The following is a 144179-nucleotide window of genomic DNA, read 5'->3' on the forward strand; positions in this document are numbered from 1 at the left end:
GCATTCCCCCTGCTTTGTGCTTGCTGTCTGTCTCTCGCGCATTCTGTGTCAAATAAATAAATAAAATCTTTTAAAAAAATAAATAAATGAGTGGGGGGCACCTGGGTGGCTCAGTGGGTTAAGCCTCTGCCTTTGGTTCAGGTCATGATCTCAGGGTCCTGGGATCTGACCCCACATCATGCTCTCTGCTCAGCAGGGAGCCTGCTTCCCCCTCTTTCTCTGTCTGCCTCTGTGCCTACTTGTGATCTCTCTCTCTCTCTGTCAAATAAATAAATAGGATCTTTTTTAAAAAAATAAATAAATGAGGGAGTTGGTTTGAAAACAATGGAGAAAATCTGAAGTGGCTGTTGTGGAAAAGAGAGCTAACCAGGCAAGCAAGTATTGTTTGGCAAAGTTGAGGGTTCATTGGAGGTTGGACACTGTAGATATGTGGCCAAAACAATCTATATTGTCTATCTAGGATTTCAGGTCAGTTTTTTAAAAATCTGTTTTTGAATCAGAAGGTTAAGGTCTAGACTATATTTTATTAGCAAGTATGATACTGCAGACAGTGCAGAAGAGATTATAAAACTAATACAATAATTCTCTTACTTTTTCCATCCCAACGTAAAATTTATAATACACATGTGTACATGTACATGCATTCTCTCTCTCTCTTTCACACACACACACACACACACACACACACACACAAATTATATAACACTATTAGAACTCCTTATGGAGAAAGTTCTATAGATTGTCATCATCTTGTTGCCTGAAACCTTCCACATAATTTTCAGTGGACAGTGGTGAAGCTATTATTGTGTGGGGTGCAGTTTGCGGGAGACCACGAACAATCCTGGGGCAAACAACTTACTATTTCTATAAAGAATTTATCCATTTTCAGAGAGCAAAATAACAAAATTCCATTGAAAGATCCCCCTCAAAAACATATATCAGTAGAGATGGGAGGCAAAGATTTTCATTATTTAGATTACATTAAACAATAATAGTATTCAGGATAATTTTATATTTTAAAATGTGCTATATATAGGTAACATTCATTAAATATTTATTATGGACTGGGCACGTTTAACTTTCACAAAAACTCCATTAGGTAAGTATCACTCCCATTTATAGCTTAGGGAACTGGATTACAGAAAGTTTGAGTAACTTGTCCTTGGGTATATATATCCATTGTAAATGGCAGAGCTGGGATTAGAACCCAGACAGTTTGACTTCAGAGGTCACATGTTTAAATTCCTGCCTATACTGCCTCTTCAAGGTGGGAGTTTAATGAAATTTCCTAAAGTAAAATGCCCTTTTGAAGTTTTGGAAAGTTAACACAATGACTGGTTGGACAGATGAATTGTTAAAAGATGTTATGAGCAATGCAGTACAAGTAGAGACTAAGGAAACAATAGTTACCAAGACTCAAAATAAGCTGTTTCCTTAGATAAAATTTCCTTCATAAAAAAAAAAAATACTTGGAAACACTTCAAGTATACAATAGACTACAGAAAGTAATTACAATTTAATACCCAAGTATTACATTCCCTTCTCTTCTTCTCAGGAAGGAATCACTATTCTGAATTTATCTATCACTTCCTTACATGATTTTCCCAATCTGATCTCAGATTTTGTTTTAAAATCTTTATTTATGATATAACATGTACATCTTTTTGCAATTTGCAGGGTTTTGGGTTTTTTTTTTTTGCTCAACATTCTGTTAATGAACGTTATCTAAATCAATACTAGTAGATTTAGTTCATTAATTTCCGTTTAGTGTTCCATGTATGTTAGTCCAGTAGTGTAACTTAGTCATCCATTCTCCTGTAAGTGGATATTTAAGCTATTTCACTAATATAAGTAATGCTGCTATGAATATTCTTGCACGGACTCACGATAATTATTTATATATTACATATATTATGTAATATTCTATATTGAATGTATTTAATTCCTTAACGTGCAGTTTAACAAGAAAGGTAATAACGTGCATGAACTATACAGCAAAGACAGGCATTAGTTCTCAAGAAAGGTATAACAGACCATGGGTTGTTCTGAGCAGAGCGAGGCTACTTTGACTACCGAGCGTTTGCGGGGGATACTCAAGGATCAAGCGACATTCATTACTACAGTATGACACCACACTTCAGTCTTTAATTATTCTTTCACTGTTATCCAATAGTTTCACGTGTGTTCATTCATTTTCTCAACTAGAGTATAGCTCCACCAGGAGGGAACCGAGAACCAACAAGGTGAGTTAACACGAGTGTGACCGTGAAGAGTCCGCAGTGGAAGCTGCAGCAGGCGACCTCTTGGCTGTGCCAGCCTACCAAAAAGTGACAGCGCCAGGCGAATGTCGGGGCAACCAGGACCTAATCTCACTTTCCACCTCAAGAGTCTTGGAAGCTGAGGACACGAGGATGGATGGAGGCATAGACACCTGCTCAAAGTGTCTCTCCACTTTCACCCACAGTGCCTCCAGGTCAGTAGCTGGGAACAGAGGCTTGAACGCGACCCCACCCAGAGCGCACCTTCCCCAGTCTGGCCTCTGTTAACCGCGCCTCTTTGCTTTACGCCAAATCCGTAACCAGGCGCTAAGGCCAACCCCGCGGCTTCTGCAGCTCCAAAACCTGACGTGAAATTGCGCGGGGCGGCATTGACAGAGGCCATCTTTAATTTGGGCAAAACCCCACCCTCATAGCCCACCGGCCACTCCCTCCCGTCGTCCCCAGGCTTTTGACCGACAAACGTAATGTGACTTAACCTTAGAGGCAGTGTTAAAGAAACACACATAGAGGCCTCACTATCCATGACCCTGGAACAGCCAAATCCCGCCAATATAAACATGGCGGCTAAGCCTGAGTAGCAAAAGAGCGCTGATGCCAGTGAAGTCATGTTCGAAATGGAGAGAGGCGTCGGGGCAGGCAGGGAGTAATCTCGCGAGATCGAAGCTGGCGTCCGCTAGGCCCGGAAGCCTCGTCTGAAGGGGCGGGGGCGGAGGAGGGAGCGGGAGTCGGGCGAGAGTCCGCCTGCTGTCGCCTGCGTAAGCGGGGCAGCGACGCCGGGCGGCTACGCCGCGAAACCGGCGTAGGCGGCTTTGGAGAATCGGCGGGCTGCGCTGCGCCCGGGCTGGTCGCGGAGGGGGGAGGGGATGTCGGTCAGTGCGAGATCCGCTGCTGCTGAGGAGAGGAGCGTCAACAGCAGCACCATGGGTGAGTCTCAGCTTTGGGCCGCTGCGACTCAGGTCGGCGGCTCCGGACTTGAGGGGGCTCTGCGGCCGCCAGATCGAGCTGGGGGAACGCCCTCAGACGATGTGGGGAGCTGCGGCCGAAGGAGGTGGGGTGGGCCGGCGGCGGGCCCGGGGCGCGGTGGCGGCGGGCCCGGGGGGAGGGGAGAAAGCGGCGGTGACAGTTTGAATTGAATGTGAGGAGAGCAGAGGCGGCGGTATTTCCTGTGCCGCGGCGGACGGGCCGGGGGAGCGGGGAGACGTGAGCAACGGCCTCGCCCGCCCCGCCGAAGCGGCCCGAGCGGGGTCGTCTCCGCCCGGCCCGGCTTCCGCGGCCCTGTTTCCTCCGGTCGGTGGCCGCTGCACCCGCCGCGGAGTTCCCCTCGTGGGGAGTGGGCCTGGCGAGGAGGGTGGGGACGTGTGTGCGCGCCTGGCTGAGGGTGCTGTGTGGGCCGGCCCGCGAGGGTGGCGGCGGGGAGGGAGGAAGAAGGATGCACCAGGCTGAAGCTGCGGTGGAGGCGGTGGCGGCTGCAGAGGCTCCGGCAGCCGCGTCGCCCCTTCGCTCCGCCTCCCCGCCTCTCGGGGTTTCCTTTCCCCAGGCGCGGCCCCGAAGGCCGGTGGATGGCGGGCGAGGCTTGAGTGCGGAGGCTAAGGAGCTGGTTTGCGCTTAATTTTTAGGAAAAAGAGGAAAGAGAACGCCTGGGAAGGGCGCCCCCACCCCTCCCGAGGAGTGGAAAGGGTGGGAATGGTCGCTGGAAAAGGGACGAGTTGGAAATACTGGTGATGTTTAAGGAAATTAATTTTTTGAAAATATTTCAGCATTTTCAGTTATTCTCTTCTGAAGCCTTTTCATTTCCTTTCCTCCCCCACGTATTGGAAAAAGAACAAGGCCATTTCATTCACATTTTCCACTCCTGAGTTCCATTTCATACTGTGTGTATAGTAGGAAATAAGCCACTGAGATTTTTCTAACGCATTTCCATTTGCTAAGTTACATTTTCAGAGTGCACTGTTTCAGATCTTTTTTTTTTTTTTTTAAATATAGTGGAGGGAAAGAATATTTAACGTCCAGGTGTTAGCTAAGTTACTGAAATAACTGGTGAGTTTGTGGTTAAAGTTAAACTTTAAGATTTATTTTAGCTTTTGTTATTTTGATGGAATGGAAGAATACCTTGCTGAGTGCCCTTGAGAATCTAAATGAACATATAATCTAGATTGAGAAGTATTTTACTTGTTTTATGTATTTACATGAGGAGTATAGTCAGTCGTCGTCGTCTCCCACTCCCCACGTATATAAAAGCAAGTTGAGGAAGAAACTTTTTAGGCATTAAGTGTACAGATACAGATGAAATTTATGGAATCCTGATAGACTGAAAGATGATGTCTTAGCAGGATAAAAATTACTAAGCTAGTTACTGCTGCCCGGATCCCCTATTCCTCCAAATAGCAAGTGAAGGGCCTGGGGGAAGGAAGGAAACTGTCTTTCATCCCACCCAGCTGCTCAGTGGGTGGGGCTAGAGGAGATAGGATTGAGTGGAGCTATGAAATAAATGTGGAAGCCACATAGATGGTTTGTATGGTAGTAGTGTGTCATTCTGTGATGGGACAACATGGTGGAGCCAAGTTCTCCTCATAGAGTTATTAAAAATATCACAAACCCTCTTAGGCTTTCAGAATGGAAGATCATAATTGATAATAGAAATTTATTTTGTGTTTATGTCAAATAGATTTTAATTTACAGAAAGGATATTTTTGTAATTTGGTTAAGAATTTTTGGTTTCTGGTTTTGATTTGGAGAAGGTTTTCAGTACATCAGCTACATGAAAGGTAGTGTTATCAATAGATTGTTTCAGAAGTTCGTTGTAAAATTGGTTGCTTGCATTTGTGCATTTTCCCACAGAAATAATCTTAAATAAGTGTATGCTAGAACTTCTGAGCTAGTCTAACACAAGGTAAGACTCTTGACATGTTAGAGCAATTGTAGAGGGTTAATGTCAACAACACAGACACACTGCACACATAAAACTTGGGTAGGAGGAAGAGTTAGATCTGTGGTTTTCAAGGTCTCAGTAATGGGGGTGGTTAGGTGACATAGACCATTCAGAGTGAAGATAGAGAGTAGGTTGGCCTCAGACTTCTTGTTGATGATACACATACTCACTATAGATTCTATTCTAGGAATTGCCAGTAGGGTACTGTTCTATGACTAAATTACCAGCTGAGAACCATGTCTTACATTCTGAGCTAATAAGCTCTCTGCAATTTTTTATTAGAGGGTGAAAAATTTTAACTTTAACATGTGTGTATTTTACTGAATTTTGAGGCAAAACTAACTTTTTAAAATTGTGTGTGTTTTTCCTTGTAACTAAATCTGGACTGTAAATGACACTAAATTTGTTGTGCCATGAAATGGATGTAGGAAAAAAATGTGTGTTTGGAGTAGAATTGTAAGGTAGCATGATTATGGGTTACGCTTGCCAGATGAGACCATAGTGTTAAATGTAGACTATTGGTCTCTACAGCAGTGTTTTGCAGACTGCAGGTTGAGGTCTGTTAGTGGGTTTTGAAACCAATTTCATGGACATGTAATAATTTTTAAAAAGTAGGAAAGAAAGAGAAGATAGCAGTACATTGCACTTAGCATGAATTTTAGGCAGGGTTAAATTTTGTTTTGTATGTATTGTGTATTGGGTTGGGTTATAACATTTTTATTAAGAATTGTGGTCAAAACTAGGAAAACACATGGGGGGATGTGCAGCATGGATGGGTCAAGTCAGAGGTCTTTAAACATTATGGTATAGTGTGGAGATCTTGGTCTGAAAAGGAGGATATTAAGATTTTATTTATTTATTTATTTGAGAGAGAGAGAGAGAGCGCAACAGAGAGCATGAGCATGAGGGAGCAGAGGGAGAAGCAGACTCCCCGCTGAGCAGGGAGCCTGTCATGGGGCTTGATTCCAGGACCCTGGGATCACAATCTGAGCTAAAAGTAGACACTTAACCAGCTGACCCACCCAGGTGTGAGAAGTGAAGACTTTAAATGCTGTTAAGTCCATATGACTTTTTCTTATCTTGGATTTATTTATTCTGTACTCCATACATGAAATGTGGTTAGAGAGATCTGGAACTTACTCCTTGAGAGGAGGTCATCATTTCCAAGACCCAGGGAAACCAGAATGGGTCCCAAAAGAAGATAGTATTGTTTAGGGCCTCTACTCTAGACTTTGAGGGGTAATACACACACACACACACACACACACACACACACGTATATGTATACATATATAATTTATAATATATAATAAGACTATCATTTTAAAAATTTAATTATTATTTTTTATCTTGTCCATTTACATCATCAGAAATCAAGAGAGCCAAGTTTTGGGCATGAGCCTGAGGGAGGGGGTCCAAGGAGGCAGCTTGGTTTGCTTTCAGTGTTGAAGGCTTTAGGCCAGACATACAGAAGTTCCTTTTGATTTGTGCTGGTGCAGTTCAGTTCTCCAGAGGTAGTATTACATATAGGGATTTGAGTTCAAAGTGATAACAGACAAATGTAGTATAATGATTAAGAATATGGGCTTTGGTGTCAAGCAGACATGAGTTTAAATCCTGGCATTGCTTACTAGATGTATCAGTTAGGATGCAGTTAGGATACTGCTTTTCAAACTGACAAAGGACCTTTTCTTTCCTGTTTCTTTTAAAGTTTCTAATCCATTGTCGACTGATACTATTGCAAAAACTACTGCAAATTTTTTAAAAAATGAAGATGAATTTAAAGAAGGGGAAATACAGTCCGAATGTTTTTTCAATCCCAACAGACAAATTTATTTTGCTATAAAAATTTTCATTTCTGTGCTCTTAGTTTCTATACTTCTGTGATGTAATCCGATAAACAGTTCAGACTGGCTCACTGGTCCACATACCACATTTTAAATAGCACTGGGTTAGACTATGCTGCAGTAAGAAGTAGCCCTAAAAAATCTAAGCGAAGGTAGCTAAAGATGAGGTTTTGCCTGTCGTTCTAAAGTTTATGTACTTTATTGGGGCAAGTGTCTCTTAACTTCAAAAGTACCTTCAAAAGGCTGAGGAGAGTTAATAAGTATCCCCTGAGGTTGGGGAGAGTAAATAAGTAGGAGAGTAAATAAATAACCCCGAAGTTGTTTCTGTTCACATTATTTTGAATTAAAAAAAATCTTATTCATGTTACATTTACATTTTATTTGTTTGCCTTATATGCAGTGTAAAGAGGCTTTCTCCCTCCTTCCCCACCAGTCTGGAAGAAAAAATTGATTCTCCTGAAGAGGTGACATGTAAATTCTGTTCTGTTTACCTTGGGGTCACAACTGAGTACTTTTGGTAGCTTCATTTGAGAGGGGAGGCTCCAGGTCAGAATTTTTCAAATTTGACACTATCGTAGTTTGGAGTTCTATAATTGTTTGGGGGGCTGTCCTTTGCATTGTACAATGTTTATCAACATCCCTGGCCTCTACCCACTAGATGCCCATAGCACTCTCCCAGTTGTGACCAAAAAAAATGTTTGCAGACCTTGCCAAATGTCATGGGGTGAGGGGGAGGGGAGAGAATCACCCCAGATTGAGAACCACTGTGCCAGGTGATGGAGAAGCCTTTGAAGAATCATAGGAAACAGAAGAAGGAAGTCTTTCTTAACCATCTAGTCCATAATTCTTCCTCTTAGAGCTCTCACCATATTTCTCAAAATTGGTAATCAGAATCACCTAGGTAGCATGTGTGTGTGTGTGTGTATATATGTACGTATGTAAGTTTATCATTTAATTCATGAATTTTTGTAAATGTGATCATTAGTTAACTGGATGCATAACATTATGCTAGGTCAGTATTTTCCATAGTATAATTGATAAACCTCATGCATCAGGATCAACCACAGCCTCTTGTTAAAAATGAAGATTAGTTCTCACCACACGTGCAGTGATTCACAGTCTCTGAGAAGGGCCCAGGAATCTGTACTTTTTAAAATGCTTTCCAAATTAAGTAACTTTTTTGAGGTATAGCTTTCATACAATAAAATGCACAGAGTTTAAGTGTTCAGTTCATTGGGTTTTGACAAATATATACACCTTGTAGCTTTTATTCCAATCAAGATAAAGAACATTTTTGGGGTGCCTGGGTGCTTTAAACCTTAAGTGTTTGACTCTTGGTTTTGGCTCTGGTCATGATCTTGGGGTTGTGAGATCGCCCTGCATAGGGCTCTGTGCTCAGCAAGGAGTCTGCTTGAGATTGACTGCCTCTCCCCGTCCCCTCAACGTGCTCTTGTTCTCTCAAATAAATAAATAAATAAATCTTTTTTTTTTTTAAAGATAAATAACATTTCCATTACCCTAGCATTTCTTTCTTTTCTTTTTTTTTTTTTTTTTAAGGTTTTATTTATTTATTTTGAGAGAGAGTGAGTGAGAGAGAGTAAGCATTGGGGGCGGGGAAGAGGCAGAGGAAGAGGGAGAAGCAGACTCCCAGCTAAGCGATGCGGAGCACGATGCGGAGCTTGATCCCAGGACCCTGAGATCATGAACTTAGCCTAAGGTAGATCCTTAACAGACTGAGCCACCCAGGCGCCCCCACCCTAGAGTTTCGTGTGCCCTTGTGCCGTTATCGCTCTGCTGGCCTGATTTCTAATGTCCATTGGTGAGTTAAAAAAAATTTTTTTTTAAAAAGAAACAGCTTCATTGAGTAAGATGTGATTCACAGGCAGTCGACTCATTTAAAGTGGTTTTTCTGGGGAGCTCTTTAAAGTCTTTCCCCCCTAACTTCTTTATTGTGAAAGATTTGAAATGTAAAGAAAACATGAAACAATAGTAAAATGATCATCTTGGTACTTTTAAAAACATACGGATGGGGTGCCTGGGTGGCTCAGTGGGTTGAGCCGCTGCCTTCAGCTCAGGTCATGATCTCAGGGTCCTGGGATCAAGTCCCGCATCGGGCTCTCTGCTTGGCAGGGAGCCTGCTTCCCTCTCTCTCTCTCTCTCTCTGCCTGCCTCTCTGTCTACTTGTGATCTCTCTCTGTCAAGTAAATAAATAAAATCTTAAAAAAAAATAAAAATAAAAACATACGGATTGTAGTAGTCTTCCAGAGTTTCATAAGCAGTAGGCTTGGGATAAGGCCCTGATTGTTTTTCAGAATAATTAAAATATTTTTTTCCAGTTTTATTTTGTAAAATATATTTGAAATATTCCTGCAGTGGCAATTTGAGATTTTTGTAAATGTAACAAATACTCCACTGCTAACAAAGTGTCAGACACTGCAAAATAGTAGCAATCAAGAAAGCTATGGCCCATGGCCTTATGGATGTTACTTAGTGTTTGTGTTTTCATTTCTGAAAGTGCTTTTTATTATGTGGGGTTTTTTTTTTTAAGATTTTATTTATTTATTTGACAGAGATTACAAGTAGGCAGAGCAGCAGGCAAAGAGAGGGGGAAGCAGGCTCCCTGCTGAGCAGAGAGCCCGATGTGGGGCTTGATCCCAGGACCCTGAGATCATGACTGAGCTGAAGGCAGAGGCTTAACCCACTGAGCCACCCAGACGCCCCTCCGGGGGTGTTTATATTTGTCAAATAGGTAACACAATCACTTGGTTCAGAATTCAGAAGGTTAAAAAGAGATACGTAGTGAAATCTTTCTATTCCTATCCTCAAGTAACCCAGTTTCCTCCTCAGGCAACCTATTTAACAGTTTCTTTTATGTTTCTTCTGGAGGTGATTTTTACATATACAAGCAAAAAAACACACATTCCTCCTTTCCCCACCCATGGTAACATCAGACACATTCTTCCTCACCTTTTAATTTTTCCCACTTAGTGTATCTTAGGTTATTCCATGTCAGTACATGAAGAGCATTCTTACTCTTTTATATAGCTGTATAGTCCCATTATAGGTGGGTTATGATTTAACCTGTCCCTTTCTGATAAGACATTCATTTTCAGTATTTTGCTATTATAAACTATATGAGTAACTTGGGACATTGATTATTTCACATGTGTTGGTAAATCAGAGCTCCTGAACCCTTTGACACAAGACATTATCAGATAAAGTTGTAGTATTGATGTTAAGTCATTACTAGCTTAGGACTTCACCACTCAAGTTAATTCATTTAGCAAACATGTCTTGTGCCTTGTGCTGTGTGATGGGCACTGGCGATACTGAGTTAAGTGCTGTGACAGTCGAAATAGAAGGTGATTAAGAGCTTAGGTTCTGGAGTTAGACCTGGATTCGCATGTCTAAATCTTAACTGAATCTTGGGCAAATAACAGAATTTTGCCTTCTCCTCTATAAGTGGGAATCACAAAGTTATTAGATAATTAAATGAGAATTAGATGATAATGTGGCAAGTTCTTAGCCTCATATATTGAGCAGATGGTAGCTTTAAAAAAAAAAGTAACCATGGGGCGCCTGGGTGGCTTAGTTGAACATCCGACTCTTGGTTTCCACTTGGGTTGTGGTCTCAGAGTCATGGGATTGGTTCCCGTGTCGGGCTCTGTGCTGATCTCCAAGTCTACTTGAGTTTCTCTTTCCCTCTCCCTGCCCCTCCCACTTGTGCTCCTTTTTTCTCTCTTTCTCTAAAAGAAATGAATAAATCTTAAAAAAAAAAAGTTATCAGACTATATGGCAATTGAGTATTTACTTTTCTGCCTTTATTTTTAAGTTTCTTAAAGTCAAGGACTGTGTTTTGTTCACTTTTCCCTACCTGGCATTTACTTAGCAAATCATTTGTGATATGATTTAAAGGTATGTAGAGCATACAGTGAAAATATAGAGCAGGATACCTTTTCTAAATTGGAAAAGGTAAATCTTTAAAGGTAAATAGGAGTGATTAGGCAGAGGATGAGGAAGGATACTTATTGTAGGCTGAGAACTCATGGTAATTTATGGAACTAGACTCATAAGTAGAGATCTGGTGTCCTGTATTGAGTATTAAAAAAAAAAATCATTATTGGAGGATTTTAAAAGAAGAGTGGTAACCATGAACATCATGATGGTAATTCGAGTGGGAATAGCTAGAACACCAAGGTGGGGCCAGTGAATTGAGGGAGGTTAACATAGCAGTCCTAGGACAAAAATATGAAGGACAAGGGCGCCTGGGTGGCTCAGTCGGTTAAGCAATCTGTCTTTGGCTTGGGTCATGATCCCAGGATCCTGGGATCAAGCCCCATGTCAGACTCTCTGCTCAGTGGGGAATCTGCTACTCTCTCTGCCCAACCCCTTCCCGTCACATATTTACTTGCTCTCAAATGCATAAATAAAGTCCTTTAAAAAAATTAAAAAAAAAAAAAGATGAAGGACAACTAGGATAGTGTCAAAGGACATGAAGTGTAGGGGATGGTTGTGAGGGGATGTTGGTGGGGAGTAATGAATCCAGTGTCTGAACCTGAGTAAGTGGGTGATTAGTAGGTATCATATATCGAAAGAGGTAATTTAGAACATGAAATTGAGAGGACTGGAGAACATCTAAGTATGCATGTCTGGTAGTCTTTTTTTTTTTTTTTTAAGATTTTATTTATTTATTTGACAGACAGAGATCACAAGTAGGCTGAGAGGCAGGCAGAGAGAGAGAGGAGGAAGCAGGCTCCCCGCTGAGCAGAGAGCCCTATGCGGGGCTCGATCCCAGGACCCTGGGATCATGACCCGAGCCGAAGGCAGAGGCTTTAACCCACTGAGCCACCCAGGCGCCCCTGTCTGGTAGTCTTAATACTAGGAGAGACCTTTAGAATGGGAAACAAAAATTGTAAGATTATTGTGAATTTATTCGTTTGTGCTTTGAGTTTTTATATTTACTAACGAAATCCACCATATTGATCAACAGCTATACTGTAGTCTGGTTAGTAAATTTGTTGGTACTTTTTTTTTTTCCTTTTCTTTTTTAGGAGTTGGGGAGAGGGACAGAGGTAAAGGGAGAGAGAGAATCTTAAACAGGCTCCACTGCCTGTGGAGAACTATTGCAGGACTGGATCTTAAAACCCTGATATCATGACCTGAGTGGAATAGTTGGATGATTAACCAACTGAGCCACCCAGGCGCTCCTTTTGATACTATTTTTTTTAAGACTTGGTATTTGCGGTTTGGTGAGCAGAGTTGAAGGAAATTGGAATAAAATGATTTGTGTGAAACTTCAGTGTCCTTCAAAGTTAGACAGACTGAGGTCACCAATTTCTTAAGTACTACTAACACGTTTACTTATTTAAACTTTCTACTTGGGGCGCCTGGGTGGCTCAGTGGGTTAAGCTGCTGCCTTCGGCTCAGGTCATGATCTCAGAGTCCTGGGATCGAGCCCCGCATCCCGCATCACATCGGGCTCTCTGCTCAGCAGGGAGCCTGCTTCCTCCTCTCTCTGCCTGCCTCTCTGTCTGCTTGTGATCTCTCTGTCAAATAAATAAATAAAATCTTTAAACTTTCTACTGATATATTTCATAGCATTAGCTCTTTCACATTAAGGGGAACACTAGTGTTTCTTTACATGAGTAACATTTTGTATCCTTAATGTTCAAATTGTTCTATACAGATTGTAATTAGAGTTTTTTTCTTTATGGGGAAGATTCTGGTATGTATTGTTAATTTCAGAGAATACTGTAAATACTTTGTGTGAGATCATTATTTGTGTAAGAGGAGGCAGAATCTTCATAGTAATTTCATCTTAGTGCTTTCTGTTTATGCTATTATTAAAGTAACCAGGGTAATACATGTAGCATTGTAAAAATTTGTTACATGTAGCATTCTGGGATGTGAGGTGATCTATACAAAGAAATTTTTTTTAGTAATGAATGAACCATTTTTAATTTTAAGAAGTTTTAATAGAGATGGCTTAGTTGATTTTATGATGAATTTGAACAAATTAACCAGGAGGGAAAAAGCCATTAAATTATTTCAATTGCTGATGGTTAATTTTTGTTCTTTCTTAATTATATATATTTTTTCATGGTTTTAATTAGTGGTATATTAGTGATTAGTGGTTCTTAACCCTGGTCAGACATTGAAAACACTTCCAGTGCTTAACACCTTTGGAAGCTTAGTTCATTAGGTATGAGGTGGGGCTCAGAAATTTGCATTTTAAGTATTTTAGATAATTTTGATCAGCAACCAGAGTTGATAACCTCTGGTGTGAATTATATATTATGAGGTAATATGAATAAAAGTACTCTGTAAACTCTTAAATTTTATACAAAACCAGGATATTATTCACTTAATATTTAATATAGTTTTTGGTATATTATTTGATACAGTATTTTGGTATATTAATATATGCAGGTTATTTTAATATGTATATAGTGTTCCAATGTTGATATCCTGATTTGTGCAGCTGTTTTGTTATTTTGAGACATTTTGTAGTTTCAGTATTTTAGAATTGTAAGCATTACTTTAAAGAATATCTTTAAAGATTTTTATTAATTGATTTGACAGAGATCACAAGTAGGCAGAGAGGCAGGCAGAGAGAGAGGAAGGGAAGCAGGCTCCCCGCTGAGCAGAGAGCCCCCTGTGGGACTGGATCCCAGGACCCTGGGACCATGACCTGAGCTGAACGCAGAGGCTTTAACCCACTGGGGCACCCAGGTGCCCTAAGAATATCTTTAAATAGACCTCTTCTGCCTTCCTGTTATTTTCCTTGTTAGTTCAGTCCCTTAAACTTGTTTTCATTTACATTTCTAACATTATTGGAGAGAGGTATTTGTTATGTATAAACTGATTAGCTTCCCCCGCTTTCAGTGGAATATACTGAACTTGTGAATGTCACCTTCAGGAACATTTGATTTTATGCTCTGAGTTAGGGGGCTATTAAATAATGCAATATGTGAGTAGTTTTTGTTTTTTTTAAACAATGTATAGCTTTTCACATTTCTCTCATGGATGTACCTACCTTCTTTCCTTGAAGTCTGTAGCTATCTAGTTTACTGTTACAAATCTCTGTGTTTTAGTTGCTCAGTTTTTATTTCTTGGTTCATTTCTTTATTGAAGGTCTGCTATCTGTTAAGCATTAAGTTAGATTTCCATTTCTGGTTCCCAGCTATATTCTGTGGAATTGATATGCTGAGTGGAAAGGAAAGAAATTTATGTGGAAGTGATTCCTGTTCCATAGGTATTTAAAATAATGTGCAAATAGAAAAGAACTGCAAAAGTTCTTTATATAGTCACTGTATAATTTGCAAAGACCTTAACGTCTCAAAGGATGCCTTGTAGTCTGTTAGTTTTCTTGTTGGGGAGAAGGGTAAATTGAGTAAGTATTTGTCTAGTGTAAGTTTGGAGACATGAGAACTTCGCAAGAAGGGATGAAATTAGTGATCCTAGATAGAACTGTAGTCAGTCCTGTTTTGGGATTTGTGTTAGAATATTAAAGTTGATATAATCCAGTACGACTAGGAGTTACTTTATGAGATGCTTAATTCAGCTGTGAGTTAGAAAGATAACTGGAATGACTTAACTGGCAAGCGGACCCATCAAAAATACTTAAATTTTTGTTTGACCATGGTGCTGTGCTGTTAAAATGATAATTACACAGATGTAATTTTTTTTTTTCGAATTTTGGAATAATTTTAGACTTGTTGAAAGGTTGCAGCCCCTAACTTCTTGAAAATTAAATATTTGGTCAGTGTGGAGGAAATGCAGAAACAATACCACAAGCATGCAAATACAACATGTTATATGAGGTAAATGCACCATCAACAGTAGTGCTGGCCAGGACTAAGTGAGTTAAGAAAACGGGTTTATGCTTGATGGAAAAACCTTTAATTGAAATCTTTGTTGAAAGTGTTTGGGTAGGGCTGGGAGAGTCTATTGTTTTTTAATTGAAGGATGGGTGTTCTAAGTATAGTTAGTCATTAGTGGATTCCATGTAACAAATTAAAAGCATGATTCTTATCCCCTACTTCTAGGCTGTGGCCCAGGTATCTGTTTTTATCAAGCTCCCCAGATGTTTCAGATTACAGCTGAGTTTGGGAATCACTTATCTGTAAGATAAAAGTCTAGAGTCCTTAATAATAGCTGTCATCTATTGCACAACCACTTCAATGACTATCATTTATTATACTCATTGTATGTGAAGTGCCAAATATTTCATATATACCTCGCGACAATCTCGCAAAGATTTATCCTGGTCTGAGGCTCAGAAAGATTAATTTACCCACCAGAGTGTATTTCTAAGTTACAGCAGGTATTGGAATTCAGATTTCTTGCTGTATTTATAATGCTTTATTACTCTCTTATGTGTTCTGTCATTAAAAATTTAGGCAGTCATTTTGAGATTTCCTTGGTTGGACTTTTTTCTTCTACCCAGGTTGAGTCATACTCTTCGTATTTTTGCCTCTCCTTATGCTGTTCTTAGCTACCTTGAAGTCCCATCCATCCATTAAGGAAGGCCCAGCTAAAAACTACTCATTCAGGGAATTTTTTCCCAGTTATCTGAGTCTTTGATGATCCTTCCCTTTTCTTGAACTCCTAGAAGATAACACTTTTAGTAGGTAATAGCACAGTCAACTTTTTATGTATTATCCATTATTGTTCATGTTTAATATTATTTTGTTGTTGGGGTAATATTTGCAGTATTGTCATGTGTGGCATGTTGAGCTCCCTACCGCTCTCTAGCTTTATTGTATATATAGTACTGATCTTGAATAGAATTCTTTTTATAATGAAATGTAAGTTGAAGGCTTTGGTTATGGGTTAAAGTTAGAATTTGTAGTTTTGAGATATCATATTATTTGGTTACTTCAGTAGCTCACTAAAGCAGACTTAAAATCTTTGGTTTTAGAGTAAATTTTTAAAAATACAGATATATTTATCATAATTTATGAATAATTTCAACAGTAGTATAATTTGGTTTGCAGTACAATTTTTTAAAAGGTTTATTTGAGAGAGCACAGTTGGGGAAGGGGAAAGGGAGAGAGAGAAAAGCAGACTCTCCACCGAGCATGGAGCCAGCAGCCTCAGGGCTTGATTCCAAGAACCTGAGATCATGACCTGAGCTGAAATCAGGAGTCTGATGGTCAACTAACTGAGCCACCTAGGCACCCCTGCAATACAATTTTTAGAAAGTACTTTCTTAGAAACTATCTTACTCTGCTGGGGCTGTCATACCACAGATTGGGTGAATATCACAGATTGGGTGACTCAAACAACAGACTTTTATTTTCTCACAGTTCTGGAGGCTTGAAGTCCAAGGTCAGGGTGTGATCAGGTTTGGTTTCTTGTGAAAGTTCTTCCTGGCTGGTAGACAGCTGCCTTCTTAGTGTGTCCTCACACATGGCATTTCCTTTGTTCATGGAGAGAGAGTGAGATGCCTTACGTGTCTCTTCCTTTTTTTTTTAAGGGCGACAGTTGGATGTGATTGAGGCTCTGCTGTAAGGACCTCCTCCTTTAACCTCAATTACTTCTTTAAATGCCTTATCTTCAAATATAGTCACATCCTCGTTAGAGCTTCAACATATTAACACAATAGAATCCATAAGATGAATTGATTTTCTATTTTCCTATATGGTTTGTAATGTAGATAAGCTATAGAAAAATTTTTATAAAATGGATAATATTTTTATTGATTTCTTTTCATTAGGTAGGCAATTCTAGGATGAATATTAGCTAAACATTTTGTGAGTCATGGCATTTGATATTCTGAGGAGAAAGTCTTTGATGTCTTTTAAGAAGCTAGTTTGGGAGAGAGATACTGAAATAATTTGAATTCTTTAATGAAATTGCTGTGTTGTGTTCAGAGTGAATTCTAGTAAAATACAGAGTTTGTGTGTGTGTGTGTGTGTGTGTGTGTGTGTGTGTGTACGTCTGTCATGAGTGTACAAAGCACAGTAGTGACTGATTAAAATGGAATAAAGTTAATCCTATGAAAATTTTGATTATGTTCTTGATACTTCTGTTATTCTTTTGATATTTTTACAAGATTTTAGGATTGGAAGATGTATCAAGTTGCTTAATCTAATTATGCAGAAAGTGCTCTAATTTGCTCTGCAGCATACCTGTCAAGTGGCTGTCTTTTAACGCTGCCCTGTCCAATTTTGTAACCATGAATATACATGGCTGCTGAGCACTTAAAATGTGTCTAGTCTGAATTGAGATTTGATATAAGGGTAAAATACACAGAGGATTTTGAAAAGACTTACTTTGAAAAAAAGAATATAAAGTGTCTTATTTTTGTATTGATTGTATGTTGAAATGTGTTTTGAGTATACTGAGTTAAAGAAAATATATTATTACAATTAATTTTACTTGTTTCCTTTTCTTTTTTTAAATGTGGCTACTGGAAAATTTAAAATTGCATATGTGGGGGCGCCTGGGTGGCTCAGTGGGTTAAAGCCTCTGCCTTTGGCTCAGGTCATGATCCCAGGGTCCTGGGATAGAGCCCCGCATCGGGCTCTCTCCTCAGCGGGGAGCCTGCTTTCCCCTCTCTCTCTGCCTGCCTCTCTGCCTACTTGTGTATCTCTGTCTCTCAAATAAAAAAAAAAAAATCTTAAAATTGCATATGTGGCTTGTGTTGTATTTCTAATGGATGGAGCTTATTTAGCCTGTGTTAGAAACTCACTGCCTTCTGAGGAAGCACATTTCATCTTTGAATAGCTGAGACCATTAATTGTTTTTTTCCTGTTTGTATATATATCTGAAGTCTGTCTTTTATATTTGTATTCAGATGTTCTCATTTACTCCTTGAGACTAAAAAAATAAGTCTAACTTCTCTTTTTAATATTACTACTTAATAGTCTGAACACAATTTTCTCTGAGTCTTTTGTAGAGACTTTTAGTCTTTACATTTTCTTTATGACAGGGGGTTATATTCCTCCGACCATTGTTGTTACTCCCCTCTGAACTGTCTCCATTTGGTACATATCCCTGCTGACACCAGGAAGTGAATATCTTTTGATCTTAAAATTATAGATCAGAATAAATCTATCTTTGTCTTGTACTTGCTGTATAAACTGTTAATGAGTTAAACTACCTTTTAGGGTGACTTTTAATTTCTTACTGACTTATGGAGCATGTCAACTAAGATTTTCTACGTTTTCCCTCCTGAGCTGCTGTTTTATCTTGCTTCTTCAGCACATTTTTTTTTTTTTTTTAAGAGGAGCTTGTTGATTGAGAGGTGAAAAGTGTTCCACCACTGACTTCTTATTTTTGCAGTCCCATTTTATAGTTCTGAACTAATCTGAGGCTTTGTCTTCAGATTTCAGTTCAGGGTGGTGAAAAAGGACATGGTTTGTATACACATATTGCCATATTAAACTTCATTTGGATTTTGAGTGTGTCATATAAAGTATTTGGTATCTTTTTCAGTTTTTATCATATGCAGGTTTGACAGTTGTTAGCATTATGTTTTCATCCAGGGGTAGAATAATGTTATCTGGGCTTAATTAAGGATGGATCCTTGTGGTGTATAATTATGCTGAGTTGACATACTTCTAATCAGCTATTAATCCACCTTATTTTATTAGTATTCCAGACTTTGTTTCTCTGCCTTGCTCAAGTTCACATCATGATTGAAATCTTGCAAGAATTATTTCCTATAATTTCTTCCTTTGCATTCTAATAAACTTGTCAGAAATGGAAAATAAAAAAAAACATTTGACTTACCTATAAAAAATAAAAATGCATACTGTCTTGTGGTCAATATTACTTCCTTTTCTATCTATGTGATCCTTTAGTTTTTTGTTTTAATGGAAATGCTTTAAGTTCTTCAGTAACAACTTGGAAAATAGAAGGTAGTATAAAACCAAGTTACTTCTAAGTCCCATTAGCAAAATACAACCTATGTTGAAATTTGGATATATTTTCTTTTTGGCTTTTTTTCTTTGTAACTTTTAAAAAAGCTGTAATGATGGTGGCACATGACTACAATTCTTTTGGGTAAATACTTAGGCTAAGTCATTGGTAGATCTGTGCTTAACTTTTAAAGAAATTGCCAAACTGTTTCCCAACTTAGTTGTAACATTTTACGTTCCTATCAGTAGTACATAAGAACAGTTGCTTTAAATACTCAGCAACACTTGGGATGGTCACTCTTATTAATTTTGGTCACTCTAGTAAAATTGGAAATACTTCATTGTGATTATAATTTGCATTTTCCTACTGACTCATAATTTTGAGGGTCATATGCTTATTTGCAATCCATAGGTTTTTGGAAGTCTTGTCCATTTTTAAGTTGGGCTGTTTGTCTTACTGAGTTGCATATTTTAGAGACTAGTCCTTTGTTGAACTATTCAAATAATGTATTTCTCATTGTACTTTTTGTCCATCGTCAATTTTTGCCTGTCACAGTTACTACTGTGCTATTAGCTTTAATATGATTTTCGGTTTCTGTTATCTACATTTTTAAATTAGAATTCTTTTGTAAGGGGCTCCTCCATGGCTCAGTGGGTTAAAGCCTCTTCCTTCTGCTTGGGTCATGGTCCTGGGGTCCTGGGATCGAATCCCGCATCGGGCTCTCTGCTCAGTGAGGAGCCTGCTTCCCCCTTTCTCTCTGTCTGCTTCTCTGCCTACTTGTGATCTCTTTCTGTCAAATAAATAAATAAAATCTTTAAAAAAAAGAATTCTTTTGTAAGAAAGAGCTATTGTGTCTCATGTTCATTTATTCAGTTATTTATTTATATTGGTATGGGCATATAAAATTAACTTTATCAGTTGTGTTGCTCATTGTCCTGGATGTGACCATTGGGGGCTCTTTCTATTTGGCTCCCATTCATCCTTTCAACATGCCTTATCAGTTTTTGGGAGCACTTTCTTACTTTCTGGTTCATCTTGTATCTTTCCTGCCTAAGTCCTGGAATCAGTCATTTTTCCAAAGAGTACCAAGTTTCTTTTATTTGAGAATAGTATTTAGAAACCAAGATTTGAGGACTGGAAGTATTCATCACTATTAGGGTGTCATTGCTTCTAGGTGTTTGGAGCAGATAGATCTAGGAAATTGTATATTTATATATATTTATACATCCATATTTGTATGTATATGTATACTAAAAACCATGAATTCATACTGATAAACCAATTCTTTTATAGTTCTAAGCGAATCTGATACTTTTGTCTTCAGGTTCCAGAAACCCTGCACTAACACTAGGTTCAGTCTAGCCTCTTTTTTCCCTGTACTTGTGATTCCCTTCTCCAACAGTGAACAACCTGGCTCTCATCCACAATTTATTACATATTTGCTAATTCTGGTATATATATAACTGTAGTTTTAGGATTGCTGTTACAGATATACTTACTAGAGTAGTATTTGTGTATACTTTTTTTTTGTTTTTAAACTATCCAGTCAAAATACTGTTTTCCAAAGTTAGTTGTGGTCTTTCTTCCTTACCATGTTCAGTGGAGTTATGTTATTCACTTGAAATACAGTTTGTTTCATTTGTTAACTGTTTCAAGTCCCTTTTGAACTCTTTTCACATCTTGGCTGATTTGGGTTATTTTTTATTGGGATATGTGAAACATTACTATGGTGTCAATAGTCAGCGCTATAAAACAGTATGTTCAGAAGTATCCATCCCACCTTTGATCTCTTACTCTATTCTCCATCCCTCTTCTTGTCACTTTTCCACCCATCTTTCTGGGTAACCAATGTCAATAGTTTCTGGTTTAGTGTCTTCCTGTCTTTTTACACAAATGATGTATGTCTAAGAAAGGAAATATACAAGCTATATGTGAAAGGTAATGCATTGTAGATACTACATACCTGCTTTTATAACAGCTTTTTGAGATGTAATTCACATGTGCCATAGAATTTGCCCCTTTAAATTGTACAGTTCTGTTGTTTTTGTTATATTCATAGAGCCATCCCAGTTTTTAGTTTTAGGATATTTTCATCAGCTCAGAAGGAAACCCTGTCTACTGTTGCTCTGCTCCCTCTGCTTCATAGGTCTTGGCAACCACTAATCTGTTTTTCATCTCTATAGATTTGCCTGTTGTGAGGATTTCATATAAATGGAATCATACAGTAGTTGATATTTTATGACTAGCTTCTTTCGCTTTTCAAGATGCATCCGTGTTATAGTATATATTAGTACTTTGTTCCTTTTTATTGTTGAACAGTATTTCATTATTTTGATAACACTACATTTTGTTTATCCATTCACCCGTTGGTGGCTATTTGGGTTCTTTCTACTTTTTGGCTATTGTGAAAAATGCTGTTGTACACATTTAAGTACAAGTTTTTGTGTGGACTTATGCTTTTGGTTTTCTTGGATGTATACCTAGGAGTGGAATTGCTGGATCAAAGGATAACTGTATGTTAATTTTCTGAAGAACTATCAGACTCTTTGCCAAAGTAGCTGTGGTATATTACATTCCCACCAGCAATGTATGAGGGTTTCGGTTTCTTCACATCTGTCTACACTGGACATTGTTTGTCTTTTTAAATTATCTTAGTAGCTATGAGGTGCTGTCATTGTGGTTTTATTTTATATTTCTCTAATGACTAATGATGTTAAGCATCTTCTTGTGTGTTTACTGGCAACTTCTATAAATCTTCTTTGGAAGAATGTCTGTTTGAGTGCTTTACTCATTTTTTAATCAGGTTATTTGCCTTTTTATTTAGTTGTAAGAATTCCTTACATGTTCTGGATGTAAGTCCAGAATAGCCTGGATAGATGATTTACAAATATTTTCTGCCATTCCTTGGGTTGTCTTCACTTTCTTGACAGTATTCTATGAAGCACTTTTTAAATTTTGATGAAGTCCAGTTTACCTTTTTTATTGCTGTTATTTTTGGTGTCATATTCAAGAAGCCATTCCTAACTCAAGATCATGAAGATTTACCATTGTTTCCTTCTAAGAGTTTTATAGATCTAGATCTTATAAATATTTAGGTCTTTAATCCATTTTGAATTTACTTTTGTACATTCTGTGAGGTGGGTACCCATTTTCTTTCTTTTGTATATAAATATCCAGTAGTTCTAGCATCTTTTATTGAAAAAAACTTTTCTATTAAGTTGTCTTGGCAACCTTGTAGAATAGTTGACCATAAAATGTAAGGGTGTATTTCCACCATTGATTTGTACATCTCTCCTCATGGTTGTACTACACTGTTTGAGGACTATAACTTTGTAAATGTGTTTTGAGACTAGGAAGTGTGACTCCTCTAGCTTTGTATGGTTTCAAGATTGTTTGGGCATTTGTCTCTTGAATTTCCACATGATTTAGAGATTATTGTTAGTTTTTGCAAAGAAACCAACTGGGACCTTGATACACATGGCTTTGTGTATCAATTTGGGGAGTTTTGCCATCTGAGCAAAATTGTCTTCTAATCTATGAATGCAGAATAGCTTTCATTTACTTAATCTTTAGTTTTTTTGACCAGTGTTTCATAGTATTCAGTGTACAGTATTTGCTTTTATTATATTTATTCTTAAGTATTTTTTTATGGTATTACAAATGATTTTTTTTTAAGTTTCATTTTCTGTTGCTTTTTGCTCGCATATAGAAATATAGTTTTTGTTGATCTTGTTTCCTACAACTATTAGTTTGTGGTGTGTGGGTGTGTGTTTTAGTGGATTCACTAAGGTATTTTATTTATAAGATCATGTTATCTGTGAATAGAGATAGTTTTACTTCTTTCCGGTTTGGTTGCCTTTTATATCTTTTTCTTGCTGAGTACCTTGGCTTGAACCTTAAGAACAGTGTTGAGTAGAAGTGGCACTAGACATCATTGTCTTGTTCCTGAACAGTGAAAGCATTTAGTCTTTCACCACTCAGTATGATGTTAGCTCTGGGTTTTTCTTAGATACACTTTATGAGCTTGAGGAAGTTCCCTTTTTATGCCTTGTTTGTTAAGTGTGTTTATCTTGAAAGAGTGTTGGATTTTTGGTCAAGTGCTTTTTCTGTGTCTATTGGAGATGATCATGTGTTTTTTTCCTTTTTTTAAGATTTTATTTATTTAAGAGAGAGAGAGCATGATGGAGGGAGGGTCAGAGGGAGAAGCGGACTCTCTGCTGAGCAGGGAGCCTGATGTGGGACTCCATCCTGGTGTTCCAGTTTGATGACATGAGCGGAAGGCAGTCACTTGATCAGCTGAGCCACCAAGGCACCTGATCATGTGTTTTTGTTGTTGTTGGTTAGTTAATACGGTATATTACATTGGTTAATTTTCATATGTAGAACCAATCAGTAGATGAATTCCACTGGTCATGGTGTATGCTTTTTTTTTTATTGCCGGTTTTGTTTTGCCAGTATTTTGTTGATGGTTTTTACATGTATGTAAAGGGCATTTGTCTGTTGTTTTTTGATGTGTTTGTCTGATTTGGTATCAGGGTAAAACGGGGCAATGTTTTACCTCTTCTGTCCTCTTCTGTTTCTTGGATTACTTTGTAAAGGATTGGGCAGTCTTTAAACATTTGATAGAATTCACTAGTGGAAACATTTGGACTTGGCTTTCTTTGGGGGAAGGTTTTTGGTTACTAATGTAATTTATTTATTTTTATTTTTATTTTAAAAAAATTTATTTGAGAGAGAGAGAGAGGAGTAAGGGGCAGAAGGAGAAGCAGACTCCCTGCTGAGCAGGGAGCCTGATGCAGGTCTTGATCTTGGGACTCTGGGATCATGACCTGAGCTGATGGCAGATGCCTAATTGACTGCGCCACCCAGGCACCCCTGTAATTTCTTTGTTTCTTATAGGACTTAAGGTTTTTTCTTCTTGAGCCAGTTTAGGGTAGTTTATGTCTTTGTAGGAATTTTTTCATATCTCGAGGTTATCCACTTTGTTGGCATACACTTATTCAAAAGTTTCTTTATAATCTTTTTTGTGTCTGTAAAGTTAGTAGTGAGTTGCCCTCTTTCATTCTAAATTTCATTATTGACAGTTTTCGGTTTTTTTTCTTGATTAGTCTTTGCTAAGGTTTGTCACATTTACTTCTTTTCAATGAGCCAACTTATGGTTTGGTTCATTTTCTGTATTTTGTTTGAAATATATTTTACTTCTGCTCTAGTCTTTATTTTTGTTTGGTTTGCATCTAGTTTGCTCTTTTTTTAGTTTCTTGAGATAAGGGTTTGATAGTTGATTTGAGATCTTCTCTCTTTAGCATAGGTATTTACAGCTATAACTTTTCCTCTAAGCCCTGAATTAGCTGCATTCAGTAAGTTTTGATATGTTGTGCTTTTTTAAATTTAGTATTATTATTAATCTCAAATTTTATAGCCTCCTTTGTGATTTCTTCTTTTCCCATTGGTCAGAGTGTAATGTTTAACTTCCACAGATGTCAAATTTTCAAGTTTCCCCCCTTTTTTTTTTAAGATTTTTATTTATTTATTTGACAGAGAAAGAGAGATCACAAGTAGGCAGAGAGGTAGGCAGAAGGGAGGGGGGGAAAGCAGGCTCCCTGCTGTGCAGAGAGTGCGATGATGCCTGTGGATGGTAAAGGCTCAACCCACTGAGCCACCCAAGTGCCCCTCAAGTTTCCTTTTGTTATTTATAATTTCATTCTTTTGTAGATGATTAATATCCACAGTAGCTGATCTTAGCCCTTTAAAATTGTGACTAAGATGTCTAATGTATGGTCTCTCCTGGAGAACATTTCATGTGCACTTGAGAAGAATGTCATTTTGCTGATTTCAGATGCAATGTTCTACATATGTTAAGTCTAGTTGCTATGTTCAGGTTTTCTGTTTCCTTATTTATCTTCTTTGTAGTTGTTTAACCCATTTTTGAAAGTGAGGTATTGAGGTCAGGCTATTATTGTTGAATTGTCTTATTTCTCCCTTTCATTCTGTCAGTCTTTGCTTTGTGTATTTTGGGGCTTTGTTTTTAGAGGCATATATGTTTATAATTGTTATGCTTCTTGATAAATTGATATTTTAATCAGTATTAAGTATCCTTGTCAGTGGTAAGAATTTTGTCTTAATGTTTGTGTTGTAGCCACTCCAGCTCTCTTTTCATTTTTGAAATCGTTTTACTTCAAGGTAGTTGTTCTGTGATTCTAAAAGGTGTTTCTTGTGGGTACCATATAATTGAATCATGGTCTTTAATCTATTCAGCCAATATTTGCCTTTATTGAATATTTAATCCTCTGTGAGTACTGAAAGGTAAGATTTTCACCTGAAATTTTGCTATTTGTTTTCTAAATATCTTATATCTTATCAGCATCTCTGGTTCTGTTTATTTTTTCCTTTTTTTCTCTTTCTGAATTATTTTTTTCTTGTTAAATTGATGTTTTTAATGTACCATCTTAACCCCCCCCCCTTTTTTTTGCTATATTCTTTTGAGAGTGTGTGTGTGTCTAGCAGGGGCATTGCCTTTGGGATTACAGTTAATATCTGATTTTATAGCATTATAATCTGGCTTATTACCTATTTAGTTTCAGTAGAGTACAGTAATTCTGCTTTTATATAGTTTCATGTCCTCTTACTTCCTTTGTGCTATTAGTGTCATACAAATTACATCTTTGTACATTATAGACCCATCAAGGCAATTTTATAATTATTGCTTCATGAAGTTGTTCCTTAAATAGGTAAAAAAGAGAAGAGTTGCAAACAAATTATGCTATCTTTTATACTTACTTGTTACATTTACCGGTGATACACATTTCTTAGAGGTACTATGTAAGATCCTCCCATTTCAGTTTGAAGGATTCTTTATAGTATTTTTCGTAGGGCAGATCTGATTTTGAGTTCTCTCAGTTTTTGTTTATTGGAGAATGTGTTAAGTTCTCCTTTATTTTTAAAAGATACCTTTTAGTAGATACTGAACTCTTCGCTGACAGTTTTTATGTTTTAACATCTTGACTATATCATCTCTCTACTTTCTGGTCTCTAGTTTCTGATGGGATTTCAGTCATACTTATGGAGAGTCCTCTGTAATGGTCACTTGACTCTCTCATGATTCTTTGTCTCTGGTTTTTGACAGTTTGATTTTGATATTTCTAGTTGTGGATCTCTTTGATTTTATCCTGTTTGTGGAGTTTGCTGAACTTTTGATGTGTAGAAAAATGTTTTTCTTCAAATTTTGTAATTTTTTCCCATTATTTCTTCAAACATAGTTTTTGCCCCTTCTTCCCTGCTTTTCCTTTCTTTCTCTTTCCTTCCCTCCATTTTTCCTTCAGCTTGAGGGATTGTGTAGGTATGGTTGGTATGGTTGATTATTTTCCTTCCATAGTCTCTGGTTTTGTTAATTTTTTTCTTTATTCTTTTTTGTATTTTTCCTTTAGACTAGTTAATGTGATTTTTGATTTGTCTTCAGATTTGTTGCTTCTTCTGCTAGCTCAGATATATTGTTGAGCCTCTACTGAAGTTTCATTTCAGTTGTACTTTCCAACTTGAGAATTTTTATTTAGTTCTTTTTAATACTTAATGTGTCCTTATTGATAGTCTCTGGTGAATGTTATTCTCATACGTCCCTTCAGTTTTTTAGACATGGTTTCCCTTAGTTCTTTGACCATATTTAAGATAAATATGCCTTTGCTTAATATCTGGGTGTTCTTAGGAGATAGTCTCTATTGATCCCCTCCCCCCCGCCATATATGGGATGTTATGTTTTGTGTTTTTGCATGTTTCATAATGCTTGAAAACTGGACCTTTTAAATAATACAACATGGCAACTCTGGTCAGATCTCCTCCCAGGGTTTCTTAATGCTCTTTGTTGTTTGGTGACTTCCTGTAAATTCTGCTTTCTTTGCCATTGTGTTGTCACTGAAATCTCTGGTTATCTTTGTTGTTATTTATGGAGTCTTCTAGACTCCATACCAAACACCAGACAGGCCAAATAATGATAGTTCTCTGGGAATGGGGCTTTAAAAGAGCCTGTTCTGCCTTCTCCCACTTGCTGTCAAGATGCTGATTTTTGCCATAATTGTGTGCTGTTGGTTTTCAAGACTACTGTGGAGCTGAGAGGGGAGATGAGAATAGGCAAGGTACCTAGATTCAGCCCCCTTATTTTGAGTAAGCGCTCTGTGGATCGCTACAAACCTTTTGTTAATTTCTAGAGTTCGGAAGAAGTTGACTTTGAGTTTTCTTATTGCTTTTATTTATTTATTTTTAAAGATTTTACTTATTTATTTGACACAGAGAGAGAGAGAGAGAGAGAGAGAGAGAGAGAGGGAACACAAGCAGGGGAGTGGGAGAGGGAGAAGCAGACTCCCCACTGAGCAGGGAGCCTGATTCAGGGCTCAATCCCAAGACCCTGGGATCATGACCTGAGCCGAAGGCAGCCGCTTAACAGACTGAGCCACCCAGATGCCCCTTCTTATTGCTTTTAAAGGATAGAATTTTCTGATATCTTTGCCTTGTCATTTTCTTAATTGTCACTCTAGTCTGTATCCTTTGAATTGTCTTGCATTGTGCACACAAGACAATGTTTAAAGGTACATAATACTGTGTCAACTGTCTAGTAACAGTTTTTCCACTTGATATAATGTTATCTGTCATGCTTATTCTTCTCAAGCTTATAATGCATGGTATTTTTACAAACAGGAATAGCATGACACATTGTTTCTTTCGCTTGTTTTTGGAACTTGGTTTTTACAGTCTTTCACTGTTACTGTGTTTTGTTAGATGTTCTTATAACTAAATCTTAAATATATTCTCAAAATTATAAATGTGTAGAAGTGGAATGTGTTGAGTCTGGAAGCATGAAAACTCACTTTTTGGTCTGCAAGACCAGATTGCTCTTCAGGGAAATGGTTAAAATTTATATTTCACCAGTCATGTAGGAGAGTGATTATTTGCCAGCTTCCTCACCCACTACTGGGTATTACTATTCATTTCATTTTGTGTTCCAGGAGATCTTTTGGCATAAAGGAAAGTTTTATATTCTTCAAATGTTCTATATCTATATCTAGTATGGGAGCCACCAATCACATGGCTCCTGAGCACTTGAAACGTGACTAGTTCTAAATGAAGTGTGCTGTATTTCAGATATTGCTATAAAAGAAAAGGATGCAGAGCAATGAATATGTGAAATGAATTGCAGTAATTTTTATATTGATTGCATGTTGAAATAGTATTCTGTATACATTGGTTAAATAAGACATATTAAAGTTAAATTATTTTTTCTGTTTTTTTAATGTGTTTAGTGTAATACTTAAAATTACATGTGTGATTTATTTTATATATTTATTGGGCAGTGCTGATCTAGACTCTAGAGAGTTCTTTCTTTAAAAAAAGCCCTGCTTCTTTAAAGCTTATGCTGTTTAACCGCAGCATGTTCTCACCCTTTTTAAATTTGCCAATTTCTATTTATTCATTCAAGATGACACCAAACACTCAGTTTTCCTTTCCTCCCCAAGTTCTGTCATCATTCTGGGGCATTTTTAGTGCCCATATGTACAACTGACTCAATAATTTAGCCTCCCAATTTCTGGGTTGTGCTTGGGCCATCATTTTAATGGTCCCACGTAGGGGTGCCTGGGTGGATCAGTGAGTTAAGTGTTTGCCTTTGACTCAGGTCATGATCCCAGGGTCCTGGGATCAAGCCGTGCATCAGTCTCCCTGCTCCGTGGGAAGCCTACTTCTCCCTCTTCCACTCCCCTGCTTGTGTTTCCTCTCTCACTGTGTCTCTCTGTCAAATAAATAAAAAATCTTTCATGGTCCCATGTGATTATCATCTGGAACTTCTGTTCCACCTCTGAAATCTTAATTGTATGGCCCATTTTAACCACAAGTTCACATTTTTTTAGATATCTCATTTCCTTGTTTCCTACCTTACTTACATCCTTGACCCTCTTCATTTTTGTTCATTGAATCACTTCAACTATACTTGTCTGCTCCCATGATCCCTTGACCTTTTTTGCACACTTTCTGCAAAATAACAGTTTCAAATGACTCTTACAGTCTATTGGCTTGTACTTATGTTGCAGATTGCTACTGGACAAAAAGATCCTATGGCTTCTGGGATATATTCACACAGATGTGTGGTCTTCAGCTTTAATCTGCATATAGAGTTGCTTGGCTGTCTCCTATGGACTCCCAGTCTTTCCTGCTATTCTTGTGGTTGTTCATTCAAATGTTTTACCTCTTACTGTTCCCTCTCCTCTCCTTAAAATGAGTACATGATTTTGTCTCTTGCCCTTAGAGAAAAACCTCATCCCTCACTTTAGAACACTGTATCCTAATTTACCTTTTTTTCAGCCATTTGTCTACTTGATCTTTTCTGTTAGCATTTAAATGGGTGCAACTCTCTCTCTTTCTCTCTTTTGTTTTCAACTCTCTCTTGACCCATTGTTACTCCCCAGGTTCTACCTTATTGTTCTTCACCGACAAGCATTCTGAAGGAATTGTTTATACTCATTCCCGGCACTTACTCACTGTTTATTTACTTCCAGTATGCATTTTTCTTCTTTCTTTCCCCTGTTCTGACAAAGGTCCCTGAAAATGATAAGTAGATTCTTCTGTATCTTTATAGTGACCACTCCAGAGCATTTGGTACAGTTGACCACTTCTTGAAGAAGGCCACTACATTTGACCTCCTTGAACTGCTTCTAGGAACTACTTTTTTTCCTCATTCTTTTTATCTCTCATCTTTTTCTAGATTTGTGTAGGTGGTGGGATGTTAGTATTGTTTCTGGCCTGGTTCCACTTCGTGTGCTGTATTTGGATTCATATGCATGGTCTTCATACCATTTAAGTGTTATTGGCTTAAAATGTTCTGTTTCACCTAGACATTTCTAGAACTTCTAACTTTTATATATGCAAGCTGTGTACTAGACAGTTGTCTCCCTAAAGTCCACTTAATACCTTAAACTCAAGTGATTCCTGCTTTTAATGATTGGTACCACTGTAACCCAATTGTTAAAACCTAAATTTAGAAATCTCAGCCTTACCACTTCGCAGGTTAGTTATAGAGACCTGTAAATACATCTCATTAATTTCTAACTAGCACTATTAGAAATTACTGTAAGTAATATATGTAATTTAAGATTTTCTAATAGCCACATTTAAAAAGTAAAAAGAAACAGGTACAGTTAACTTTAGTTCATATGTCACCCAATATGACTAAAATTTTATTTCAGCATGCAGTCACTTTAAAAATTAAGATAATTTTTGGACGCCTGGGTAGCTCAGTGGGTTAATCCTCTGCCTTCCGCTGGGCTCAGGTCATGATCTCAGGGTCCTGGGATCAAGCCCTATATCAGGCTCTCAGCTCATCAGGGAGCCTGTTTCCCCCTCTGTCTCTGCCTGACCTCTCTGCCTACCTGTGGTCTTTCTCTCTGTGTCAAATAAATAAATAAAATCTTTTTAAAAAAAGATAAAAAATTTAAAAAAATTAAGATAGTTTTCATAGTTTTTTTCATACTAAGTTTTCAAGATCTGACATGTATTTTGCACTTAAGGGACATCTCATTTCAGGGTAGCTAAATTTCAACTTTTTTTTTTTTTTTAAAGATTTTATTTATTTATTTGACAGACAGAGATCACAAGTAGGCAGAGAGGCAGGCAGAGAGAGAGAGGAGGAATAAGGCTCCCTGCTGAGCAGAGAGCCTGATGTGGGGCTCGATCCCATGACCCTGAGATCATGACCTGAGCTGAAGGCAGAGGCTTCAACCCACTGAGCCACCCAGGTGCCCCTAAATTTCAACTTTTTGATAGCCGTGTGTAGCTAGTGGCTACCTTAATATCGACAGTAGAATTTTAGCTTCTATTTTTCTTCATCCTCACTTCTTTCTTGGTTCAAGTCCTAATTTTTTCCCTGGGTTACTGCACCAGCTTTTGGGATTGTATTGTACATTGTACAATGTACAATGCATGTATATTTTAATTCCAAAGTGCACAAATTGAACTTGAAGTTAATTAAGAAAAGACCAAATGTTTGTCTTTGAAATTTAAATTGTTGTCATTCTGAGAACTCTTATAGTTCATCTTCAATATTCTTGTTAGTGGTAATTTTCTAAAATAAGAATACAGTTCTGCATGTGAATTAATGTGATTGCGTATTCTTATGCTTCAAGTCCTTTAAGGTTCTCCATAAGCTTTCAAGATGAAGTCTAACCTAAGTTCCTTAGTGTGACTGACAGTAATCTTCATGATCTGGCTTTTGTTCAAGTTTCCTATGCTATAGCTCCCAGACCTTGAAACTGAGATGTATTCAATTTGTATTTCCCATACAGAATCATGCTCTCCTTTTGCTTTTGAGCCTTTGCAGTTACCAGCTAGTTTGCTTGAGACCCATATTTTCCAGCACCTGCGCACATTTCTCATCAGACTAAGGTGGGCTAGTCCTTCAGGAGCTAAAGAATCTGACCTCAAAATAGGACCAAGCTCTCCCCGACCCCCACTGTCTTTTTTGTTCTATAGCCATCCTTCATGTTTGCCTAGATCCCAGTATTTTATCCCTGTGTTGTTATGATTGCCTTTTAATTTACTTGACCTTAGGTTCTTAGTTTCATAAGCAGGGAACTTGTTTTTATCAACTTTTGTGTATTTAATTGCTAGTACATACATTGTGAAGGTCCAGTAACTATGTTGATTGAATGGGAGTAATTCTATATAAGTAGAGATTAGATTCCAAGTTCAGAGTAAAGAAAAAATGTTTTAAATGTTATCTTATTCTTACACGTATTCATAGAATTAAATATTAAAATACTTTAAGCACATTAACTAGGAATCCAAAATAGAGAAAATAAAAGTTGGTTTCATCAGTACATAATTGCTCATCTCAGTGAAAAGGGAAGAGCTGGGGCAGGCAAACTAAGACATGAACTTTTCAAAAAGATCAGGGTGAGGGGACATTAAAGCCGACATTTAGGACATACCCATGCAAATCTTGTAACCTTTTAGTGTTCTTGTTGTATTAAATCTGAAATCTAGGTATTTTTATACCAGTTATATTTAAAATATTTAAATCATTTACATGGTGGCATTCTTTAATTTTTCCATTGGGTTATGTAAGACTAAGAATGCTGGACAGTTATATATATACACACATATATATATGTGTGTATATATATATATATGATGTAAGGCTTTTAAGAATACTAAGGAGTAGATAAAAGTATTTAGAGTTGCTTAAATTTTAGAAGAAACTTAATTATTTTTGTCCATGTGTAAAACAATGTACAATGTATCTTTTAATTCCAAAGGGCACAAATTGAACTTGAAGTTAATTAAGAAAAGACCAAATGTTTGTCTTTGAAATTTAAAGTTATGGATAAAAACCTTGGATCTTTGTAGCATGATTTTTTTTAATTGCAATTATTAAGGGGAGAAACAGAATTCTGGTATTACTAAGGTAGTTTGGGGTTGAATGTCTCATTTTGTAGAGATGAGGGAAGTTGAAGGTTTGTAGTACATCTTAGCTTGGATATGTTTTAATTTTCCTCAAAATCTGATTTTTGTCAGGCTTCCTTTCTGTTATAATTCCCCTTGCTCAATTTTGTTGTTGTTATGGAAATGTATATATTTGGCATTTTCAAAATAAATTACTGCTTTTCTTTTTTGGAAAATTTATTAAAACATATTAATATTCAGACCTTTAAAAACAATAATGGATTTCAGATGCCAAGATTTTCATAACTTTATTCTTTGGAATCGTAACAAGTGGCAAGAGAAGGTGAAGTGTTCTTAGGGGTTCTAATAATCTATCAGTTAGAACCTATTTGAAGCATCTTGTTCTTCAAATGTAATTGATTTCTAGAAATAAGGTTAAATAAGTTAAACACTAAAATTACCGGATATTGTATTTAAGTTGATATTTCCACAGGCAGTGAAGTAACAAGCAGTAAATTGTTGTGATTTGATTTTCTTAAATAAGAATTTTAACATAGAAATTTGGCATAGTAACTAAAAGAATTTTGTAAATGTATGCCTTTAGAAAAGATGATTTGATAACTGTGTTTCTTCTTATGTAACTCATGTTTCAAATCCAGTAATACTTTTAAGATCTTAAGGTATTTTGGTAGAAGCCTGCATGAGAATATACTTTTATCTTTATTCACATGCTTATAAGTGTCACAGTTATATCACTCATATCTATAAATAATGTTTCTTATTCAGAGATTATATTTCACACTGGTACTGTGAACATTTTATTTGCCCAGGAAAAGAATCAGTGGGTGGTTAAGTCTTCTGAATTACAGACTATGGTTGATTTTAGAATTTGGGATAAGGAATGATTCTTGTGAAATGTGAAAAGTCTATATGTTTTAGTCAACCAATGTTATATTATTAGCATAATCCCAAAGACTTTTGGGAGGGGGGGTGTCTTTGGACACAATTTTTTCCTTAGAAGGAATTTTCTTAAAAATATATATTTAGCCATTTAGCTTTTTAAAAATCTCTCTCATGTATTGGCATTTTGCTAGGAATATAGAGATGAGTAGGACATGGTTTTCTCCCTCTGGGAAATAATTATAGAGGGCTGATAAGTAATGTGTTAAATTTTAAAATAATTTAATTTTGGGGTGCCTGGGTGGTTCAGTGGGTTAAGCCTCTGCCTTCATTCAGCTCAGGTCGTGATCTCAGAGTCCTGGGATTGTGCCCCGCATCGGGCTCTCTGCTCAGCAGTGAGCCTGCTTCCCCCCTCTCTCTGCCTGCCTCTGCCTACTTGTGATCTCTCTGTCAAACAAATAAATAAAATCTTTAAAAAATTTTAATTTAAAACATAGAATTATTTAAAATGTTATATTTATGTGCAAAGAATTGTTTATCCTCATCCTACTCATTCTTCTTCCTCACTATGTTACTGAAACTGCTTTTATCCAAACCAGTAACCTCCTTAGTTTTATGTCTTTTTGGTTATGTTTTATGGTTATGTCTTTGGTATTTCATTTGACCTTTCAGTGGCATTTAACACAGTTGAGTGACCTTGAGTCATTCCTGGTATTCCTTCTTGCTGACTGATCTTTCTCACTCCCTGTCTGTCATCTCAGTGTTGGAGTGCTCCAGGTCTTTGGCTACCCCCCCAATCTCTAGTTTCTCCTCGAGAATCCAACCCTTTTCTAATATTATTGATGTGCTTATGATTCCTAAATCTATGTTTTCAGCACCAACCAGCCCTGCAGTTTCTGGACTTACGTATTTAACTGCCTACTGGCCTTTTTGAATGTATAATGCACACATCAAACATCACACATTCAAACAGTTTGGGCCCTCACTGCCTAATTTTTAATTCCCCTTATTGTTCCTGTTTTTCCTTAGAAATATCACTCCTTTGAGTTGTTTAAGCCAAAAACCTAGGCATTATCTTGGTCTATTTCTCCTTCACCAGTCACATCTAAGTGCGTCAGCAATGTCCTGGCAGTTTTACCTTCAAAACATATTCTGAATCCTTCTTATCTCTTCTTGTAACCACACCGTCTAAATTCAGTATACCCTTTCTTTCTTGGACTATTGCAGTAGACTTCTTTTTTTTTTTTTTTAAGATTTTATTTATTTATTTGACAGACAGAGATCACAAGTAGGCAGAGAGGCAGGCAGAGAGAGAGGAGGAAGCAGGCTCCCCGCCGAGCAGAGAGCCCGATGCGGGGCTCGATCCCAGGACCCTGGGATCATGACCTGAGCCGAAGGCAGAGGCTTTAACCCACTGAGCCACCCAGGCGCCTATTGCAGTAGACTTCTTACCAGTTTTCTTATTTCCACTTCTTCTCTTAGCCCTGAGAGCTATCTTTAAAACACAAATCAGGTCAGGTCACTTGCCTTTGTGCAACCCTCTAGTGGCTTCCCATCATGCCTAAAATAACATCCAAATTTCTTACTTTGGCTGCGTCCCACATGATCTGGCCTCTGCCTGCCTTCTTGACCTCGTTTTCATCACTTTTCTGCCTGATCCACCGCTTTCTTCATTGTAATTCATGTAACCTCTTTTTGGCCTAAAAGTACTAAGTTCATCTCTACTTTAGGTCCCAGCCCTTTGCCTAGAAATCTTTCCTCCCTTTTCTTAATCCATTCCCAATATTGTACTATATGTCAAAGACTGTTCTAGGACTTGAGGATAAAGCAATGAATAAGACACAGGGACATACTCTCTGGCATTTTTCTTATGCCTTTTGTCTGGAGCGTTCCTTGAATATGCAACCTAAAATACTCTCTCTGAAACTTTTTTCAACTCTCCCAGATGGCGGCTTCTTTTTTTGATGCCACATTTTTATGTAGTTTATTTAATCTCCACCTTGAAGGAGCTCACATTGTAGTTGGAGGTGGAATAGGGTGGAGAGTGCAATAAATATGGTGAGTAAAGTGTATGTTAGATCATTAAAAAAAAGTGCTAAGTAGAAAAACATAAAGCTGCAGCAAAGTACAGAGGAGAATGGAGTTGTAATTTTAGATAGGGTGGTCAGTGCAGGCCTCTGTGAAGTTGACATTTGAATATCATCATGTGTTCCAGGTTGTGATATAACTCGTAGATTTGTGTCAATATAAAATAAAAATATACAGTTTTCACAGACTTTTTGTCCAAAGTTAATCTACTTTCTTCTCTATGCTTCGTTAGTTGCTTTCAGTTTTCACAGCTCACATTAACTTCATCTTCCCATTTGTTGCTTGCTATCTTTAGCTTCCTTCCCTTTCCTGTATCCACAAGTCTGTGTTTCTTCCAATTCTGAACTTTAATCAATAGAACTTGAAATATAGTACTGTATAAAGGTTTCTAACTAAAACGTTTGCATTTATCTTATATAGACTGTCTTAATTCAGAGATTGACAAAGCAAAATTGTATGAAAGTTACATTTTTTTCCTTGAGATTTAAACCCTGTCCTTATATACCTTGCTGAAACATCATACATAACAGCTTTTTTTTTTTAAGATTTTTATTTATTTGAGAGAGAATGAGAGAGAGAGAGAGAGAGAGAGAGAGAGCATGAGAAGGGAGAGGGTCAGAAGGAGAAGCAGACTCCTTGCTGAGCAGGGAGCCTGATGGAGCCCGATGCGGAACTCAATCCCAGGACTCCAGGATCATGATCTGAGCCGAAGGCAGTTGCTTAACCAATTGAGCCACCCAGGCACTCCCATAACAGCTTTTCTACCATTTCTTTTAAAAATTTAAGTACAAGGCATAGTAGTAATTGGCTTTTATAAAAAGTTAAGAGGTCTTCAGGAGAGCTACTGAACATTAATTAAAATTCCTTAGGCCTTCTGTCCCACAAAAAAAGTATTTGGCATGTATAAAGCCTGTCCTCACCTTATTTATAATTATTTCTAATTTGTTGAGTTACATGTAAGTAACTTTCCTTTTTTCCCCTCTATTTTTTGCTATGTTCCAATGGATTTGCCTTTCCTGTTTGGACTGAATGTGTCATACACAATTCTTGGAATTCCTCATTTACTGTTCCTCTATGGATCTGTTCTGTTGGAATCTGGAACACTGGAATGATGGAAATGTGTTCTTTACAAAGTAGCTGTGAGTATATGAGATAATTTATACAGAGATGTTTTCAGTCTAAATTAACTTAAATTTAACGTACAGTTCAATGAAATAGGAGCTAAGGAAGCCTTACATTTAATATATATTTTTAGCTTTATGCATAGTAGGCTTTCATATATTTGATTTTAAAATACTATACTCTGATTAGTATCCTAGTTAGTCTTTAAAATTAGCTTTTCCATTTAATTGGCTTGGTTATTCTATCAACATTTGGCTTAAAGATTAGTTCATATGAATCAAAAAAAAAATGCTGAAAGTTGGTGGATGGATTTTGTTACATGTGATGCTAGTGAGGAATGCAGATTGCTGTTTAAATCCAAGTGTGTTGAGTTAATGCTTTGATTTCATGAGTATTTCTTTTTTTAAATGAGATATTAAATGTGTCATATACTTTTAAGAGAAATATGTACCTCTTAGGAATATTTTGCCATTGTATTTTAATGATGACTAAGACCTATCTCTAAGTAAAATTAACCGGTAAGACTACTCACTCAGATGGTCTATAAACTATGGACAGTTTTTCTCAGCACTGGGTAAGTTAAAAGTCAGATTTAATTACTACACCAATTTAAAAGTAGGTTTCTTTGAATTACTCATGAAACTATTGTTGAGATCATCAAAGAATCAAAAACCATGCAGAAAACTGAATTCTGGTTTTCTTTAAAATCTGGATAAATCTGATGTCCCCAATGAGGGAGGCAGCAGGATCATTTGAAATGCTGAAGTGATAATTGGACCTGGTATTAATAGCTTGAAAGATACTGTTTACTGATTGACTTGGCCATAAGAACTTCTAAGAATTTATGAGAAAATTGTTTTGAACTCAACATTTGATTTCATTTCATGAATAAGAAGACAAATTTCAAGAAATTCATACCTGTGGTGATTAGTATGAGTAAAGGGATAATTAAGAGAGTTCCTACTATAAGGATATTTGAATTTTTTTATCCTGAAAAAAACTTTATTTAAAAAAAAATTTTTTTTTTTTTAGCTGATTGGTCAGAATCTTGTTATTGACTAATTGTAAGTTGAAATCTTTGCTCTGAGGAAGGTTTCTTTGGTTTTTATTTTTTGCCCTTGGGTTTTATAATTGACCATTATATTGTCAAATCAACTCATACTCCTAATTCACTTTGTCTTTTGCTGTAGTTAATACTTTTATTGGTAACACTATAAAATCTGTTTGATTTGCCATGGATAATAGTTTGTATAGTTTTCTAAAATAGGTTATTGACAGGAATTTAAAATACGTGACAGAAGAGTTTTGTTGATACATGAGTAACTTGGCCCTTTTTGCTTTTCTCAGCAACAGAAGAACCTTGAAGGCTATGTGGGATTTGCAAATCTCCCAAATCAAGTATACAGAAAATCAGTGAAGAGAGGGTTTGAATTCACTCTTATGGTTGTTGGTAAGATATATTCTCTTAATAAAATTGGATTTTGATCTGAGTTTTAAGTTATTAATCAGCTCTGAATGAATTTAAGAAGACAGTAGCCTAAATGACTGTAGGAATTGTGTTATATCTTATTATGTGAATACATTTTTTTAAAAGATTCTATTTATTTATTTGAGAGAGAGAGAGTGCTAGCGCATGAGCAGGGGGAGGGGCAGGGAGACAAGTAGACTTCTCACTGAACAGGGAGCCCCACATAGGAATCCATCCCAGAACCCTGAGATCATGACCTGAGCCAAAGTCAGATGTTTAACCTACTGTGCCACCCACGTGCCTCTTATGTGAGTACATTTTAAAATTTAAACTGGTGGCATGATAGGATTTATGTATTTTTTAGCCTTTTTTTTTTTTTTAAGGTGACACAATTTTAAAAACTAAAAGTTGAAAAGCCGCGGTGGTAGAGGAATATAACACTGTAAAGAAATTCTCCTCAATTGGTAATGCTACAAAAGGAAATAGTGTCTTGTGGTTAGTTATTACAGGATAATTTTATTCTCTGGCTTATATACTATAGAGGAGTCATATTACATGAGTACTTAAACATACGTGCTCTGAATTTGAGAAAGAAGGGTGGGGTAGAGGTTCATAATCATGCAAGTGATTACCCTGGAAATTCATTCGGTGAGTATAAGCTCTGTAGTGAGTGAAATACAGCTTTCTTCTCTAATTCAGTTACATTTTTCTTAAGTGTTTTATCCTCTGAGCACCATATTCTGCCTGAAGTCCATTTTAAGAGATTGTCAAAGGTTATTTTGACTGTATGTTGGTACCATCATTGTTATATTTGCAGAAACAGTATATCATATATAAGATTAGTAATCTTTTTTTTTTTTTTTTTTAATTAGAGCAAAAGAGGGAGCACAAGCAGGGGAGTGGGAGAGGAAGAAGCAGGCTTTCTGCTGAACTGGGGGGAGCCTGATGCAGGGTTTGACCCCAGGACTCTGGGATTATGACCTGAGCCAAAGGCAGATGCTTAATGACTGAGCCACCCAGGTGCCCCAGATTAGTAATCTTAAATGTATAATAATTTCACTTCATAGAAGCTGACTCCTGTCTACAGCCATACCACCCTGAACATGCCCGATCTCTTCTGATCTTGGAAGCTAAGCAGGGTCGGGCCTGGTTAGTACTTGGATGGGAGACTGCCTGGGAATACCAGGTGCTGTAGGCTCTTTTGAAAGTAAATCCTAAGGATGATGAAACTTTGTATTTCTCTATACGTTTTAAGAAGGTGAAAGGCAGGATAATGGATACACTGTCCTTGACAAAGAAAATTGAGTTAATACTTTGTCTTTTTTGTACTGTTCATTAATTTTTGCTAATTATGTTCAACTCCTGTTGTTTTTATTTGGCTATTAAATATTAGATTCATTGAATTAGCTCTGAAATAACTCCTTCATTGGAGGCGAGAATACTTTATCAATCGACTGGAATATTTTACCAGACGGTCACTTTGTGGCTGTTTGGAAATATCTGTGTTGTGATAGTTAAAGTAGTTAAAGCATGGTACAAAGTCTGCAAACTTGATGTTTGGTAGAGTTGGTTAACTTGCCTGTTTCTGGTTGAGTAGAAGCATAGTATACCCAGCTGGCAAATTGCTACTGTGAAGCAGAGGTCAGTCTAGATAGATGGTTGGATAAAACATGCAGAACATACCTTTCCTTTTATAGGGCAGTTAACATGATCATTATATGTAAAGAAATACTAAATCTTACCTTTACTTATATAACATTTATGATCTTAAATGACAGACTCTAAATAAATAAAAGATCTTTTTGTAATTTGTAAGAAAAATTTCTAGGTCTGTTAGGAGAACTATAACAATTTAAAAAATTTTTCAATATTAAAATTTTAGTTTGAAGAATGACTTCTTGAACATATACTTAGTAGAATAATATCTGGGGATCAAGGCCAGATATTTGGTTTAAAAATCTCGAACATTTTTCCAGGTGAAAAAAAATTCAAGTCAGCTGAAATGATTTTAGAGGAAATATGCAGTCTCTGAAAGTATCTTATTAGTTTGTGAAATACAGCTTTTATCTTTTCTTTTTTCTCAATATGACTTCAGCTGAGATTAAAGGAGAATGGGTGTTAATATCCTGACCCACTTCACCTTGAATGTTATTGTTTAGTTAGCTGTCTCTGTATAGACTTGTTGAATGCAAGGAGTGAATCTTTTCATCTACATAGTTGAGGAGTGTCTAACACATAGTCACCTTTTAAGTACGCGTCTAATACTTGGTTGGTTTTTCTGACTTTAAGCCAAATATAACAGTATTGTTTGCAAATCACAGAAAGCTAAAGCTAACCTTGCTTTATTATTCTTAACTGCGGGTTCTTCCTTATAAGCTAATTCCTCATTTTTTTTTAATTTAAATTTTACTTAGTTAACATACAGTGCTTCTGAGAATTAAATGACCGTCACATACAACACCCAGTGCTCATCATAAGTGCCTTCCTTCATACCCATCACCAATCAGGCCATCCCCCATCAACCCTCAGTTTGTTCTCCATCATTAAGAGTCTCCTATGGCTTGTTTTCCTCTCTCTTTTTTTCTTTGCCCCCTTCCCATACATACATCTGTTTTCTTTCTTAAATTCCACATATATGAGATCATATGGTATTTATCTTTCTCTGACTTATTTTACTTAGCATAATATACTCTAGCTCTGTCCACATCATTGCAAATGGCAAGATTGCATTCTTTTGATTGCTGAGTAATATTCCATTTGTGTGTGTGTGTGTGTCACACATATATGTACATACACACATATCTTACATCATCTTTATCCATTCATCAGTGGATGGACATTTGGGCTATCTCCATAGTTTGGTTATTGTTGATAATGCTTCTGTAAACATCAAAGTGCATGTAGCCCTTCAAATCTGTATTTTTGTATCATTTGGATAAATACCTAGTAGTGCAGTTGCTGGGTCATAGGGTAGTTCTATTTTTAACGTTTTGAGGAACCTCCAAACTTCTGCAGAGTGGCTGCGCCAGTTTGCATTCCCACCAACAGTGCAAGAGGGTTCCCCCTTCTCCACATCCTTAGCAGCACCTGTTGTTTCTTGTGTTGTTAGTTTTAGCCATTCTGTAAGTCCTCAGTTTTGAGATATAAACTCAGAATAGTTTTAGTTTTTATAAGGATTCTTGATTTAAGACTTATATATTGATACAAACTGAAAATCTATATTAACATTTGATTTCTTTATGAAACTCCTTTGTTGGAAAACCTTTATCCAGTAACCTTGCCTCAAAAAAGCAGAATTTATTGAGTACGTATTTAAGTGCCTTCTTTGTATCAGGGAGGCATAGTGTATATTCCCATATCTTAAAGGAATTTATAATTTAGACAACATAAAGTACACATAAAAAGGTAAGTAACATTTCTAGGAAGTATATATGAATCAATGGAGTCATACAAAAATTAAGGGTCATAGAAGTTGAAGGGTTTGGAGAACTTGTTTCTGGTTAGAGCTTATTTCTGCCTTATTTGAGGAGAAGAGGTATTAGGACAGATTTTTAAAAGATAAGAATTGGGATAGACATTTAGTGGATGGTCCACTTGGGAAGAAATAGCCAATACCTGCATAACCTTTTATGTGTCAGGCAGTGTTCTGAGTGTGTACCTAACTCATACAAACCTTAACAACAATCTTATGAAGTCGGTATTACTATCCCCATTTTAGAGAGGGAGAAACTGAGGCATAAAGAGATTAGGTTACTTGCCCCTGGTTACATTGCTAAGCAAATGGTAAAACCAAACTCAGTCTACTTCTCAGTCTGGTGTGTTCTTAAGTACTATGCAGAGGCTCATTTGAGGGTATTGGATAAAGTGTGCCCAGTATGCCTTGAACTTATATGATTTCATCTGGATGTTATGTTTTTCCTAAAAAAAAAGAGAGAAATGAGAGGGAATAGTGGGGCAGGAATGATTGAGAATTAGAGAATTTAAATACTTGTGTGAGCAGTTTTTTTCTGCCGTTGCACTGGAATGAGTTGTGTGGCCTAGGGCAGGCATGAAGTGGGAGAGGTGAATTTTCTATTTCCCCAGTCATTTTCAGCTCCCACATACTTTCATATTGTGAATATTTTACCTTGCTGAATGTTAGTGTAGTGACAATATGGTACACTAATATAAACTAGTTACTTTATATATTTTCAGACACAAGTATCTGTGTTGGTGTAGGAAGAAAAACAGGTTGTCAGTTTTGTATGTCATTGTGGTTTATGCATGATACAGGGGTTTTCAAGATTGAATTTGCCCTGAACATTGATTTTACCCATAAGATATGACATTATAATAGTTGAAAATTAGGCTGGAAAGGTAGGCTAGCCTAGATTTTGAAGAACTTGATTGCCACCAGGATAAATAGATCGGAATTCTTGATTTTGAATCTTTATTTGAAAATTTAGTTTAAAACTCAGGGTCAAGCATATCAAATAATGAAGACACTTAGGTCTCTAATTCACCAGATTGTCAAACAGATTAGGGCTTGAAATTTTTTTTTTTAAGGGCTTGAAATTTGACTGTCTCTTGTGTGCTTCTTAATTAGACTCGACTATGCTGAGAAGTAAAATGTTAATTATAAAATCCTAATTTTACTAGAATTTTCCAGGATTTTAGAACTCAGACTATGGATTGCTTTATCTTACCAGAAAATATTTTTTAAAACAAGTGATATTAAATCTATTATTTTGAATTTTTTAAAAAAATTGAAGTATAATTGACCCTACAGTGTTATTAGTTTCAGGTATACAATACAGTGAATTGACAGTTCTGTGCATTACTGTAAAATGACCTTATCATCTGTTACCATACAAAGTTATGACAGTATTATTGACTGTATTTCCTATGCTATACTTTTCATTCCCATGACTTATAACTGGAAATTTGTACTTTTAATTCTTAGAGGCTAAAATCCACTGTTCTGTCATTTCTGCAATTTTGAACTTCACACAATTTTTATGGTAGAGGTTTTCTTTATTTAGTGTTTGTCATGATATATTTGACCTATACCAAATGTCTTAAGTAGCAGGATTGACATTTCTGTTTTGTCAATGGGAAGGAACTTAGACTGCTTTGGCCATTTTGGGGATTCAAGTTTATCATAATGTGTTTTTTGTATATGACTTATAAGCTAAAGTTTAGGAGGTGTGTAGTTGGTAATAGGATATACATTGTCTGTCATAACTGTCATTTTCTCTGACCTTCATGTTGGTGTTTGAATTGTAATAACATCCAGAGTTATTTGAAGAATATGAAAGGTAGTATTGACTCATTTTGTTTTTAGGTGTTCGGCATTCTGTGATATTATGTGTAATTCTGGATTTAAGATATGTTGGAGACTTGAAATGCTTTGAGTAATATTTCAAAAATTTCTTCCTTGAGCTCTATTTTTATTTTACTTTTGGTAATAAAAGTAATCAGTGATTGTGCAATGTTGTGAATATAGAAGGACCACTGAATTGTACACTTTAAAGTGGTGAAATTTATGGTATGTGAATTTTATCTTACTTACAAGAAGTAACTTAAAGCAGAGGAAGTTTTGGGAAAAAAGAAATCACATATGTCCACATATCCACTATTTTAATTTTAAAATTCGTTCTAGGTTTTTCATCTGTGTATTTTAAGATGTGCTTTTGTAATAAAGATAATGTGTTTCATTCATAAAAATTAGGAAATGCAGAAAAGCAAAATGAAAATAAATATTACCAAAACCTGTTTCTGATTTATCTATCTGTGATGTTCCATGATTGCTCTCTAAAATAAGCAGTAAATTGTGATCATCTTTTGATGTTAGGTATACTTTGATAAACTAGCTATGCTTGTGTCATAGACTTTAATGGCTTGTATAGGTTGGGTATTCCATAATTTGCCATGTTGTTCAACATCAGGATAAATTTTTAAAAAGATTTTTACTTATTTATTTAACAGAGACATACAGTGACAAGCAGGGGGAGTGGGAAAGGGACAAGCAGGCTCCCTGCTTAGCAGGGAGCCTGATGCAGGCTTGATCCCAGGACCCTGGGATCATGACCTGAGCGTAAGTCAGACGTTTAACGGCTGAGCCACCCAGACACCCCAGTCAGGATAATTATATATAAACACGATTATAGTTCTGTCTGTCCTTGTATTTTTAATCAATTCCTTAAGATAAAGCTTTGGAAGTTTGAATTCCTGTGTTTAAGGGTTTTATTTTATTTATTATTATTGTTTTAGATTTTATTTATTTATTAAAGAGAGAGAGAGAGAGAGCGTGTGAGCGCAAGCAGGGGAGTAGTCCCTGCCGAGCAGGGAGCCCAGCATGAGGCTTGGGATCCCAGGATGCTGGGATCATGGCCTGAGCCAAAGGCAGACGCTTAACAGACTGAGCCACTCAAGCACCTTAAGCATTTTAGTAGATAATGCCAAATTGCCCTAAAATAGTTTGTATACCATTTTGCCCACTTACCTAGTGTTGACAATATTCTTTTCTGTGCATACTCTCAATGATGGGTATTATAGTCTTTTTTTTTTTTTTTTGCCAATCTAATGCCTAAAAATTGGTTTCTTATTTTCATCTGTATTTTATTATTGCTGGTTAACTTATTATTTTTTTCTAGTATTTATTTTTAGTATTGATTCTTTTGTAAGTAGCGTGTTCTAGTTTATTTTTTTAATTTTTTTTAAAGATTTTATTTATTTTTTTGACAGAGAGAGATCACAAGTAGGCAGAGAGGCAGGCAGAGAGAGAGAAAGGGAAGCAGGCTTCCTGCTGAGCAGCGAGCCCGATGCGGGACTTGATCCCAGGACCCTGGGATCATGACCCGAGCCGAAGGCAGCGGCTTAACCCACTGAGCCACCCAGGCGCCCGACGTGTTCTAGTTTAATTTAAAAAGCTCTGCTCATTTTTTTTCTTTAATAAGATACAGGACTCCAGGGTATTAATTATTATTACTATTCATATTATTATTAATAATAGTAGTAGTATTTGTTACTAGGTATTGACATTTTTTGCCAGAATTTTTTCTGAGTTGTGTTTTAACTTGATTTTATGTTGTCCATGCAATCTTTTTTCTTATGGCTTTTGTTCTTGATGTCTTCCTGCTTGGTTCGAGGTTACTGGGAATTCCACTGTATTTTATTTAAGTATATAGGCTAAAGGTTTAACTTTTTATTCTATAATCTTAAATCCATATGGGTTGTTTTTTTTTAAAGATTTTATTTATTTATTTGACAGAGATCACAAGTAGGCAGAGAGGCAGGTAGAGAGAGAGGAAGGGAAGCAGGCTCCCTGCAGAGCAGAGAGCCCGATGCGGGGCTCGATCCCAGGACCCTGGGATCCTGACCTGAGCCAAAGGCAGAGGCTTTAACCCACTGAGCCACCCAGGTGCCCCGGTTTTTGTTTGTTTGTTTGTTTGTTTGTTTTGATGCGAGATGTGAGACGGGAATTTGGTTTGTTTTATTTTTCAAATGGTTAAGTAGTTCTCCCCAAACCATTTATTAGAAGCTTGATTTTTAAAAGATAATATGTGTGTGGTTGGTTCTCTTTCCAACCTTTGGTTTATTTCATTCAGTAGTTCTTCCTTATATAAATACCACATTATTAGAGCTATAAATTTCAGTAATTATGTCGTGATTTGTTTAGGAAGATGACTAGAGTTTATGTTAATTTAGGGAGATAGGCAAATAATATGTAAAATAATTACAGATTATATTATTTTCTAGGAAGAACATAAACATGGTGGGATCTGTTTAGAGTTATCAGAGCAGATCTGCCTTTCTGAAAAGAAGACTTTTCTGTAACAATACCTGAAACACATGAAAATTAGGAAATATTAGAAGTAAAAATGATGAGATAATTATTAATATTTTGCTGTAGTTATCCTCAATATTTTACTTTTGACAGTTGCATAATATTTCCACCTGTGGCTATCTCAAATTTTAACCATTGCATTTTCATTTGATATTTGAATGATTTGCTCTCTTTGATCTCATAGTAATGCTACAGTAAAAATTCATGGAATGGAAAATTTGGTCAACATTTTAACTATGATGTTTAATGGCTGCATAATATTCTAATCTATGACTGAATATACCGTAATTTTTGTATCTTATTTCTCCACTAATGGACATTAACTTTGTTTTTACCCCTACCCTATTACAAATAACATAGCAGTGAAGATTCTTAAACAAACAGGGTTTGTGTATGTGTGTTGGGAAGCAGAGGGCAGTATCTTTATTGATTTGTTGATAGTCCCTGAAGTAGGATTACTGTAGCAAATTGTTTCAACATTTCTGTGGCTCTTGGTACATATTGGCAAATTGTTTTCTTAAAAGCTTGTTCTACAAACTATATACTTTTAAAAAAGAGAAAATATTTTCTGCCTAATTTGAGATGTATAGTATAATTGAAGGTGGGGCTATTCATTCCCTGGATGCTGAAGGGAAGAATGTAAATGTAGTTGAAGACACTGTAAGGGAATAGTAAAGGAGGACAAAAGTATGCAAGTTAACTACAACATTAAATGATAACTGGCATAAGAAATATACAAACAGCATAATGCGGGAGTTGGAGAAATAAGACTATGGCTAAAAAGCAGACTACTGTCTTCAATCATACACTACTATTTGCTGGGAAGATAGTACATGATATTTTTAGTAGTCAGAATATCCACATTTTATACATTTAATTCTTTATCTGATTTACTTTCAGCATTTTAATTGTGGAAAAGTATAATTTAGAACAACACAAAGCAGTTTTATAGACTGGGAGTTTTTCAATCTTGTAACGGGATAAGGCCTGGATAGACATACATAAGAAATGTACTCTGGATAATATCCCCATTTCATTTAGTAGGCTTAAAAAAAAGTCATTCAGTGTGATTTTTAAAATATATGTAGGTTAATCCTTGAATTATAATTCTTAATCTATTTTGACTTCTTTTACATGTTCTATCCTAATACAGTCTTTGAAAATAGATCATAGTCTATTGAAAATAGGGAGGTGGGTGGAGGGTTGGGGATAAGAATACACTTATGATTAAAAACATGGCCACCCTTTTAACAGCCTTTCTGAGAGCACTAAAATAAATCATATAGTAAATGGGGCTGAATTAGAGAAGACCGGTGAGAATGCTGATGTTTTCCAGCCTTAGGGAAATTGTTTTCTTGATATTGAATATATTCAATTCATTAGATAGATGGACTGAAATAAAAGTTATGAAACATTTGTTTATTTTAATTACTGGACTTTGGGACAGAAAAGAGATTACATAGTCTATCAATATTAAATTTTTTAAAAGGTTTATTTGAAGGGGGAGCAATGGGAGAGGGAGAGAAGCAGACTCCTCCTGAATTTGGAGCCCTACATGGGACTGGATGCACAACCCTGAGATTACGACTTGAGCTGAAATCAAGAGTCATATGCCCAGCTCAGGCTACCCGGGAACCCCTATCAATATTAAATTTTAAAAAGACTGGGCACTATATGCAAAGAAAGGTGCTTAGGACTTTGAAGACAAGGTAATGAAGGAAGCCCTTGTCAGTGCAAACTTCTTTACAGATTTTTCACACAGGAGAGAGTCTTTTAGTGTGTGGTTTTTCTCTTGGAATGGCAGGGTGCTATTTCTTGAACCTTAAGGGGCAATTTTGAAATCATACATAATCTAGGGCATGGAGATCAGGTACTGTTAGATTTGGTCAGGTGGGTCCATCCTTTTTCTAGGTAATTTTGTCACTTGTCTATGAAATCTTTTTAAATATGAAATGGTATTAATGTCTCTTCTTTGGAGCTATAACTAGAGACAGCTCAGCACCACAGGAGGTCAGAATTTCCCCTTCATACTCTTAGTACATTTTTCTTTCCAGAGCATTTTAGAACAATTAGAAATTGAGTGGTTTCTGTGTTAGTAACCAGGTTTACTCTGTTCCAAAGCAGGAAGTTCTCTATCATTTCATGCTTTAGTACGCAGCAGGAAGATTTTGTTGGCAAGATAATTTTATGCTAATAAACCATACTTGTTTCACCATTGAGCTTCAGAATTATTTTAAAGGTTGGAAAGATAACCTGCCTGCCATGAAAGACCTTACAAAGGTGGTTAAAGTTGGGAAAGCCAACCTTGTTGATTTTATTTAAATTTTCTGTTTGAATAAACAGAAACATATTTAAGTATATAATTTTCATGCATTTACATTTGAGTTTTTTAAATATATATTTTACTATGTAGGAGTGATAATTTAAGGCAGTAGCGAAGTTACTGAAGATTCCAAATCAGATTTTTTAGGGAAAATGGGGGCAAGCAAAATGAGTTCACTGACTAAATTTCCTCAAATAAAACTGAGATTTTTACTATGTATTTTTTTTTTCGGGATAGTTTATGATATATAGATTCTCCAAAGGAGTTGTTATTTATCTAAACAATTGGGAACTATAGGTACAAAGTATTTTATGTAGTTAGAAGCCCATGGCATTGATTTATAGTGATTCTTGTGCTGAAATGTTTTAATTAATTTTGAAACAGTTCTAAGCACAAAAGTTACAAATACAGTATATAACTTTCTTTCCTTTCCCCTGCAAACATTTGAGTTGCATGATACTTGTGTGTTTCCCTACCTTGGTGTATTCTCTTATGTAACCATAATACACTATCAAAATCAGAAAATAACAAATGTATATTTCTATACATACATATATGGTTACATATGGACACAGGAATGTTCATTTACATTTATATTAATCTGTATCTATCCCTCTCTCATTTGTATTGAAAACTGTTAAGTTCACACTGATATTTCCAATTTCAGTTCATTACCTCAGGGGTCCTACTTTTCATCTTTTCTTTAGTAGTGTTTTCTGAGATAAGAAACCGTTACCCTAATATGTTTACTTACTTGATCAGTTATGCCTGTAGATAACTAATCAGCTATATTCCCCAGGCTCCTCCCCTCTCATCTCTGATGCAGTGACCCTGCTCACTCCTCTCAAGTGCTATGACACCCCATACCACACTAGTCTTCTCACATAGGTGCCCTCCTCATCCTGTTTAGGTTCAGGTCTTCTCCCAGGACACCTTTCGAAGCCATCTTCATTTTGCAGTCTCTAACACACTGCTCTTAGGCCACTGTAGCTCTCCTTCCAACATGGTCTCCTTCCTTTCTCAGACCCAGATAATGATTTTTGGACTGAATTTTCAGGGAGGAAAGTGGAAGAGAAATAGCTGAAATAATTTTGAAAGCTTTAAAAACTTATATTGAATTATAGAATTAACTGGCCTATGAGTAGAAGAAATAATTTGACTTTTTTTAGATGCTGAAAAGAAAGGTAGTAAAATTATAATTTGGGACTGCCATAAAAATGACTAATGGGGAAAAAACCTTAGAACTTTTAGCTTGAGAACTTTTGGTTGGCCTCCAAATTTATTAACAATTGAGACAAATAGCTTAATATTTAGAAGGAAGAAAACTTTAGACTTGGGGACTTCTGTTCTTACACATAGAACCCTCGAGTAAGCAGATGATAGTGTATGTCAAGGAATCAAATGTGAAGGTTGTTTTGTGGTTCATTCTTAACTAAAGCTTTTATGATAGGAGACCATGAATTGTTTATTATGTTACAAGTAGTAATCATTACAGTAAAACATAATGGTGAGATTTCCATAGTATCTTGTCACGGTTCTAAGAATAGATTTTAATTGAATGATCAGTAAGTCACCTGATAAAACTGATAAGCAATAAAGTACTAGGAATTATGGATTAATAGGATAATATAAAAATGAAAATGACCACTTCAACACCCAAAGGAATTTCCAGGGAAATGCATGCTACTAATTACAATTTAATTTAGTAAATGCTTTAGTAGTACACATTTAAAGTGCCATGTAAAGAGTCAGGGGAGTTATTATTTGCGCTAAATGGGGATATCTTATTTGTCAGATGGGATAGAGTTCTGAAACCGGTAACTCTCTGTTGTGCTTAAATTTCAATTGACTAATTCATTTTGACAATTTTGTAAAAGAGCTAGTCAACAGTTATGCTTTTATTTATGTTTTTAGCATATAATAAAAATCAGGTTTCTATATTTAGCATAAATCTACTTTCTAATACTTAATACAGCAACTGCTATATTAAAAAGGAATATGTACTTAGCCTAGTTTTAAATTCTAATTTCTGCCACAAATGAGCTTTTTGACCTTGGCCAGGTCACTTTGAATCTCAGTTTCTTATCATACATTTATCAGACATTTTCTGTCTAGGTAAACGGACATTTACCTAGTTAGGTTTCTAAGTTAGGCATAGGGCTAAGATTAAAAAAGAGAGACATACCCCCTGAGAATCTGAGGATTTAGGGTGATGGTAGAGTGGAGGCAGTTGGATAATAATACTGTCTGCTATGTGTAATTACTCCTTTCTCACAGAGTGCTTGAGATAATTGTATATATGAATGTACTTTGTATATATAATGTATCTATTAAATCTGTTAATAAGTAAAATATTAAAATCAAATTTTTACTTTAAAATATTTTTACTTAAAATATCAATTTTAAACATATATTTATTAGCACATTTTTATGTCTTAGTTTAGTTTTAAGATCCAAATATCTGTGATGAGGAGAAAAGAAAGGTCAGGGGTGGTTGAGAACGGTATGGCAGCTAAGAGGCTAAATACTTGATTAATTCTTACTTTGAACTTTTGCTTTGGCTGAACTCCTTTGATATAGATATTCAGGGTATACATGTTGTCCTTTTACTTTGCAATTCAGTATAGCAGCAGAGCTCTTTTCTGGTGAGAGTCAGACTTAGCTAATATGAAAGATGGTTGAGAATTTGCTCTTATTTCCCATTTTAAGCAAGGTAGCTTGCATTCTTATTAATAAAATATGATTTTTGTGCATGCCTGTTCTGTGCATTTCAATAAAAATGAAGTTTGGGTTTTGTTCAAGTTACTTATGTGACATTACTAATTAGTCTTAAGGGGTACACTTGCTTTATAGTTGTTACAGAATTAATGCTGTCCTTTGTAAACCTTTTGAGTATCTTATTTTTCCTTGAGTGGGTCAGGTACGTAATATCAGTGATATTAAGAATGAATCTTCGGGATTGTTTTTAGGGTGACATTAAGATTTTAATTTTGAGGGGTGCCTGGCTGGTTCAGTTGGTTAAGCATCTGTTGATTTCTGCTTAGGCCATGATCTCAGGGTGGTAAGATTGAGCCCTGTATTGGGCTTCACTGCTGGGCATGGCCTCTTCCTTTGCCCCTACCCACTCCATCTCCTCAAAAACGATTTTAATTTTGAGTCTCAAAATTAATTTTTCTCATATAGTTTGGTCTTTGCTTTTGTTGTTGAATCATGTTTCCATAAGATTTCGTGTCATTCAGCAATTAAAAGTAGTATTTCTGGTTCAAACCATCATTATAGATAATTTTGATTAAGGAAGAGACATTATAAAATTTTAGTCATCTAAAAGGCCAAATAAATGAAGAAATTAGATGAACTACATTTTGATCTCAGTTTGTTACCCTGGCTCCTTTAATCAGAATCATCTGGGCTTCCTAGAGCTCTTTGGTGGCTCAGTCAGTTGAGCATCAGACTCTTGATTTGGGTTCAGGTCCTGATCTCAGGGTGGTGGGATGGAGCCTCGCCTAGGGCTCCATGCTCAGCAGGGATTCAGCTTGAGAGCCTCTCCCTCTCTCTCTGGCCCTCCTCCTGCTCATGTTTGTTCATGCTCTCTCTTTCTGTCATATGAATAAATAAAATCTTAAAAAAAATGAATCTGGACTTCTTATTCAAGATGCTCATTCCTGGGAATTTGGGAGTCTGCGTTTTGACAAGAACTGTCCCTTACTCCCCATTCTGAAGTTTAAAGAGCCCTGCTCTTAGTCTACTTTAATGTCCAGAGAAAGGAATTAAGTCATACATTTCTTTGAAATGTAGTTGTATTTTTTGATAACTCATGTTTTTAGATATAACAAAGATATTGATACATAGTTTTAAAGTAGTCTTCCTATAAATCTATTACTTGTTACAAAATAGTTGTCCATTGGAAATGTAATACAGAGGAGTAGATAGAATGTTTTAAAAAGAAAGAGCAAATCACTAATTTTGATATATATTCTGTGTTTCTTAGGCAGAGCAGTAGTACCATATTCCTTTTTATGCACTTTCTTCACCTAATGCAAGACAAGCAGTTTTCCATGTCAAACAGGTTTTTATTTATTTATTTATTTATTTTTTAAAGATTTTATTTATTTATTCGACAGACAGAGATCACATGTAGGCAGAGAGGCAGGCAGAGAGAGAGAGAGGAGGAAGCAGGCTCTCCACCGAGCAGAGAGCCCGACGAGGGGCTCGATCCCAGGACCCTGAGATCACGACCCGAGCCGAAGGCAGAGGCTTTAACCCACCGAGCCACCCAGGTGCCCCTCAAACAGGTTTTTAAAAGCAAAGTCTCATCACAAGTGCCCTCTTTAATACTTAAAGTAGCTATGTAGCACTGCATGTTATATGTAAGTGATGAATTAGTAAATTCTACTCCTGAAACTAATATTACACTATATGTTAACTAATAAGAGTTTAAATAAAACTTGAAACATAAAAAAAAAATAAAGATTTTGGGAAGATAAAAAAAAAAAACTAATTCTCAGTGGCAGATTAATTTTATTTTTATGAGTGTATCATACTTAGCCTGTGCCCATTGTGGTACCCAAAAGATTGTCCTCCTACCCCAACTATTATTTGCAGAATTTTTCCTTGTGCATTTGATTTCTGAAAGTGGATGACACAGTCAGGGATGGGAACTGAAAATGTTATACCAACTTAAACAGTTACCATAGATGTGCCAGGATGTTTCAGCTTATCCTTGCCAAAATAGAGTAGAAATCTTTTTAAAATGTCAAATAAAGCAAAATGATGTTGCTAAATTAGTATTAGACAAAAGTTCTGAATTTTAACTTGTAGGCCCTTGATTACTGATGTGAAATTTTTAGTCTAGCTTTTTCTGTTGTTTTTGTTTGCTTGTTTCTTTGTTTGTTTTTTGTTTTTTGGGTTTTTTTTGGTTTAGCTTTTTATTAAACATATCACTAACAACAATTTCTTTGTATGCATACTCATGTTGTTTTGTTTTGTTTTAAGAAATATTGGTAAGACAGATTAACACAGTTACCAATATAATTCATAAAGCCCACCATTGGTCCTTAGTGTGTAAGTTTTGGTGTATGAGAGTTATAGAACTTGAAAGAATAGGTCAGGTATGTAGTTCAGGTGATTAAAGCCTGTCCACTTTGGCTTTGAAAGCCACTTCTTTAGAACCACTTTATAGAATATGCTCCCAGCCCAAGCGTAAATCATCTTGTTGCTTCACCTCTTCTGTCCACTAGATCTCTAAGTAAAATTCTTTCCTTGGTATATTCTATTTCCTTTCCTGATATCTTTGCCTTTACTTAACCTCTAGTGTAAACATTGGCTTTAAGCTGCCCTCTATTCATAGAGCCCTCCACTCTGCTATTGCCACAAAATCTTTCTTTTCCTCTGATCAACATGTTTCAAAACTATCCTGATTTCCCTCCAAATTAAAGCACTTATTTCCTTAGTAAATGCTGACCACAACTAGAAATTAGAGGAAAAGTCTGATTTTTTTCCCCACCAAGATATGAAGGACTAATAGTATTCACAAGAATACTTGATTTTTTTAAGAAGGAGTGTTTATTGAATGATCTTGGGCAATAATGTGAAGAATTTGGAGGAATATGAGGGGAGAGCTTGTAAACAGTATCTGTCAATTTCAGCTCTTTTTCAGTTTAGCTGAAGAACTGACAGAAGCTTGATGTACAATCTAGGAGAAGTTGCATTCTGTAGCCTAAGTAAAGACAGTGAGTGCATTTTAACCAAAAAGTTGTGATAATCCACTTTGGAAATAATCATGAAAAGAATTTCCAAATAGACATTGAGTTGTTTTGTTTTGTTTTGTTTTTGTTTTTGTTTGTTTTGTTTTGTTTTGTTTTTGTAATATGATGATAAAGAAAAAGGCAGTTAATTGCTTAAACTGAGCTGTGTAAATGATACTTTTCTCTGAATATAGCAAGAACTGTCATAAACATCCTCCTTAAGGCCTCCATGACACATATCAAGTGAAAGTTTTTTGACTCATTGGATGAGGTAATTATTGAATGGCTGGTTGGAATGTTTGCTACTGGCTACATAGCAGAATTATTACTTAGCTCTTAGTGCTGGCACTCAGTTACTGTAATTAAAATAAGTAAATCTTGTTTAGATAATTGCAGAGCCAGGTCATGGGGAACCTGTTCAGCTTGCATTTTAGTATTAGCTTGTGATCAGTCCTAATACATTTTGAGGAGATAAAATAGTCTTAAAGCAAATCCCAGATCACATGTTAATGGAATATCTTGGAAGAAATATCAGTGTCTAGTGTAGTCTAGACTATTCTCGATAGATTAAATCTTCAGAGAGATAAGCATACTAAAAAGCAAAACAAAGAATAGCAACCTCTATTTTTAAATCAGATATAAAGTAAGAATAAATCTGTACTTTTTAATTTCCTGTCCATTACTCCTCACCATTTGGTTTCTTAGTCTAAAATTGCTCTTCTTAAAGATCAGTAAGAGGACTTTTCATTATCCTTGGGCCATTTTTTTTTAACCTCTTATTGGTATGACTACTTTTTCCTTGCAATACTTTCTCATTTTTGCGATGCTGCTTTCTGATTTATCTGGTTGTTCAGCATCCCTTTTACTGGCCATCTTTAAATGATGGTGAATCTGGCATTTTGCCGTGTCATCATTTACTCACTAGAGGTTTTTTGTTTTTTTTTTTAATTTTCTTTTTATTTATTTGTGAGAGAGAGAGATCACAAGTAGGCAGAGAGGCAGGCAGAGAGAGACAGGGAAGCAGGCTCCCTGCTGAGCAGAGAGCCCAACGAGGGGCTTGATCCCAGGACCCTGAGATCATGACCCGAGCCGAAGACAGACGCTTAACCCACTGAGCCACCCAGGAGCCTCACTGGAGTTTTTAATTTCATCCACCTTTTGAGTCATTTTGGGAGGCATCTCCAAAACATATATGGAAATACTTGATGGGATATTCTGGGCTTTAGTTCTGGGGTAGAGTATAGTCATGTGTTTTGAAATAGCTCCTTAAATAACACTGGTGCATTCTGGTTAAGAACTGCATACAGTTTGATACTGTCTCATCTCTACTTCAGCTGAAAGTAACACCTGAATCTTAATAATACATAGCATGGAGATGATTTTTTTTTTTTTTTTGGAGATGATTTTTTAATGTCAGGTATAGTGCTAATAAATTTTATTAAAATAGCTTAAGTAGGTGCCTGGGTGGCTCAGTCGGTTAAGTGTCTGTCTTTGGCTCAGATTGTGATCCTGGGGTCCTGGGATTGAGTCCCATGTCAGGCTCCCTGCTCTGTGGAGAGCCTGCTTCTCCCTCTTCCTCCGCCTGTCTTTCTTTCTGTCTCTCATGAATAAAGAAATAAAATAATTTAATTAGCTTATTTTATTATTTTAATCAAGGTATTATGTATTGTGGTCAACTTGTATTTGAATTTGTATAAAACTGATTTCAAACCTCCGGATAAACAAGAGTAGGCAAGCAGTGGACAAGTTAGAAAAGCTCTACGAGGTGGTCTGCAGGATCTCTCAAGCACCAGGCTTTCATCTTGTTTAAATTCCAACACAGGCCTCCTGAAAGGAGTTAAATATTGTTGTTGTTGTTGTTTTTTAATCCTTTGCTTTCTTTCCCATGCTGTTGCTGCAAGGTGGTTTAAAGTGGTCTTTTATATCTATATTCCAGATAGTTGGAATGCTCCTTCAGCCTTCAAAATCTCATTGAAATATGACCTCTTTTCTAGGCTGTTGAGATCCTTAGTTCTCTGAAACTGTGTTACTCTTGGATATCTCATTCATGGTCTTGGTCAAATTCTGCCTTATAGGACAACATCTTTGCATTCCCCATTCATTTATTTAATGACCACCTATAAAGTAGCAGATGCAATTCTATTCCCTAAAAATCTGGATATGGATAAAACATGGTAAGATATTTTAGGGGGTTGGGGCTAACAGTCTAAGGTTGCAAAGTTGAGGAGCTGCTGGGTAAAACAGTCTCTTTAATTATAGGACCTCTGAGAGCCTTAATAATCCCAAGGGAGCCTTCCCTTAACTGTTACAAATAATTATTGATGTGACTTTCTTCAAAACCTTGTGAACAAACGTTTCATGAATGTTTTATTCTTAGACTTGAAATGTAATAATTTTGAATGATGATGGAATATGCATGGCTTTCATGGGCTAGGCTTCAAAGAGGACATGGGTTATTTTAACTTGTATCTAATGTTAAAGTAAGGGGGCAATATAACAAACTCAGTTACTCTTATTTTAGAATTTTCTTCAAGTATTCAACATCTTTAAATATTATAATATTTTGTTTTAACAAGGACAGAAAAAATATTAAATCCAGTTATTTCTCTTAAGGTCCAGTAAAATGAGGGACAGACAGTGACTTTGTTCCTGAACATTTATAGTGCATTTCATTTAACAGATCTTAAAATATTAGTTATAAAGGAATATAAAATACTACATGTTTTATTCATGTAAAGAAATATAATGTTAGTGATAAAGAAATATAAAATGTTGCAGATAGGCATTCTGTTTATATTTTATTGGATAATTTTGTTTTCTTAAGTTAGGATATAGAATTCTGAATTGTGTTATTCTTAACATTTTTCTTAAATAATACAGTGTATTCTGACAATAAAGCATATTAATTCAGAGCATTTCCATTTTTTAACCACTTGGTTTGTCTGGATCTGAGAGGCCTATTAGTCTTTTACTGTGGATGGTCTGTTAACTCATTGTTTCTAAGTTGATGTCTTGTGCATTTTTAAGTTTTGTTGGTATTTTTATTCTTCTATCATATGAGACTTTAAAATTAACCAAGGTAAGATTTATAAATGAGAGAATTAGTAGAATCTGAGGACACACAGCAAAAACTTAACACTGAGTTTCTGGTTCTCTCCTTAGATTAATTAATATACAATAATTTGTATTTCGATGACATGTTTATTGCATTAATATTCTTAAAAGGTATTTTTTTAAATCCTGTGTAGTTTGTTTTTAATTTTTTGTCTTACTGAAATGAGACTTAGTTTTTTGTACTTGCATTTGCTTGTCTTGCTTGTTAATATTATTTGGTTTAAATTTTACTATAAATAATGGAATCTTAAAATAACAGTGTATGGCAGGATAGAAATTTATTCTTCCTCTATTTCAGAATCCAGAGTTGAATAGTTTTGGATTGAAGTGATATCTTTGCTTTAAGTTCTCAGTGTTCCCCAGGTACTTCCTGTTTGTTGCCTCACTAGGCATGTTCTCTCCCCAATATATTTCATGATCTAAGGTAGTTAATTCAGCTCCGAGCATCATGGTTACATTTCAGCCAGCAGGAACGAGGAAGGAGAAAGAGTAGTGCACTACCTTTAGAGAACCATTCAGGAAGCTACAACATGACTTGGACTCTGGAGCCAGATTCAAAACTGTCTTAAATTCAAATCCTCCTCGCTTTAGGGAAAATACTACTGTGGTGGCTTTGAGCAACTAGGTTAGCATGAGAAGGAATTACACCAAGTATAGATACCAACTTTCCCTATTTGGATATTCTGCTCAGGGCCCTTGTGGCAGCAACCATTCACAACAGACAGTTGGTATGGTGGTGTGCAGCTAAGAACTGTACGTATGTTAGGTTAGGGTAGGTGAAGCAAGGTGCCATATTTAGGAAAGTTGAAGTCATCTAGGTTTTTAGGTCAAATTTTCTTCCATCTTGGGAATATTGGGAGTACTGCCTAAGTCCTACTAACCCTTCAAAATGTAGCTTTTGTTTTACTGGGAAACTTTTCATTGATCCATAACAGTCTTGTGTTTCTTGCCTCTTCTATGTGCTATAGTGCCTTATGCTTATCTTCCTTATACCTTATTAGAATGAAATGGTAAATTGTAGCTTTCTCCCACCCAGATAGAGGACGTGTGTCTGGGTATGTGTATAGATTTGTATGGGGGTGTGTATGGTGGAGGGGTAAGAATGAATTACTTGTTTTTAAATCTTCATAACATAAGCCTCTACTACAGTGCATTGTACATAGGAACAAATTTGTATACTTGTACATAAATTTGCATCTATTTTTCTTAGTCCATCCATGCCTATTCTAAGATTTATATCCATCTTTTATTTTTTATTTTTTTTTTAAAGATTTTATTTATTTATTTGACAGAGAGATCACAAGCAGGCAGAGAGGCAGGCAGAGAGAGAGGAGGAAGCAGGCCCCCTGCCGAGCAGAGTCCGATGGGGGCCTCGATCCCAGGACTCAGATCATGACCTGAGCCGAAGGCAGCGGCTTAACCCACTGAGCCACCCAGGCGCCCTATATCCATCTTTTAAAAGTTGGCTTTTAAAACTAATAAAGTACAGCTTAAAGTTAAGTGAATTTAATTCTGTATTGATGTAAAATCTTTGACTTTTAATTTGAAAGGGGTGTTAAATTTAGAATGTTTTTATCTTAATTCATCCTGTTTCTTCTTACCTTTTCGTGTATTATTAATCTCATTAAATATTTTCACAGAGAAAGTACTTTTTAGTACTTTTGAGTATTTACTGTGCACCAGGCACTGTGCTTAGGTGTCACATGTATTATTTAGTTTATCAGTTCATGTATTATGTTTAATTTGATATGTGAAGAAACATTAAAGTTCAAGTATGTTGTTTGCTGTAATCATGCTATAAAGGTAAGATGCTCATCTAGAGAGTCGAAAGTTAAATGCTGTACTAATTACCACTGTACAATTGCTTCTGCTAGTTGTACAAAACAAAATTCTGTAAGTCATTTTAAGAGTTTTCTGTCTCAGGACACCTGGGTTGCTCAGTTGGTTAAGCATCTGCCTTCGGCTCAGGTCATGATCCCAAGGTCCTAGGATCAAGTTCCATGTCGGGCTCCTTGCTTGGTGGGGATCCTGCTTCTCCCTCTGCCTCATGCTTCCCTGCTTGTGCTGTCACTCTCTCTGACAAATAAATAAATAAAATCTTTTTTTTTTTTTAAAGGTTTTTCTGTCCCCCCCCCATTAAGCCCTAAATATGTTTAAATTCATTTTTTTGGTTTTGTTTTGTTTTAAAGCCTTCCTATCTTAGTATGCTTGCCAGTGGTTCTCTACCATTGGCTACAGAGCAGAATCACTAGTGATTCCCAAGCCTTGGCCCTGGAGACTGATTTAGTAGCTATGAGGCTGAAACTCATACATAGTATTTTATCTGAATAAATTGCACTGATTCAGACTTCTGTTTTCTGTCTAATGAGTTCTTTTCTGTACCTTTCTTTATTTTGCCAGTTTTTATCTTTCAAGGTCTTTTTTGGTTGTCACCTCTTTCTGGAAATCTTTAACTCCCATCGGATTTAGAAGTTACTCTTCTATGTTTTCTAGCATCTTAATTATAGCTAAATACAGAGCTCATAGCATGTGCTTACTTGTTTGTCTCCCCTACTCTGTCTCATTTTGCCCTTTTAATCCCTTGTGCCTGGTACATAGTAGATGATTAAAAAGTATTTACAGAATTATATTTCCTGCAAAGCACTATGTAATATTTCACATTGCTTTTTGAGGATATTTTATAGGCAGAATTTGGCACTGTAGGGGCATCTAGGTGGCTCAGTCGGTTAAGCATCTGCCTTTGGCTTGGGTCATGATCTCAGGTTCCTGGGCTCTAGGTCCTGGGCTCTCACTGTCTCACTGTTAAGCGGGGAGTCTGCTTCTCCTTCTCCCTCTGCTGCACTCTCTCTTAGTCTTGTGCACTCTTTCTCTCTCAAATAAATAAAATCATCAAAAGAAGAATTTGACACGGTTTTCGGTTTTCAGTATGATCTTAAAGTCTTTATCAGGGCAAATAAAAGAAAAATTATTGCAAGAAGAAATTATTAGCCAAATGGTTTTGGATTTCTTGTCTCCATGGGACCCTACTTGTGAATTGATCGTGATCTTAATCATGATAAGGATGTTTAAATATGTGGGACCAAAATGATAACTTACCTTGTTTTTAGATGACTAAAAATTAACTTGCTAGAATTTTATTTCTCTGTAATTTTATCTATATTGTATTAATGCTTTTTGGTTATAATGAGGAAAATACACATTTGGTTTTAGAAAGATTTGAAGATAGAAAATATTGCTATAAGGGAAAGAAAGCCTGGGTCCAAATCACAACTTTGAGGTTCCTTTCTAGGTCACCAATGAAAGCATCCCTCCTTTCTTTAAGAAGTTGTAGGGATTAAAGCCTCCATAACTAACATTTAGTCTTCCTTCGTCACAGTGTTGGGTTCTCTTATATATTCCCTTGTAGATTCTCATCCCTTTCTCAGCTACCCCACCAACCTTTCTACTGCTTTATCTAGATCTCCCGTTGTATGTTCAACAGAGTTACCTCATAGTAAATTCTTAACTGCTTCTTAGTACATTCCTTCTGCCTTCTTTCCCTGAATGAAACTGGGATCTTGAAGAACCTTTTCTCCTACAGTTTGTAACTTTCTTTGGGGGAACTTTGTTCCTTCACCTCATGAGTTAGAGTTGGTGGGAGATGGTCTTAGTTACCTTCTTTATGGTTAAAATCTCCTGTTCCATTGCAGTCCTATGAATTAGAAAGAAATAGAAATCATCTTAGTACAGAGTAACTCATTCTAAAAATTAAATGTCAAATTCTAAACTTTAGGGTAAAATATTAAGGTCTCCTTCCTTTGATTGGGCTCTTTAATTAAGTTTGAGTTTGACAGAAGAAGTATTTTGATCTTATTTCCTTGATTCCAGGATACAGTCTATGAGATACATAATCAGATTTGATTTGGGGGAGGTAAGAAATAGTACAATAAAACCCTCAAAACTAGAACTGATAAATGAATTCACTTATGTCACAGGATACAAAATCAATGTACAGAAATCTTTTGCATTGCTATACACTAATAATGAAACAACTGAAAGTGAAATTAAAACAGTCCCATTTATAATAGCAGCAAAAATAATAAAATATCTAGGAAAAAACTTAACCAAAGAGTTGTTAAGACATGTATCTGGAAACTAGAAAACACTGATGAAAGAAATTCAAGATAATACAAAGAAGTGGAAAGACATTTCATGCTCATGGGTTGGAAGAATAAATATGATTAAAATGTCTGTACTGCCCAAAGCAGTCTACAAATTTAATGCAATCCCTATCAAAATACCAATAGCATTTTTCATAGAACTAGAACAAAAAAATCCATAAATTTGTGTGGAACCACAAAAAACCTCAAATAGTGATGTGACATCAGTCTGGAAAAAGAAAAAACAAAACTGGAGGTATCACAAGTCCAGATTTCAAGTTATATTACAAAATGGTAGTAATTAAAACCATATGGTACTGGCATAAAAATAGACACATAGTCCAGTGGAATAGAACAGAAAGCCCAGAGATAAGCCCACAATTATATGGTCAATCAATCTTCAAAAAGGAGGAATGAATATACAATGAGAAAAAGTCTCTTCAACAAATGATGTTGGGAAAACTGGGCAGTGACATGCAAAAGAGTGAAACTGGATCACTTTCTTTCTCCATACACAAATATAACTCAAAATGGATTAATGACTTAAATGTGAGACCTGAAGCCATACAAATTCTTGAAGAGAGCACAGGCAAGAATCTGTGACATTGGTCATAGCAACATTTTCCTAGGTATGTCTCCTGAGGCAAGGGAAGAAAAAGCAAAAATAAACTATTGGGACTACATCAAAATAAAAAGTTTCTGAACAGCAAAGGAAACAATCAATAAAACTAAATGACAAACCTGAATGGGAGAAGATATTGGTAAATGACATATTTGATAAAGGTTAGTATCTAAAATATTTAAACAACTGATAGGACTCATTACCAAAAAACAATTTAATTAAAAATGTTCAGAAGACATAAACAGACATTTCTCAAAAAAAAAAAAAAAAAGACACCCAGATGGCTAATAGGCACATGAAAAGATGCTCATTACTCATCATCAGGGAAATACAAGTCAAAACCACAATGAGGTATCACCACTTCACACCTATCAGAATGGTTAAAATCAAAAACACAAGAAACAACTGTTGGTGAAGATGTGGAGAAAGAGGAATCCTCATGTACTGCAGAGTGGTGCTGCCACTGCGAAAACAGTATGGAGGTTCTTCAGAAAGTTAAAAATAGAATTACTCTATGATTCAGTAATCACACATTGGGTGTTTACCCAAAAAATACAAAATCAGTAATTCAAAAGGATACATGTACATGTACCCTTATGTTTATAGTGGCATTATTAACTATGAAAGTAGCCCAAGTATATCCATCAATAGATGAATGGATAGAGAAGAATGGATGAAGTGTGTGTGTGTGTGTGTGTTTGTGTGTACACATACACCATTCTTTATATTCTAATATCTTGTTATATATTATTATACAATTATATGTTTACATATAATGGAATGTTATTCAGCCATTAAAAGGAATGAAGCCCTGCCATTTGCAACAACATGGCTAGAGCTAGAAAGTGTAATCCTAAGTGAAGTGAGTCAGTCAGAGAAACATATCATATGATCTCACTCACATGTGGGATTTAACAAATCAGCAAAGGGGAAAAAAGACAAATCAAGAAATAGACTGTTAGCTATAGAGAACAAACTGATGGTACAAGAGGGGAGGTGGGTGGCGGGATGGAGGAAATAGGGGATGGGGATTAAAGAATACACTTATGAAAAAATAAAATGATTAAAAAATGAAAAGATGCTGAAAAAATAGTATAGTAAATACACATTTCGACTATGAGAGATGTTCATTTTTAGAAACGTTGATGAAGGAAATGTGTATCTCTGAATTAAATTGAGCAGTTCATGAAAAAAATTGTACTTTGCCAAGAACAGTTCAGAATAAGTCTAAATAACTTAGAAACAACTACATGCATAAATGTGGAAGATGAGAGGTAGAGAAATGTGAGCAAAGTTAAACTGGATTCTGAAATTCTTTTTCTTGGCCAAATGATACTCAATTATTTGTTGTGTTTACTTCTACAGAGATCACCCAGTTACTGTAGTTATGGTTTACATTCTTGATCAGTCTAAAAGAATATAAAATGTACAGAATAAGTGGTCAGATAGGATGTTTATTTTCTTTTAAATTGAAGGTTACCTACTTCTGTCCATACGCTCACCAATAATTTACTCTGACATTTTTTAAACCTCTGAGACTGTTGGTGAAGTTTCCTGAAATGTTCACCTTGATTGTAAGCAAAATAAGCTATCTTTTGTTGTTATAACCAACATTCAGGGGCATCACATATGAATTGAATCTTAAAGCTTCAGTTTTAATGTGAGTTGTCTAGGAATGGATGGAAGTTAACTAATTTAGATATCTCCTGCCTGACATGTTAAAAATTGACCAGACCTAAGTTTTAGTTCAGAGTATGCAAGCTATTACTTCATGTAGTGCATGACGGGAGTTTAAATGAAGATAGAGAAAAAAATTCACTGGGGGAAAAATCATAAGTGAAAGTATAGTTAGGTGTTTTCTGATTTTTTTAGTGAGTATAAAAAAGCAGACAGTATTTTGACATTTAAAATAGTATAAGATACATGCTGTTTAACGTTAAAGTCTTAGCCATTGTTCCCAAAATGAGAATTGCTCAAAAACAAAAAGCAAATAGTCTTAATCTTTAATAGGAAAAGCATGAGCCTAAGTTCTCTAGGATCAGGTATATACTTTATTATACCCACCCATAATTTTCTGCTCCAGGCATCCATGGTTTTATAGTCCACCTTCAGCTTTTACCATGGTGTCCAGTGCTTCCTAAAATCCCAATTAGGCAAGACAGACCGGTCCTTCTGGCAGACCCTAGAGAGGTTAGAATGTTTTAAGAAAAGTCAGCTCTATTCCGTCTGGTTTGAGGGAAGAATGTGGAACTGGGCTGCTAAATCCCTTGAGTCCCAGACATACCCATATAGAGAATAGAGCAAGAGAAAATGAAAATGACCTGAACTTTGTTGTTCACGGTATTTTCTTGAGTAGGCATTTGTTTGGTTGCTGTAAAGCTTTGACTTTTTCCAGAGGTCCAGTATAAAGTTAATGCAGCCAGTCTCTAGTTGTTTTTGATGTTTCTGTGAGGGCTTGGAACTTCTTAAGTCTGTCATTTGCTGATGTCACTCAAGAATGCTTTTAAAATTATAAAAAATTAAGTTAGTGAAGGAAATTTAGAGCACACAGAAATGTGGAAAGCTAAGAAAAAAAAAAATCTTATCTCCAATTCTACTCTGTAGTAACCACTATTAACATTTTGATGTGTTGCTTTTCAGGCTTTTTTCCCCCTTAGTTATGTCATGCCTTTCATTTTACCCTGCTTTCTCTTGTTCTTCTACCCTGTACCACCAAAAAAAAATTGTTTTTAAAGTTAATTAAAATAAGGTCTCTAAACATACTTTTAGTCAGTGCAGTATTAATTTTTGAATTTAGTATACTTTTACATTGGACAGCCCAAAATATTTTTACAGGTATGCAAATTTTTCATTTATGCTTCTAAATGAAAATATTATAGATATTTTTCTTCTCTTTTTTTGTTTTAAATAAAACACAAGTCAAATTTATTAGAGTTGTCCAAGTCAGCAATGGTGATCTTCTCACTCATCTTGCCATTCCTGGACCCAAAGCGCTCCATGGCTTCCACAGTATTCATGCCCTTTTTCACCTTGTCAAAGACTACGTGCTAACCATTCAGCCACTTGGTGTTGGCAGTGTGGATGAAAAACTGGGAAGTGTTTGTGTTGGTTCCAGCATTTGCCGTGGACAAGACGCTAGACCCTGTGCTTCAGGATGAAATTCTCATCATCAGATTTCTCCCTATAGATGGACTTCCTGCCAGTGCCATACGGCATGTGAAGTCACCACCCTGGCACATAAACCCTGAAATAATCTGCGAAAGCAGGAACCTTTAGAACCAAGTCCTTTCTCTCCAGTGCTCAGGCCATGAAAGTTCTTGTTGTGTTTGTGTATGTGTATGTGTGTGTAATTCTTCCTCTTCTTATTTTTTATTATATTAGTCACCAGACAGTACATTATTAGTTCTTGATGCTGTGTTCCAAGATTCATTGTCTAATGTCTTTGGAACTTCGTTTGCAAACAGCCTGGAGGAGATGCAGCCCATAGCAATGTTGAAAAACATGGTGGCTAGATAGTGGGTGGCAATAGGACAGTGGCATCTGTAAGGCCTAGATATTTCTGATTATCCCCTACAGGCTTGGGTTTTATTCTAGTCTTTACTCCTTTATTCAGTATATAAGAGTTGAGAAAGAAGTAGGTATCAAAAATCTGTATTTTCCTTGGTCTTAGAAATTTCTGGAATTTTTACGTTCAGAAAAAAGTGACATCCCCTCATTCAAAGGGGTAAACCCTGACAACCTAGTATAGATCTTAACTTTCTTGGGAGCCAGTATAAAAAGAAAGAACTTAACCTGGACAGAAATAGTAATGCTAATATTGTGATATCAGTTATTTAGGCTATAGGTGTCTTTTTTTTTTTTAAGATTATTTATTTATTTGACAGAGATCACAAGTAGGCAGAGAGGCAGGCAGAGAGAGAGAGGAGGAAGCAGGCTCCCTGCCGTGCAGAGAGCCCGATGCGGGGCTCAATCCCAGGACCCCGAGACCACGACCTGAGCCGAAGGCAGAGGCTTTAACCCACTGAGCCACCCAGGCGCTCCTATAGGTGTCTTTTAAACCAGCCGAACTATTAACAATAACTAGATTCTTTAATTGTGCTATATTAATTGATAATTGCAGTTTGATTTTTAATTTATTTTTATTTATATTTTTATATTATTTATATATAATATTATTATATTATTATATATATATTTATATATGATGTATATTATATATAAATATAAATATATTTAATATATTTAGCCTTGTATTATATATATCTTGAAGCTATTTATATTTTGGTAAAAATTATATTTATATATAATTTATATATTATATGTTGTATTAAACTTGACATAGAGAGTTAAAGAAGAGTATGTGAATCTGAGCAGAAATTGTGTTTTGCCTTCTTCCATTCCTACCTCTTACCTCAGTCAGGAGCACTCTAAAAAGTAATTACCTATGATTTTTTTGGGATTTGGTTTATGGAAAGATACCCTTTATAATTAAGGTGATCGATACATGGGTGAATAAATTAGAAGTACTTTTTTGTGATTCAGTTTTATACTGAGATGCATTTTGATTAATTTTTCTTTTATCAGCAGATTTCTGCTTTTTATAGTATGATTTCTTTTTTGGGGGGTCATTCATTAATTACTGCCTATAATAAATGTTTATACCTAATTTTTTTTTATGTTTTATTTCACTGAAGTAGCAATTATATAATCCAAACTTGGGTGCTTCTTTCATAACAAACTTTGGTCTCTAGGAATACATTACTATTAAAAATGGAGACTATTGTATTAGATGCATTACTTTTTTTTTTTTTTTAAGATTTTATTTATTTATTTGACAGAGATCACAAGTAGGCAGAGAGGCAGGCAGAGAGAGAGGGGGAAGCAGGCTTCCTGCTGAGCAGAGAACCCGACGTGGGGCTCCATCCCAGGACTCTGGGATCATGACCTGAGCTGAAGGCAGAAGCTTTAACCCACTGAGCCACCCAGGCACCCCTAGATGCATTACTTTTAAAGGGCACAAGTTGTAGGATTACAAAGCTAAAAAGATTCCTTGAAAGCATGACTCTAATTTTGTAAGAAAATGAGGACAAAGAACTTATTCTAACAGGGAGTCTTTATAGTAGGTTTTCTAATGTCACTTCTTTGTTCCATCAAGAATTACTTATATAAAGCAAGTTTGGTTACAGTAATGGTTGAATATTTAAGGTTGATAAAGTGGCCAACTTTAACAAATTTTCCTCCCCCTTTTCTTTTAGGTGAATCTGGACTCGGGAAGTCAACATTAATCAACTCATTATTCCTCACAGATTTGTATTCTCCAGAGTATCCAGGTCCATCCCATAGAATAAAAAAGACAGTACAGGTATGTACATTTGTATTGTTCATTGATGATAAGCTGGGGTAATGTTAACACACACAATATACATGCTATAACTTTTATTATGCTTCCCTAGAGGTAGGTTTTATATTTGGCCTCATCCAATGTAAAATGGTAAACCTGATTGATGATTAGAAAGAGAGGGTGAATTTAGAGGAATTACGCTTGGCTAGAACCTTCTACTAAATTTGTCCCTAGGACCCTCCTATAGATTATACTGTGAAGTACTAAATAATACCCCTAGAGTTAGGCTGTCCAACATGGTAGCTACTTGCCATATTTAGCTATTCAGTTTGAGTAAGTTGAAAGCAAGTAAAATTTAAAAAGTTTGGTTTCTCAGTTACACCAGTCATATTTCAAGTGCTCCTTAGACATGTGGCAAGGGTAGTATGGCTGTATTTGGGTAGTATAGATGTATTTCCACTGTTGGAGAATGTGCTAATGGGTAGTGTAGAAAAAGCTTGATTTGCAGAAAAGCCATTATTACTTAAATACAGTGTTCTGTATTACTCAGTGGCATAGTCCTATGTGATAGATGAATGGCAATTGAAATTTTAAGGCTCCCAAGCTATGTGTAGTCTAATTAAGTAGTTCTTAGTCTTTAATGTGTGTTTAGATCAACTTGTTAAATTTAGTTCCTGTTTTAGGTTAATTTAGTCTGAGATGGGTTGAAATTCTGCATTTCTAAAAATTTTAGGTGATATTGATACTGCTGACCATTAGATCACACTTCATATGACAGAATACTCTAGGCTCCAGATCTCTACTATTCAGTACAGTAGCCAGTAGTCACATGTGCCTGTTGAGCTCTTAAAATATGGATAGTCCAAATGGAGATGTTATGCAAGTATAAAATACATCCCAGATTTTGACAATTTAGTATGTAACAAATATAAAGTATCTTATTACTAATTTTTTTATATTGATTACACTTTCCAGCAATAATATTTTAAAGTGGCTACTGAAAAGTTTTAAGTTACTTGTGTGGTTCACATTACATTTTTGTTTCAGTACTCCTTTAAACTGTTGATTGAAAAAATTGTTAGTGGGATGGTACAGTAGTAATATATAGCCCATAAGCAGAGAGGAGGGGGGTGAATAGTTCTTTAGGCTTTATTCAGGCTGGAGGTGGATTTGAAGGATTGGTAGTGATTATTCTGGTGCACAGGGTAGAAGGACACTCGGGAAATCCTGGGCAGAAGCTCATACATATCAAACTGCAAGATGCAGTTTAGTAATTAGATTCTTAAGAAGTAATTCTGTCAAGTGGATATTTTGTTTCTTTTTTTGAAGTTTTTCTCTTTTAGGAATTTTTTTTGTATCCTTCGCTTGAAATTACAAATTACTTGCAAAATTGTATTCAAAAACTTGACACTACATTGCTTATTTATTTTGTGATCAGTGTTGTATATATAAATATATATATTTTTTTAAGATTTTATTTTTATTTATTTATTTGACAGAGATCACAAGTAGGCAGAGAGGCAGGCAAAGAGAGAGGAAGGGAAGCAGACTCCCTGCCGAGCAGAGAGCCCGACGTGGGACTCGATCCCAGGACCCCGAGATCATGACCCAAGCTGAAGGCAGCGGCTTAACTCACTGACCCACCCAGGCGCCCTGTATATATATATTTTAAAAGATTTTATTTATTTATTTGACAGAGATCACAAGTAGGCAGAGGAGCAGGCAGAGAGAGAGGGGGAAGGAGGCTCCCTGCTGAGCAGAGAGCTTGATGTGGGGCTCAATCCCAGGACCCTGAGATCCTGACCTGAGCCAAAGGCAGAGGCTTTAACCCACTGAGCCACCCAGGCGCCCCCAGTGTTGTATATTTTAACCCTAAACAAGAAGAGGAAATTCTAATTTTTTAATTTAGGTATTTAAATTCAAGATAAGTAAACTATGTATGTAGAAATGTTAAAGAAACGGCACAGTACAGATTCCTAAGTTCAAGAATATTTAGTCTAAGGACACCTGGGTGACCCAGTTGGTTAAGCATCTACCTTCAGCTCAGGTCATGATCCCGGAGTCCCAGGATAAAGCCCTGCATTGGACTCCCTGCTCAGTGGGAAGTCTGCTTCTCCCTTGGCCCTTCATCCCACTCATGCTCTTTCAAATAAATAAATAAAATCTTTAAAAAAAAAAAGAATATTTATTCTAAAATACATTAGATCTTAGTGGTCATGTACTTGCCAGTAGTGTTCTTGGTAATTACTGCTGAGTCCTCTTTGTAGCTCTGGCGTATGGTGTTAATGCCAGGCTTGCATTAGTAAGTCATTAGTATCTTCCAGGTACTATTCTAAGCAGTTCATGTGCATTAACTTATTTAATTCTTAACAACAACTTTATGAGGTAAGTGGTATTATTACCGCCATTTTACATAGGTGGAAACTGAGGTAGGGACATGGTCATATCCCTGAGATCACATAGTTAAGAGTGACAGAACTGGGGCACCTGGGTGGCCTCAGTTTTCAGCTCATGTCATGATCCCGGGGTCCTGGAATCGACTCCCATATGGGGCTCCCTGCTCAATGGGGAGTCTGCTTCTCCCTCTAACCCTCTCACGTCTTGTGCTCTCTCTCTCTCAAATGAATAAATAAATAAATAAATAAATAATCTTAAAAAAAAAAAAAGAGTGACAGAACTGGATACAAATCTAAGTGGTCTGGTTTGGTGTGTATTCTGTCAAATTATGCTGTCTCTATACTGTTAATATTTAATAGATGCTAGTTTCATAGGTTAACCAGTTCTTAATAGGTGGATTAGCTTTCCTTTACAATCTCCCTATTTAATAATGTTTCATCCAACAGCTTTTTGGTTTTCTTTCTTTTTTAAAACCTTTTCCTTTAAAAATCTTATATAGAGAGAGTTTCCCAACTAGGCAGTTTAGACAAAATGAAGACAAAATGATTTGATCAGTGAAGTCATGTGAAAATTGTTAAAATAACATAAAAAATGCCTCTATGGGGGCGCCTGAATGGCTCAGTCGTTAAGCGTCTGCCTCCGGTCAAGTCATGATCCCAGGGTCCTGGGATCGAGCTCCACATTGGCTTTGGGCTCCCTGCTTGGCAGGAAGCCTGCTTCTCCCTCTCCCACTCCAGCTACTTGTGTTCCCTCTTGCTGTCTCTCTCTCTCTGTCAAATGAATGAATAAATAAAATCTTTTTTTTTTTTTTTTAATGCCTCTGTAAGCAGTAAGGGGCCGATCATCTGACTCTAGCTAGTAAGGGATAGTTTCAGGAAGGGATTTTTTGTTTGTTTGTTTTGCTTTTTAAATCTCAAATAGTACATACATGATGTTTGCTGTTGCTTGTTAGATTTAAATTTGCAGTCTGGACTCAAGGGTAAGGACTTCCCTTCAAATACTAAGCTTGAAATTCCAATTAACTACTGCTGGGTGGATGATGGAAGCCAATTAACTCATGAAGATTTTGTACCTTACATGTTTTATTTTACTTTGCTTAATGAAGACAAAAGAAAAATACTCAAGCTTTCTTGGTTCATCCATGCAGTGTTTTTTTTTTGTTTTGTTTTGTTTTGTTTTTAAACCAGTGTCTGAACACATGAAAGTACCAGTGCTTGCAATTTCAGGAATTTGACATAAAGAAATCGAGTCTTTTATACTCTGTAGCAAAGTATTTGCTCAAATAATGAGAGATTGCTTGTAATGTAGTTACAACTGTGTGTATCCTGTCATGGTCTACATATTGTAAAAAGGATATTAAATAGAATTCATTATCATATTGTCATCAACGATTCTCCATATTGTGAGACTGAATATTTTCCTGTCTTCTCAATTTTATACAGTGTGCATGCTTTTATAATTTTGCCTTTCAGAAAAGAAATATGAATACCAAAAGATAAGTATTTACAAGGAATAAGATTCATATTAAGAATTGGTTCTAGGTCAATTCAACAAAAATATGTTCCCTAAAAGTCTTTATGCCAAAAATAAATTTGCCAAACAAATTTATTAAAAATACTGATAGACTATATGGTACTGTCTACCCTAAACCAGTTGCTCAGACCAAAAAACTTGGAGCCATCCTTAACTCCTTTTTTCTCTTTCAATCCACATGTAGCCATCAACAAATCCTGTTATCTCTACTTTCACAGTATATCCAGAATTCTTTCTTATACCTCTCATATGTAGGGTTCCATCATCTCTCTGCCTAGATTATTAGAATAACCTCCTAATTCACCTCTCTGACATGATCCTTGGCCACCATCTCAATCTTTTTTTAACAAAGCAGTGAGAGTCTTCTTTCATAGTCTCAGAATAAGGCCAGAGTCAGCTTTTTAAAAAGTTTTATTGATCTATTTCTATTTTTTTTTTGAGCAAAATTTTCTTAATATAATTTTTAAATGAATATGTAGCTTTATACTAAAAGGGCACAGATTTTAGCATAAAGCTTGATGAACTTTTGTATACATGTTCATATATTTAGGTAATTACCACCCAGATTAAGATAATGTACATTTCTAGCACCCTGGCAAGTTTCCTTTTGCCTCCCCTCAGTCAGTATTACACCCAACTCCAGATATAAATAGCTTTCTGACTTCTGTCTCAATAGATTAATTTTGTCTTTCTTGAACTTCATTTAGATATATACTCTTTTGTGTCTGATTTCTTTCACTGAAGATTATATCTGTGGTATTTGTACTGTATAGTTATAGTCCTTTTTCATTGTTGTGTAATATTCCAGTATATGATTATATCATAAATTATATTCTGTTGTAGATAAGCATTTAGGCTTTCAATTTTTAACAATATGAATATTTTTATACATTCTTTTGGTGGATCTGAACACTTGTTTCTGTTGTACGTCTTTGACACATTAAGTAAAAGGTATTTTATTGTTTCAGTTAATTTTCTTTGATTCTTATGAGGTTGAACATGTCTTTTATACTCATTAACTATTCAGATTTCATTGAAGTGTTTTGATCATTTTAATGTTTTCTGTCTTTTTCTCTTTGATTTGGAAAAGTTCCTTGTCTAGATAATTGTCCCTTACATTTCAGACACTGAAGATACTTTCTCTTAGGCTAGCATCTGTTAAGGAATATGGAAGAGGCTCTCAGGATTGTTTTTACATTTACTTGTCTCCCAAATAATCCTGTCTAACTCACTTAAACTTCTTTTAAGGTAACATTTCAATAGTGTTCTTTTCTATTGTGAATATCTTCCCAAGTCTCCCTTTTTTGAAAACAAAGGAGTAATTAGGGCTTGACAGTATCTGTACTAAGATTTTTATGACAAAGGCCTGTGTATCACTCTTAAATCTCCTCTTTTTACCAAAAGTTAAGACCTATAACATCTGAGAACTGGGTTGATAATGACTAGAATCCCAGAGAAGTACTCTGGATGATATTCCTTCATATACTGGAAACAAGTTGAAGATCCTGTGTGCTCTCTTCCTCACTTATCCAGGAGAGAACATAACATGTTCTGAGTCATTCCATTTATTTAGAGAGTAGAGGGTAGTTTTCTTTCACAGTTGACTGGCTCTTCACCAAGCTCAGTAATCTAGCAGATAATCTCCTCTTGGAAGCTCATAAATTCTTTGTGGAGGGTGGTCAGAAGTATTACATCTCAGCCCAGACATAGCAGACCAGGAGAAACATAAAACCCGGGGTTTCAAAAGGCATATGTCTGCAGTTTCTCACCTGAAGGCTTTCTGGAACACTTCCAACTGTCAAAAAAAAAAAGAAAAAAAAAAGTAAAGAAAAGAAAAAATGCTGTGATGTAGCAAGGTAGGGAGTGAGATTTTAATAAAGACTGTGATCTCATAATCTCCTCCCTGAGCATTATTTATTTATAGAAGACTGGTATCATAAGAAATTCTTCCACATTTGCAGTCTTAGAAGGAAAGAAAAGGTGTCTACACTGAATAGAGAGATGGTTCTGAACTTCTCATATATCAGTGGTTCTGATTTGAATGGAATTTTCAGTATTAAATAGAAATCCTTTGTGATTAATTCCCAGTGTCCTGTCTTGGGCCTCAGGACTCAAAATGTGAGCCAACACTCTAGTCCTAGAGTTCTTGGTACTAGTGGTTCTCACACGTGAGTGTACATCAGTCACTTGGAAGGCCTGCTAAAACAGATTGCTGAGTCCACCTCCCCTCAGAGTTTGCTGTTTAATGGGTTTGAAGCAGGGCCCAAACAATTCATGTTTCTACCAAGTTCGCAGACTATGCATCTGCCAGTCAGGATACATTTTGAGAACTACTGCTTTGCAGTGTTTCTAGCCTGATGCAAACTGGTTTTATTCTGTCTCTCTGGGAAGAAGTTAGAGAGTGTACTGTTTATCCTTCATTCTTTCAGAATATTTCACATTGAATGAAATAGTACCTTTAACTTCCGTTTTTATTCATGTATTTTTTAATAGACTCATTAAAATGAAGTGATAGAAAGCATTGAATATTTGTTCCACTCTCAAAAACAGATCTTCAGATTAACAAAGTTTTAAGAAAAATATTATATAGAGTGTTGTGTATATAGTAGCAAATTTTATAATTTTGTTATATTTGAAAATTTTTGAATCCTATTTCAAGTCTGTGAAAGGTTGCCAACTGTCTCCAAGGGAAAGACTGTCCTTTATTCTGAGACTAAATTGCTTCAGTTTCTTCTGTGAAATCAGAGTGTTAGATTTTTTTTTTTTTTTTAAGATATTAGAGAGAGAGTGTGTGAGAATGGGAGTGGGGGAGAGACAAAGGAAGAGGGAGAGAAAGAATCTCCAGCAGACTCCCTGCTGAGCACAGAGCCCAGTGTGGGGCTTGATCTCAGGACCCCAAAATCATGACCTGAGCTGAAATCAAGAGTCACACACTCAACCAGCTGAGCCACGCAGGCACCCCAAGAGTGTTATTTTTTTCTTTTTTTCCCCCTTTTATTTATTTATTTATTTATTTATTTTTAAAGATTTTATTTATTTATTTGACAGACAGAGATCACAAGTAGGCAGAGAGGCAGGCAGAGAGAGGGGAAGGGAAGCAGGCTCCCTGCTGAGCAGAGAGCCCAATGTGGGACTCCATCCCAGGACCCTGGGATCATGACCTGACCTGAAAGCAGAGGCTTTAACCCACTGAGCCACCCAGGCACCCCTTTTTCTTTTTTTTAAAGTTCTTAGTTTGCAACCTTATATTGGTCCCCTTTAAAACTTCTTTTCTTGGTTTATGAAGTCCTTCAAATCACTATTACAGATTAAATGGGTATAGAAATTTTGGAGGTGAGGAAAGGTGAAAGCAAAGAATCCTATCCCTAAGATAACGTTTTATAGAATCCTTGAGACCTTTTTGTAAAGCCCAGTTAGGAAGCTCTCTTGTTGATATTGGTCCAATATTGATAGTTTTTTGAGCTATTCATAGAACAGACATTTAAATGCTTATTTTTTTTTATTTTTATTTATTTATTTGACAGACAGAGATCACAAGTAGGCAGAGAGGTAGGCAGAGAGACAGAGGGGGAAGCAATGTGGGACTCGATCCCAGAATCCTGGGATCATGATCTGAGCCGAAAGCAGAGACTTTAACCCACTGAGCCACCCAGGCGCCCCTAAATGCTTATCTTGTGCCAGGTTTGGGGGCTACAGTGATGATAGACATAATCAAAGTTCTTTTTTTTTTTTTTTTTTTTTTTTTAAAGATTTTATTTATTTATTTGACAGAGAGAAATCACAAGTAGGCAGAGAGGCAGGCAGAGAGAGAGGAGGAAGCAAGCTCCCTGCTGAGCAGAGAGCCCGATGTGGGGCTCGAACCCAGGACCTGGGATCATGACCTGAGCCGAAGGCAGCGGCTTAACCCACTGAGCCACCCAGGCGCCCCTTTTTTTTTTAAGATTTTATTTATTTGACAGGCAGAGATCACAAGTAGGCAGAGAGGCAGGCAGAGAGAGAGGAGGGGAAGCAGGCTCCCTGCTGAGCAGAGAGCCCGATGCAGGGCTTGATCCCAGGACCCTGGGATCATGACCTGAGCCGAAGGCAGAGGCTTTAACCCACTGAGCCACCCAGGTGCCCCCATAATCAAAGTTCTTAAGCTAGTCACATGAAGGATATAGCAAACAAATAGGATTTAGTGAGAATGTGCTGCTATAAGGTGCTATAGATTACCTTGGCAGATTTTAGTGTAGTAGGAATGAAGGGCAATATGGCACTGGTTGGGAAGTGAATAGTAAATGAGGCACGGATGATGGGATGGCTATGAAGGAAGGGATGAAAGTGAATACCTAGAGGTTGAGTGTAGGGTACTGAGGCAGTCGTTTGGTTTTTGTTTCCAAAAAAGACCTAAAAATGTTTATATCCTATGGGGAATTAATCCCTGAAGAGACAAGAGGTTGAAAATAAAGGATAAATAGTCTAAACACTTGTCAATATGACTCCAATATGGAATAATCAGATTCCTGGTATAGATTAAGAAATTAGCCTTAGGAAGAAAGGGATCTATTCCACTGGACAGAAGGAAAGACTGTTGCTTCAGACAAATTGGGGATGCTCTTATCTTCATGTAGAGATGAGGTACTTTGCTGAGGATGGACAGAAATAGGGTAGAGAAGACCCATACTGAGAAATGAGAGTGGCATGAGACTAAGGAGCACATAGAAGGATTATTGGATAGCAGGGAAATTCCTGTCAAATCGAAGTTCATGAATTTTGTGGATCAGAAAGATATCTTGAAAAGGAGAAGGAAATAAAGGGTTTAGGAGGGGGCTCACTAATGAAAATGAAAGGGACGAGTTGCTTAAGATCTCAATGTAAGGAGTTGGGAAGTTAGGGGTAGTGATTTAGTGTGTGTGTGTATGTGCGTGTGTGCACACATGTGCGTGCTTAGAGATTTATTTGAGAGAGAGAGCAAGAGCTAGGTGGGGGGCAGGGGAAGAGGGAGAGGGAGAGAAGGGATCTCAGGCAGCCTCCACGCTGAGCACAAACCCCAGTGTGGGGCTCCCATCTCATGACCCTAAGATCATGACCTGAGGTGCCCCTAGAATTCAAATCTTTGGAACAACTTTCTTTTTTTCTTTTTTTAAGATTTTATTTATTTACTTGTCAGAGAGAGAGCATGAGCGGGGGAGGGGCAGAAGGAGAAGCAGGCTCCTTGCTGAGCAAGGAGCTGGATGTGGAACTTGATCCCAAGACCTTGGGATCCTGACCGGAGCCGAAGGCAGACTCTAAACTGGCTGAGCCATCCAGGCATCCCTGGATCTGCTTTCTTAATAAACTAGGTCAGGGGCTTGATGAGAAGCAAATAATCTTTAGGCATAAGTATTGTACCTTTGGTCATTGCCTCTTAGTTTCTTGTGGAACATAATGAAGTATTTAAGTATTTAAGATAGATATTTATCTTATATATCTTATCTTTATCTTAAATATCTAATTTATTTATCAGGCATTAAATAATCAAAGTAGATAGTTTTTGTGTTTGAGCTAAGTGAAATATCTCAGGCTATTTAAGTCTCTGTCGTCCCAAGTCCCTGCAGAACTTTGGCTGTAATGCCACCTCCTAAACAAGTTTGGGTAGAGAGGTAAGCTCCTGGCAGAAAATTTTAACCCTCTCTATGAAATTTAATATAGTTAATTAAGTAACACTTTCTACTTAACAAATAGCTCTTTTATAACATTATGTTATAAAACTTTTAACAGTCTTTTGAAAATGAAAGAAATGAAGTTATGAAAACACTGAATGTTTAATTTTTTTTTTCTCAGATTGAAAATTGGAACAATATTAGAAAAAAGAGTGCCTTGGATTTCTGGAAAGTAGGAGTCCAAATGAGGCCTCCGTAAATTAATTATACATAAACAATGTAATGGGCTTTAGTTTTATTTTTCAGAGAGAAACACATAATTGAAAATACCCTTGATTCATTCCTTCAGTATTAAATTATGCATTTAATCTTAGAGGATTTTGAGTGATGCCATAAAATATGCTGATGTGACCTGCTTAAGTAAAGTGCATGGGAAAGTAGCCATTTGGAATAGATTTCTTAAGAAAAGTTTGAAATTCCTGGACTTGAACTAATTTGTTTTCCATGGATCCCATGAGGATACTTGCAAAACCAGATGATAGGATACAGTTGGATCCTGTGAATGGCACTAGTTTACAGTTAAGTTTTCTGGATATCTTCCATATGTTGCCTCCTTCTTTCTGTTTTACCATATATGGATACATAGAAACTCATAGACCTGAAAAGACCTTTTATAAACAGACTCTTTGAAGTATTTAAAATACAGATCTTAATTTTTTTTATATCAGTAAACAATTAAGTTAAACTGATTATAAAAACAAGGAAACAAAGATCTTAAAATTTAAGCTGGTATGGTGTGTGATTAGTATACAACCTATTATTGAAGATAGAAATGGGCTTTACTTACTAATAAGAGAACCAGAAATGGTTTGGAGTAAAATTGGGAGATGACTCATGTAGAACAATTATATTTTGCATCAGTTTCTAATATACAGTGCTTTGTCATTTTTTTCTTTTTTAAAGATTTTATTTATTTATTTGACAGAGAGAGATCACAAGTAGGCAGAGAGGCAGGCAGAGAGAGAGAGAGGAGGAAGCAGGCTCCCTGCAGAGCAGAGAGCCCGATGCGGGGCTCAATCCCAGGACCCTGGGATCATGACCTGAGCCGAAGGCAGAGGCTTTAACCCACTGAGCCACCCAGGCGCCCCTACAGTGCTTTGTCATTTAAAAGAATTATTAGGAAAGGGATGGTATGATTACTTTGGATATTTCTGCTTCAGTGCCAGTTACCATAAATGAATAAGCTGTTTTTATGGAAGGAGATGGAAGCAAATTCAAGGTATATTGAGATGTTGGAAATTGTCCATTTTTTAAATTGATATATAATGACAAATAACTCAATTGTCCTTTGACTAGAGGACAACCATATATATAAAATATGAACTTTGTAAATCACGTGGCATAATATCACTTTTTTTAAAAAAGTTTTGAAAATCTAACACTGGTAAGTCTGATTATTTCATCATTTTACCTTTCTCATGTTGTGAGAGTAAACGGGTATCAGACTAGCTGTATTATCTTAGCTATGTGGTGTGAAACAGTGGTCTTCTAAGTAATACACATCTATTGTTGATACTGAAAATGGCCAGAAAATATTAAGAACCCTATTTATTGATGTTTATTTTTTTAACCTACAGAGAATTAATACTGTGTTAATACTTATTAACAGATTGCCAATTATGTATATTTGGTAGATATTAATAAATATATTTGGAATGTGCAAAATTTCCACTGGTATTTCACACTAGGACTAAAACAGTATAAAGACCACTGGTCTAAAAGATAAGACCTTTGCCTTTTATTTGTCTAAAAGATTAGAAGCCCTTCCATGGGCATACACGTCCAAATCTTAGGCAGTGTTTTCAATTTTAACAAGATTTTTTTTATATATTTTTTTTAACAACTGTTGGCTGACATAGACCTATACTGTCCAATTCAGTGTCACCAGGCCATATGTGTCTATTTAAATTTAAGTTGATTCAAATTAAATAGTTAGTTCAGCTTATTAGTTGCTCTGGTCACATTTCAAGGGCTAAGTAGCCGCATGGCAAGCATCTACTGTATTGGATAGTGCAGATACAAAACATTTGCATCATCTCAGAAACTGTTCAACATTATGTTGGACAGTGTTGCTGCAGACTTTCTTGCTCAGCAGTCTTAATTCCTCAGTCTCTTTATGCATCACCTAGCCTCTGTAAAAAATGCCCAAGGAAAATGGAAATTACATCATATTTGTAATACCAAAAGGTACACTCAACTTTTTCTACCTAGAAATTAGTCACTTTTCCTTTCCAAAACATAAATAGTTGAAGTTGCTTTTCACATGATATTTTTCCCTTAAGTCTTATGGTACTTAAGTCATACCATCTTTTGGCAATTAACACTAAACATTTGTGTCTAATTCTTCGCTCTTAAATTAACCGGTCAGTGTATGAAGAGCCTCTAGTCTTAGCCCTTGATATAAATGTACATTGAATGAAAGCTTGTGTTTTTCTGGGGCAATTATTCCCTTTTTCTCTTTGAATCAGTGTTTACTTTAGCAGGAGCATATGCCCAAAATGAATGAGTTGTATGTTCTGACATACATAGCTCAGGGTTACCGAAAATCTTTAGATTGCTCTTGGCATTGTTTAAGTCCAATACCCTTTCTCAAATAGAATATTTTCACAAATTGTAAAGAGAACTAAAGATTTTAGTCAGAGTTAGTAGGATTTTTTTTTTCAGTGCCTGCACTTTTGCTGATTGCCTCTGTCAAATGTGTAGTATAATATTTGAGAAAAGAATTGGATCTTAACTATATCATAAACACAAGTGTAAATAATTATGGCTATGCTGAAAAAGATTTGGGAATGGTAGTAAGTTAACTTGAGTAATTGATTTGAACCAAACTAGGTGGAGGTAGTCCAGGAAAACATTTATTGTAAATGGTACATTAGTTGTACTTGTTTGGTTAATTGCATTTGATTTCTATGAGTTACCAAATCATTCAAGCACATTGTTTATATTATTAGATATGCGTTTATATTATATGAGTATTATATGGCTTTAGTGACTATTACTATTTTCTCAGTTCCTGTTTTTCTTCTTTATGTCAGTTATAAACCATAAACCCGCTGTTTATATATGCCTTTCTTTCAAGTACCCAGGACTTCTAATATCCACAGTAATTGATTCTAAAGAGTATATGGGGGTGGGTTTTTGTTTGTAAAAATTTCCAGTTGGTTTTGATTAATGCTCATCCCCTGCCTCTTACTTTGTAGGAAACCACGGGTGTAATGTGTGGTATTAATACCTGTACCAATGACTCTTACAGGTGGAACAATCCAAAGTTTTAATCAAAGAAGGTGGTGTTCAGTTGCTGCTCACAATAGTTGATACCCCAGGATTTGGAGATGCAGTGGATAATAGTAATTGGTAAGAAGGATTATCATCACTGCTTGCACTGGCGTTTGGGGTATGGGTGGTTAGAGTTTTTCTGCTTAAGATTTTTAAACTTCTCATTTTAACAAAAGTTACTGAACTTTTAAGGCTATGACTTAAGTTCTTATACTAACTTGGCCACTTACTTGAAAATGTTGCTTAATTTTTCTGAACTGATTTCTATAAAATAGAGATAATACCTATCAAAGAATTATTTTGGAGGCAAAATCCAAAACAACATAGAAACAAGAATTCTCATTATTATAAGGAAGCTAAAACTTTTCATTTTCTACTATAATTTTATCCACTTACTGTATATATTATTTTCTGTCACATCCTAATTTAAACCTGATTTTAAATATTCAGCTTTTCCAAGTCATAAGTTTAGAAAACATTCATGACATTCTATTTGGAAATAATACCTTAGTATCTTCTAAACAATATTTAAATTTTTCTTTGAGTACCACATTGTTTTTGAAGTAAATTTCTGTGTCAGCTTTTAAAACACCTAAATAATCATGGACTACTACATCAAAAACTAATGATGTTCTGTATGGTGTCTAACATAACATAAAAACAACAACAACAACAACACCAAAATAAGTTCATCATGAGGTTTTTGTATTATTTAATCTTTCCATTTGAAATCTGAAACCAATGCAGATAATATGATAATTTTGTTGAGCTTTGACTCTATATAATTAATTTTCTTTGATTTGGAAAGTTTAGAAATAATGAATCAAGATTTATTCAATGTGATTAATATTTGTTTCTTAATCAGTATATGTAGAATAATTTGAGATATTTTCCAGTGGTTCGATTGGTTTTGCCTATTTAAAAATAATGATTACTCCACTTTAACAGTCATCAATTGTACATTCTTATGTAAATTGAAACTTAATTTTTTTATTTGTCTGGTTTCTCTAGCTGGCAGCCTGTTATTGACTACATTGATAGTAAATTTGAGGACTACCTAAATGCAGAATCTCGAGTGAACAGACGTCAGATGCCTGATAACAGGGTGCAGTGTTGTTTATATTTCATTGCTCCTTCAGGACATGGGTCAGTACCTTGATACTTCTGGTAACTTGCTGTTGCTTATTATTATTGAACTTCGGGTACATATTTTAGTAATCTAGATCTCTGTGGAGCACATTTAACTACACGAGTGGTGAAATCCCAAATTCTATATAAAAATGAAAAAATTATAAAAAACACTTTTTAAGTCCTAGATAAGCTAATAGTAATTTTACTTCTTAGTTTATACATAAGACTTTTTTACCTGCTTCACTATAATATAAAAAGTGTTTCCATCATGGTTTAATGTCTCAGTGTGGCTAGTTTAGTTTCCTTTTGACCTCTTGCCACAAATTGAACTACCAAATAATGAGAAACAGCTATAACAGCTTAGACATATTGTAAGAAACTCCAGAGATGTTTTTACTGTGAGTCTGATAGAGAAGATTACCAGAAAAGTTAAGTACCTGAGTTCTTATGTGCCGTTTATTTCTTCACTAAATTTCTTTGGCTCTGTTTCACCTTAGCTATCACAATCATATTATTTAAGTTTCATATTATCTGTGCTAACCGTCTACTTACTAGGAGTTTAAATGTAAGTATCTAGACATTCATATGAACTGATTATTTTTTTTTGTTAGTATGGCCAGTCTCTATTCCTTTTTTTATTGTTTGTACTTCCTCTGTCATTTGAGTAGGTACATGTGTCACTGTCAACTGCAGATGTTTGTATTTACTCTTCTTCAGTCTTTTTCTTTGGGTAGATGACTCCGCATAATTCAGCTACCTGATGAGTAGAGCTGTGATCTCTCCACCAAAAGGAACCAGAATATTATATAACATCAGACTAAATAGCATTACGCCACCTTAGAGTACCGTAGTATAAACCAGTTCCTTCCTAACAGTACCTTTCTCTTCTGTTTTCTGCTGCTTTCTCCACCATTTTCCTAGATAAACTAATGCCCATCATCATTATTATGGTTGAGCAAAAAGTCTTAATTATATAGTTTACCATTTTTGCACTGTCAGATTATGGTGGTGCAAATATTTCTTCTTTTATTTCTAATATTCTTCTGTAGTGCTCTAAGAAGTTTACATATTTAATGTGCAAGATTGACTCATCTACTTAAAAGGCTCAAAAAAACCAACTCAAAAACAAGACACTGTACATAGCCTTTTATGAGTACCTGCTAGTTTCTTCCTGAATTTATATACTTTTTTTTTTTTTATCATTTTAGGTTAACTTGTTAGGACTTTTCTTGGAAGCCAACGGAATAAAATCTTAACTGCACTTTAGTCAATAGAAATTTGACGGTTTTTATCCAGTTTTTATTATTTTAGATCTTTTGGACTCTCTCCAGTATTTAGTAATTCTCATGAAATCACATTCCTTCCATCCCTAGGGGAAAGTATATTTCTTAAAATTGCATGGGAAATAAGATTTAAAAAAAAAATTTTTTTTTTAATGATTCAAACGGTGTGTGGTAGCTTTGGGCCATTTCTTATTTGTAATGAGAGACAGGGGTTCAAAATTTTTATTTTCTGAAAACATGATTTTGAATAGTTTCTCATCTTAACTACTTTGAGGCATGGAACAAAGTTTTGCCCGTTGGTATGTGTTACTGTGGATTAAGTGAAAGAATAAAACATTGAATTTATGTAGAGAGTTCCTGATCTTCTGTTCACTATAGACTGAAATTCTAGGCAGTCTAATAATAGTTGAATCAGGGCCTTTCTATCTTATCTGGGTAGTCCCTAGATTCCCTTTTTTAAGGGTCTGTTATGGAGTAATTATAAATTGGTTCAACATTGTATTTTCAGTGTCCCCCACCTCAGCCCACCCAGTGTCATCTGTAAACACAGGACTGATTTATGACTTCAAGAATTGTTGCTTCATTTTCTGTTCAGTGCTTGGTAATAGTTATTAAAATTAAAAACTGACTTGGAACTTGAGTTTTAAAATGGTATACTTACCCTTTTGAATATTGATTGCCATTTAAAAAAATCAGTGCCATTCAGTGAGTTTTGTATAGAAGATTTTTTTCCTTAGAAATATGTGTATGTGTATATATTATAAATATTTGTCATTTCCCCTATAGTCATTTTATTTTGCTGTAGGCTTTGAGGTTAAATAGTCTTTTCCCTCTAATGTGGGTTTATCTTCTAGAAATTCTATAAAGGACTTTCCATTGTTTAAAACTAAATTTCTTGGAAAAGATGACCTGAAATAAAACTATAAATGGACAGAGGAAAAATTTCAACCAGAATGTAATCTACATGTGAACTAAATGTTTTCTGCTGTTGACATTTTGTAAGCTTCTGAAATTTGTATTCTAATTTAAAAGGGCAGAAGGGTTTTATTGGGGCTTTTATAAAGGTTTTACCTTTTTTTCCCCCTAAAGTTTAATTTTTAAACTGATTTAAATGTTCTTCGGCCTTGTTTCATATTTAAGAAGTTGACTTTACCCATTACTTTGTCATGGTTGTTTTTTAGTGTCTTTCTCTTTCAAAGTTGAGATAACAAATATTCAGCAAGTCCTGTTTTACTTTTAAGTGTAAAACCTTGTTAACTTTGATTTTAATTTTAGTATTTTATATTAAATGATCTTAAGATGTCTAAAAATATTAGACTGAATTCTTTTCTGTTACTGGTTTAATGAGGTGGTATTGGGGGTAACTTAAATTTATTGTGAATATAATCTGGAAAGTGAACTACAGAAATTTACAAATCTGAAATTGACCGGGTCATGGCTTTTATATTTAATGTTGTATGTAATGACTGATGAAAAAAAGCAAAACCTAAATTTTTCAAAGTTGGGTAGGTTCTTTCACTTAGCACTTATGAAGTAAGGGTGCTGTTTATAGATAATACAGTGTTATTCCAGTGACAGTCTCTTTTCGTGGTGTTCCTTATTCTCTGAATGCCAATAACACATTTCAAAGGATTCAGGATAAGGAGAATTAGAATAGGAGGTAGGTATCTTCTCCATACCTGCCTTCCTACTCCATATCCCTATCTTTCTGCCAGTCAGCATCACTACCACTAAGAGATATGATATTATTTATTATTTGTTAGTAAAAAGGAATACCTCTTTAGTCTCTGGGTCCCCGACCTCCCATTTACTTACATATATGTATGTGTGAGTATATACAGATATATCCACATACACAATGTGTTTATTTAACTATAGTACTCTAAAAGAACTCTTTATTTTATATTAGTAAAATTCATCATGAGAATAGATCTTTATTCCAGTTGTTTTTAAGGTTTGTAAAATTAAAGAATACCAGTTTAGAATGGTATTTCTATGCAAAATACTCCCATCATCTTCACTTATTTTTGTGGAATATTAATTTTTAGCCTATACTACATTCTAGATGTGAAGAATTTCTTTGGTTTTCACTTAGAGTTATTCAAGAACATAAGAAAAATCACAGCAGCTTACTTTTTTAGTCAACAAGTATTTGGGAACTTGAGGTGTCGACACTATAATAGCTGTTGGAGATATAGATGAATGAGACAAAGACTTTGCTCTTAAGGATCTGCCAGTGAGAAGATAGGGAAAACAAATACACAATATATGGCAAATTAAGTGTTGTGACCTCGTAGAAGATGCCTAGTGTTAGGTTGGGGAAAGATTCCCAGAGGAAATGAGGATTTAAACCAAGTTCTAAAGGACCAATAGGAATTAGGCAAGCCAAGTAGAAGGGGAATGGGAATGGAGCATGTTTTAGGTAGAGGCAGTAGCCCATGACCTGTCAAAGTATGGTGCTTTCAGGGAATCATGAGAGGTTCAAAAAGGCTGGAACATTATAAGTTGGAGATAGCAGAAGATGGTAAAGGATGCTAACAGATGAAGACAGCCAGAAAGGCTATGTCTTCACAGGCCTTGTAGGCCACACTAGCCAAGGAATCTGGCCTTTGGTAAGGTTTTCAGTCAGGAAAATGACTCATTCAGATTTGGATTTTAGAAAGACCTTTCTGACTGCAGTGTGTATGGTTTGGAGGGAAACTGGGTGCATTCTAGTAATTGTCTGTATGAAAGGTCTCAGTGGCCTGAACCAAAGTAATACATTTATTTGTTCAGCAGGTTTTGGGAAATCTTTGGGAGTGAGAATCAGTGGAGGAAGGAACCCTGAGTTTCAGCCTTGAGTAATTGGGTGGATTATAGTACCATCCTCAAAAATAGTACAGAAGAGGAAGGAAAATTTGGGGTTCAGATGAGCTTTTGATTTTGAGGAGCTAAAATTGGATGTCCAAGTAATATTTGCACTGGGTAAACATGACTCTCCAACATAAGAATGAGATCTGGGCAGGATGTGAAGGAAGATTTGAGACTCATAGAGGATGATAGAAGTCATTGTGGTCAATGATAAGCATACAAAATTAGAGTAGAGAGAAAAGACGGCCTAGTCTAGAGCACTCTGAGGAAGGGAACTCTTAAGGGACTAACTTACAGAGAAGATCCTTAGACGTACCCTAAGGGAAGAGCAGCTTATGAGAGAGTAATGTCAAATGCTGCATAATGAGTAAATATAAGAAGTAATGGTAAACACCACAATATCTGTGAGTTGTTGATGTTAATTATATTAGCAGCATGACATTATTTGGTGACCTTCTTGAAAGTGTAACAATAAAGTGAAGGCAGCAGCCAGATTGTAATGGGTGAAATTGATGGTGAAGAGCAGTCTCTTTTGAGCCTTTTATCTGAGACATAAAGTTGGCAGCAAGAACAGAATGTGGGGCTCAAAGAGGACTCTTATTTTTTATTTAAAGACAAAACAGAGATTTCCCAAATTTTGAGTAGTAAGTATAGAGGCTATTCTAGGAAAGCCTGTTAGGAGATTTTCTGGTTTTTCTAATTCCTCTTTAAGGCCCAAACCCTATGATCAGGTGTTCAGGGGCTGGAGTCAAAGCCTTCTTAAACATTCCAATGCTTGTTGAGGTCCTGTTCTACCTAACTGTTGCTGACCCAGTACATCTTCAGAGAGTGGTTCTGATAAGTAATTAAAGTAGTTCCAGTGTGTTTAATTTAGCACTGGGGTTGTGAATGATCTATTCCCCCAAATTAATCAATTGTATTAAATATCGTATATTTCAGACTTAAACCATTGGATATTGAGTTTATGAAGCGTTTGCATGAAAAAGTGAATATCATTCCACTTATTGCCAAAGCAGACACACTTACTCCAGAGGAGTGCCAACAGTTTAAAAAACAGGTGAGAAAAGGAACTTGAATTCTTGGGTTTCTTATACCACTCATGTAATTTGCAGCTTTTGTATTTTCAGTTTAATGTGTTACAATGTATTTCTCTTGCTACTTTACTGTATGGTCATTTGTACTGTTTTAAAAATAACTCTTGAAAATAATCTGCCTTAGTTTTCTCCTCAGAGCTCTTATCCGTTACCAATAGTGCCGTTATCCTTTGTCAATTTAAATAAGACTCTTAGATGTTACTGTTACAACCTCCTCCACCAATCCTCTCCACACCCTTTAGAATTATATTTAATTTGAGAGAGAGAGAGAGATGTGTGCTTGTGCATATGTGGGGGTGGGGGAGGGGGCAGAGGGAGGAGCAGAGGGTCAAGCAGACTCCACGTTGAGCGGGGAGCACAAGGGGCTTGATCCCAGGGTGCGTATGAAAATTATCTGGAGAAGTTTTTTAGAATGAGTTATTGCGGGCACCTGGGTATCAGCTGGTTGAGTGCCCAACTCTTGATTGTGACCCAGGCCATGATCTCAGGGTCATAAGATGGTGTTCTGGGTCAGGCTCTGCATTGGTCATGGAACCTGCTTAGGATTTCCAACACCCCCTCCCCCCGCTGCCCAGCTCACTCTCTCTAGGAAAAAAAAATATATAAAGAGAGAGAAAATCAGTTTGGGACTGTATCCTTACCAATAAGTTTTGTAGATTAAGGTGAGGAATTGGCATTTTTAATATACAGCCTCTGGCTAAGAACCACTGCTCTTAGATCAAGCCACTAGTGTTTCTTTTTTTCCTCCTAGTCATATATTTGACGCTTCATCATTTATTATGTTTTTCTCTATATAGATACATATCCCAATTGTAAAAGATGTGTGGTCCTGTTTTTCTCTGTGGCAGTTTCACCTTTACCTACTTTGTTTAGGGCCCCTTAATGCTGCAGGGACCCCCTGCAGTGATGGTTGTGCTGAAATACCCGTATAGGCAAGGACCTAGTTCTGGGTATATTGGCCGTTGGTTTATTGTGAGTTTGAATAGGGTAGGTAGATGAACATTATTTGGGTGTCTCTGTTCTCTTTAGAATTTGGAGCGATTTGGAATTAGTCTGAAGTAGTTCATTTCTGATGTTACTAATTAGTAGCCTTTTTCCCCCCCCTGCATTTTCCTTATTAGCTCTGGAGCTTCTTAATTTCCAGGACATGTTTTTTCTCTTTGTGTTCTTGCCTGATCTTATATCTGTTACTCCTTGACGTGTGTGTGTGTGTGTGTGTGTGTGTGTATGTACACAAATGGACATGCAAGGATATTTTCTGATCAGCATGCCGATTTTTCTTCTGGAGCCGGTGCTGTACTTAGTTTCACTTACATTTGCCAGATTTTACTAAAATTTAGGTGAGTTGAAGCTATGTTGATTGAGTTGAATAAAACAGTTGGTGAGAGTTCTATTTAGAGAAAGAAGGTCAGTCATTGTAAATAAATAATGTAAAACCATTATAGTAGAAATCAACTGGAGAAAGCTGTTTCTGGAATCTTACATCATTTTTAGAACTCTTTTGGTATTATAACCATATAACTTCAATACTTCTGAAATAATCAGATTTTGGAAATAGTATTTATATATCAGCTTCATAGCTAAAAAAAAAAGATTAGCATAGTTCTTTGCTTTTAGATTACAGTTTTGCATCACTGAAAAATAGTAAAGGAATTGGAGCTGAGGAATCAGGAATTTAAGGAGAATATAATACAAATAAAGCTAATCTACTAAGTATGTGTGGTGTTCTTTTGCTAATAACTTACTCTTTCATTTTAGATAATGAAAGAAATCCAAGAACATAAAATTAAAATATATGAATTTCCAGAGACAGATGATGAAGAAGAAAATAAGCTTGTTAAAAAGATAAAGGTAGGTTTATTCCCATATATACACTAAAATGTTTTAGGGCCTTAAAACCACTGAAATATCCACAGAAAAGATAAAAAAAAATCAGTTGTTTTAAGTAGTTGGCTTACAAAATGAATTAGGGAGATTATTCACTATTGAATTCAACTTTTCAATTAACTTTGTTGATTGGCTGTTATATGTAATAAGAGGTGTGGAATAGAGAGATGAATAGCATAATCTCTGTTTTATAATCTCTGTCTTTGATTTTCAGTTAACTGGTTTTATAATTATGTAATTTTCCTCTTTAAAAAAATGGGTAATGAGAAGGGAGAGGATTTGTTCCTAAGTACTACTATGCACAATCTTTAAGAGCCAGACAAAAATATGTTTTCTTTTGTCTGTGTATCAAAAAAAGCCAAAACTAGTACCAACATAATTTTCCGTTTTTTAATTTATAGTCATTCCTAAGTACTTTGAACCTAAAAATGATGTGTTAATTAATGGCATTATCTAAGCAAATAATTATCTTGGAATAATGAAATACATATATCTGACCAATGAAGAATTTCTATAGTTTTATAAAATAGTTACATATTTTATATATTCTTAAATATTTCTGGAAGCTACAAGAATTTTGAAAGATCGTACTCTGAGTTAGTCTGGATGTACACAAATCCACTCCTCCAGAGCTAGAGTTCCATAGATAAAGTTGTAGTACATATAATCCCTGCTTCCAGGACTGTTAGGGTTGGTTTGTGATCAGATAGGCAGGCTAGTCACAAGCCTCATGTTTTCCCTCTAACTGCCAATGTGTTTTTTACCCTTTCTAACTTTTCAATATGGGACAGTTTCTTTTGGAGATGATTTTTTAAATAGCTACTTTGATAAATGGAGTGAGTGCATATGCCTTAGTATTCTTAAAATTTCAAAGAAAATACAATTTTATTCATTGTTTACATTGATGAGAATACCATGTGATGACAATTTTAATAATAAATAGTAATTGTGAATGGCCTATAAAAGTAAATACAAAAACTGTCAGGGTAATTTTTTTTTGGTAATGTGTTGAGTCATGTTAACTTCTTTATTCTTGAATTTGTGAGGACTACAGAGATATATTTGAACTTTGTTTTATAGGACCGTTTACCTCTCGCTGTGGTAGGTAGTAATACTATCATTGAAGTTAATGGCAAAAGGGTCAGAGGAAGGCAGTATCCTTGGGGTGTTGCTGAAGGTAAGGTTTTCTTCAGTGAATGGCTTTCTGTAAGATCTCACAAAAGTGATCAAAAGTTTGTATTTCACATTGATATATTCTGGATTTCCAGATAGTTCTGAATTCCTTTTCATTTAGCCTCATATGCGCATAAGTACATTCCAGTTTCTCACAGTTTGTGTTCTACTAAGTCAGGCAAGTAAGTATGTGTTAAATCCCAATTGTAATACTTTCCAAGTCACTTGTCAGTATGCTCTGTCCCATCATTAAATATACTCGTGTTTTCTTGTTTGAAAACATACTTACAATGCAGAAACTCTTTACCTGGGGCCCAAAGGTTGCTGCCAAGGGATCTAATAAATCTTCTGAAATTGAAAATAATTTTTGGAGAAAAGGACTGTCATTTTTATCTGAGTCTCAGATGGGTCTGGGACCCTAAAGAATGAGAACAACTTTCATTTTAAACCAAGTCACAACATTCATGATATCCTTTCTTTGGGATAAAAGTCATCTTTTCTTGGTATCACATCTTTATAGTAAAAAAAATTCAGTGTTAAGAGATACTCTACTAATTTTTAAGGCATTTTAAATACCAGTAAAATCTTAGTTCATAGTACCAAACCTTAGAAATCTTCTTGGCAATAGACACTTTTCCCCAAATTTGTGTTTATTATATTGGTGTGACCTAATATTTAATCTTATGTGGTACAGTAACTTGGAACCAAGATTGAGTCATAATTGTTTTATCTACTTGTTGTTATTAGTTTGAAAAATTCTGTAATTTTTAGCAGATTGTTCCAAGTTATATTCCTTATCAGCAGTTTTCCCTATCAGTGAGTGACTGTACTCATTCCCAGCTCTCTGTCATCCTCTGGTAACCTTCAGTTGCTGAGCTGAGCCTTTAGAATTTCTATATTCCTTGAAAATAGGGGCCGATGGAATTGCTTTGTTTGTTTAGTTTTAGTAGCCCCACCCTACCCCCACCAGAATGTTCATACCAGTGATCCATTTTTTAAAAATAAAGAACCTTAAAGTTCTTGACTCATGGCTTTATTTTGGCCACCTTAAGGAGGCTTTTCTAAAGTGATTCTCCCTCACCATAACACTAAGCTTTAATTAATTAATTAATTGATTAATTTAAGATTTTCTTTGTTTATTTGACAGACAGAGATCACAAGTAGGCAGAGAGGCAGGCAGAGAGAGAGAGAGGAGAAAGCAGGCTCCCCGCTGAGCAGAGAGCCCAATGTGGGGCTTGATCCCAGGACCCTGAGATCATGACCTGAGCTGAAGGCAGAGGCTTTAACCCACTGAGCCACTCAGGCGCCCACCAAGCTTTTAAAATACATTTTATGGAGCACCTGGGTGGCTCAGTGGTTAAACGTCTGCCTTTGGCACAGGTCATGATCCCAGGTCCTGGGAACGAGCCCCACACTGGGCTCCCTGCTTAGTGGAGAGCCGCCTTCTCCCTCTCCCTCTGCTGCTCCCCCTGCTTATGCTCACTCCCTCTCTTGTCGTCTCTGTCAAATAAAAAAATCTTTAAAAAGATATATTTTATTGTGGAATAAATACATTCTCTTACAAGTGAATATACAGTCTCCCCTTTCAGAATTTCAAGATTGTTTCTGATGAGCTCATTTATTAGGTTTGTATATTTTATCATTGAGGATTACACTACAATAAATAATATTATAGTATCCTTGTTTGGCATGCCCTTCAATTAAGTACTATGTTATAGTGTTTAAACTATAATGAAAAGTTTTGATCTAATGAAAAGTTAATGAAATTTTGCATATTCTCTCATTGTTACTCCTACAATATTCTGAGAAATTTCCTTTGAAAAGACTTGGCTTAGTAGAACTAATGTATGTGTTTTGTTTTTTTATATAGTTGAAAATGGTGAACATTGTGATTTTACAATTCTAAGAAATATGTTGATAAGGTAAGTTTGAGCAATGATGAAAACAAGTGTTTTTCTTTCTGAAAATAAAGTTAGAATTAGATTTACTTTTTGACTTCTATAAATATAGCTACTTGAAATTGATACCTTCATTCTAACACTAAGTAAACATTGCTTGGAGATAACTTGAATTATTTTGCAAAGGTTTTAAAGTTGTCAGCAAAAATACAAAATAAGGTGTGTTATTGCTAGAGATGTATGGGAAAATGGGTCTGTTTATTGTTAATAGTAAAAGATAAGGAAAGGAAGAAGCTTTTGCTCTTTCATGTGAAAAATTTAGGAAAACTGTGGAAGGGAAGGCTAGGTTTTGAGTCAAAAGCTAGACTTTGAATGTTAAAAGGTACACAGCCTCGGAGCTGGCAAGAGGGGCAATTTTGTTATTGGAACACAGTGACCAAAACTGATCTTCCTCCTAGGTGAAAAAACATTACTCCTAAATTGTACCTTGTGCAGCTGATGAAAGAGAAGGAAAGCTTGTGAGATGTGAGACTAGGACATTAAGCTAATCCTGATTAGAGGACTGGGACTTGAATTAAAAAAGAAACAGCAAAGAGGAAACCAGAGACATTAGTGGGCAAGAAACAGAAAGGGCATCAAAATGAACTTTAGTGTTTTCATGTTGAGATAAATTCCTTTCTCTTGCCACCTCATAGCCCTTTCCCCACTTCCCTCCACCCCCATCTTGCTTGCTTCTCCAGGCCTCCACCACATATTCCCTTCAGCCTCCAGTTTCCCAATACACAGGAGTATCTTTATCTGTGTGGAAGTATTAACATGCCTATTGATGATATTTGGAAGTTATGGAACAGTAAGGTTATTCTTACAAGTGAGGGGGTGAATTTAAGTGAGTCAAACTGCTACCTCAAGAGGTATACTAAATATCAGAGTAAATTGTGAAATCAAAGAGATTGCCCTGTTATCAGTCTTTCTTAAAGAAGCTTATAACCAGGTATTTTTGGTAGGAAGTAGATGATAGGCTTGATTCAGCAGTTGGGGTTGCCAGGCCTCACACAGTGAGAGAACGGATGCAGACGAAAGGGAGGTCATCTGTCTCAGCTTTGAGAATATAGCATTTCATTTTCTATTATGAACTGTTCCCTTTCTCTTCCATTCTTAAGATGTGACTTCAAAAGAACTCATAATTGCATACAACAATATATATGTAGGGGATGTTTTATGAATATTACTTGTCAGTGCATTCTCTCTCATACTGTTCTTTTCCTCAATTTTAAATCCCCCGTGCAGCTTGCCCAGTGCTTGATACAGTGGTATTCTATAACTTTGTCTTGCGTATTTTTTAAATATGCTGCAACCAATAATTGCCTGCATAGCTAAAATACTGTAGAAGGGAAGGCTAGTTACTGAGCCAGAAGCGAGACTTTGAACATTTGAAGGTGCATAGCCTAGCAGCTTGTGAGTAGGACTCACTAGTATAAAAGGAGTACCGAGCAAATGGACCATTCTTGCGGAAGATTAAGCATAGGAAAGCTGCAAGACAGTTGTGCATGTATGAAAATACAAAAAATTCTGAAGTTACATAATAGAAAACAGATATGTGCTATGAAATGAATACTTAGATGTATTAAAAGAATTCAGAGTAAGTGGTATATTTCATGGATTGAGTCATAAAGGATTCATAGAAAAGATGTCAACATAGATTAGGATAAATACAGTCATTCAGTGATGATTGTGAGATTGGGAGTGGTTCTGTTTAATATTTTTATTAATGAGTAGGATGAAGACTTTGCTTTCAACTCCTTAAGGTAGATGTTTAGATGATTTTACTTAATAAGAAATTTATTTGTTCAATTTGCTGCAGCACATTTGTTTTTCTTTCCTAAAGCATAAATGTTCACTTACGCTAGGTGGTTTTACTTTGCTTCTTCTCACAAGTTTTCATTTATAGTTCTTACATTTAAGTGTGTAAAGCATTCTTGAAGAGTCTTATAATCTGAAAAGGAAAAGCTTGGGGCACCTAGGTGTCTCAGTTGGGCATCTGCCTTTGGCTCAGGTCATGATCCCAGGATCTTGGGAGTTAGCCCCACATTGGGCTCTGTTTTCAGGGGAGGGCTCCCTCTCCCTTTTCCCTGTCTCCCACTTTCTGTCTCTCACTCTCTCACAGATAAATAAATAAAGCCTTAAAAGGAAATGAAAAGGTTAAGAATATTTTATCACTTTTTCTTGTAAGTTTGGAGTCGAGGTAAGAAAGATAGATATTTAATGTAGCTCATGTCTTTAAAAGCACCTAGTACATATTTAATAAATCCTGAAAGGAAGGAAATAGCAACACCAGTATTCCAGATGTCTATAAATTCTAAGTAATTGAAATCTTGCAGATTACAGTTAGGAATAGTGGTTGCTTCTGTGAAAGACCCAAGTTCAAAGAAGTGTCATTTTGCTCATTAAGAGAACCAGCTGTTGTCGACAAACCAAAGAAGACCATGGAAATGAAGAAAACTTGATACAGATATTTTCAAGGTGTGGTGATGGACAGTGTAGAAATCAAATAGAGAAAGAAAACAAAAGGAGAGAAGAGAGAGGGCTATGATATCAGCAGGGGGACGTGGAAAAGACAAATAAGTTCCTGAAACTGGAGAAAACTATTGGTAATTACTGATTTTAAGAATGGAGGACTGAGGGGTGCCTGGATGGGTCAGTGGGTTAGGCCTCTTCCTTCGGCTCAGGTTATGATCTCAGGGTCCTGGGATTGAGCCCTGCATTGGGCTCTCTGCTTGGCAGGGAGCCTGCTTCCCCCTCTCTCTGCCTACTTGTGATCTCTGTCAAATAAATAAATAAAAGCTTAAAAAAAAAAAGAGTGGAGGACTTAGTCAAATCTTAAAAAAATAAAGTGAAGCATGTTAAATAAGTGGAAATAGAGCAAAAAAAATTAGAAGTAGGTAATTATAAAGGGTATTTTAGTGAAAGGAAAAAAATCTTTCATTGTCTGAAATGTTAGATGGCATTAACAAAAGTTGCTTAAACAATGAGTAAGACCACCTTATTTTTATTTCATGCATCTTATATTTCAGCTATTAAATGCTCTACCTCAGGTCCTTTAGTGATTTTTCAGTGATTCATTGTTGAGGTAATCTATATGTAAAATTACAAAATACTTAATTTATACTTATACAGTTATTGTTTTTTATTCTCTACTTAGAGAAGGTGGTAACAGTAATTTATTCCAGAAAATCAAATATTTATCTTACCTCAGCTTTAATACTTCATTACTGGTTAAGGACCTATTTTTTTTTTTTAAGATTTTTTCTTTTTTAAATTTATTTATTTGACAGGGCATAAGTAGGCAGAGCATCAGGCAATGGGAGAGGGAGAAGCATACTGAGCAGAGAGCCTGATGAGGGGCTCAATCCCAGGATCCTGGGATCACGACTTGAGCTGATAATGGTAGATGCTTAACCAACTGAACCACCCCGGTGCCCCTTAAGGGCCTATTATGTGCTATCTGTATCAAGAATACAAGAAGTGATGGCAAAAATGCTTCTTATAAAAGGGAGCTTACAGTAAAACTTAAGAGGTTTTATGACCCTAACCCAAAAAATGGCTGACAACCAAGGAGAAAATTGTCACGGATTAGAGTGACTTGATTTCAAGGCTGGAAAGAGAGCTTTCAAAGTAATGGCACTCTTAAGTTTGAAGAGTCAGTGACAAATTAGCATGAGCTATTCAGTCTCAGCCAGGTGGATATGCTAGGAATAAGGAGCTGCCTGACTTGACTGAAGTGGAAAGAAATAGTGGCCATGGAGAAGATAAATTCATCAAGGAACAGAGCATAAATGAACATGAGACTTGTTGGAAACCCCAGACTTAAAGTACTCCATCGGATGAGTCAACTATCAGAGAACTGCTTGAAATTGTCTATTAATAGGAGATAAATTAGAGTAATTGAAAATCACATTCTGTTCACAAAGGGAAAGTAATAGTAAATGTTTTCTGGATATCAGAGAGAGTAAAAACACCAGCACACTTCAGGGCGCCTGGGTGGCTCAGTCGGGTAAGTGTCTGTCTGACTCCATCTCAGCTCAGGTCTTAATCTCAGGGTCATGAGTTCAAGCCCTGTGCTGGGCTCCACATTGAGCGTGAAGCCTACTTTAAAACAAACAAGCAAACAAACAAGCAAACAAAAAGAAACAGTACACTTTTTTGTTTGTTTTCTGTAAGGGAGGTGGAGGATGGTGGAGGCAGGCATGGATGGTAGGAGAAAAGGGAGAATCAGACAATACAGAGTACTGCCCCTCCAGGTGTGTCCTTTCCCTGATTTGGTAAAGGATATTATAGAGCAGCTCAGAGTGTCTTTAGCTTCTAGAATCTTCAGGGAATGAGGAAATTGTCTCATGTTTCATGTTATTTATTTCATATATGTGTTGATTTTATATATGATAGAAATACATGAGTAAAATTCATTTCACTGAACAGTTTAAAGAAACAGATTTATTTTAAATTATTTTCCTCAGTTTGAATTCAACTTGTTATGTAATCTAAAGTGTTCCTATGTGTTACCTTAGTTAAAAACTCAACTAATAATAAAGACAACCAGTTTCTTATAGGTTTTAAGAGTTTCGGCAAGAGCTAATCTCCTTTCTCTAGTAAAATAAAATATATACTATATACTATAAATACTTTTCTGAGGAAATTCCATCCTTTAGTAACTGCTTTGAGAAGATTTAGAACTCTTAAAATCTCATTTGGAACCTGACTATCCATTGGTTTCAAGTTTAGCGTGTTGTATCTTGCTCCGACTTGAGCGTAAATGAAGACAGGAATTCTCTTCCTTAAGAATAGTCTTTTGCTTGTTTTAAGTCTAGAAGTTTTGTTTTGATAAAGTTTTGAATTAAAGCTTTTTTCATAGAAGCAAACTGTTCAATGTTATTTATTTATGACAGAACACACATGCAGGACTTGAAAGATGTCACTAATAATGTCCACTATGAGAACTACCGGAGCAGAAAACTGGCAGCTGTGACTTATAATGGAGTTGATAATAACAAGAATAAAGGGCAGCTTACCAAGTAAGTATACATTATGTCCTCCAGAAAAGGTATCATTTGTGTAGTAATCATATTGTTTCATCTTCATCAAATTCTTCTTGGCTACTCAATAGGAAATTGGGACAATACTCTTTATGCACAATAGCTGAAATTTATTATTGTTAAGCTTTGTTTTGGCAGTTTTATATTTTACTGTTTGTCACAGGAAGTGTTTTATTACCTTGTTCCTTAGGTGAAAGAGCCATGAATTCTCTTCTGGTCATTTGCCATCATGTTTGTACACCACACATTTAATAGATCCCCAATTAGAAATCAAATGGCTCCTTTTGCAAATACATTTTTAAAGTTTTTATTTTATTTCCAATTAGTTAACATACAGTGTTATATTCATGTCAGATGTCCAATACAGTGATTCAACAATCGCATGCATCACCCGGTGTTATCATGAAAAGTGCACTCCTTAATCCCCATCACCTATTTCACCCAACCCCCCACTCACCTCTCCTCTGGTAAACCATCAGTTTGTTCTCTGTAGTTTAGAGTTTGTTGCTTGGTTTATCTCTCTCAATCTCTCTTTTATTGTCTTTTTCCCTTTGCTCATTTGTTTTGTTTCTTAAGTTCTGCATATGAGTGACATCATGAGGTATTTGTCTTTCTCTGACTGACTGACTTTGCTTAGCATTATATCCTCTAGCTCCATCTCTACTGTTGCAAATGGCAAAATTCCATTCTTTTATGACTGAATAATATACCCCTAAATATATTTTTTATCCATTCATTTGTATGTATTACAGTGGACATGGATGTCCATCTATGGATGGACACTTGGGCTGCTTCAATATCTTGGCTGTTGTAGATAATGCTGGTATAAATGTAGGGGTGCAAGTACACTTTTTTTTTTTTTTTAAGGGAAGAGAACGGTTACAACCTAGACCTCTTAACCCATTTTACTTTTAAGATGAACATTCTATACTCTCTTTAAGGGGACTAAATACAGAGCTTTTACCTTTTATTATGTCTGTTTTGAATAAACCATTTTAGTAGCAGAGTTTTCAGTAACATTGTATAGAAACAAGGGACAGGACCAAACAAAGGCAATATTTAGGTGACTGTAATCTTGGTTACCTTTTCCATTCCTATTCTGTATTTCTAGGGAGTAAATTAGCTTGAGTTTAGATTTCTTCTCTTGGTTGTTAAGTGTGACTTAAGAGTGACTGGCAAGTGTGTAGCTTTACCCTCCTAAGCTAGTATATATATCAAGCTATGGTGGTTTATGGTGGGGTAGGAAAATGAGATGTGTGAGGAGGGCTGTGAGTAGGCCTGTATAATTCTTGGTAACAGTACCTGTGCTCCATTTTTCCTTTATTAGGGACTGTTAAAGATCATAAGTGTTATGCAGACCATTTTAACAATGTGTGTACGTTTGTAGCCAGATGTTATCTACTATTAGAGGATAATCCTGAAGGATCGTCTGTACAAATAATGAAGAGGGCAAGTTTTGTAAAGTAGCAGTATAGTACCGTGTTTTATAGTGATCAGCATTCCTTATAATGGAAAAGAAGAGTGTTCCTTTTTTCTTTTTCAGTTATGTCTCCACAATGGCTCAGATTCCAGAAGAAAGCAAACAAAGCATTAAGAGTGACTGGCAGTCACAAACAGTTCTCTTTTAAAACTGATCTTAGATCTAATTCTATGTTTATTTCCTTCTATATTTTTCTAATGATATTGGAGTCATAGACTCTTTGAATTAGATTTCTTCTCATACTGTTACTTAACTTTGAATTTCTCCATATGTTATTAACATGCTTATATTTGAGGAACTTTACCGATCAATTCCTAAGTTTTCTGGTTTCAATGATCTGCAAGAGATTCTGATTTAGTAAATGTGGGATGGACCTGAGAGCTTGCATTTTTAATAAGCACCCTGTATGGTTTTGATACAGGTGATTCGTCAGTGTATGCTTTGCAAAATGCTTACTTTTACGAATATGTTACTGCTGTTTTAAAAACTTATTTGGTTAATATTTCAACAATTCAACAGCAAAAAAGGGAGCTCAGAACATCCCTGCATGGACCCAAATACTGCATTTCTAATATCACAGGTAGCCCTTAATAGAAGCATGTTTAATATTGGGAGATACAGACACACTGTGGGATTATATTATAGTACTTTGATTAATCACTGAAGGAGACTGCTCTCCTGTCACCTGGAGGTTTTCACACCTTCAGATACACCTGGCACAGTGCATCTCAGATAAGGGCTGGTTAGGAGGGAGTAGGTCTTCCTTCTGTAAAGTGAGAAATGGGCTTTCTGTAACTTGGAAATTTTCAGGCAGATCACTTTAGGAAAGACTTTGTATGGAAGTTGAGGATCTGGAAATTGAGTCTCTTAAAATTGCACAGGCTTAAGTAACTCTTGGAATACTTGGTATAAATAGAGACCTCAGTTTGAAGACCACTGACTTAGACAATCTCTGGTCCTTAAAAAAAGAAAGGTGGTCATTTTATCACTTTGTGTGGTCTCTAAATAGCATCTGCAGGCAATTTGAGGAAGAAATAAAATTGATCATAAGGTCATTTATCTACTGATTGCTAGTGGACCTGTTTTTTAAATTGCCCTCATCTAATATTTATACATATACAAATCCTTTAAAAATTTAGTTTTATTAATCTTTGTATGGCTGTTTATACTCTACAAAGTGTTAATCATAATTAAGCACTAGGTAGTAAACTAGGTCAATGAATCTTTTTTTTTTTTTAAGATTTTATTTATTTATTAGAGAGATTGAGAGAACGAATGGCAGGGGAAAAGGGAGAAGCAGACTCCCCGCAGAGCAGGGAGCCTGATTGCAGGAGTTGATCCCAGCACTCTGAGATCATGGCCTGAGCTGAAGGCAGACACTTAACCAGCTGAGCCACCCAGTCACTCCATTAATGAATCTTACATTTAATTTTTTTTTTTTTTTTTTTTTTTATTCTTGTCATTTATTTCTCCCATGTAACTTGTTACACATTTAATTTTTTTAAGGCAGTTTTGGATGGACTGTAGAATAAACTGAATAGTGGGTAAAGATATTTGGTTTGTATATCTGAAAATGTACCTTTCTGTTAGGTTAGTGGTCCTAGAATGATTTTATTGTGGAAGGATGCTAAAACAAGATTTAGACATCACATTGTACATCTTAAATTTATACAGTATTATATATCAGTTATATCTCAGTAAAGCTGGAAAGAAACCAAGGAGCAGATTTGGTAAAAATCTGGAAAGTAGCTGAGCTTATCTCATCAAATACTAATTTGCCTCAAGGCCAAATCTGGAAGATGGCATTTTTCTAGCAGCTATTCAGGTATTGTCTGTATCTGGCAAAGAAAATATCAAGTCACCAATTTAAATACTTGTTAAATCTTCAGGGAGTGTGTATCTTGTATCTTGTGTATCCCTGACTAGAGAGTATGGAGGGTCGTAGGCAATTGGAAGTAAAGAAAGGGAGGTGAAGTTCCAGGTCAAAGAAGATTCAACAAGGGGTTGTAAAGGAAAAGGAAGAAGAATTAGCAATATCCAGATGGTAGATCTCTTAAAGGAAGGTGACCCTCCAATAAGGGGAAGGTTAACTTACTATTATTCATTTATTTATTTAGTATTGGTATTGATAAACTTGCTTCTTCAAGTTCTTCCTTCCTTGGTCTTCTTTTGTATTTTTTACTTAAAATCACATTTGATTGGCGACTCTTTTATGAACTGTTGTCTATCATTGGCACCAGTTATGACAGTTGGTGTCTTGTTCCAAGTTGGGCATACCCTGTTACCTCTTTCGCATATGTTATTTTTCTGTTTTGTATAGTTTTCTCCATTTGTAAGCTTGGGGAAACTTTTGTGGATAACAGATTCCTAGAAATGACTGAAAATACAGGTTTCCAAAAGCTGATTCTCTGCACTCTTTTGGTACAATACAGTTTTCATTGAAAGAGAAATAAAGACAATTTTCTGAAATTTTCCGAAGTTTTTTCAAAAAATTATATTTATTCAATTGTATCTTTTACTGTTTGTTAAAGTGTCCTTTCATGAAAATATAATGAGTATTGTTTTATGTTTGGCTCTAATGCTTTCACTTGGCAAAATGAAGTGTTGGTATTTTTTCCCAAAATTTCAGAAATTTTTATTGCTCTTTGAAATCTAAGTGAAATTCCTTTGAAAATTTTTGTATGAAAGTTGCTACATGTCTGTGTACATAGTGGCCTTACTAACCATTGGAGAAAAAGTATGTGAATGTGTTTGTTTAATGTGTTCTTCAGGAAAGACCACACATAATCTAAGTGAAATGTGGTTGTCTTCTGTTATACTCAGAATGTGGGTTGTATAATACAACCGCTGTTAGAACCTTACTAGGTCAGCCGTGTGTGGTCCTTATTGTGATTTTGCTATTTGTCACATGAAAGGGTGAGTCATCTGGTGGCTTTCAGGAACTATAACCCTTTAAAGTGATCCCTAGAAGGAGTTACGTTAAATCTTTGTGGATTTAGCGAGATATGCAGGTTATGTTACACCTTTTTGTTTCTTTTTATTCTTTTACCAGGCCTTTTCATTTCTTTGGCAGAATTTTTGGCAGAAATTTGGCAGAAATTTCTCAGAGAAATTTAAGTATATAAGCTTTAGCCTATCTATGTGTGTAAAGAAGTTTCCATTAAAAAGCAGTTAGGCTATAATATAATTAAATGCTTTTTGCAGCCGTCTAGTAAAAAGTTTTACTTGGAAAAAAAAGTTTAATGTGATGAAAAAAATGACCCTTCTTTGTGTTTTCTACATTGTAAGCGTAAATTTGTATTACAGTTTTTTAAATAACACTTTAATAAAGATGACTAGAAATGAGGGGTTAATTTAAAAATTTAATTTAATCCCTTTAAGGGATTTGAAAGATGTTTACTGGTGAGAGGCTTCAAAAAATCCATTTTAAACATATATATATATATATGACTATCTTTTTTAAACACTGGAATATCATTTCATTTGGTCAGGAGTCAAATAGTTTGACAAGGCTGAACAACTTAAAGTATCTCAATATGAAATTCTGCAAAACTTTTTTTGAAAGTACACATATTTAAATAGGTCTAGAAATCTGAGCAGGCTGTCAAGATAATTGCACAGCATTTTATTTTCATAATGATTTGGTATAGTAATTACTAATAGAATTTTGGGAAAGAAATTAATTAGCTTTAATAAATTTTGCCATACCCAGTGGGTTAAAGCCTCTGCCTTCGGCTTAGGTCATGATCCCAGGGTCCTGGGATCGAGACCCTCATCGGGCTCTCTGCTCAGCAGGGAGCCTGCTTCCTCCCCTCTCTCTGCCTGCCTCTCTGCCTACTTGTGATCTCTGTCTGTCAGATGAATAAATAAAATCTTTAATAAATAAATAAATAAATAAATTTTGCCATAAACAATTTTTTAGGGCACAGACCTTAATTACTCAATTGTAAAATCTCTGAATTTGCCTTTAATTATTGCTTTTAGTGTGGTTTACTGTAAGTGTTCTAAGTCTTTTTTGTTCTCTTAGATATGACACAGTTGAAGGCATGTAAGTCTTTGTTTCCCAAAGACTTACGCAGGTTTATGATGTAGAGATTTTTAATATTTAAATTTTGAATTTAAAAGCAAATTTCAAAACATAGCCTATTGTCTGGAGTCTTCTATTTTCTTGGAGTTCTTTAAATAAAAATCAAGATGACAGTGTTTACTTTTGGTTAGTTGGTGCCCTTTTCATGTGCAAATTATATGATAAATTCTTTATATTTAAATGATTGCCTCCTCCTTCCAAGGATAAAATTAAATAAACATTTTATAAGTAAGTAAGTAAGTAAGAATTATAAGTAAGTAAGTAAGTAAGAATATAAAATTTTAAGATCACTCTGAAATTCTCTTTAATATATTTACAGTTTCGAGCTATGTTTTCAAATTGCAACAATATTATTGGATAATCTCTCTTGCTTAAACATACATACTCAATTAACACTGTCAACTGAAAAAATAGTTATTAGATTATTTCTTTTCTAGAGTTTAAAATGTTTTGAGGGGTGGGAGAAGTAAGGTTTATAAAAGACTCTTTCAAAGTCTAACAAAAGCTTTGGACCTTCTCACCAGAAAAATGCTTGCATGGACACACAGATTTGGTATGTCATTTTAGGGGATTCATTCAGAGTTCTGCCAAAGAGATCGGAAGCCCCTATATTAAAAACATCTGCCATAAAGATGAGAATTATGTTATGAGGAAAGCCCCTAACTTTTAATGAAATAATGATGTTTATATTTAAAAGTTTATTTTAGTTGACCTCACTTTTTGAATGCAGATTTTTGTTTTAAGTTAATATTTGGTTTAGTTTCATTTTCAGAACCTCTGATTAATTGCTTAATTGTTAAAATATACTGCAGGTTTGTAAGTTGACTTTTGGTGAAGAAATATCCTTTAGTTAACATTTTATTCAAATTTACACTAATTGCAAAAACAGATCTTGATCACAGTAGTACTTAATGTCTTTGTCCTCCCTTTTTGCTAAGAAAAATCAGTAGCCAATGTTCTGTCCTGTTGCTCTTATTTAATATATCCCATCTGGCTCTCTAGTCCTCCTCCTTGATACAGAAGAAGCGTGCTGTAAAAATACTTAGCTACAATAAAGAAAAAAAAGAATACTCAGCCTCATTAGGAGAGAAGTCTACCATAATCAAAGTATGTCACCTCAGGATTAAAGTGACTAACCTTAGAAGTTATAGGTGAAATCCAAGGCTTGATTTTGTTTTCGTTTGTAAGCCATGATTTAATTTCTTAAAGTGCTTTACTGAGATAAAATTCACCAATTTAAAATGTGCAATTCAGTGGTCCCATCAGTGGTCAAAGCCTGTTGATGTGAAGGCAAAATGAATATGTTTATCAACAAAGTCAGAAGAGGGCATGTCTCTTTTAAGTTGTCTTAGGTGTTGAATAGTTTTCAAAGATCCTCAGGGAAGCACAGGTTCTTTCTTCCGTGGGACTATAGTGAATTACTGATACTTTGGCATTCACTTTTGTCTCTTTAAGTATACTAGCCTTAAGATAAAACTCGTTTGGAATATTTTTCAACATGAAAATTTTGATCGAAATTGTACAGAGATTTCAGGGCACTGGGTGGCTCTGTTGTAAGTGTCTGCCTTCGCTGAGGTCATGATCCCCAGGTCCTGGGATGGAGCCCCACCACATTGGGCTCCCTACTAAGTGGGAAGCCTGCTTCTCCCTCTCCCACTCCCCCGGCTTTGTTCCCTCTCTTGCTGTGTCCTCTCTCTATCAAATAAATAATAAAATAAAATAAAATAAAAAAAACCGAAACAAAATTTTGCAGAGGATTTGAGCCTGTGAACTTTAATGTCAGTAGAGTGAAATACTTCATTTAACTATGTTTATGTCTGTTTTCTGGCATCTCAGAAATATTATCAGCATATTTACTTGCTTCTGATTCTCTCTCTATATATCATCTGTGTATGTGTTTTATCACCAAATATCTTTTTAAATAAAACAAAAAGGACAATGAAATATTGAGTTAGGTGGAATGATTTCATGAGCAGTGAAATTACCGTAAATGGCCTGGAAATTCTGCATACCTAAATGAAAAACTTTCTAGGGATTGATTGGTAGGTAGTATTTCCAACATGATAATTCAGTTACTAAAATAAGTTTGATAATGAATCTTGGAACACTGAAAAAATAAAATAAATAAAAATAAGTTTGAATTAGTGTTAATTAACTTATAATTGTGATGTCAGTAGTTGTTACAAAAGAGATTATAACACTTAGAAATTTATAGAGCTAAAAATAGTCTACATGTATTAACTTCATTAGCTTGGTTCCTTTTTTCATATTAAGATTTTTATATTAAAATTTTGTTTAAAGTGCAAAATTAAATGATTTTCTTCTCATTTTCCATTTTGTGAGTATAATTTGGAAATGGTTCCTTTCCATTTTCCTTCTAAAGTTTATTTTATGTCATCTCTAGATTTGATACACACTAGGTTAGGAGAAACATTCTGCTAATAGTTTTTTTTTTTTTTTTTTTTTTGAAGATTTTATTTATTTATTTGACAGAGATCACAGGCAGGCAGAGAGAGAGGAAGTGAAGCAGGCTTCCTGCTGAGCAGAGAGCCTGATGCGGGGCTAGATCCCAGGACCCTGGGATCACGACCTGAGCCGAAAGCAGAGGCTTTAATCCACTGAGCCACCCAGGCACCCCAACAGTCTGTTTTTTATATCTATTTTCATAGTAATTATTTGTTAGAGATCCAGGTTTAAATATAAAACTTTATGGAAGGAAATTCTAGATTATAAGTATTTGTAAATTGTAAAGCTTCTAAAGAATTTTTAATGCATTTATATATAAAACTTCAAATCTGTGTTCTATGTCATTTAAGATGGTGTTAGAATAATTTGAACAATTATTTTAAAACTTACTTTCAAAAGTCAGAATTTAGTAGTGGAATTCAGCATATTGTTTTCATCACTGTTTCAGAGTTTTGTATTGAATTAGTATTTTGACTTCTGATGTTTATCCTTAATGTTCACAACAGGAGCCCTCTTGCACAAATGGAAGAAGAAAGAAGGGAGCATGTAGCTAAGATGAAGAAGATGGAGATGGAGATGGAGCAGGTGTTTGAGATGAAGGTCAAAGAAAAAGTTCAAAAACTGAAGGATTCAGAAGCTGAGGTAATTAGCCTAACATTTTCATCTTGCAGACACATTATTTCTTTGTAAAATAATAATATCTTTATTAGTATAGATAATAAAACCTTTCTACACATATTTTCCCAAATTTAATATAATGATCTAACTTAATAAGATGGAGAAATAAAAGGAAGCTCTTTGTTTATAATAACATATACTTCAATATGTAAGTGTTTGGCCATAAATATTGTTAGGAAGATAGAATACTTACAATGAATTATCAGTTTTAATGAGCAAATTATGAGAAATGAAATTATAAACTATTTCCTGTATTCAAGGTAAAAAGAGTAAAGATCAAGGGTTTTGGGTGGTTGTAAGAATAAAAGCTTGTATGAGAATTATAATAATAAATCAGAGTTATTTGCATATGAATGAGAAAATGAAAGAAAGAACTTTAACTGAACTAAGCGCTTGCCAGGATAAATTATAGACCACCAAAGGGGAGAAAATAGAAGGAAGGTGATATTGTTGTAAATGAGTTGGGCATATTTGTAATAGAGTGTCAGAGTAATTGCCATTGTTAGCACATTGGTAGAGTAGTGACAAAGCATCCCAGCAAGCTTATCTACTACCTTGGATGTTGATTCATACATTTAGTTTCTATAAATCAGAAAGACCTGGAAGACATTTCCTCACGCTTCCTTCAAGAAGTGAAAGATGGAGGAAAAAAACAATAACATGAGAATCGAGTAATAGTTGGTTTGATAGATATTAATATGAAATATTTTTAAAATGACCTTTAATGTTAAAATTCAGTGAGATCCTTGTGTTCATATGTGGCTCCATTAATATTATTTGTATCTAAGTATATTAAAAGGGGATTTAGATCTGTTTTGTTTATGTTCTTATGGTTGATCTCATTGCTTTTGTAATTATTGCAAAAATACTGAAACCCTCTTTGACTAAATAACCAGAAGTATTTTAATCCACTAAAGAAAATGCATGGAGTGAGTAAAATATTGAGTAATTTGGAGGAAATGTTTATATTCCACATTAGATTACTCTCAAATTACTAGGCTTTACCTGTGATCTCTTACTTTGAAAAAAAAAAATAGCCACTTTGACTGTTGTTAAATTTGTCATAAACTTAATGCAGCAAAGATATGGAATACTTCCTTCTGGTTTGAGACTGCAAAGCATTGCAGGAATAGGATCCCTAGCATCTGTTATTAATAAGATGACATTTTAGGGATTAAGTTTAGTCTTTTTACTTATCAGCCTTTTATTGATTCTGTCCGTTTGAGTTTTTGCCCTTTTACTAACTAGTGAATAATCTGGAAAATCTATAACAGAGGGGAATAAAAACAGGAATAATCGAGAGTCTGTATTACCTCTACACTTAGATTTCGTTGAAAATCTAAAAGTAGTTGAATTTAAATTTGCTATAGACATATTTTAGAAACTGCTCCCAAGAGTAAATGTTATAAACAAATAATTATGAAACTAGCTGAAAAACCCTTCAAGAATTTTATGATTTTTGTGAGTGGTGATAACAGTTTTGAGAAACTTTACTCTTTGAAGGATGAAATCTTTCTTAGCATTCGAAGAACCTGTAAAGAGATCTGCCAAGTTTCCCCTAATACTGTTAGCCATATAAGTATATAAATATATAGGTGAAGAGACCTATTTAACCTTGTGTAATACAGTTTTTTCTCAAGTTCATTAGTGTTAGAAATGTTTCTTTAGGGCACAGCTGTTAATATCCAGTAGCACAGTGCATCAGGCACAGTAGTAAGCATTCTTAATGTACTGTGTCATTAGATCCACACCATAACCCTATGAGGTAGATACTATTGTCCATCTCCCTTTTTATACATAGAGGAAGGATAAAATAAACTATGTCAAGTGGTGCATATTGTTGTAAGTTGAACCCATTAATTCTTTAAGTTTGCTCTTAATCACTAGATAAGTCCACAATCATGTATCCACAGTTTCAAATCCTAAATCTTAATAAGCTCTGAAAACTGTAAAACCAGACATAGAACTAATTGTTTTATTCCACTTGATGTGAATATTATAAAATTTACTGCAAAAAATAATAATGTGTTTGATGCTAAGATAAGTGCTATCCTAGATAGCCCAGGAGGTATTTTATAAATGTAGTTTATATACTTTTCTAAGTAATAATGCCTTTCTAAAATCTGAAAAAGTCAGAATTTTGTTAAGACTTCTAATCCCTGATAGTCCTTTGAGAAGGCTTGTAACCTATACTTTTTACCTACATGCAGTTAACACAAAAGATACTTATATGTAACAGAAATAAATACACAGGTAAGGAATGATGAATACCTGTGAACTTAACTACCCAGCTTAAAAAATAAAACCTCGTTAGTTCATTTTAACATTCTAACCTTTGTAACTCTCCCCTATAGTAGTTCTCTCCCTCCTTCTCTGAAGTAACTGTTGTGAATCATGTGTTTATGTTTCCCTTGCATTTTTTTTTGATAACTAGAGGCATTTTCCTGTGTTCCTATTTTTGATATTTTCTTAGTAACTTGTTTGCTATAATCAGGAAGATAGTATCTCAAATTTGACTCATGTTTGTTTGCATTTATCTTAGATGGTTTTGTAGGAATTGGATGAAATTTTTGCAGTAAGAATAATTATGAAGTTTACAAAATTTGTAGTTTACAAAATAATTGAGAAATTTGAGAAATAATTGAGCAAAACAAATACATATGCAGAATTTTACTATCCAAATTTAGGATGTTAACTCACTGATGTAATATGATCAGTAATAGAATATGATTCCTGGACATCTGAAGGTTGAATAGTTTTCAGGTATAAGTGTATTAGATACAATCTGATTTTTTTTTTTAATTGGTGTAACTATTTTCTTCAGAACAGGTTGACTAGTGCCCTAATGAAATTATTTAAGGAACCATTAGATAAGCTCTTTCTTTCTGTGGTACTTTGCATGATGTGTTTTCTACTTCTAAGCCGGCATTCTTTACAGCATTAATTCTCAATGTAGGAAAAATACCTGCACTGGAATCACTGGGGTGTGTTGAAAATGCAGATTTCTAGTCTTAACACTCGAAGATTCTAATTCAGTATGTCTGGGTGAGGTCCAGTATTCTGTATTTTGAGCAAGCACTTTTGGTGATTTGTATGAAAACTAACATTTGAGAAACCACTGCTTTATAGGAATTGGGGAGGCTTACTGTGCTCTTGAAGCCCTTTAAGTCCTTATCTACCTGCTTTCTTTCCACTTGTCTCAGCTTTCTGAACTTGGAATGAGGAGACCGGTTCAATCCTGGTTCTTTAAATATTCTGGCTAATGATCTTGGGCAAGTGACTTAACATTCTGCGACTCTTTGTTCACCTGTGCAGTGAGGACAGTGATGTTTTCCTTGCCTTGTTTCTTCATGCTTATGGGTGGTGAAAGATGAGATGATAAATAAGATAGAATATGTCCATGTAAAGCTCAACACAGCTATAACTTGTAGCACTTTTTTTCCCCCATTTCCCATAATTATTCTCTTGGGTCACTGGCCTTTAGGGTGGCAAGTCCTACAGAAGGAGAAATCCTAGACAACACTTTTCAGGTGGTATTCTGAATTTATAGCATAAGAACTCAGTGCTTGTTAACATTAGAAGGCCTGGGTGAAACATCCTTCTGCTTCTGATATCTTAAACAGCTTCATTTTACATATTGTGCTATGATTTAGCTCCAAAGGCGCCATGAGCAAATGAAAAAGAATTTGGAAGCACAGCACAAAGAATTAGAGGAAAAACGTCGTCAGTTTGAAGACGAGAAAGCAAACTGGGAAGCCCAACAACGTATTTTAGAACAACAGAACTCTTCCAGGTAATTAATTTCAGATTCCTAAGAAATATGTATATTATGTTTTAAGGAATTATTATCTTGTTTATTTATTTATTTTTAAAGATTTTATTTATTTATTAGAGAGATCACAAGTAGGCAGAGAGGCAGGCAGAGAGAGGGGGAAGCAGGCTTCCTGCTGAGCAGAGAGCCCGATGCGGGGCTCGATCCCAGGACCCTGAGATCATGATCTGAGCCGAAGGCAGAGGCTTAACCCACTGAGCCACCCAGGCGCCCTATCTTGTTTATTTTAAATAAAGACCTTACTCAGGGTCCCTGGGGGGCTCAGTCAGTTAAATGCCTGCCTTCTGCTCAGGTCATGATCCTGGATGGAGTCCCACTTTAGACTCCCTTGGCTCCTGAGCTCTCTCAAATAAATAAATACTAAATAAATAAATAAAGACCTCACCCATCACCCAAGCACAGTTAATTTCATGGATGAATATTTTTAATAGATGGATGCAATCTGTCAACTCTAACAGTATTTCTTTTCATTACAAATATTTTCCATGACATAACAGGCTTCATAATTATGATTTCATAGCTTCATAGCATTCTCCCTAAGTGACTTACCATAATCAATTTCTTATCTCCTCCCTTCAAGTATTGGACAAAATAGTTGTGTTCAATCATTGGCAAGCATAGAAAACACTGCTACAAAGATCTTTTATACATTTAGGGGTATGTTTTACCCCTAGTTGTACTGAATTATTTCTTTAGGATAAAAGTTATTTCTTAAGATAAAATTTGGGATATCTAATTCCAAATACAGCTAATCAGTTACTTGTTCTTAGTTTACACAAAACTCAGTAATATTTGTACCTTGACTTGTTCTTTTTCTTGTTAGTCCCATTAAAAACTGAAAAGTTGTATCCCTATAAGAATTCTACAGTTTACCCTCACTGTTAAATATTTTCAGGGTTAGATACTTGTTCTGTAACATTGTCCTTCTATTAACTTTTCCCCTGCAAAGAGGAAAATCTATCGGTAAAAGCAAACATAATGCAGAATTCAAATGGCATTAAAGGAAAAGGATACTGTATTTGATGTTAGTTGATATTTTTCAATTTGCACTATTTCATTTGGAAAGAATTGTTCTCATGCATTAAAAATGGGTTTTTGTCCTGTTTTTACTGTTTATCCTGAAATTTGGTCAAATATCCGATTGTCTGTTACAGATATGCATTGTCCTCATTATTCACTTCTAAACCTTATATTTTTTTTATTTTTTTAAGTTTTATTTCTTTATTTACTTTTGAGAAAGAGAGCAGGGGGAGGGGAGGGCAGAGGGAGAGAGAGAATCTTAAGCAGGCTCCAAGGCCAGTGCAGAGCCTGACGTGGAGCTCAGTCTCGCAACCCTGAGATTATGACCTGAGCCGAAATCAAGAATCCAATGACGCTTAACTGACTGAGCCACCCAGCCACCCCTTTTAATTTTTTAAATAAAAAAGTAGTGTTGCGGGGCACCTGGGTGTGGCTCAGTGGGTTAAAGCCTCTGCCTTTGGCTCAGGTCATGATCTCAGGATTCTGGGATCCAGCCCCGCATAGGGCTCCCTGCTCAGCAGGGAACCTGCTTCCCTCCTCTCTCTCTGCCTACTTGTGATCTCTGTCTGTCAAATAAATAAATAAAATCTTAAAAAAAAGTAGTGTTGGAAAAATCTAACACAATTGTAGCTGGATTAGCCATTGATACTATCATGTATTGTCTATAATGTTTATAACATGGCTACTCATTTTGATTATTTTCCTTTAACCATTTAGAACCTTGGAAAAGAACAAGAAGAAAGGGAAGATCTTTTAAACCCTCTATTGACCACCAGTTACGTATTAGTTGCCAATATGCCAGCTTGGACATCAGTGTTTGTTGGATCCGTTTGACCAATTTGCACCAGTTTTATCCTTAATGATGGATTTAACAGCATGACAAAAATTATTATTTTTTTGTTCTTGATGGAGATTAAGATGCCTTGAATTGTCTAGGGTGTTGTGTACTTAGAAACTAACAGCTCTAAGTACCTTTCCTACATTTTCTTTTTGTTTTTTGTTTTTTGTTTTGTTTTGGTTTTTGGTTTTTTGTTTTTTTATTAAACAGATGTTTTCAATTTAATGCAAGAAAACATTTTACTGTTGTACAATCATGTTCTGGTGGTTTGATTGTTTACAGGATATTCCAAAATAAAAGGACTCTGGAAGGTATTCATTGAGGATAAATTGCCATAATATGATGCAAACTATGCTTCTCTATGATAATTATAATACAAAGGTTCCATTCAGTACAGCGTATACAATAATGTAATTTAGTCTAACACAGTTGACCCTATTTTTTGACACTTCCATTGTTTAAAAATACACATGGAAAAAAAAAAATCCTATATGCTTACAATGCACCTAGAGCTTTTTTATAACAACCTTTTTTTGTTTATTTGTTTGTTTTGGATTCTTTAAATATATGTTATTCTCATTTAGTGCCCTCTTTAGCCAGAATCTCATTACTGCTTCATTTTTTAATAACATTTTATTTAGGTATTTTCCATATATTGGTCCTGCTAAAAATAGAATATAGCATCTTTCATATGGTAGAAACCAACAAGGAAACTTTCCTTTAATTCCCTTTTTACACTTTATGGTAAGTAGCAGGGGGGAAAATGCATTTATAGATCATTTCTAGGCAAAATTGTGAAGCTAACGACCAACCTATTTCTACCTATGTGCCGTCTCTTTATTTTACTAGAAATGAGAATCATGGCCTCTTGAAAAGAAAAAAAGTCACCATTCTGCATTTAGCTGTATTCATATATTGCATTTCTGTATTTTTTTTTGTTTGTATTGTAAAAAATTCACATAATAAACAATGTTGTGATGTAATAGAGTGTGGGCTCTTAAATATTTTACAGCTGATACGCAAAACTAGAATATATTTGGGTAGAAACTTTTCAACTTGAATTTGCCTCCTTCACAATTGTAATTCATCTTTTCTCTTGCATGTTTATTTCATTTGCAATGATTATGTATTGGTTTTCTAATTTATGAGATATATAGTATCTCTACTCATTACTATCTCATTAATATGTTATTCCTCTGAGAAAAATCCCAATTCATTCACCTTAGGTAAACTCTCATGTCCCTGGAAACTGAAACTTTTAACTGGAAAGAAAGTGGTATAATTTCACTAGGTCATATGATACAGATTTTAACATAATGCTTTATGGCATTTTAAGCACAATTAATACAACCAAGTTCATTACCATAAAAAGTTTCACTATGTTTGTTACATTTTAAAATTAATGATGTAAGCAGAAGGAAGTAAGTGCTAATTCTTATTTTTGTTGGCTTGATACGCTGAAGGATTTAAGCAAGTCAGTATGCTTGAAAGATCCTTAATGCTTTTCAAAGATACATAGATCCAAATGTAAATATAGATTATTCATATTACATAATCTTGACTTTATGTATAAGTTCACCCCAGGGTTGCTATATTTAAAGTAGATCTCATGAGGCATTAAAAGCACAATTTAGGAATACCACAGTAAACATTTATTCTTATTTGATGGCCATCACTAGTTAAAAATTGTCTTGGAAAAGTTTTGTTAATCCTAAAATGCCTTCTGCTATCGGAGAACGTTAACATGGTATTTTTAAAAATAAATTGCTGGTTCATCCAAGACAGGTGTTCCAGAATAACTATAGGTAAAATATGTAGGGTTCCCCCACCCCATTGTTTTGGTTCCTGTGTTAAGAAAGATGGGTTAACACCTGTACCAGAAGGATTTGGTTTAGGGAGTTGACAACCTATTGAATTTGGAGAATGCAAAATGAAAAACTTTGTATAGACCACCTGCCTAACTAGTGAAGTATTACTCCTAGAAACAGGTCCTCATAGTTACCATTTAAAAATTCTGTATATTGTGATAAGTTTGTAAGTCATTTTTATTCTACTATGCTAGTAAAAAATTGCACAAATCCTTATCTGTGTCATACCTAAGGTTTTACCTGAATTTGATATGGGTCTTCTGATTGTTGACTCCAGGCTTCTCAAGCATATTGAGGGCTGTTTTTGCTGTATGGCTTATGAATTTCTGAGAACTGCTTTATGATTACTCATAATACATATAACGTTCAGGAAGGCATAAGGAAAGGCCAGCTTGTAAACAGAAAAGCAATGCCTACTCTCCATTGTCTAGAGGCATTACGTGACTGAAGCAGTTTGGTAACCACTGTCTTTAAGTATGCAGGATTGACCAAGTCAGTCCACTGACTGGTTTGGGCACCACAATGATAGAGCTTTACTGCCACCTAGTGGGATGAGATCTACTTGTCTTGTTCTCAAGTTCACAAGTAACCAGGGAAGTTGATAAAATGAATTGATTGGATGTACGGCTTATTTCTATGTAGCTTAGGTCATATTCTTAAGAGCTGAAGAGATACATACAGGCTCCTGCCTCTTAGACTCATTAATTTGGTGTCACTCTACTACCTGCATATTCTGAGAACCTCCCCTCCTCCCCGCCCCACCTTTTGTGCCTTTTATCCTCTTGGAGAAACTGACCTAGTAATGTGGAGGTAGGTATATAGTAGGTGAGGGAAAAGCAAGAGGAAAGTGTATAAGATGGCCTGATAATGCAGCAAGAGCAGAATGTTGACATAGCAAGTCAATCTAGATCACTATTTCCAAACTTTATCCTGTTTCCTTATTAAATATTTTTCAGCATGTATCCATAATTGCAATTGTATAATAAATTGTATGCATGTACTACTATGTTACTGTGAACATTATGAAACAGACTTTTAAAGTGTGGGGGGGGGAAGTTTAGCACTCTTAAGCCCCAGTGAATTATCTAGCTCATTCCACTTTGGAAGCCATTGATTTAGGTAGTGTGTAGATCATTAATAATTTTGTTGACTCCCCAAGGATGTCCTAATGAAGACTGCTGTGGTATCCTATTTGATGTGAAAGGAAAAATTGTCTGCCACTCCAGTAAATTAAAGTCTTTTCTAATAAAAACCTTGCAAATGTAAACAAAAGTCCCTGTGTTTCATTCAGGATATTTTCCCTGCCCTTTGTAATAGTAACAATTATTCATGTATTGAACACTTACTATGTTCCAGATGGTGAGTTAACTGGTTTTTGTGCATTATCTTCATTTAACCCTTAATAGATACCAGTATCATCCTTTTTTTTTTTTTAAAGATTTTATTTATTTATTTGTCATAGAGAGAGAAGCGAGAGTGAGCACAGGCAGACAGAGTGGCAGGCAGAGGCAGAGGGAGAAGCAGGCTCCCTGCCAAGCAAGGAGCCCGATGTGGGACTCGATCCCAGGATGCCGGGATCATGACCTGAGCCGAAGGCAGCTGCTTAACCAACTGAGCCACCCAGGCATCCCCAGTATCATCCTTTTACAGACTGGAAACAGGCTTGGAGATATTTAGTGACTTACCTAGGAGAAAAGTGGTAACTGGCAGAGCTGGGTTTGAACCAGTCATGGTGATGACATCAGGGCCTATGTGCTCAGTCTTGTGCCGTACGACCACCTGGAGTGTGCTAGAAAACCCTGAACACACTAATCTGTTCAAATCCAATCTCTGTGAACTGGGCATATTACTTTCCCTTCTGAACAGTTGTTTCTTCAGGTATAAATTAGGGCCCATATCTCCCTTGCTGGTTCAGAGTGAAGACTGGTCATGTGAAGGTATCTGGACCTTGAGAGATTATCCTTGGATGTTGATAGAAGCAGTGATGTTGGGCCCATGACAAAGAGTATTGTTTCTCCCCAAGTTTAAATGATGGTGCATTTTTAGTAAGTTTGCATGGTGCTTTGATAAGTCTCTAGACCTGCTTCTTTGTAGACACAGAAAGCTTTTGGAGTTACTAAGTGAAGTATGTTTTGACAGTAGAGTACACTGTGAACTAAGGCAATTTTGGTAAAAGTGGGTTTTCTACAGTGCCAGTAATGGGAGTTATAAAATATGTCATTCTTTGCAAGTAATGCTGAGATGGTTTATCAGACTATCTCATCTCTGACATGGCTGAAAAAAAATTGGTTCTTTTCAAGCAAACTGGGTCCCATGATTTGGGATTAATCCATAGAATGTTCAAAGTTTAGTGTCAGCCATTTTCAATAGAAAATAAGGGTTGACAATTTCCTGTGTTCTTTAGAAGTCTTTCAAAGCTTCACAGGAAGAATGAAGACTATTCTTGGCTTGAACATTTGCCCCATGGAGTGCTGGGCCCAGCCAAACAGCCTTGTATTAGCAAAGAAGGGTCAAGTAAAAGGGGAGTTTGTTCTGTGCCAGGCTCTCAAAGGGTAGGCTGAAACACCCTTGGCCACACAGAACCACTGTTTAAGGTGCGGTATTTGGACCTGCTGAAATCTAAAGCCATTCAGGCTTTCTGAAATCCCAAAGGATTTGGGATGGCAGTAGTTGACACTTAAGAATAGGTGGGAATTAATGTGGGGATAGTTAGACACTGCCAACAAATGTCTGTTCTCGCTCTCTTAAAAGTGGGCCTGCTTAGCTTCCTAGCTTTCAGGTGTGTTGCGAGGCACAATATTTCATGCTGGATATTAACAAGGAAATGGACTCCAGAGTCCCCCTGGGATGGGGGTAGGGGTGAGGGGCTGGTACTCACCAAAGTGTGGAGTACTGAACTGACTTGGTCTAGCAAGGGCTTACAACTTTTCTTTTCCTCATTTAATTACAGTGTCTTTGAATTTCACTGGTCTCTTTCATATTTAAATACATGCTCTGCTAGACTTGCAGGCACAGAAAAGTTCCCTGTATTTTGGATAAGCCAGTGATTTAAGCAGCTTGGCAACTGGTGGTGAAATGATGAGTGCCCTGGCACACAGTCCTTGGTGTTAATGTGAACTTTTCCCCCCTGCTCATAAGTCAAGGAATCTGTATTTTGTCCAGTAGTAGTAGAGAGAACTCTCAATTTTGTCTCTCATGTGATTATATAAATCTATGGCTTAGCATGGTTTCTTAAAAAAAAAAAAAAAGGTCTTTCACCTAGACACCAAAATAAGATCTCCCTGAGACCTTAGTGTTGCTGGGTAGAGGTGCCAGGAACTCAGGTTGGCATTTTCTTTCCCTAAGTTCCACTTCATTAGTGCCTAATTAGACCCCATCACTCAGAGTTAGTGCTTGGAATAGAAGATGGAGTAAAGGTTACTGAGGCAAGCTCTCCTCCTGTGATCTCTGCACTGAGATGGGGTTGACCCCTTTATATATATATATATATTTACCTAATGCCTTGAAGAGGAGATGGGCTTTTTCTCCAACCTGTACTGTGAGAACAGATGGACTCATCGTACCAAATGAGAATATTGTGATAATATTCAAACTAGGAAGAATACCTGTTTATCAAATGGGAAATTCAGCTGAGAATCTGAGGGAAGGAAAGGAAACCAGAGAAGATTGCGGCGACAAGCCTATTGAGTGCCTTCTATGTGCCAGACACATAAAGTTCACACAGATTCTCACTTAAAGCTCGGTAGAAGTCTATGATTTGCCTATTTAAACCCTTTTAAAAAACAAGCAGACTAGGGGTGCCTGGCTGGATTAGTCGGTAAAGCATGTAACTCTGGATCTCAGTGTTGTGAGTTTGAGCTCCATGTTGGGTGTAGAGATTACTTAGAAAAAAATGTTTAAAAAAATATGGGGCTCCTGAGTGGCACAGTTGGTTGAGCGATTCTTGGTTTCAGCTCAGGTCATGACCTCAGGGTAGTGGCATCAAGCTCTGCACTCAGCAGGGAGTCTGCTTGAGATTCTCTCCCTCTGCCCTTCCCTGCCCCACCTGCTCTCAGTCTCTCAAATATTTAATAAATAAAAAATTTTAAAAAGCAGATTAAAATTTCACTATATGGTTATGTAACATTTGTATTAGGTATTGCTACATGCGAAGCAACAAATGCCTTAGTAACAACTATTGTTAAACTGTAATAACATTTGTTGGGACGCCTGGGTGGCTCAGTTGGTTGGACGACTGCTTTCGGCTCAGGTCATGATCCCAGAGTCCCGGGATCGAGTCCTGCATCGGGCTCCCAGCTCCACGGGGAGTCTGCTTCTCCCTCTTACCTTCTCCTCGCTCATGCTCTCTCTCACTGCCTCTCTCTCAAATAAATAAAATCTTAAAAAAAAAAAAAACTGTAATAACATTTGTCATCTTAGTTTTTGTAGGCCAGAAATTGACAGGGTGGTTCTGCCTGGAGAGCAGCATTAAAGATGCTTGACTTGGCCTGGAGGGCCTCCTCCCAAGAGGGCTCACTCAGATCCTAGGCAAGCCAACGTCGGGAGACCTCAGCCCCTTGCTCAATGGACGTCTTCAGGGAGCTGCTTGAGTGTCCTTGTGACATGGTGGCTGGCTTGGCCCCAGAACAAGTGATCTAAGAGCGAGCAAGGTACAAGCCCCAGTGTCTTTCATCACCTGCCCTTGGAAGTCACACAATGTCACTTCCACAATATATTTTTGCAGCTCAGCCCTGTTCAGTGTGATAGGCAGCTGTACAAGAGCTGGAGTATGAGGAGGCTGCTACCACATTTCATCCACTTTCTGGGGAACAGATGATTTTTCATTTTTTTTTTTAAAGAATTTATTTATTCATTTGACAGAGAGAGATCACAAGTAGGCAGAGAGGCAGGCAGAGAGAGAGAGAGAGAGGAGGAAGCAGGCTCCCTGCCTAGCAGAGAGCCCGATGCAGGACTCGATCCCAGGACCCCGAGATCCTGACCTGAGCCGAAGGCAGAGGCTCAACCCACTGAGCCACCCAGGCGCCCTGATTTTTCATTTTTACAAATAATGCTGCAGTGAGCATTTCTGTATACATCTTCTTGCCTAAATATACAAGAGTTTCTACAGGCTTAGGTATCAACATGAATAAAGCCGGCAAATCTGTGGCTTTGAGCTTCCTAAGCCTCTCTCAAGGTTTCTGGAAGGCGTCATGTAGAATGAGTTATCCCTTGCCCCCTCCTCACGCAGACCAGATGTCCCCATAGGCCCAACACACAGCCTTCGGTAATCCCAGGCTCATATCTTTACAATCTATTCTTGACCAGAGAAGAGAGCAAGATCTCTCCCCCTGCCTTAGAGTTTTTCAAACCTCAGAGAAGAACTGCAACGGCCCAATATGGCGACTGGCACAGATGTGGTCACTGAGAGGACTGCGCGAGCCAGAGAGCACCTCTGCTCCCTCCAAACCTTGTCTCCCCCTAGGGATTGTGGGTAAATAAGGTGCCAAGGCTGCAGCCAATATGGGCCTTTGAATCAGTTCAATTCACCCCCACCCCACACTGCAGTTCTGGGCCATCTGGGGCTTTGCCTACCCTACAACCTTCTTTCCCACACCCAGGCAGCCCCTAAACCTTGGCCCTCATGAGACTGCACCTCTCTCCCTTCCACCTGGCAGCCTGTCCTGGATGTCAGTTTACACTAGCCTCTACTCCATGGGTCCTGGATGCACCCAGAGCTCACATCCCAGCACCAACCCATCCCCAACCCTACCAAGGCTGGATTCTTACTGGTACCCACAACTGACTGTCAAATAGCTCCTCCCTATTTATCGATTTTTTTCATGTACTTTTAAAATTTATAATTTTTGCAAAAGGCACTTTTTTCTGAGCTATTTCTGAGTTATTTGTAGCTGCATGCCCCTTGTATTAAATACGTCGGTGTGTATTTTCAAGAAACAAGGAAATTCCCTTATAATAACAGTACAATAGTAAAAATTTGGTGAAATTTAATGAGCTTTTAATATGATGAAAAGCATTTAAATATCCTTTTGCTACCTCATCTTCCAATATATATTTATGTATTCATATTTACATAGACTGCATTATGGCCCAAAGCCCCCAGTTCTGGCTGTTGTGCTTGCATTTTCCTTAACATAAATTTAAAGGGGATCACTCCAGTGTCCCAGGGCCTGGACCCCTCCGGCACCAGTAAACGTTGTGGATTGATTGCATGAAATCAGTGGCAGTATTGACATCAGAGTTCAGGGGCCAGGCTCCCAGTTCATTTCTCTGTACACCATGTGGGGGCAAAGTCATTCTTTCCCATTGATTCATGAATTCATTGATTCATTGATTCATTCGTTCAATGATTCATTCCATCCACCTTCTCTGAGCTCCAAGTACTATGCGAAGGGCAGCTGGGAGACATGGTGGTGCATATGCCCCCTCTGCACGGGACAGAGGTGCCTGATGCTCCTGTCCTCTAGGAACCTGTGGCCTCTGATACAAACAGGTATGAAGCACGATGAGGGGACACTCTTAGCGTCGGGCCACAGGGAAAATTGGGTGTGGCCAACATTTGCTCCTGTGTGAAGGTCCCGAAATGGAGGAGACCCTCAGACTCCCTTCCCCAGGCGGCGCTGGGCCCGGCCTTGGCCCCAGGTGTCCCCAGCCCTGCGCTGAGACCTCCGCTTGCGACTGAGGGAGAGCGGAATCCCGCCGCCATCTCCGGCGGGGCTGGCGGTTGGTGGGGGGCGGGTGGGAAGTCGGTGGGAAGATTAGAGGAGCGGCAGGGGGTGCCCGCAGGCCTGCCCCGCGCTTGCCGAAGGCGGGCTCCCCTGCGCCCCCTGGCGGTCATGGATGCCTGCGCGGGGTCGGGCTCCCCACGCGTGTAACCTGGAGACTCCATCCCCTGCACGCGTCCACGCCCCGTCCCTCCCGGCCTCTGTCTCTTGGGGTGAAGCGGGGGCTGGGATCTATGGGAACAGCCCCTGCTTTGCTCCCACGGGCCACCATTCCAGCGTCGACGGCGGGTGGTGGCCGTTGGGACAGAAGGTGGCAGCATCTCCACGCGGGCTGGGACCGGCGCCGGAAAGGGACTTTCCTAGGAGCGGCCCTGAGTGAGGGCCTCCCCTAGATTCCACACCACTGCACAGTCGGATTTTATTTTGCTTCAGAAATAATTCAGGACCTTCTGTTACTTTTGTTTTTTTAGGAAGAGTTTTAAGAACGTCGCCAAAGTCACTTAGACTCTTGAAACAGAACATTACAACCCAAGAAAACGTCAGTGGTTTTGCCATTCTTCAAAAAGTTAAACATAAAATTACTATACGACTCAGCCTCTGGGTCATATCCTCGGAGACTTCCACTTCTGGGCACGTACTCGAAAGACGTGAAGGCAAGTCTCAGGCAGATACTTGCACACGCTTGTTCACAGCAGTGTATTCACAACCACCAAAAGGCGGAAGCTTCCCAAGCACTGGGGACACATGCGTGGACAAAGTGTGGTCTGTACCTGCCGTGGAAGACTATGCAGCCCCAGAAAGAGGAAATTCTGACACTGCTGACGGTGCTATAACACGGGTGATTTAACTTCGAGCGACATTATGCCAAGTGAAAAAAGCCAGACGGCAGACTCCAAAGGACAAATGTTACAAGATTCCACTTTGAAGAACCATCTAGAACAGGCAAAGGCAGAGGGGCAGAGAGCAGACTAAAGGCTACTAGGTTCTGCATGGAGGCACTGGGGAGTTCTTGCTTGATGGGTACGGAGTCTCTGCTTGGGGTGTTGAAACTTTTTGAAAATAATGGTGATGTCCTCACAACACTGGGAGCGTCATTAATGTTGCTGAATTGTACAACTCTGAGTTTACCTCTCTTCCTCCTGTGGCCAGGTACAGCACAATGACTGAACCAGTGCCTGGAGTCATGTAAGTGGAAGGGGCAGGAGTTGAGCACGTTGCAAAGCACACAGATCAGTGTGGGCAGCCTCCCTCCAAGAGGCCCGCAGCCTCGGAGAAGCTCTCTTCTAGCCTCTGTTTCCCCGGGAGTGCCACTTGGTGAGTCAGCATTGTTTTGCTTTCCTGGGGGGAACTGACCTTGGCCTGGGTCTGCTCTGGGCTTTCGCACCTCTGGCCCCAAGGATTCCCGAGACAGAGTGACCATGACTGTTGTTGAACAAAGCGTGGCTGGCTGAAAGCCCAGGTTAACACAATGGGGAGGAGACTAACCCTCTCTCCTACGTCATCTCCATGGACCTTCACCCCACCTCCCTGCAGCCCCTCCCATGCCCTGTCCCTCTGCAGCTCAGACTCCTTCTCCCCTCCTGTAGAGGTCTGTTCTTTCCTCAGAGGTCTGGGACCCCTGGCCCCACACTCTGCCTCACCTCTCTCCCTCCCCAGCCCCGCGTACACTGCCCAAAAGGCATATCAAACTTTCACTTATGTCTCCAAACACTGGGGAGGGCAAGAGTTGGAAACTTGAAACTTAAAAAAAACGGCATCAAATGACTTACTATGGGAAGCCAGGATTTGTTGGAGTCCTGGATTTTGTTGTACTGGTTTGCAGTTTTAAGTTACTTTTATTTTGAACCATGTGGGTGGGTGGTCCAGGCGCTAGTCTTTGAGGGTTTATATCCTGTCTGGCATCTTGAACTGGCCCTGCCCTGCCCTCCACAGAGGCCAGTCTTCTCCCTCCAGCTTCTCACTTACTCTCATGGGGGTTTCCCCATTTGTTGCATCGCAGGGCACGCCGGGCCAAGGAAGAGCAGGGAGACAGGAGGTGGAAGGAGCCTTCAGCCTGCCCCCGGGGAGTTTGCTCTCTGTGTAGTGTGGTGTGGCGCAGTCCGGCTGCCCAGTGGAAATGCTTAGGAGCGATGAGACTGAAGGAGGGAATGAGGGAGCAGCTGGGGTTGAGGCCAGCATGGAGAGGAGAACAAACACCCTCGTGGTGCCCATTTGGGGCCCTGACCAAGGACAAGAGGGCATCTGCTTCCTGATGGCTGGGGAGGGGCAGACACCAATGGGAGTCTCCTGGGAGTATCAGCTTGGCTGGGGGAAGCGGGCACTGGGATTAGGATTCCCCAGTGACCTCACCATGTCCTCTGTGGATGAGTGGACCTCTCTGGAAAATGGGTTTGATGGCTCTCAGGTGCCCCTTCTGGAGTTGTGACAGCACACAGAGGGCCTGTCACAGGGTTACTTTGAGTTGGATACTTGAAAAGTCTGTTGGCATTGCCTAGCAGGTGGCCCAGTTATGGGAATGGGTGTGTCGGTGGAGGCCCCTACCTGTGCCCTGCCCACTTCTCTGAAGAAGGTTAAAGGAGAGGGAGCAAGTCTGTACCAGTATCTCCCCCAGCGCCCCCCGCCAGAGAATTGGGAACACAACTCTTAGAGGGCACCAGGGAGGCGCTGCCCCAGCATCAGGCCCCTTTGCAGACTAACCTCTGGCTTCAGCAGCTGTGGCGGCACTAAGTTCCTCGGACTATATTGACCTTTTGGGATTTTAAGAATCCAAAGGGGTGGGGCGCCTGGGTGGCTCAGTGGGTTAAGCCTCTACCTTCGGCTCGGGTCGTGGTCTCAGGGTCCTCGGATCGAGCCCCACATCGGGCTCTCTGCACAGCAGGGAGCCTGCTTCCCCCTCTCTCTCTGCCTGCTTCTCTGCCTACTTGTGATCTCTCTCTCTCTCTGTTGAATGAATCAATAAAATCTAAAAAAAAAAAAAAAAGAAGAATCCAAAGGGGTTCAGTTTGTTCCTCTGTCAGATGGGAGCCGTTGCTTTCTGACCTGCAGCTTAAAGAACCCTGTGCTAAAAGGGACAGCGGTTGCGAAATGCTTTCCCTGTGTTCGAGGCTGTCGGCCCACAGTCATTGCCATTCCCATGCTGAAGAAACGTGCCTGTGTTGCCCCTCGACAAGTGGATTCACAAGTCTGTGCTTTGGAATGAATCTCCCGTAGATGGAAACACGCGCAGGTGAGTGATGCTTCCTGCTTTTGCAAGTCAGCACAGCCAAGGGGCTGCGGATGGCAGAGCAACCAACTAGTCTGGCCTCAGAAGAAGTGAGAACCCGGAGCCAAAGTCAAACCTGGCCAGTGGAAGACCTCCAGGCATCTGGGAGTCTCTCTTGCGGATGTGCGCCGGCACCTGTCAGGGCAAGTTTGTGATACCCACCCTTGGGCCTTCCCTTCACTCCTGGTTCTGTCACCAAAGAGAAAGGAGCCCCTGAAAGTGAGAGGAGGAAGTAGTGGGAAACCGATTTTCTTGTGGCTGAACTTTTGTCGGCCTTTTGTGAAAGAGCACAGCCCTGTTCATCCCCAGGAAGCCAGTGAGGCCAACGCAGCACAAGACACGGCAGGATGAATTTCTGGAGCTTTGGCAGAGCTAGATTTGGAACGCATCCCTTGGGAGGGGCAGACAGAAGGTGCTAGAAGGATCAGCAAGGCCTAGCTTGCATACAGCGTCGTCCTTAGCTTTAACAAGAGGAAGGCTTTGCAGATGGGATGCAGTTTTCTAAAAGGCATCGGGTTATCAAAATCCCTTCAGCCCAGAATATTTCCACGGCTCTCTGAGCCATGCATCAGGCAGGGGCCCGTTCTGGTCCTGTGGATCCACCCCGAGCAAGCTCCCTTCTGCTGTCCCAGACGCCTCCTGTGGAGAATGGAGACTCTTGTCTGTACCTCGCAGTGTCCTTGGGAAGATAAAATGCTTCTCTCAAGTGCCTGGCAAAGCGTCTTGGGCGCAGTAAGTGCTCAGTAAACATCAGCGCAGCGGGATAGTAGCTGAAAGGTTGAGAGATTTCGGTTGTTTAGTTTTGTGGGTGTTTTATTTAAGTAATTCCTTGTTCATCCTTGAAGGGTGGGGGCAGAGTGGGCTCGTGGCTGGTGAGGAGACAATGAAAGGTGTTTTTCTCCTTGCAGGGGGAGACTTTACTGTTCTTAAGATCTTGACCTCCTTTACATATGGAAAAACTTCGTAGTTTTAAGGCTGTCGCCCTTCATGCCCCAAGAAGCAAAATGAATGTGTTGCATTTTGGAGGCTCGGAAAGGGCACAGTGGGCCGAGCCTGCCATTCAGTCCCCAGGGACTGGGAAGAACAGCTGTGAGCTCACCTGTGGTCGGGGAGAGGGCTGCAGGGATCCTGCGTGGAGAACCCTGGGCAGGCCCAGGTGGGAGGGTGATGGTGTCCTCCTCGGCAGGGCCCTGCCAGACAGAGGGAGGAGGCCAGTGAATGTGCGCTGTGGGGTGAGACTGCAGCATTGCCCAGGCAGGGGGAGCCACAGTGACCCGGACACCTGGAGGACATTTTCAGGGCGATGGGCCCCCACTCCCACCCAGAGATGTGGGATCCAAAGGAGGAGTCCTAAAATGTCTGATGTTAAACACCTCCCGGTCTTAGTGGGTGGTTCCTAATAAATCAGAGGGGAAACATCTACCATCATCTGCATCTCAAGGTGAATAATTCCGTGTGAACGAGGCACAAAGATAACGTGGGTCACATGCACTTGGAATCTCAGCAAGCCAGTGCCAGACAAAACTCCCCGGGTGTCTTTTTTACTTGGTGGTTTCTGTTCTCTTGACATCAAACTGATAGAGGCCTGATGATCAACATACCATACCCATCCAGCGACAACACAGGGCTTGGGGGGCAAGGAAGAAAAAGAACCCAATACCATTCCTATAAATGAAACTGTACCATGTGAACACATGACACATATTTATAAGGACACTCACACATTCAAGGATGTGGTCTCATACTGGTGAAGGAGATGGGCGTGGGGACAGACCTAATCCACAGGGAAAGAGAGTCAGGAGAGGGCCGCCTGGCCTGACAGGGATGCCTGGGTCCTGAGGTCTGAAGGATGACTCGAGCAGTTCTCTGCAGATGCCGCTCAAAGAGGTGAGAGCCAGGAAAAATGCTGGGCGTGAACCATGAAGGCTCTGTCCCAGATGCTGTCAAACCTTCAGGCCATGCATGAAGCCCCAGGGAATTTGCTGGATGCACAGAGAGCTTTCCAGGCTGAGTCTGACCTTCTGTTCATTTTGAGTGCCCAGTGTTGCCTCCTTGGGACCCTGGCTCTTGGGTGGGTTCCTATGGGCCCCCCTGGCAATTTCTCAGGTTCAATAAACACAAACAGCTTGTGTCTGATGGGGGCTTCCTCCCTGATTTCTTTCAAGAATGACATTGAAAGTAAATTGTTCTACTTTAAGTGTTGGATCCTAACACATCCCACTGGAAAAATTCTCTTTCTCTGTGCTGCCAGAATTCTCCTTCACTAACAGGCTTTGTGGCTTTTCCAGAAGGACCACAGCTGGGGGCCAGGCTGCACCCTGGGGCCATGTCCCAGCTGCTGACCCTTCAGTGACAGGAATTATCTGTGGACTGTCTTTGTTGGAGAGATGGGCAGTGACAGTCATGCTGGTCATTGATGCTGGTGACATGTGTCTTTATCCAAAGAGATGCATTGGAAGCTTAGTGATCTGTCCTCCAAAGAGATCCCAGTCTTTTTGGAGGAAGTAGTTAAGTCAATTATGATATAGGCAGACAATGTAATATTTTGCACCCATGAAAAATCCTACTTTTGAAGCATTCTTATGGACTTGGGGAAAGGTTCATGTCATAACCGTTCCGATAATCCTTACCATTGCTTCTGCCCCACAACACCAGCTGATGGGAGAGGATCAGAAGCACAAACAGGCCACACCCGAGTTTACTGGAAATTACTCTTTGGCTGGTTTCCATCCTATAGTAATTGGTCTGCTTCTCAGATCTCATGAGCCAGAAGAGATGGCCCCAGGATCACAGACTTCGCAATTCCCGGAGTTCAGCGGCTCCCAGTCCAGCAGGAAAGGCTTGGCCCCGCAGGCCTTGGCTCATTCCTACTGGGGGTGGGAGGGGTCAAGGTCACAGTCAGGGCTCAGGGTCGGGGTTCAGGGACTGGGGGCCTGGCGGTTCCAGGACACCCTGCACATGAGGGCCGTTTCTTCTCGCCTCTCACACCAGGTCCTCAGTCATGCCCGAAGTATAGTCTCAGGACCCTGGCCTACAGCTTAAAGAGTTCCAGGAAAACTAGACATTTAGGGATATTTGGACATTTGAAAAAGCCCAAGAAAACCAGGTAGCCCCTGCGACCCTCATCTGTATCCTGGGGTGAAGGGCATCAGGAAGCATGGGGCCCATGACCCCGCAGCCTTCCTGAGGTGGAGGGGTCCTCTGCTCCTGTCCCCACTGAAAGTCTCCCCTGTTGATCTCCACAACCGGAACTCCAAGATGGAGGCATTGCCACATGGGACCGGAAAGAGATGTTGCTGATGACATTACTGAGCAAGTGCGAGAAACAGCTTTCTAAGCTCCTTGAGATTCAGCCCACGGGAGATTCTCCCTCGTGGCTAATAGCAAGTGTCCTGCAGAAATAATCAAGGAAGGTGGTAACAAAAGAAGGGGGTGGTTTGGGCGGAGTGGTACAGGCACAAGGATGGCCAGAGAGATCACGGAGGTAGAACTGAGCATCCGGAAATGAGTCCTCGTTTACAGTCACTTGAATTGCAGGAGTGACGAACAGTTCACAGGGGTAGGAACAGTCCTCTCCAACAATGGTTCTGGAACAGCTGGACAAACATGGAAGAGCTCGACCCTGTAACTCAAAATGGATCAAGGACCTAAAAGAAATCCCTTAGAAGAAAATGTAGGGACAAAACTTCATGCCCTTGTATTTGGCAATGATTTCTTAGATACAATGTCAGAGCATGAACAATAACAAAAAATAAATAAATTAGTTTTTTCAACCTCAAAGTTTCAACCTTTTCTGCCTCAAAGGACACTATCCAGAAAGAAAAAAGACAACCCATAGAATGGGAGGAAATAATTGCAAATCATGTATCTGGTAAGGGGACTTGTACCTAGAATATGTAGAGAAAAAGAACTCTTACAACTTAATAACAAAAAGGCAACCCAATTTAATAAATGGGAAAGGTATCTTAGTAATCCTTGTCCAAAGAAGATATACAGTGTCACGGGGAAAATGTTCAACATGACAAGCCTTCAGGGGGATGCAAATCAAAACCACAACCAGATACCAAATCACAACCAGTAGGGTGGCTATTATTAAAAATCAGACAATAACAAATGTTGGTGAGGAGATGGAAAAGGTGAAAGCCTTATACACTGCTATGGGAATGGAAAATGGTGCATTCATTGGAAAATAGTCCTAAAGTTCAACATAAGATTACCATTTGACCCAGCAAACCCACTCCTAGGTATATCCCCGAGAGAATTGAAAACACGTGTGCACACAAAAACTTGACCATGAATGTTCATAGCAGCATTATTTGTAGTAGCCAAAGGTGACAAGAACCCAAATGTCCACCAACTGGTGGATAGCAAAATGTGCTATATCTGTGCAATGAAATATCACTTGTTATAAAAAAAGGAATGAAAAAAAAAAAACCTCAAAATAAAAAAGGAATGGAGTTCTAATAAGGTGCTAGCTCATGGATAAACCTTGAGAACATCATGTTAAATGAATCCAGCCACAAGAGTCCACGTATTTTATGATTCTATTTTTATGAAATGCCTAGAAGAGGCAAATCTGTAGAGTCAGGAAGTAGATTGGTGGGTGGCTGCCTAGGACTGGGAGATGAATGGGAAAGGGGGCGACACATGGGTGGGGAGAGATGATAACTAAAGCGTACAGGTTTCTTTTTGAAACGATGAACATGTTCTAAAATTAATTGTAATGATGGTGGCCCAACTCTGAAGATAATACGAACCATTGTATTGTACATTTTAAATGAGGGAATGGTAAGGTGTGTGAATTGTATCCCATTAAAGTTGTTACCAAAAAAACCTTAGGGACTGATTAAAGAGTCTTTACTTAAAAAAACTCCCATATATGTAAGGCATGAATTGCTCTAAGAAGCAAGGGTTACATGTGTAGATTAAAGTCACTTGTCTGTATTCATCACACGTGTGCAAAGGGGTTGATTCTTGAATTTAATCGACTCCCATGTATGAAAACAAGGCAAAAAAAGGCATAGTCATATATTCTGTCATAAATGCCCTCTCCAAGAAGAATGCCACGCCCTCCAGGAAGAGGCTTCCAGGGGTTAGGACGTACAGAAATAAAACTATTTCTAGTGACTTCTTCAGTGTGGCTCCTCCAGTGGGATCCATACCCTGGGGGCACATTTTCCCTCTGCCAACCCTGAGTGGCCACAGGGGCCTAGTTGAGGCCAGGGCCACGGAGAGTGGACTGGGACCCCAGGCCTGGGGACAGGTGACATCAGACGAGGGACCTGGCCTGAGGGTTTCCCGAACATTCGTTCCACTCCCCGGCCACCTGATGCCTCCCTTGGGATGTCGATTGGAAGTTGCCAAGTCTAAGTAAACAATGAGCCAAATATATTTGTGCAGAAATGTAGGGAAGAGGTGAAGCATGAGGCTGCCTTGTGCGTCCAACACAACGAATTCATGACCCGAGAATGCTTTGTAAGGAAGAAGCAGATCGGGCATTTTGTTTGATGGTCCCGAGCAGAAGGGTCGGGGAAAAGCCATTCAAACCCGTAAGTAATCACTGTTCCCTGGCTTATCAGCATATCTGGTCTGGCACACAGGGCTCCTCCTGGGGGTAGTTTTCGTTCCAAATAACAGGGGTCAAAGGGCAGACCTGTACTATGGGGAGACTTGTAGGGACCCCCCATGACCCAAGTAGATTTTGCTCATTTGTTTGTATTTTAGGAGAGGAACACAATTGTTCCTATCTCCTTCAATTCAACCCCAAATCTCTTCTTCCATCCTGGCTCATTGGCTGATGCGTTTTTGCCAGACCGTTTTATATGTTCATACGTAGCACGCGTAACTGCTCTTCCAGCCATGGGGTGATGTTTCTATCAGTGCCTCTCCTGGGTGCTGATGAATTCACAAGTGTACTCTAGAGCATAAATGATCTTCTGCACTCCAGATGGATCCGAATTCACGTTAAGGTTCCTGTGGTCAGCCCCAGGGGTCTTGGACTCCCTGGCCGTGGTGCCAGCTGGGCTTCCTCTCCCATTGGTTTAATCAGTGAGCCCACCTCTACTGGGGGGCTGGTGGTGCTCCAGGCATCAGACCCTCTCACGGGGTCTAACGCCTTGACTATGTATGCATTTATTTTATTTATTTGTTTATTTTTAAAGTATCTTCAGCCTTCCCTTCTTTTTTTTTATTTAAAAAAAAATTATTTTAGAGAGAGAGAAGGAGAGAGAGCGCACAAGCAGGGGGAGGGGCAGAGGGCGAGGGAGAAGCAGACTCCCCACTGAGCAGGGACCCTGATGCAGGCAGGATCCCAGGACCTTGGGATCATGACTTGAGCCGAAGGCAGACACGTAACCGACTGAGCCAGACACGTAACCGACTGAGCCCCCGAGGCACCTCCTATGTATTTATTTTTAGAAGGGAGTTGGGGGAAATTGGAAGGGGAGGTGAACCATGAGAGACTATGGACTCTGAAAAACAATCTGAGGGGTTTGAAGGGGCGGGGGGTGGGAGGTTGGGGGAACCAGGTGGTGGGTATTAGAGAGGACATGGATTGCATGCAGCACTGGGTGTGGTACAAAAAACAATGAATACTGTTACGCTGAAAATTAAAAAAAAAAGGAAAATAGTTTCTCCCTGTGTTACTGTAAAAAAAAAACAGGTTTTTGTTTTTAAGATTATATTTACTTATTTGAGAGAGAGAGAGAGCACAGGTGGGTGGCAGGCAGAGGAAGAGGGAGAAGCAGGCTTCCCGCTGAGCAGGGAACCCGATGCAGGGCTCCATCCCAGGACCCTGAGATTATGACCTGAGCTGAAGGCAGACGCTTAACCAACTAAGCTACCCAGGCGCCTCTAAAACCATTTTTTTAAAAAATCAATGATTATTATTGTGGAATAGTCAAATTACAAAGTCAAATTACAAAGAAGATAATAAAAACAATAATTCCAATTTCTAGACCTAATTATGGTCTTTTTACATCTGTATCGGGCTTTTTCTATTATTATTAAGACCACATTTCTAAAGCAATTTGAGGTTCACAGCAAAACTGAGGGGTAAGTCCAAATTTCCTCTATACCCCACCCCGCCCCCACACACTCACAGCCTCCCAAGAGGGGACACTTGTTACAATTAACACATCTATCACCACCCAAAGTCCATAGCTCCCGTTACAGTTCCCTGGTGGTGTTATTCCTTCTGTGAGTTTGGACAAATGTGTAGTGACATGTAGCCATCATTATGAGATCATTCAGAGTATTTTCACTGCCCTAAAAATCCTTTGGGCTCTGCCTATTTCTTCCTCCCCCAGCCCCTCAAACCCTGGCAATCATTGCTCTTTTTAATGTTTTCATAGTTTTGCCTTTCCCAGAAGGTCGTTGAGTTGGATTCACACAGTATGTAGTCTTTTCAGACGGCTTCCTTTACTTACTAATATGCATTTAAATTCTTCCCTGTCTTTTCATGACTTGATAGCTCATGACTTTTTGGCACTGAATATAACCCATTATCTTGATGTTTCAGTTTATCTATCCATTCATCCTCCTGAATCTTGGTTGCTTCCAAGTTTGAGCAACTATGCATAAAGCAGCTATAAACATACACTGTATAATCATAATTTTGTAATATGCTTCTTTTATTCAGCAATAGATCATGAACATTTTCTCAAGTCATAAACATTCCTATGCAATTTTATTTTAAGGGTCACACTGTAATCCATCACATGGATTAAATGAGTTAATACAAAATAAAGCCCTTAAAATTGGGGGCGCCTGGGTGGCTCAGTGGGTTAAAGCCGCTGCCTTCGGCTCAGGTCATGATCCCAGGTCCTGGGTTCGAGCCCCACATCAGGCTTTCTGCTCAGCAGGGAGCCTGCTTCCTCCTCTCTCTCTGCCTGCCTCTCTGCTTACTTGTGATTTCTCTCTGTCAAATAAATAAATAAAATCTTTAAAAAAAAAAAAGCCCTTAAAATAATGAGTGACACATGGAAAGAACTCAGTATAACTTAGCAATTATTATAATATGAATTATGTGTATAAACTCCCTGTATAATTTAATCAGCCATTTATTAGTAGATATGAGGGCAGTCTTCATTTTTTCACTAATGTAAATAAATCTCCAGTGAGCATCCTTGTGAACAAATAACCAACATTTATAACAGTTTCTATCTTTTTTCTCTTTAAGCCTTCTACATGTGTCTTTAGAGTCTCACTTTCTGACCCTAAACAGAGAACTTTTCTGTGGGGAAGCACCACACTGAAGGGAGCTGAACTGTTCGGGTTGCAGTCCTTTTTCTACCTTGCCTTATATATAGGACTCTGGACAAGTCATTTCACATCTCTGTGCCTCAATTTCCTGTTCTGTAAAAAACAAAAAAGTCCTCATAGAGCATAAAGCATAGACTTAGTGAACCGCTATATTGTACACCTGAAACTAATGTAACATTGTGTCAACCACACTTCAGTTAAAAAAAACAACAGGAAAAAAAGTCCTCACAGGATTGTAAAGAAGATTAAATGGCTTATAATATATGTGCCATCAGTGGATGAATGGATAAGCGAATATGGTACCTCCACACACTGGAATATTATTCAGCCATAACAAAGGAGTATAGGTCTGGTAACCATAGTTAATAATACTTGATACACACATATATATGTTTTATGTTTGGAACTTGTTAAGAAAGTATATCTTAAAAGTTCTAATTACAAGAAAAAAGCTTGGCGACTATGTGATAATGGATGTTACCAAGAAATCATAGGGATCATTTTGCAACATACACATGTATTGAATGAGTATGTCCTACATCTGAAACTTTTATAATGTTATGTATCTTTTACATCTCAAAAAAAAAAAAAAAAAAAAGGACGACCTGCTACAATTTGGATAACCTCAAAAACATTACACTAAGTAGAAGAAGCTAGACCCAAAAGGCCATATATTGTGTGTTACCTTTGGTAAGATATATCAAGAATAGACAAATCCATAGAGACAAGAAAGATTAATAATTACCAGAGGACAGAGAGAGGGGCAATGGGGAGGAACTGCTTAATGGTATGGGGTGTTCTTCTGGGGTGATGAAAAGGTTTTGAAACTGGAGAAAGGTGGTGGTCACACACCATTGTGAATGGACTAAATGCCACTAAACTGTATGTTTTTTAAAATATTTTATTTATTTGACAGAGAGAGAAATCACAAGTAGGCAGAGCAGCAGCAGAGAAAGAGGTGGAAGCAGGCTCCCCACGGAGCAGAGAGCCTGATGGGGGGCTTGATCCCAGGACTCTGGGTTCATGACCTGAGCCGAAGGCAGAGGCTTTAACCCACTGAGCCACCCAGGCGCCCCTAAACTGTATATTTTTACAAGGTTAATTGTCTGCTGTGTGAATTTCACCTTTAAGAAAAAGTAAAGCATTTTATAGTTCCTAGCATATAGTAAACAATTAAAATATTATTGGTACTTGTCACCCTCTCCAGCCAGCAGAGACTGTTAATCTCAACTGTTTTCAAAACAAGAAAAGAAGGCATTAAGTAGCAGGCAGTATGAGTGGTCCCAGGCCCCATGGAGAGGATTTTCCCGAGGCCTGCCCATTTTACAACTGCTAAGATAATAACATTTTCATCTTGCTGCAAGGACAACAAATGGAAAATTGGGTCATGGAATAGAATTTGTAGCCCTTAGAGAGTTTCTAGTTTCATTAATATGGCTCTGGGAATTGAAAGTTGGAAAAACGATTCCACTGTTTAAATATCTCTGGCAACTACACCCTTCTTTCCATCCTCATCATTACTCTCTTAGTGTAGGCTCTCTCACTGTCATCCCCCCCCCCACCTCCAGATATAATTCACATGCCCTTTTAAGTGTCCAATTCAGGTGTTTCATATATTTACAAAGTCGTCTTCTGCTTGGACAGTTGCAGTAGTCTCATAATTAACCTTCCTGGTGTACACTTCTGGGTTGTGCTTCCAACTTTAGCTGGTCTGATCTTTCTAAAATCCAGATCTGATCATGTTCCCTTCCTCCTTTACCTGCCTCATTTAGAATACCTCACAAGCATCCCACCCCACAGTATAATGTCTGAATTCTCGGCATGCCCAGTATCTGTCTCCTTTCCAGCCCATCCTCTCCAACTGCCCCACTTTCACTATTATACACCACTTCCATAAAAACACCTTGCACACACATCTCAGTGAACTTGTCTGAAAATTTTTGTAGTATATATTACTAGAAGCAAGTCCTCTAGATCCAAGAATGGACACATTTTAGGATATTGCTGAGTTGCCCATCAGTTGTACGTGAATGGACATAATTACCCACACCTTCAACAACATCAGGTATTAATCATTCCAAAATTCTTTTTTTTTTTTAAAGATTTTATTTATTTATTTAACAGAAAGAAATCACAAGTAGGCAGAGAGGCAGGCAGAGAGAGAGGAGGAAGCAGGCTCCCTGCCGAGCAGAAAGCCCGATGTGGGGCCCGAACCCAGGACCTGGGATCATGACCTGAGCCGAAGGCAGCGGCTTAACCCACTGAGCCACCCAGGCGCCCTCCAAAATTCTTTACAATTCTTATAGATGAAAATAATGTCATTGTTTTAATTGGAACTTTTAGCAAGGTTGTGCATATTTTCATAATGTAGACTCTGTTTCCTTCCTATTCCATGAAATGCTTGTTAATGTCCTTTTTACTCTTAGGTGGTTCATTTTCTTTCTCATTGATTTGTAAGAACTTTTTATTTATTTAGGATATTAGGACTTGTAACATATGATGTAAGTTTTCTCAGGTTGTGGTGAATTCCTTGCCTTTGTTTTTGGTCTTCTATTGACAGAGAATTTCAAACTTTTGTAGTCAAATTTATCAGTCTTTTCCTTTAGGTTTCTAGCTTTCATGTTACATTTGCAAGTTCTTTCCCACTCAAAGATTATAAGAATATTCACCCATCTTTTCCTCTGAAATGTAGATGGCTTAACTTTCTACGTTAAAACTCTCTCTCCTTTGGGTATTTATGTCATTGTGAGGAGATAAGGTTCCAGCCTGATCCTGTAACAGTGGTCAAGATCCTTGCTCTGGGAACCTAAGGACAACGGATTGTGGATCCAAACTGATGACTTCAGGCAAGTTGCATTTTCAGTGTCTTTGTTCCCTCTTCTGTGAAATGGGAAAAGACACAGAATGTGTTTGTAAGTGTGCAGTGAGAAGCCAGTGAGATGACGTGAGGATGTGTGTAGAGCAAAGAACACAGTGGGGGCAGCATAACCCCTCAGTTCGGGTTTGGTAGTTTTCTTTTTTTCAGAGCCAGTCCTCATTCTAGCGTCACTCCTGGCAGAAGCCACCTTCTTCCCACAGCTGTGAAGTACCACCTCTTTTTTTTTTTTTTTTAAAGATTATTTATTTATTTGACAGACAAAGATCACAAGTAGGCAGAGAGGCAGGCAGAGAGAGGAAGGGAAGCAGGCTCCCTGCTGAGCAGAGAGCCTGATGTGGGGCTCGATCCCAGGACCCTGGGATTATGACCTGAGCTGAAGGCAGAGGCTTTAATCCACTGAGCCACCCAGGTGCCCCTGAAGTGCCACCTCTTAAAGGCAGCCATACACGAGTTTCCCAGCTGTGCTGTGTTTGCTTCCAGACTCACTCTCCTGTCAGTCTCTTCTGGCCAGGTGCCTCTTGAGGGCCCTAACGTTTGCTCTCTTCTGGCCAGCGAGGTCTTCCCACCCCCAGGGTGCCCAAGCCGTCTGCCCTCAGTAACTCCCTGCTCTTGTCTCCCACCCCCTCCAGGCCCGGCAGCCACAGCCAGCCCCCTCCACCTTCTGTCGAGTGTCTCCTCAGAAGTTTTCTTTGAATTTACCAAGAAAGGTAGGACCTTTTATACCCATTTTGCAGATTCAAGAAATAGCTGGAGAGTTGCAGTTAGAACTTTGTTTTTTAAGATTTTATTTATTTATTTGAGAGAGTGAGCACAAGCCGGTAGGGAGGGAAAGGGAGAAGCAGGGCTCGATCCCAGGCCCCTGGGATCATGACCTGAGCTAAAGGCAGATGCTTAACTGACTGAGCCACCCAGATGCCCAGCAGTTAGAACTGTAAAGTAAGGTCATTCTCCTCTCAGCTCTGCCACATACCAGGCAACTCACCGTCTCTGAGCCCCACCTCCCGTCTGCGAAACAGGGACAAGCATCCCTATCTTTCGGGGTTGTTACAAGAACCTGGTGGGGATGTGCATGCCCTGGCCTTGTGCCTAAACCCTGGGAACACCTCAGCTTCGCCTTAACAAGCCCTACCTGTCAGGACACCTGATCCTCCATCCACGCAGGCTTGCTCCGCCATGCTGCCTACCCCAGTCGGGACTGCGCAAGACCCAGTCATGCCACAGGGAGGCCTTCAGCCCTCCCACCTTCTCATCCAGCCCTTCTCCAGGGACTGCGTCTTCTTCAAGATGCTCATGGCAGCCAGGAACGTGCCCCCCAAGGCTGCAACTGCAGCCTTTCTAATTGCTGTTGCTAAATATATAGGACACCCTGTGCGGTGCAAGTAGCACGTCTTCGTCACCATGGTGATCAGGCAACTTCAGTCTCCAAACACATTCCTTCACAGCATGTGTCTACCAGGGACAGAAGAGAGCCAGTGAAGCTGTGAGTGTGGCAAAGGAGGGTGACCCTGTCCCCCAGTCTCTGAGAACTGAGTGCCCAGGGCGCTGCCTTTGGCCTGCATGAAGATCGTCCTTTGGAGACTTTCCTTGTCAGCCCCCAAAGCACACATTTCCATCACCTAAAACTCATTCAGACACTCAAGCTCCTGAGAGAAGGAGACTCTACAGGTGACACCTGTGAATCTGGGCTAGATCAGAGCCTGCAGGAGTCCCTGGAGCCTCCAGAAGGCGCAGGCTTGGTGGTGACAAAATGAATCCCAGAAGCACCCACAGGACTCCTCTTTTGGAAGGTTCTCTGAAGGATGGAGCAAAAAACAAAATGCAGGTTACTCCAGAGAGCCTCTTGCTTCTAAGGAAATTGTGAGACAAGCTGTTCCTCCTTAAGGCTCTTGGGCTCCTTAGGCCCAATTGAATCAGCATCTTGTGGTGGTGGTATGGGCGGGGCAGGGGCATCGATGGGAGTTTTTCCAGGTGACCGTCCACAGTCTTGATGGAAACTCCAGGTGAGGCTCTCAGGGTTATCACGCGCTTGAGGGAAGCTATCAGAATTAGGAGTTTTCCTGAAGGGCTGGCAAGGCGGCTCTGACCTCGAGTGGCGCAGGATTGTTTGTGAAACGTGTTCCTGATACTGAGAAGGCCTGTAGGGCCACAGTCCCTGCGAGTGAGAGGGGAGTTAGGATTTGGGGGTGGGGGGTGAAGTTCTGGTAGAACAGAAATGGGTTTTGGGCAGATGAGGCCCGTCCCCGGGGCTCTGTGCTTTAGGGGACATTGCTCTGGCCCCAGGAAGCTGCCAAAGCTGAGAGGACCTACTTGCCCAGAGTCTGCACACTCCTTTTTGAGACCATGACCTGGTTGCTGGGATTCTGAAATACCCACCCAAGTGCCCTGAGTCTACTTCCGGATGCGTGGGACCTCCGCCCTGGGTCCGACTTCCCCAGGGAGCATGGTGCGGCAAGTCCTGCCCCCAAGGGCGGCCCACTGTGGTGGAGAGACTGGGCTGAGCCGCCCCCTACACCCACAGCTCATGAGGTAAGAGACGGCCAGTGTGTGGTTGGGACAGGTCAGGGCCCGGGACCTGCGTTCATGTTCAAGTTCCACAGTTGCCAAGGGCGGGGCAGCCGGCGTGTGCCCCTGACCTTGGAGAACCAAGAACTCATCTTCTCTCTTGAATGCATTCTCCAAACCACCCCTCTGTATACTGCTACTGCCGCCCCCCCCCCCCCTCCCCGCTTCTCTGCCAGTGGTGCTCCCTCTTTCTCTGCCTTGTGCTCTCCGGCCCAGCCATTCAGTTTCTGCCCCGGGGGTGGACTCCTCAGCAAAATGTCCTTGGCCTCCCCTGGTGGAGTCCCCCCTCCCCACCCTACCCCAGTGCTCCCAGTCCTGTTGCTAGTCTGCTTCTGTTCTGGGCACCGTCACTCTGACCTGCACATGGGGGCAGAGAGCTTCGTCTCTGCTATACTCTGCACCTGATTTTCCTTTGGGTCTAAGCCCTGGCCACCACACCTGGTACGGGAACACCATTTAAGGCCTGGCTCACGGACTGGATTCAGTCATTTTGGTCATAGGGGAGGAAGATTTTAGAGGCCTTCTCTGACACCGCACACTCTGGTTTCATTTGGGAAACACAGTGCTAGTTCTGAAGGGTCTGTTTCTTCTGTTGAAGTAAAGGCTGGGGAGGTACTGACCTGCGCAGGCATTTCCCACCTCTGAGCTGCCCTCAGGGGTGCGGAGACTCCCCCAGCCCGCTCCAACCCACAGCTACCTGGAGAAGGTGGGGGCGTCCCTGTGACCGAAGCTCTGGGCACTCAGCTGCCTGGGGAAGAGGTGGGCACGTGTCCTGGTTTGCCCAGAACAAGCTGTATGTTAATCTGCTCTTCTGGAATGACTATTAATAGGGCTCCTTCCACCCTCAAGAGTGTCCCATCCCTTGATAAGATGAATGATGGGGCCTCTGAGCCCCAGAATCCAGGTCCCACTGCCAAGCACAGCAGCCTGAACATCTGCATTGTTTTACTTAAATTCTGGGAATTCTTAGACTTACTGTATTCTCAGAAGAGTTGACAGGAAGCAGGGGGGGGGGATTTCGTGGCCTCATTAGGAACCCTAACTGGTTCTCTTTAAAAGCCAAGAAAATGGTTATGCATATTCTGTCCAGTCCAGCGGCTCTCAGGCTGTGTTTTCAGAGGACACCGGCGAAGGCATCTCGGCTCAAGTAAGGTTGTCCGTGTCCCACGTCACAAGGAAATTATGAATCAGTGGATAGAATGGACTCAGATTCAGTTTCTTCTCCAGGTTTTTGTGCGCTTTCGGGAGCTGCTTGCCAGCTTGGATAAATATGCAAATGCTGAGTGAATATGAATTTTTAAAAATTCAAGAAAGTGTTTAATAACTTACATACTTTTACTGAGGTGAGAGTTGAGGCCTACCTGGAATATGGTCCTATTTTCATTCGGTGAAATGAGTTGTAGTTTATGCGACAAAATTTAACACAACATGTCCTAGTGCTTCAGTATGAAATTCGCATCAAACATTTGTGGAGCCCTGATAAGTGGCAGGCGAGCGCTGAACGAGGCATATTCTTTTTTTTCTTTTTAATATTTATTTATTTGACAGAGATCACAAGTAGGCAGAGAGGCAGGCAGAGAAAGAGGAGGAAGCAGGTTCCCTGATGAGCAGAGAGCCCGACGTGGGTCTCGATCCCAGGACCCTGGGATCATGACCTGAGCAGAAGGCAGAGGCTTTAACCCACTGAGCCACCCAGGCGCCCCAGAACAAGGCCTGTTCTAAATCTCCTCCTCAACCCTGTGAGGGAGGCACTATGGTCAGCCCATTCCATGGAAGAGAAAACTGGGGCTTGGGAAGGAAGAAAGCTTACTTCAGGTCTTATAACTTACAGGTGCTCTGACACCTGAACTCCTTTGACGGGCTCCTTGAAATGTCCTGAATAGTCAGTACAGGGAAAAAAAAACAAATTCTGTCATTTGACCTTTGCCTTCAGGCCATGTTCCATTCAATTAAAGAAGGCTCCTGAAGCTTCAGTGTTATTATCTGAATTTTCCTTTTGACTCGGAAACAACCTTGTGTTTTGCTAGAGTTTTCCTTTTAAGGGATGAGACTAATCAATCTGGAAAAACTGAGTCCATCCCCTATTTACTAAGCTGCTCGTCAGCCTGGGACCTCTCCAAGCAGAGAGCTCCACACACTTTGTCCTGGCCCGCTCCTCGGAGCTCTGTTTCTTCTAGACCTTCCCCCAACCCCCCACTTCAGTCTGCTACCTCCTGTTCTTAGCTTGCCTGAGAGGGTGCTCCCATTTATGTAATCGGGTACATAAATGGTGCCCAATAAACACTGGGTTTAAGGATGAGTTAAATGAAGGAAGCCATGACTCAACTTCACTTTCACCAAGACCGAACTGTTGCATTTTGCCCAACCCCCTTGCCGCGAGTTTCTGGGGGGACTGCCAGAAAATCCAATCTCTCTGTTCTCTGGCTGATGACAGGTAGAAGATCCACCGGTCATGTACAGCTTCCCCTTGGTCCTATGACCCTATCAAGACCTTTGGCAGTAGGCCTGTCTGTACTTGGCGTACTAAATCTGCCCTTCACAGGGGGTTGATTTTAACTCCCACCCAGCCTTGCCCTGCTTCTTACACTTGCTGTGGCACCGTGTGTTAATTTTCCTTAGGGGACCTGGACTTTCACTAGGGCCCTTGTCCCCAGCAGGCACAGTGCCACCTGCCCCCCCCCCCCACCCCGCCCCATTTGCCTCACACTGAGCATGCTCTGCCGGTCTTGTCTCTGTGATTGGCAGCAGGCCACCTGCGCCTGGAAGACTTGCCCCGCCTCATGGCTGTTGCAGGGAGAGCGCAGAGAGGTGGCTGACCCAGCCGAGATGCTTTTCTTGCTCACACAGGGAGTGCACTTACTGCCAAAAGTTCTGAAGGCCTTTGTATCCCCCTGTGGTGTCGGAGCCTGAGCACACTTGGCATTCCAATGCCGTGCTTTTCCTGGAAAGCTCTGGGCTTTCTCTCCAGGGCTGGTCTCCTTCCCTTTCAGCTCCAGGCAGGATTACAATGGATGGTATCTTCTGGCCCCAAGGCTTTCTCCCATCCAAAACCAGAGCCCAGGCCACTTCCCTCCCCCTACCCAATGCCATCTGATTTTTAAGTACTCTCTAGGCCCAGTATGGAGCTTAAACTCATGACCCTGAGATCAAGAGTCACATGTTCTACCGACTGAGCCAGTCAGGTACCCCTCCCATATGATTTTAAAAATAATGGTTACTTTTTAAAACAATTAGAACAAAATTTATAAAGGGGCACCTGGGTGGCTCGGTCTATTAAGTGTCTCCCTTCCACTTAGGTCATGATCCCGGAGTCCTAGGATCGAGCCCACGTTGGGGTCCCTGCTCAGTGGCGAGTCTGCTCCTTGCTCTCCCTCTGCCTCTCCCTACAGTTGTGCTCGCTCTGTCTCTCTCTCTCTCTCAAATAAATAAATAAAATCTTAAAAAAAAATTTATACACACATGTATATACACATATTCATAGAAGGAAATTTAGAAATCCTGGAAATAAAAAATCTACCACTACCTGGTAGTAATATCCACTGGCATTTTGCTATAGCTGTATCTAGTGTTTTTTTGTTATTGTTGTTCAATCTGACTGCTTTATTGATTATTAGAAAAATTTAGACCAGATAGCCTTATAACAACTTGACCATTAACTATTCATTTTTTATGCATTCCCACCATCAGAAAGTTTTTAATTTTGTAGTAATTTTAGATTTTTAAAAAACTTGCAAAAATATTATAGAATTCCCACATGCACTTTACCCAACTGACGCTATGTTAATATCTTATATAAACATGGTACATTTGTCAAAACGAAGACCTTTCACACTAGTGCCATACTACTAACTAAACCACAGATCTTATTTGGATTTTACCAGTTTGCCCCTTCATGTTCTTTTTTTTTTTTTTTTTTAATAATTTTATTTATTTGACAGAGATCACAAGAAGGCAGAGAGGCAGGCAGAGAGAGAGAGGGGGAGGCAGGCTTCGTGCTGAGCAGAGAACCTGATGCAGGGCTTGATCCCAGGACCCTGGGACCATGACCTGAGCTGAAGGCAGAGGCTTTAACCCACTGAGCCACCCAGATGCCCCCTGATCAGGTATTTTATAGGATGTCCCTCAATTTGGGTTTGTCTCATGATTTTCGCATGACTAGATTCGCACTCTGCATTTGGGAGAATACCACAGGACTGAGGTCCCCTTCTTTCTTACTTACTGCATCATATCAAAGGGTCTTTATGTCTTTGTTAATGTGTATATTCATCTAATTTTGATAAAAATAGAACATCTTTCCATATCATCATGTGTTCTACCACATGGATGGAAAGTAACCCATCAATTATGACAGTGCTCCAACCCAGATAAGACCTCAGAATCCCTCCCAACACAGCCCTCTGGGCAGCCTACTTCAGAGCCTATAAACTAAAACATTTTGCCAGTTCTGTTCTACATCATTTTTTAAAAGGCTGCAAAACAGTTTATAGAATGGTTGTACCCTGATGTGTTTTACTAATCCTATATTGGGTCACTTTTTTTTTTTCCCTCTGTCCTTTCTCCAATTTTTTTAAAAAGAATTTATTTATTTATTTGACAGACAAGTAGGCAGAGAGGCAGGCAGGGAGACAGAGGAGGTGGCAGGCTCCTCGCTGAGCAGAGACCGCCCCCCCCCCCCCCCCCCCCCCCCCCCGCCATGTGGCGCTCGATCCCAGGACCCTGGGATCATGACCTGAGCAGAAGGCAGAGGCTTCGACCCACTGAGCCACCCAGGCACCCCCTTTCTCCAATTTTTAAAGGAGAGAATCCTAGTACCATCAAAATGAAAAGATATTTTTAAGACTTATGTGTATTTTTAAATTGGTTCCAGAATATTTTCATGGATTTATATCCCCAATAGCAATGAAGATATTTTCCTAAAACTTTGTCAAGATTTGCTATTATAACAAAAAAAAAAATAGAAAAATATCATTTGACAGTTAATACCTTTTTATTGTTTTTATGTGTACTTCCTCAATTACTGTAGAGATTGAGCTTCCTTTTACAGGCTTATTGGATATTTATATTTAATATTTTTTAGACTACATATGTATGTTCTTTGTCCACTGGGAGATGTTAGTATTTCTGCTTTGATTGAATGATTTTAAATATTCATTTATTTATTTATTTTAAAAATTTTATTTATTTATTTGACAGAGAGAGACACAGCGAGAGAGGGAACACAAGCAGGGGGAGTGGGAGAGGGAGAAGCAGGCTTCCTGCTGAGCAGGGAGCCCAACACAGGGCTCCATCCCAGGACCCTGGGATCATGACCTGAGCCAAAGGCAGATGCTTACCGGCTGAGCCACCCAGGCACCCCTCTGTGTTGACTTTTAAAGAGCCCATTATAAATGAAAACTATCCATCATATGTCATATTTTTTGCAAAATTCTCCCAATCTGAAAGTTGCCTTTAAATTTTTTTTGTATATATATATATATATATATATATATATATATATATGTATATATATATTTTAATATAATGTATAAAAGTTTTGAGGTTTTATTTAGTGAGGACCTAAGTTCAATTTTCCCCCTGAAATGAGCCAGTCATCCCAGCCTAATTTATTAAGCAAACTTTTCATTCTTCACTGATTAAAAGCCATGATTGCCAAATATTTAATTCTCCTATAACTCGAGTTTTCTTTCACTGGTATCTATTTCATTCCATGAAGTTATACCCCAAATTCTGCACCTCTACTTCCTAAGGTCTTTTGTGTAGCTTTATAATACATTTAATGTTGCATAGAACACGATCCCGTCGTTATCCTAGTTTAAAAAAAAATTCTGGCTTTATTAATGATGTTTTTTTCTGATAAATTTTAGGATTTAGACACATTTTTGAACTTCCACAGAAATATTTATTATAATTACGTTAAGTATATGCTATGGATTAATTGGGGGGAAATTGCTAGCCTTACCATATTCAACCTTTTTATTCAGTTAGCTGGTCTTTCACTTTGTTCACATCTTTCATATCCTTTTGAGAATAATTTTGCTTTTTCCTGAGTTTTCTATGTCTTGGATTCATTAGTCCAGTTTTAACGGCTCAATTGAAACAATACCAAGAAGTAAACTTTCCAGCAGAATGTTTTTTAACTATGTCAGTGTGGGCTGGAGATAAGGAGGAAAATGATCAAAAGTCCCTGTCAAAGGAGAGGTAATTTTTGCCATTTGACAGAGTGTGGCTGACAGGACACATGGAGACAGGCTTGGGGTCGGCTCCCAGATTCACATTCACCAGCCTAGGCTTTACTCCTATGGGCCTTGGTATCACTTCTCTGTGAGATGGGGGTAGTGACCCTGCAGGAATGTTAACAGGGGAGCTTCTGTGGGCGAAGTATCCAATATAGTACCTGGCATATTATAAATGTTTTATTTGAAAAAGTCATTCCTCATTCTCCCCTCCCTCACCCCCAGCTCTAGGCAACCTCAAATCTCTTCTCTATTCCTGAATTTGCCTGCTCTGGACATTTTCTTTAAATGGAACGATACAATTTATGATGCTTTGTGTCTGGCTTCTTTAGCTCAACACTGTATTTCCAAGGTTCGTCCATGTGGCACCATGTATCTGTACTTCGTTCCTTTTTCCAAACAAATTTTTCTGTATAGATACACATTTTATTTATTTATTAGCTGATGGACTTCTATGTTGTTTCTACGTTTTGGTTATTTTGAATAATGCTGCTGTGAACATTCATGGACAAGGTTTTTTTTATTTATTTTATTTTTTATAAACATATATTTTTATCCCCAGGGGTACAGGTCTGTGAATTGCCAGGTTTACACACTTCACAGCACTCACCATAGCACATACCCTCCCCAATATCCATAACCCCACCTCCCTCTCCCCACCCCCCTCCCCCCATCAACCCTGTTTGTTTTGTGAGATTAAGAGTCACTTATGGTTTGTCTCCCTCCTGATCCCATCTTGTTTCATTTACTCTTCTCCTACCCCCTTAACCCCCCATGTTGCATCTCCTCTCCCTCATATCAGGGAGATCATATGATAGTTGTCTTTCCATGGACAAGTTTTTACGGGGACATATGTTTCAGTTGGTTCAGTTGGTCACTTCATGTTCAACCTACTGCCAGATTGTTTTCCAAAGTTGTTGCAACATTCTGTATTCTTACCATCAGCGTATGACACCCCATTTCTCCATGTCCTTGCTGACAATTATCTTTTTATTTTAGCCACTCTAGTGGGTGTGAAGTGGTATCTCATTGTCATTTTGGTTTCTGTTTCCTTGATGCCTAATGATGTGGTTGTTGGCTATTTGTGTATTTTCTTTGGAGAAATGTCTATTCAGATCCTTTGCTCATTTTTTTCTTAAATTGAGCCACTTAGTTTTTTTTTAATTATTGAGTTGTAAGTGTTCTTCATATATTCTAGCTATAAGTCCTTTATCAGATATATCATTTGCAAATATTATCAGATATATAAGTTGCAAATATTTTTTCCTATTCTGTGGATTGTCTTTTCACTTTCTTAGGGTGCCAAACAAACTTCACCCAAAGCTGACTTTTACTGGAAAGCAATTTCAGAGAGCCGTGGACACACAGATCTCTTTATTGGTCCCTCTTTCATTTCTCTATTCCTTCTCTCTACCTACAGATTTCACTGCTTTGTTTGAGCTGACCAGCTCAGGTGGAGATCAAAGCATTAGTTCCAATCCCAGGCCCCAAAAGGAGAAAATCTGATCATTTTCATTTAAATAAACTGTAGCCAGGGAAGTCACTGTCATGTAATAGAAGGACGGCTCCTGGGGATTATTGAGGGCTGACAACATACCCTTAAACTTCTCTATTATCAAATTGAGCATGTCCCTCCAAATTTTTGCACATTTCTACAACAGTTCCTCTTC

General features: G+C 37.9%; 1 protein-coding gene and 1 non-coding gene across 6 annotated transcripts; both read left to right on the plus strand.

Moving 5' to 3' along the window:
- Positions 1–2331: 2331 nt before the first annotated feature.
- On the plus strand, positions 2332–113637 carry SEPTIN7 (septin 7). Of its 5 annotated transcripts, none has more exons than XM_047695240.1 (14): positions 2332–2473; positions 10101–10102; positions 37800–37902; positions 66946–67052; positions 79896–79996; positions 80930–81064; positions 86122–86239; positions 88035–88127; positions 89244–89340; positions 91207–91258; positions 96175–96300; positions 104861–104996; positions 108686–108825; positions 110602–113637. In XM_047695240.1, the coding sequence occupies exons 3-14, from the start codon at positions 37893–37895 to the stop codon at positions 110639–110641; spliced, it is 1155 nt and encodes a 384-aa protein (XP_047551196.1). In that variant the 5' UTR covers positions 2332–2473; positions 10101–10102; positions 37800–37892; the 3' UTR covers positions 110642–113637. The 5 variants fall into 5 exon arrangements, with proteins under 5 accessions (XP_047551196.1, XP_047551194.1, XP_047551193.1 ...); XM_047695238.1 differs by lacking the exon at positions 2332–2473 and adding an exon at positions 2996–3203; XM_047695237.1 differs by lacking the exons at positions 2332–2473; positions 10101–10102 and adding exons at positions 2996–3203; positions 21482–21486.
- LOC125081471 (5S ribosomal RNA) lies at positions 39000–39118 on the plus strand. The gene has a single exon (XR_007121696.1). It is a non-coding gene; the product is annotated as a 5S ribosomal RNA (ribosomal RNA).
- Positions 113638–144179: the final 30542 nt, after the last annotated feature.

Source organism: Lutra lutra, chromosome 11, assembly GCF_902655055.1.
Source record: "Lutra lutra chromosome 11, mLutLut1.2, whole genome shotgun sequence".
Lineage (NCBI taxonomy): Eukaryota > Metazoa > Chordata > Mammalia > Carnivora > Mustelidae > Lutra > Lutra lutra.

Excerpts from the sequence above, each read along its gene's own strand:
- SEPTIN7 (XM_047695237.1), top strand. The coding sequence starts at position 3,143 with ATGTCGGTCAGTGCGAGATCCGCTGCTGCTGAGGAGAGGAGCGTCAAC. Across the intron at positions 81,065-86,121 it reads ATTGCTCCTTCAGGACATGG|ACTTAAACCATTGGATATTG; the intron begins GTCAGTACCTTG and ends CGTATATTTCAG. Across the intron at positions 104,997-108,685 it reads TGAAGGATTCAGAAGCTGAG|CTCCAAAGGCGCCATGAGCA; the intron begins GTAATTAGCCTA and ends GCTATGATTTAG.